General features: G+C 44.0%; 2 protein-coding genes and 2 pseudogenes across 5 annotated transcripts in view; all 4 read left to right on the forward strand.

The window, feature by feature from the left end:
• The first annotated feature begins 34,522 nt into the window (after positions 1-34,522).
• On the forward strand, positions 34,523-82,332 carry LOC311105906 (AP-2 complex subunit mu). Of its 2 annotated transcripts, none has more exons than XM_084148135.1 (12): positions 34,523-34,610; positions 41,776-41,888; positions 53,243-53,420; positions 53,515-53,602; positions 61,003-61,085; positions 62,012-62,147; positions 71,495-71,642; positions 75,474-75,605; positions 75,723-75,858; positions 76,232-76,329; positions 79,161-79,272; positions 79,461-82,332. In XM_084148135.1, exons 2-12 carry the CDS (start codon positions 41,815-41,817, stop codon positions 79,593-79,595), a joined length of 1,320 nt encoding a protein of 439 aa, XP_084004261.1. In that variant the 5' UTR covers positions 34,523-34,610; positions 41,776-41,814; the 3' UTR covers positions 79,596-82,332. The 2 variants fall into 2 exon arrangements, with proteins under 2 accessions (XP_084004261.1, XP_084004260.1); XM_084148134.1 differs by having other exon boundaries at positions 34,586-34,714.
• Positions 82,333-87,915: 5,583 nt separating this feature from the next.
• On the forward strand, positions 87,916-99,598 carry LOC311105544 (matrix metalloproteinase-23-like; annotated as a pseudogene). Its single transcript has 8 exons — positions 87,916-88,218; positions 93,981-94,120; positions 94,333-94,460; positions 96,089-96,128; positions 97,709-97,846; positions 98,193-98,303; positions 98,932-99,058; positions 99,406-99,598. The product of its transcript is annotated as a matrix metalloproteinase-23-like (transcript).
• An 11,514-nt stretch (positions 99,599-111,112) lies between these two features.
• LOC311105593 (eukaryotic translation initiation factor 2A-like) lies at positions 111,113-119,106 on the forward strand. The gene is made up of 14 exons (XM_084147787.1): positions 111,113-111,174; positions 111,535-111,604; positions 111,712-111,783; positions 112,027-112,145; positions 112,578-112,677; positions 113,851-113,933; positions 114,178-114,251; positions 114,363-114,507; positions 114,612-114,728; positions 115,073-115,647; positions 116,107-116,220; positions 116,417-116,533; positions 116,860-116,925; positions 117,071-119,106. Exons 1-14 carry the CDS (start codon positions 111,147-111,149, stop codon positions 117,158-117,160), a joined length of 1,770 nt encoding a protein of 589 aa, XP_084003913.1. The 5' UTR covers positions 111,113-111,146; the 3' UTR covers positions 117,161-119,106.
• A 491-nt stretch (positions 119,107-119,597) lies between these two features.
• The window catches only part of LOC311105712 (tRNA-splicing endonuclease subunit Sen34-like), a 36,350-nt pseudogene continuing 11,768 nt past the window's right edge, over positions 119,598-144,179 (forward strand). The window contains exons 1-3 of the transcript in view: positions 119,598-119,862; positions 122,559-123,000; positions 123,208-123,262. The product of the transcript in view is annotated as a tRNA-splicing endonuclease subunit Sen34-like (transcript). The remainder of the gene's footprint in view (positions 119,863-122,558; positions 123,001-123,207; positions 123,263-144,179) is intronic.

Consider the following 144,179-nt stretch of genomic DNA (forward strand, 5'->3'; position numbering starts at 1 on the left):
CAAAGTAGCTGCATTTGCATTTGTTTAAACTGTTTTCTTGTGACATTTATTTGGATACATCCATAACAATGAGCTAATGAGGCGCGATTTCACCTGGCATAGAAAATGTGCTCACTCGTCAGGACACTGTTGTTCAGAGGAGCTAGCCAACAACACAGCTATCACAATCACTTCAAACTGAAGCTGGAAAGACTGCAAACTAGCTGCACGTTTAGTTTTACCTTTTTTCAGTTGACATTTCTTTGTATATATATCCATAAAAATGATGCCAGCTGATTCATGATTTAGACTGGCTGAGAAATGCTGCTTGCCTGTCTGTCACGTTCATTACAATGGGACAGCTGGAGATCGAATTTGAATATTGAAACAATGTTGCAAAATTCAGAGAGACAGACAGTAAGGTTCATACAAATCTCTGCTGTTAGTCTAAAAGAAATGTGAGATAATGTCTAGATGCTTTTTATAATGGAGATCAAGTTTATAAATTGCTTGGCCTGGGTGATGAGACTGGAATAGGCAGTCAGATGGAACAGAGTAAATAGGCATTTTAAAGTCATAGATTTAGCCGGTGGTAACTTTTGGAATAGACACTGGCTGGAATGTGGTTTTAACTAATCAACATTCAGGATTAGACCCACCCGTTGTGTAAAGTAATACTAGTCCCGTGTGAATAGGGCTACACTGACCAGGTGAATCCAGGTGATGTCACTTATTGTCATTTGTTAAATCCACTTTAATAATTGTAGATGAAGGGGAGACTGGCTAAATAAGGATTTTTAAGCCTTGAGACAATTGAGACATGGATTGTGTATATATGTGCCATTCAGAGGGTGAATGGGCAGGACAAAATATTTAAGTGCCTTTGAACAGGGTATGGTAGTAGGTGCCAGGCGCACCGGTTTGAGAGAGTCAAGAACTGTAACGCTTCTGGGTTTTTTACGCTCAACAGTTTCCCATGTTTACATTTTAGTCATTTAGCAGACGCTCTTATCCAGAGCGACTTACAGTTAGTGAGTGCATACATTATTTATTTTTTCATACTGGCCAACTGACCGGTTGCTCGGATGGGCCAGCAGGCTGCGGTTGAGAGGCCGGTTGGATGTATTATACTGCGAAATTCACGAAAACGACGTTGGAGGCGACTTATGGTAGAGAAATTAACATTAAATTATCTGGCAACAGTTCTGGTGGACATTCCTGCAGTCAGCATGCCAATTCCACACTCCCTCAAAACTTGAGACATCTGTGTTATGTGACAAAACTGCACATTTTAAAGTGGCCTCTTATTGTCCCCAGCACAAGGTGCACCTGTGTAATGATCATGCTGTTTAATCAGCTTCTTGATATGCCACACCTGTCAGGTGGATGGATTATCTTGGCAAAGGAGAAATGCTCACTAATGGGGATGTAAACAAATTTGTGCACAACATTTGAAAGAAACAAGCTTTTTGTGCGTATGGAACATTTCTGGAATCTTTTATGTCAGCTCATGACCAACACTTTGGGACCGACACTTTACGTGTTGCGTTTATATTTCTGTTCAGTATAAAACCAGATGAATTGTAATGGACGCACATTTCTCAGGTTTTCAAATAGCTAGTGCTGCAGTTTAAAGATTTTGTCTTTGGTAATGGTCCAACACAATCAACCATCACATGTTCGAATGGTTCACCTATGGCCGGTATGGGACAAAGAGGCGCGGGGGGAATAACCTGGTTCGGTTTCCCAGTTACTTGACAGGTGTGGCAAGTCCGACAGAACTGAGCCAAAAGAAATGTCGCAAAACCCAATCATAAGTCTTGGTGACTCTCACATGTCCGGACCACTGGTGATCATGAGCGAGGGATAAAACATTTTGTCGAAAGGCTGTAGGAACCACTATTTGGTAAACAGCATTCCAATCTCCGCCAGCGTCAACATGGGATGTCCATTTACGCATGAGGAGATTACCATCAATGAAGTATGCCATGTTTTTCTTCTTTAGCTCCTCCTATGAGACAACACTAGAAAAACATTTAGCCAGGCTAATGTCAACCTTCTGGTTAGCGATCAGCTGCTCACGAGTGACTGGTAACTGTATTGCCTCAGCAACAAGTTCCACATACTTCTTCCTTTCCCTGGGCTGTTGGTCAGACTGCACCAGCTTACCAGAGGTAGCACCCGAGCTATCCTCTGGGTCACACTCTCTGAATAGAATCGTGTTCGACAAATCTATCACGTCACCCACGTGTGACAGCACAAGCGGGGAACACATCTGGATAACCCTGTGCCAGCTCCTCAGAGAGACACTGGTCCCTTTTATCCATTACCTCCAATACGGGTATCACCTTTCCTCCGGCAATATCGTTGCCCATTATAAATGTCACACCTTTTACTGGCAACATAGGACGTACTCCAACTCTGAACAATCCACTGACTAACTCAGAGTGTACGTTCACAAAGTGCAATGGCACTGGGACAAATCCCATTTCAATTCCTTGTACTAACACACTGGAACCACAATATGTATTATCAGACAAGGGCAACACATCAGATAGTATGAACGACTGCGCTGCACCAGTATCTCTGAGGATTCTAACCGGACGCTGAGACGCTTCGTCATCTGATATGGAAACAAACCCCTCAAAAATGAACGGTTCATAACTGTGATCTGGAACTGGGACTTTCAAACCACATTCACTATGAGGCATCTGTTTTGATTCCGGCCTTACAACCGTACGAATTAGCCCAACACCCGTTGGCGGCCTGGCGTGCTGAGGCATCCCCTGTTTGCGTTTTAGCAGAAAGCAATCATTAACCATATGTCCCACCTTATGACAATGGAAACAGTGACGCACATCTTTTGGGCGTGCTGGATATACTGCTGGTCGACTAGGACTAAAAGTTAGCAACTCTGCGGCCCTGCTCTCCGTACGAGCCGAAAACACGCACTTATGCATCAACACAAACTCGTCTGCCAATACAGATGCTTCCGACAGTGAGGATACTTTCTGTTTGTTCAGATAAACTACAATGCGTTCGGGTAAGCAATTTTTTAGCTCTTCTAACAAGATTAACTCCCATAGAGAGTTAAAATCAGTTACCTTACTAGCAGTGTGCCATTTGTCAAACAGATTCCCTTTGTCTCTAGCAAACTTCACATAGTAGAATACTTTTTATGAGACCTAAATCTCTGTCGATATGCCTCAGGAACCAGCTCATAGGCACGAAGAACAGTAGCTTTGACAACGTCATAATTCAAGCTGTCTTCAAGAGGTAGCGCTGACAGAACCTCTTGGGCTTTACCTGTTAATTTACACTGAAGTAACAGGCACCATACCTCTTCGGGCCATTTCAATGCTACTGCTATACGCTCAAAAACACTGAAATAGGAATCAACCTCTGACTCCCTAAACACAGGTACCAAGGTGATCTGTCTACTAATATCAAAAGTAGCAGACGACACAACTGGTGAGGACGGCTCACTAGCAGGCATAGTATGAGCAGAGACTAACCTCGCTGTTTCTGCCTCCAGTTCCATTTTACGCATCTCCAGTTCCATCTTACGCGTATCCAGTTCCTGATCAAGTCTACGCATCTCCAGTTCTTGATCAAGTCTACGCGTCTCTAGTTCCATCTTACGTGTCTCTAGCTTGTCTTGCCTGATTTGTGCCCGCTCTTCCGCCTCCATTTGGAGCCGTGTCGAGCGGACATCCATCCTGGCATCACTGTCGGACAGTGGGGAGAGTGGGTCAAAACGGGGCAATGTGGCTGGAGCCTTAGCCTCGTCCTCAGACACCGACGGGCTTACAGGAGCAGCAGTCACATCCCCTACAGGAGCAGCAGGCTCAGGCGGCGGTAACTCAAGCACTCGCTCGTTCAATAATATCTCTAACACTGCTTTCCTAACTTCTGCTTTCACTAAAACCCTTGGTATGGGTACAGAAAAGTGGTCAGCCAAAGCCTGTAGATCCACTCTACGGCAATTCTGAAAAACCTCCCACGTAGGGTTTTCCAAAAATGCATCCAACTCAAAAGTAGCCATCTTAAACTAGCAACACGAGTCGACGAATACTGAACACAAAACCAGTTAGTTACAGCTGCTAAGCTCAACACTGAACCAGACACTAAACTAATTTGCATGAGTAGCATGGGTATCAATGAGAATTATCCCAGACGAGCCCCCACGTTATGTTACGAACCTCGTGGCTTTAAAAGTCTAGGGTGGATGGAACAGAGACCCGTAACATAATTCATGCAAATTAGTATCATGACATGGAAACAGTGAGAACAAAAAATACACCGACAACCATAAAATACCGTCAAACACAAGATGTTTATTTTTAACACACGGTAAAGGTTTGGGAAAAAGGGCTGAGCAGGACCCAAGAAATGAAACAATAGTGTAAAAAAAATCTAAACTGATCTTGCCTGCCTCAAGAACCGCTAAGCTACTGCTAATCATACAAAAATTACAGTGTGTGGTCCGCTCAGGTCTAACTTGTGTTTTTAGACAATTTTCTTCCTACGGGTAATGTATGCCCAAGGGCAACTTGCTTAAATCCCCCTTTTCCCAGAAACACACAACAAAGTTACCAAACAGAGTAACCAGCAAATGAGTGAATACACAGGACACCACAGTATCCATACTCACATACGGAAATAGTCTCTCCCAACAAACACAACTGACTGGCTTTTAAAACAATGGGAGGTGTAAGTGAAAAACCAGAAACAGGTGGTGCAATACAGAGGAATGTCCACTGATTGGTCCACCTCAGCAATCAGCAGCCAAATGGATGTCGGACAGGTGGGACACCCCAACAACCACCAATCAGGAACATAAAGGACACCTGTGATTAGGGCAGAAGGAGAGGAAAAACACAAAAACACACACAGGATACCTGTATCCGTAACACAACATTGCCTGTTAAACCAAAATAATAAATGAAATTAAAATGACAACCTTTGAGCATATCTTTACTTAATTGTATCCCATAACACTATTCAAGGAATACCCCTCATTCAGGACTAACACTCTCTTTTCATCCTTGTCCTGTTTGGAATGATATATAGGATTATTGCCAAATTATAAACTTCTTCATAATTATCAGTATTATAAATTACCCTTAACTCGGTATAATAAATTACCTTAAACTCATCATCCTATGTCACTCGGTTTTCCAGTGTGGGTGATCAAATCACACTAAAAAGTCAGGACAAAGGCAAGAGGTCATTCAAACTGTTCAAAGAAGTGTTTCATTCTATAGTAGACTAATCATTAACAACCGTCAAAACATTTCATAATTTTTGTATCCCAAGTGTTCAGTAAGTCCTTAGTACAGCTCTTTTCAAAAGAAATCACATGTATTTACTTAAAACTCACTCAGTACATAAAACCTCAAATTATATGTGTTTGCCCCTTTAAGATATATCACTTCTATCCCGTGAAAATAACCCTAAAATAAAAAAATAAAAAAATCCTATACAGATAACATTTCATACTTAGTGGGTTGTTTGTGGTTAGTTGAAAACCAGATAGTAAAACAACAAACAAAAATGGCCCTTATTTATAGTCTCTGAAAATATTTCAAAGAAAAGAGAAAATCACTCCCCCCTTTTTCCTGGAAGAAAAAGTACACATTTTGTTAGTTTCAATTGTGGTATCTAAATAACGATGCTAATTATGCTGTGAGGACAAGAAATCCGCTGACACTGTCCTTGATTATAATAGTTTATTACATCGAAGATTTCAGCGCCAATTTACAGACTCCTGCAGACATCTGGAGAACAACTGACCCAATCTCTAATATGTTGTTTCCTCCTCATCCTTTGTCCCAACCATAGTATTTGTAATCTGTAAAATGATATGGGTGGTTTCCCCATAAACCAATAACAGACTTCCTCTGTTTTAGGGTGCCCCTATAGTAATGCTTTCCAGATGCTTCCACAAGCTGAGTCAACTTCCTCTAACACACCATTGGCAAACATCAGCAAAGTCATAAACTGTTTATACACTACATATTTCCCCTCTTCAAGACTAATTAAGTCTCGAAAACAAAAATAATAGGATTATGACAAATAACAATTTCTCTTATTGAGTAACTTTAGCAATAAACCACATTTTATGGAGAGTAAACACATTTTTCTATGGAGTGTAAATACATTTCTATGAAATATGAACAAATCTTAATGGAGTGTGAGAGCGAAAAACCTGTCTGGCAGCTTTCTTTCCAAATATCCATCAATCAATCAAGACAGTAAAATTATCTCACGGCCCCTCTGCCCCAGGCGACCACCTAAGTACTCCAGATCAATTCATGAATCTTTATCAATGCATTTTAAACTATGATACAATTGAATACACATGAAAGCCTCAGAAAACAGAATACAATCAAAAATGTCCACATTCAGGCTGGTTGACCCATCGGACCCTCCTGTGGATTCTCTCTGTCCCTGCCTAGACCCAATATCCCTAAGCATCCACGAAATAAACAAAAACATCTGAGATCCCCACAACAGAAACCATAATTATTAAAAAATTAATACAGAAAGAATATGACACAAATTATGTATTACACATGCAAATATGTCTATATATCATTGCAGGCACTGGAATGTAGTCCACTACACTGCATCTCCTCAGCAGTGTCGACTTTCAATGAAACGTCGATGATGGAATCTGAACATTTCCACACCTTCCTTGTTCCACTTCCTCCAGTCCATTCATATTGTCCATGTTTGAGTATTTGAATCCCCTCTACACATTCCCCCATATGCTTCTGGAAGAAAAGAAAACACCAAACAGTATCTATTGCAAAACAACACATGCAAATTAAAACATCAATATCAACAATAATATAAAAATGATATATAAAATGAATCACATTCCATTTCCCCCCTTTGATTCATCACAAAATACTAAATATCACAATAATACGTAACAACATGTGAAAAATGATCGGATATTCAAAATGGATATCTATCCATCAATACTCCATCCAGTCCCACTTGTTCATCTCCATCTAGATCAGTAACAGTTAACAACTGCATCTGAGTGTTGTCTCCAGGCATCACAACTCCAACCCATCTCAATATCATAGCCTTCGTAAAAGTCAATAACAAAGTACAAAAGCAAAACATCACACACAGCGCTATAAGAGCTGCCACTAAAATCTGAACTATCACTGCTCCCACTGGGCCTAACTGATCTTGCAACCAAGCTTTCGCTGACCATCCAGCTCCTTCAGATCTACCAAACGCATCCCTTATATTCTTCAATGCATCTATAACACTAGTGATATTATCGGAACTATCGGGAATCAAAGTATAACAATCATCACCCGTCAAGTTCATAGCCAAACACCTTGTTTTGCTAAAATATAGTCAAGAGCCATGTCATGTTTCAACAGCATCAGTCTGTGACTTCTTTGAGTATTTGACAGAAGGTTAAACCCTCTTATCGTTTCATTTGCAAAACCCTGCAAAGTATAGGTAATATTATCAATGTGATCTGCCAAAAATGTTACACCATACCATGGAAAAAGTCCAAGTCCCCACTTCTCTCCTAGACTTATCCTCCAATGGTAGGCTTCCAGACTATGAAATTTCGCCATGTCTCTTTTCACCCTATTTCCAAACCTAGAATCAGATTTATCTGTGTCCGGTGCTTCCCCTCTTTTAATGGTAAAAACCTCATATAGAAGCTTCAACGTCAACATGTAACAACATCCTGTCCATCCAAAGGGTAAGAATATATATGCTTTATCACCACAAACCCTCCAAATATCTCTAAAATTCCCAATAGTCACATTACCAGGCAAAAGCTGATCTTTCACCATCAAAGTCCTGCTCTTCTTACTAACTGGAACATAAAAAGTTACATTATATTTCTCATTGCTAACCTTACGTTCATGCTTACCCAAAGTCATCATATAATCATCACAATCTGATATTCCCATAAACATACCCTTTCCATCATATGTTTTATTTGAACAAAAACAGCTTTTAGCCCTCACGGGTTTCACCTCCAATGCTTCAGGAATCGCTGTTAACTGATTTTCCTTCCCATCTAACAAATTCACATAGGGTAATTCATTTAACCAAGAACACTTAAACCTAGGCCTAAACAAATGCTTCGACAACGACATTATTATATCTGTTAATGATTGTTGCTGATACAACAGCCATGACAAAGCATAAGATTGGCATGTACTTGATAGAGATTGAGCCACCGTCTCTAAGATTGAACACCATGTGCCTGGTGCTGGAATTCTCAACAGACATGGACCCTCAAGATTCCTCACTGATCTTACAGAATGAGTTAACTGCTGGAACCATAGATTCCTACCTGCCCATCCATTTTTAATTTGCAAAACAGAAGAATCAAATCCATATGCCTTCCATTTAGTTTCTCTCTTCCCTAACGAGCGGTATTGATCAGATATATCTTCTTCTTGTCTTCCATCAAAATCAAAGAACTCATCCTGTACCTCCAGGATAGTATTCTGCACTATTTCAGATGAATCTACATCATTCTCTACTACCATCTGCTCTCCTATTTCAACACTATCCTTACTACCATTTACAGCACTCTCCATCCTTATCCTAAACTTCTGAGTCACTCTTACTACATCCTTTAGTTTCAGAAAAGTTGTTGTTGGAGTCTGTGTCACATTTCCTAAATTTGTTATTGCCTTCGTAACATTAATCTCTTTCAAAGTTACTGTTAAAATAGTTGCTTTAGTTGATGTATTAACACTCTGTCAGGCGTGCGGTAGGTGTAATAGTGGAATCAAACGCAGGACTCAGAACGATATTCCCAAAGGCTTGTATTTTAGGCCAAACCAAGGCACATAGAAACTTTGCCCGGAGGCAACAATTACGCACGAAGGCGAAAAGAAACTGCGCACAAAACAGGTGCGACAAAATAGTAACCGCGCACAAACAGGTGCGACCAAATAGTAACCACGCACAAACAGGTGCGGAAATACTCCAGTATAATGGAGAGAAGCTCAACCGAGCAACACACACAACTGACGGAAAATCAATTACACACAACACTGGACAAACACAACGAGAAACTTATAGGACACTCATTACGCCAAAACAGAAACAGGTGTGAAAACAAACAGACCAAAGCAAACGAACAAGAAACAAACAGCGGTGGCAGCTAGAATTCCGGAGACGACGAACGCCGAAACCTGCCCGAACAAGGGAGAGAGGCAGCCTCGGCCGAAACCGTGACAGTACCCCCCCCTTGACGCGCGGCTCCAGACGTGCGCCGACTCCGGCCTCGGGGACGACCAGGAGGACGCGGCGCAGGGCGCGTCGGATGCCCCCGATGGAATTCCGTCAGGAGCGACGGGTCCAAAACGTCTCTCCTCGGCACCCAGCACCGCTCCTCCGGGCCGTACCCCTCCCACTCCACTAGATACTGGAGACCCCCCATCCGACGTCTCGAATCCAAGATGGATCTCACGGAGTACGCCGGTGCCCCCTCGATGTCCAACGGGGGCGGAGGAGTCTCCAAGATCTCATCTTCTTGGAGTGGGCCCGCTACCACCGGCCTGAGAAGGGACACATGGAACGAGGGGTTAATACACTTATACTCCACAGGTAACATTAACCTATAACATACCTCGTTCAACCTTCTCAGGACTTTAAATGGCCCTACAAACCGCCGACCCAGTTTCCGACAGGGCAGGCGGAGGGGCAGGTTTCTGGTAGAGAGCCAGACTCGATCACCATGTGCGTACACCGGTGCCTCACTGCGGTGGAGATCAGCGCTCGCCTTCTGACGTCGGAGGGCCCGCTGCAGGTGGACGTGTGCAGCGTTCCAAGTCTCCTCCGAGCGCCGCGCCCACTCATCCACCGCAGGAGCCTCGATCTGGCTCTGCTGCCAGGGTGCCAGAACCGGCTGGTAACCTAACACACATTGAAATGGAGTTAGGTTAGTGGAGGAATGGCGTAGGGAATTCTGGGCCATCTCGGCCCAGGGAACGTACCTCGACCACTCCTCCGGCCGGTCCCGGCAGTATGTTCGGAGAAACCTACCCACATCCTGGTTTACGCGTTCCACCTGCCCATTACTCTCCGGGTGGTAACCCGAGGTGAGGCTGACCGAGACCCCCAACCGCTCCATAAACGCTCTCCAGACTCTGGAGGTGAATTGGGGACCCCGATCAGCCACAATGTCCTCGGGTACCCCGTAGTGCCGGAACACATGGGTAAACAGTGCCTCGGCAGTTTGTAGGGCAGTAGGAAGACCCGGCATGGGGAGCAAACGACAGGCCTTAGAGAACCGATCCACCACGACCAGGATGGTAGTATTCCCTTGGGAGAGGGGAAGGTCTGTTATAAAGTCCACTGAGAGGTGGGACCATGGTCGTTGTGGAACGGGCAGGGGTAGCAACATACCCCTAGGTAGATGTCTAGGCGCCTTACACTGGGCGCACACCGAGCAGGAGGAAACATAAACCCTCACATCCCTTGCCAACGTGGGCCACCAGTACTTGGCACTAAGACAGTGCACTGTCCGGCCGATCCCCGGATGTCCAGAGGAGGGTGACGTGTGAGCCCAATAGATCAATCGATCCCGAACCTCGAGCGGAACGTACTTCCGACCCTCCGGGCACTGTGGTGGACTAGGGTCGGTGCGTAACGCCCGCTCGAGTTCAGAATCGACCTCCCACACTACCGGTGCCACCAGACACGACTCAGGCAGTATGGGAGTGGGCTCCACGGACCTCTCCTCCGTGTCATACCGCCGAGACAGCGCATCTGCCTTGCCATTCTGTGACCCAGGGATGTACGTGATCTTAAAAGTAAACCTGGTCAAGAACATACTCCATCTTGCCTGGCGAGGGTTCAGCCTCCTCGCCGCCCGGATGTACTCCAGGTTACGGTGGTCCGTCAAAATGAGGAAAGGGTGTTGAGCCCCCTCAAGCCAGTGCCTCCACACCTTTAGAGCCTGTACCACGGCTAACAGCTCCCTGTCCCCTACGTCATAGTTCCGCTCCGCCGGACTGAGCTTCTTGGAATAAAAAGCACAGGGGCGGAGTTTAGGTGGCGCGCCAGACCGTTGTGAAAGCACGGCTCCTAAACCGGCCTCCGACGCGTCCACCTCTACCTGGAACGGCAAAGAGGGATCCGGAATGCGCCAGCACCGGGGCCGAGGTAAACAGGTCCTTCAGCCTCCCAAACGCCCTGTCCGCCTCGGCCGACCACTGCAGACGCACCGGACCCCCCTTCAACAGAGACGTGATGGGAGCTGCCACCTGTCCAAAACCCCGGATAAACCTCCTGTAGTAATTTGCAAACCCCAAAAACTGCTGCACCTCCTTCACAGTAGTTGGTGTTTGCCAATTACGCACGGCCGACACCCGGTCTACCTCCATCTTCACCCCTGACGCAGACAACTGATAACCCAAAAAGGAGACCGACTCCTGGAAAAACAGACACTTCTCTGCCTTCGCATACAGGTCGTGCTCCACCAGCCTCCGCAACACTCTTCGCACCAGGGCCACATGCTCGACACGGGTAGGCGAGTACACGAGAATGTCATCAATGTACACCACCACTCCCTGCCCCTGCATGTCCCTGAAGATCTCATCCACGAATGATTGGAAAACTGACGGAGCGTTCATCAACCCGTATGGCATGACCAGATACTCGTAATGGCCCGAGGTGGTACTAAAGGCTGTTTTCCATTCATCACCCTCCCTGATGCGCACCAAGTTGTACGCGCTCCTGAGGTCTAATTTCGTGAAGAAACGCGCCCCATGCAACGACTCAGTCATGGTCGCAATCAGCGGGAGTGGATAACTATACTTCACCGTAATCTGATTGAGACCACGGTAGTCGATGCACGGACGCAAACCACCATCTTTTTTCTTCACGAAAAAGAAACTCGAGGACGCAGGGGAAGTGGAAGGCCGTATGTATCCTTGTCTCAGATATTCGTCTATGTAAATCTCCATAGCTTTCTTCTCCTCCTGAGACAGAGGATACACATGGCTCCGTGGGAGCGCAGCTCCTGCCTGGAGGTCTATCGCACAATCCCCCTGCCTATGGGGTGGCAACCGCGTCGCCCTCGCCTTACTAAACGCAATAGCCAAATCCCCATATTCAGGTGGAACGGGCAATGCGGGCACCTGGTTTGGACTCTCCACCGAGGTAGCCCCTACGGAAACGCCCAAACATCTACCCACACACTGAGCAGACCACTCCATCAGAGCCCTCTCCTGCCACGAAATAGCTGGGTTATGGGTACTCAACCAGGGCATGCCCAGCACCACCGGATACGCAGGAGAATCAATCAGGAACAGCTGAATCATCTCCTGATGATCCCCCTGCGCACACATCCTAAGTGGCGCCGTGACCTCCCTGATCAAGCCCGTACCCAACGGACGACTATCTAGGGCATGAACGGGGAAAGGAACATCAACAGGAGTAAGGGGAATCCCTAACGCTAAACAAAACTTTTTATCAATAAAATTCCCAGCCGCGCCTGAATCTACCAGCGCCTTATGCTGGGACTGAGGTGCTACCTGTGGAAAACTGACAGGTATACAAAAATGGGCAACAGTGAGCTCTGGGTGAGTGGGGCGCCTACTCACCTGGAGGGAATCCCCAGTGCGGGACCTGTCGTCATCTCCCCTAGGAGGCCATCCCCAGCACCTAGCCGCGGTGTGTCCTCCCCGACCACAGTTGGTGCAGTGGATGGACCCCCTAGCCTGCCGACTCCTCCTTTCTCTAGCGCCAGCGCCCCCGAGCTCCATAGGACACGGCTCGGAGGCGCTGGAGGGCGAAATGGACGGACCCTCCGCAGGACGTCCGCGGGTAGCCAGCAGGTGATCCAGCCTGATGGACATGTCGACCAGCTGGTCGAAAGTGAGGCTGGTGTCCCTACAAGCAAGCTCCCGACGGACGTCCTCTCGTAGGCTACATCTGTATAAATCGATGAGGGCCCGATCATTCCACCCTGCATCTGCCGCTAGAGTACGCAATTCAAGAGCGAATTCCTGGGCACTCCTCCTCCCCTGCCGGAGGAAGACCAGACGCTCCCCCGCCGCTTTCCCCTCCGGGGGATGGTCAAACACCGCCCTGAAGCGGCGGGAGAACTCGTCGTATGTAATCGTCGTGGCGTCGATCTTCCTCCACTCCGCGTTGGCCCACTCCAACGCTTTACCGGCCAGGCAGGAGATCAGGGCGGACACGCTCTCATGCCCCGAAGGTGCCGGGTGCACTGTGGCCAGGTATAACTCCACCTGGAGTAGAAATCCCTGACACCCCGCCGCGGTCCCGTCGTAGGCCCTCGGGAGAGATAGTCGGACTCCTCGAGGTTCCGGCGCTGGAAGGAGCGGGCTGGCCGATGGTGCTGGCAGGGAGGGAGGTGGTGGAGGCGTACCCCAGCCTCGGATGGTGGAAATCACCTCCTGCAGGGCGGTCCCCATCTGTTGGATCTGCTCTCGTTGGTCCCGAACCTGGGCCTCCAGTCTCGTCTGAGCTGCTTCGGCTCCTGCTGATTCCATGGATGGTGTGTAATTCTGTCAGGCGTGCGGTAGGTGTAATAGTGGAATCAAACGCAGGACTCAGAACGATATTCCCAAAGGCTTGTATTTTAGGCCAAACCAAGGCACATAGAAACTTTGCCCGGAGGCAACAATTACGCACGAAGGCGAAAAGAAACTGCGCACAAAACAGGTGCGACAAAATAGTAACCGCGCACAAACAGGTGCGACCAAATAGTAACCACGCACAAACAGGTGCGGAAATACTCCAGTATAATGGAGAGAAGCTCAACCGAGCAACACACACAACTGACGGAAAATCAATTTCACACAACACTGGACAAACACAACGAGAAACTTATAGGACACTCATTACGCCAAAACAGAAACAGGTGTGAAAACAAACAGACCAAAGCAAACGAACAAGAAACAAACAGCGGTGGCAGCTAGAATTCCGGAGACGACGAACGCCGAAACCTGCCCGAACAAGGGAGAGAGGCAGCCTCGGCCGAAACCGTGACACACTCTTAATTATTTCCAGTGGGAAAGTGACAGATGTCCTCTGTGTATTATGTACTGTTGGAGTGGCTACTGTACTATACTTCTCCTGAACTCTAAATTTTCCTTCACCACTGTTCTCTCTCGTGCACTTACATGGAAGCTGAGCTGACTGTCCTAGAGTTACTTCAACCCTAGTATTCGTAACATTTTGGTCTGACTTTTCTCCTAACTGGTCTGGGCCTACTTTGTCTAACCGAATCACCAGCTTCTCCTGTAACAGAGTTGCCCTTGGTGATCTCCGCTGCTTCACATTCCACTAAAATATTCCCTGTTGTTTCTGGGACGTATTGAAAATCAATTTCCCCAAATCTCCTTTCCTTTCCATCCATTGCCCTCCTGAGTGGCGCAGTGGTCTAAGGCACTGCATCACAGTGCTAGCTGTGCCACTAGAGATCCTGGTTCGAATCCAGGCTCTGTCGCAGCCGGCCGCGACCGGGAGACTCATGGGCGGCGCACAATTGGCCCAGCGTCGTCCAGGGTAGGGGAGGGAATGGCCGGCAGGGATGTAGCTCAGTTGATAGAGCATGGCGTTTGCAACGCCAGGGTTGTGGGTTTGATTCCCACGGGGGGCCAGTATGATAAAATAAAATATATATATATATGTATTCACTAACTGTAAGTCGCTCTGGATAAGAGCGTCTGCTAAAAAAAATAATAATAATAATAATAATTGCAGAGTCATCTCTGGCATCATCAGAAGTGTAAACATTATCATCAACGTTGTCCACAACATGGACAATCTCTCCTTCTGGGTTTTCACTCTGGATATTGTCATGCATCTCTCCTTCTGTCTGTTCTCCCCTATCTCCATCCTGCTCTCTTGAGCCTTCAACATCCTGTCTCTCTGTGCGTGGCACCTCTTCTCCAGGCGCTTTAACACAATGTGACAAATGATACCACGTTGGAGACCCTTTAACCTGGACAGCTGTTCCAGTACTACGAACAACTTCAAATGGTCCTTCACAACGTTCGTTATACCACTTCCTTCTAAATACCTTCACGGACACCTTGTCCCCAGGTTGCACTGTACTCCTTTTTTTCTCATCAAGCTTCTCCTGCACCTCTTCTTTTCTTTGCCTGTCAGAAACATATGTGGACAACTTTTTATGAAAATTGGCCATATATGTAACGTACGCTCTCATTTCATCTTCCAAAAGAGCCAAGCTTGGACCCTTTCCGCTTGTTCGCAAACAAGGCGTAGGCATCCTTCTTCCTGTTACCAGTTCATGGGGTGTCATTCGTAGATCACGCAACTCACTTGAGCGACACACCATTAATGCTAAAGGAAGCGCCGCTATCCAGTTTAGACCCGTATGCTGACAAATTTTGACAATGCGATTTTTCAAGACACCGTTCATTTTTTCACAAATCCCTTGACTTTGTGGGTGATAAACTGCTCCAAGACGTTGCTTAATTCCCAATTTTTGCAACATCAATTTCACTGATTTATCCACAAATTCCTTCCCATTATCTGAGGATATTCGATCGGGTAATCCCCACCTGCTTATGACTTCTTTACACAAGAAATTGGCAACCGATTGAGCATCTTTTCGCTTGGTTGGACAGGCCTCCGGCCATCGTGAAAATCTATCTACAACCACCAACATATATATTTTCCCATCAACTGGTTTTATCATATCAACAAAGTCGATAACCAACTCATGCATAAGACCTCTCGGTGTAGGAATGTAACCAGGAAGAACAGTCACACCCCTGCGAACATTATTTTTCAGACAGATTGTGCACCTGCCTATGACATAATCAACCTGTTCAAGCAAATATGGTGCCCAAAAACCATACTCCTTTGTGATCTTTCTCCTAACCTCCCCCCTTGCAACATGAGCTAACCCATGTGCTTCCTGAATCATCAGACCTAATATGTCTAGAGGCGCTACTATCAACCCCTCATGGTTTCTCCAAAGACAACAAAGGATTGCTACTCTAAGGATTTTTTTTATTGTCTTCAAAACACCTGCTTTTGAAAGTCCTTCAATTTGTGGTTCAATCCCTTGGATTGCTTCATCTTTCAATGGATACTGATTCTTCCAAGGTGGTCTGGCTCCTGGTCGAAGTTCAACTTTCACCGGTTGGGCTGATTTCACAAGTCCAATATTGGTACTGTGTTGAGACCACAAACATTCTGGAACTTGTTGCAACATCTCCTCTTTCATAGGGTCTGAATCCATCTTCACACTGCAAATAGATTCATGTGTCATCCGTACAGCTTGTGGCTCTCCTTGTCCTTGAGCCAAAATCATGATTTTGAGAAATCGCTGATCTTCACTCCTCCAAATCGCCAAATTCTCTTTCATCGATACGAAAACAGCTTTCTCTGCTTCTGTCATCATTTCTCCTATTTGCTTCTGCTCATAGCCTTCAGAAACCAACAAGGTCACATGTGGCACACTCTTCTCAATCTCCAATTCTTTATCCAGATAATCGTCTGTGTTTATCTTCATAGCTGCTCCTTGTGGTCCTAAAATTATGCAACATGAGCGGAGTTGAACTTTCTTTGGTTGATGACTCAACCATTCCTCTGAGTTCGATTGGGCAGCATTCTTGAAATACTTGAGCGTACAATGAAATGGATATTCCGGAAGCCTCGCATCTGGCATATTTGCCACAATAAATTTCTCCCATATCTTAGCCTGCTTCAAAAAATCTTCACTGAGATTTCCAATCCAGAACACTGTAGAAGAATCCATCTCTGTCATCATCAACAATTGGTAAACCTTTTCCTTTGGCACTTCTACCAGACAGCCGTCTGGTGTACATTTTATTGTACAGTTCAACTTACACAATGCATCTCTTCCCAACAATGCAATAGGTGTATGTTCTGATAACAGTATGGGTATTGTAATTTTCTGATTTTTATAGCAGAGCTCAATTGGTTCCGTAAGAGGAATCAGCCGTTTCACTCCCTCAAATCCCTTTCCTAATTAGTTGATTGGACATAGTGAGATGTGTAACATCTTCAGGCCCAACACAGATAAAAGCAGCTCCGCTTTCCACCATCACTTCCAATGGTCGGTTGTTTATTTTCACCTCAATTGTTGGATCTTTTTCCGGTCCTGATGCTACCAGCTGACACCCCCCTTTCGGATCTTCTCGGCACCCCTAGAATCTTTGCTCCAGGCCCCTATAAGGGTTCACCTGTCCTCCAGATGATCTTGACTTGCCCCTGTATCTTCCTCTGAAATTCCCTCTGGTGTTTCCTCCTTGCCCATTACAATCACAGCAAAGTCACCAACCTGTCCACAATCATAACACACTTCTGAAGATTGCTGGAAGTATGGCTTAAATCTTCCTCCTCTTCCTCTTTCTAAGCCTTCTCGTCCTCTTCCTCTCCAATTCTGTGTCTGTCCAGAAACTGGCTATCTATGGATATGAAACAACTGGTACCGCTATTGGTTGCTGGTACAATTGCATTTGACCTGGTTCAGTTGAAGCTGTGGCAGTGATTGTTAATTTGGTGCACACTGATTCTCCATAACCAAAGCTTGTTTCTTCTCCTTCTTATTCTCCACCAGTTGTATTTCATTGAGTTGAGAGTTTCTTGGTCCTGTTCTTTCTGGTTGTGTTCCTTTTTCCTGTACAGATCCACTTGATGGGCTACATGATCTATATCTCTTTCTATTTATTCTGTGCTAATCATTGTAGAATAAAATCCTCTTGAACATGAAGCACCTTTAATCTCCAAATCTTCATCGCTTTCTCCATCTTCACTTTCATCAGAGATCGAATCTCTTGTATCTTTCATCTCCCAACTTCCATCACCCCTTCTTTCCTCTCTTGCCAACCTCCATCTGATCACAGGGTCATATCCACCCATGATCTCTTCTGAATCACTCTGATCATCATCATCCTCATCTTCAAGTTCCATCCTCCTGAACCTCACTCCACCCTTAGTTTCCAGACATCTCGTTTTCTTCTTACTTTTTGAGTTTTGGATTCATCTTTATGGTCTTTTCTGCTTTTCCTCTCTCTATTATTCAAGCACTTTCATTATGTTGATGACGTCAGGGTTAAGAGTCCCTTCCACTAGCCATGGTTGTTCAATGTCAGGCCAATGTTTATTCAATTTTCCAGATAACCTTGCAATACCATTAACTAGAGGATTACTATTTTCTACTACATCAACAGGAGTAATTACTTTCATAGTTTTTATGTCCTTTTTCCCCATTGTAACAACTCTTTTATATTCCTTTATTGTGAATTATTTTATTATTTTAGACTATGTAGCTTATGTTTCCCTCCCTTTTTTTCTTCTTCCCCAAATTAATTAATTCATTAATCAATCAATCAATTAATTAATTAATTTTATCAAAATATCTATTTTTTTTATTATTAATTTACCAATTAATTTACCAACCTAATCCAGCAACACTACAGCACCCACAAACCAATTGCTTAATAAGCACCCAATTACCTTAATTTTACAGAATAATGTCAGCGCTGGATTTCCAACACAACTCTAATCAAACCAACTCATGCACAAAAAACTCCAATATGCAATTCTTAATTACATCAATTGATCAGTCTGTTGCCAAGTCCCTGTCAAATTGTCACAACATGAAATATGCTAGGCACACAAAATATCCTGTATGGGAAGGTAAGTTTTGTAAACAGAACAGTACTGGCCTTAATTTGACTGGATCCGTTGCATCCCACACTGTCGCGTGACGCACTTGTCAGCACCTTCTCTCTCTCTCTCTTTCTCCTCCTTATCGTCTCTCATATCACAGGAGAACAAAGGAACAGACAGGAATTTAGTATTTTATGCACTCACTGGCTTATTTCAACCATGCAATACCCTTTTAGTCATACTTATGTTCACACTCGCGCTAAGAAATAAGCAAACAGCTTAACTCAGGAATATTATAAATAGCTCAATAACATTTTATTGTATTTATTTTTAATCTGTCAACATATCTCTCATTTATCAATTCAATAGATCTCAATCAAATAGTGTAATCGTTAAGCAACAGCCGATTTAACAAACAGAATACTTTATTCGTGTGTAAGTCTCCCCCTCCTTCTCTGTCTGCATGTCACAGCAGCTCAGTGCAGGCAGGGGAGTGGCATATTTGCTCTACGTAACTCTAAACTCACAAAATCCCACACATGCGCAGTTCATTCACCAATGCGATTTCAGAGAGTGAGAAGAGCTCCCAAGCAGCTCTCTCCAAGCTAAACAACAGAAAGTAGACAGACCAGCTGTCCCTCCGTTATTTCCCCAACACAGACAAACAGTAACACTTAACAGAACTCACAAACCAACACAAAACATAGAACACAAATCCTACTTTGAAGTTTCTTAACTTCACTTATCCTAATCTGCAGATTTATAGTTATTTTCTTATCCATTACAAAACAACTCTATACACTCTTGAAACTCCTCCCTGTAGGCTCATAATCTTCTAACAGTTATTAAACGTTCTCTTTTTATAGAGACTCTTAAGATTTTAACCTTAACGTCCTTCCAGGGGGCTCATATATAGTTAACAATTATTAACGTTCTCACCAACGGAGACTCATAAGATTTTAACATTAACATACAGTGGGGGAAAAAAGTATTTAGTCAGCCACCAATTGTGCAAGTTCTCCCACTTAAAAAGATGAGAGTGGCCTGTAATTTTCATCATAGGTACACGTCAACTATAACAGACAAATTGAGAAAAGAAATTCTCAGAAAATCACATCGTAGGATTTTTAATGAATTTATTTGCAAATTATGGTGAAAAATAAGTAATTGGTCACCTACAAACAAGCAAGATTTCTGGCTCTCACAGACCTGTAACTTCTTATTTAAGAGGCTCCTCTGTCCTCCACTCATTACCTGTATTAATGGCACCTGTTTGAACTTGTTATCAGTATAAAAGACACCTGTCCACAACCTCAAACAGTCACACTCCAAACTCCACTATGGCCAAGACCAAAGAGCTGTCAAAGGACACCAGAAACAAAATTGTAGACCTGCACCAGGCTGGGAAGACTGAATCTGCAATAGGTAAGCAGCTTGGTTTGAAGAAATCAACTGTGGGAGCAATTATTATGAAATGGAAGACATACAAGACCATTGATAATCTCCCTCGATCTGGGGCTCCACGCAAGATCTCACCCCGTGGGGTCAAAATGATAACAAGAACGGTGAGCAAAAATCCCAGAACCACACGGGGGGACCTAGTGAATGACTTGCAGAGAGCTGGGACCAAAGTAACAAAGCCTACCATCAGTAACACACTACGCCGCCAGGGACTCAAATCCTGCAGTGCCAGACGTGTCCCCCTGCTTAAGCCAGTACATGTCCAGGCCCGTCTGAAGTTTGCTAGAGTGCATTTGGATGATCCAGAAGAGGATTGGGAGAATGTCATATGGTCAGATGAAACCAAAATATAACTTTTTGGTAAAAACTCAACTCATCGTGTTTGGAGGACAAAGAATGTTGAGTTGCATCCAAAGAACACCATACCTACTGTGAAGCATGGGGGTGGAAACATCATGCTTTGGGGCTGTTTTTCTGCAAAGGGACCAGGACGACTGATCCGTGTAAAGGAAATAATGAATGGGGCCATGTATCGTGAGATTTTGAGTGAAAACCTCCTTCCATCAGCAAGGGCATTGAAGATGAAACGTGGCTGGGTCTTTCAGCATGACAATGATCCCAAACACACCGCCCGGGCAACGAAGGAGTGGCTTCGTAAGAAGCATTTCAAGGTCCTGGAGTGGCCTAGCCAGTCTCCAGATCTCAACCCCATATAAAATCTTTGGAGGGAGTTGAAAGTCTGTGTTGCCCAGCAACAGCCCCAAAACATCACTGCTCTAGAGGAGATACGTATGGAGGAATGGGCCAAAATACCAGCAACAGTGTGTGAAAACCTTGTGAAGACTTACAGAAAACGTTTGACCTGTGTCATTGCCAACAAAGGGTATATAACAAAGTATTGAGAAACTTTTGTTATTGACCAAATACTTATTTTCCACCATAATTTGCAAATAAATTCATAAAAAATCCTACAATGTGATTTTCTGGATTTTTTTTCCTCATTTTGTCTGTCATAGTTGACGTGTACCTATGATGGAAATTACAGGCCTCTCTCATCTTTTTAAGTGGGAGAACTTGCACAATTGGTGGCTGACTAAATACTTTTTTCCCCCACTGTACATATTTCCTAACAAAAAACTAAAACCCCTGTTCTCAACCAAAACATATATATGTATATATCTCTAACATAAATCTTATCCTAACATGAGTCGACACACAGTTTAAACACAACAGAGACGTCTTTATTTTATTATAATTTTTTCTCCCCCACACACACACACAATTCAAGAGGAATGCATACGTTCCTACGGTCCTCTAAAGCATGCTACCGTCGTTCCTTATTTCTCATAGTTCCTAAATGTATGCTACCTCGAGTTTGCAGATATTCAATGAGAAGTTACTTCGAACATATACCTCGTCAAGTCGAGGGGTAACTTGCAACCAAATGTATCTACCACAACCCCCAGTTCCCGGAACTGACCTCAAAAATCTACCTAGTGAGTTTTCAGGATTTTCGGCCCATCCTAATGATCGCCTCGTTTGAGGGCTTTCCATAGATCAACGACGTTCTAATTAGTATACATTTTTCCTTAGTTCCTGGCCTTATTCCTTCATTGTATTCTTTTTTAATTTTATTCAAGCAAAATATCCCTGTGTCCAGTATTATCAATTCCTATAGACACTCCCCCCTGTTTGCGTTGTTTCCAGCGCAAACAAATTTAGAAATTTAGAACGGACTCTTATCCCACAGCAAATAACAGCAAAGTGCACACATAAGTCTTTCAAACGGTACATCTCCTCAGCGCATACACCCACATAAGCAACCGAACTGACCAGCGCCCAAAATTGTAAGAAATCTCACCTTATGTGCCGGCGTCTTGAGCGGGAGTCACTTCGTAGCTCATGAATGGAACGCTGGAGAGACGCAACACGTCCCAAAGGTCCTCGTCGCCATTCTGTGGTATCGAGATAACGATGCTGAGATGCTGTGATGACAAGAAATCCGCTGACACTGTCCTTGATTATAATAGTTTATTACATCGAAGATTTCAGCGCCAATTTACAGATTTCTGCAGAAAATCCGGAGGACAACCAACCCAATCTCTAATATGTTTTTTCCCTCCTCGTCCTTTTCCCCAACCATAGTATTTATAATCTGTAACATGATATGGGTGGTTTCCCCATGAACCAATCCCAGGATGCCACATAACAGACTTCCTCTGTTTTAGGGTGCCCCTATAGTAATGCTTTCAAGATGCTTCCACAAGCTGAGTCAACTTCCTCTAACACACCATTGGCAAACATCAGCAAAGTCATAAACTGTTTAAACACTATACCATTTTGATACCTCTTAACCAGTCCAAACAATTTACATTTAAAATTCTTCCGCTCTATTGAATTTACCAGTCCACATCTCCTGATCCCCCCACTCAGAAAACCCTCAAGAACATCACCAGTTACTGCTCCCTTCCCCGGTGAATTTCACAATCCAGTGCACATAAAACAAAATAAAGTCTCATGAGATTTAAACCCCTAGGCTTTTCTGTGACTTCATAAACTCAAATATGCGCTCTCTTGCCTCGGTGGTTGCACTTTACCACATGCCCTGTTGCCCCCCTCCACCAAACCAGTTTACTAATGTGATGATGGTCTGGTCCATCATCTTCTGTGGACATACTCCTTCCTGAACTGTCATATGTATTAACTGCGTTTGTCATGAAAATTCTACTGTCTGTGCATATTTGCCTGATATGGGGAGGTAAGAGGCATAATTTGGACTTACACATGAGTAAGTTGCTCCAGTATCTATCATCATTGGTGTGCCTCTATTTTTCCCCTGAACCTGCAACGTAGGTTCTTCATCAGCCTGCATAGTTACTGCCACTAGCTGACCCTCCCCTTTAGGATTCTCTGGGCATCCCTAGTACCCATGATTTGGTCCTCCCCACGGGTTCACTGGGCCCTGTGACGCCTGTGTCTGAGACTGCTGCCATTCAGCTAAGCTGGGCCCATTTCCTTGCCAATTACCCTGTTGTGGTTGCCTAGGCCACCACGGCTTTAGTGGGACAACTCCTTCTTGTATGTCCTGATTGATTTTACCTCCAGCAGACACCTGGTCTTCTTGGTCCACCATTCTGGTGTGTCTGATGCTGTGGTTGGTACCATTAATTCTTGGGTCCATTTTCATTATTCTTGTTTTACCACTGCCCAGGGGATTGTTGTGTGCACATATTTATTATTAGTATGGCAGGACCTCTTCAGCCCTGCTGTTGAGGCGGTGGTTTTTTCCCTCCCTGGATCACAGGTGCCATGGCACCCTTTCTGGCAACGCCGGAGCGATCAATGGGGCTTGTGTTTTCTCTCTGTCTTCTCTTGTCAGTCCTTCCAGCTGCATCTGTCTCAGTCTTCCCTGAATGTCCCTCTCATATACTATCTTTCCTTCTTCCCAAAACATTTTCAAAATGTCTCTCTCTTTCTCTCTCTACTTCTTTATTTTCTCCCCTTTCTCTACTGTTTTATAGTTCTTTATTAGGGTATCCATTTCCTCACACACTGTTACATCAAACGGTCCCTCCTTTGGCCATTTAGTTGCTATTTTCCTGGTCCTTTTTTCCCATTTATCAGAGATTTTACCAATCTCTTTACTATTCTCTGGGAATATTTTCTTCATGATTGCTACTGGTGTTCCTGCCATCTCTACGTCCTGTGTTCTTGGTCTCCCTGTGTCGTTCAGTGTCTATATTAGGGTGCAAGGTACATTATTTATGTTAGCTTTCTCAGCTAAACGTTTTTATATCCCTCAGTTAATGGTATTATTCTTCATACTCTTCTTCCTTCCAAAAATAAGATTTTAACCCTACCTTTCTTTTAATATTCTTCTTATCCTTGTATCATTACTGGATCAATGACATATGTAATAACTGTTTCGCATTAGATTGTGCCTTTTTCTTATGATGTTATAATTGTAGCCTATTGCATTAATTTAGTTTAAAATACAAACTTGTTGTTTAACAAATCTAGAACCTCCATAAAGTTGGTGCTATCCCATCAGCATAATAGTTAAAACTACCTACACTCCACTGGTCCACGTAACGAAAACAAATTATTGGTCTAGAATTAATTAAGTATTTGCATACTCAATACCTCACTGGTTTTACGCAAACTATAGAATAAAGTAATAACAACTAGAATTTGTCAAATAAATGTTTTCCATTCAACTATTCAGACTTCTGCTTCAAATGTCTCTTACAGTTCGATAGTCAAGCAAGTACGACTCTCTTTTCCCCGCGAACTAAAACATGGCATTAGTAAAGTCTATTCCCAAACCACCAATGACTAATAGTATATTTGCATTCATATTACTAAAATACATTACTTTCCTCTCAGTCTACCCAAACAATTCACAGTTGAAATTCTAACTTCCCTATTAAATTACTTTCCTTTGTTATCAATTCAAATCATGGCCACAGCTCTATCGCAATTGCCAGTCCACTATTACATTTATGTAACTGTCCTTTCTGATTAGGCTCTAATTAATAAAACAAATACTTGCTATTGTTGACAAGCATACATTTCATTCATATCCATATTCAATTCAATAGTCCACATTACAATTTTATTCTCAGTAGTTTTTAAACTATCAACTCATTAGGCAAAACAAAAAATTACTATTATACTCCCCCCACTATTCCTGTTGAATAAGTGAGTCGTTCAATTCGAACCCTGCAAACTACTAAATCCCAGTCTTACATCACAAAATCAACACTGACTGTTTTATCAATCTACCCAACCCATAACCATAGTTGAACTATAATCAGAAAATCTAGATTGGAATAAAGGAGGATTTACTTGGTCTGTAGTTTTAGTATCTGACACATACCACACTTATCAGAAAATAGCTTTACCGGACAAAGATCTCACAAGCTCAAAGGGAATTACTTAGCAGTCAACGAGTCAATTCATTGATTTGGAAACAGATCTAACGAATTTAATCAAATGGATTATGTTTTCCCCCCCTAATATACTAAAATTCCTTTACTACATCACCTTTGCTCCGAAATGATAGATAGTTATTATAATGCTTAATCTTATTTCTATCACATGATCTATGTACTGTCTCCCACCCCCCACGTACGTCTACGTGTTTGGGCGCGCAAGCCAGCACATATATTATTCCACTTTTATCCAATCTCTAGTAATCAATTACCCGCACATAACATTAATCATATTTTAATATATTCATATCAACCAAACCATTTGTATTTCTAATGATTCTTTATTGCCACAAGTTAGTTTACCATAATCTAGTCCCAGCGGAACAACAAATTTAACTACCTAGACCCCTCCCCTCAGTCATAGAATCCTCCCAGAATCCTATAGACTGGTCACTATTCACTGATCTTACACTATTCTATGACAGGCAGTGTTGTACACCCCCCAAGATATCATTATATAAAAAGCTTATTATCCAAACCTATATAACATTATCATACACACCTCTTTATCTCATCATCCAAACCTCAGAGTGCGACTCATTTTCCACATTTATACCATGTTGTTGTCAAACACGCTTAATCACTATTTGTGTAACCTACAATAATATTTTATTCTACCAACGGGCCCCAATTTGGAATGTTAACCCTATCACAGTTATTATGAGCAGCCTGAATGAGACAGATGAAACATACAACTTAATCACAAGTGAATGAACCACAGCCGCTCAAGCAAACCATTCCCCCGTACGAGATGAGCAGACCTACTCGATCTAATTATTTCTCTATACTTTGAAGCCCTGGTGGCTGTTCACAACCGTCCACCTACCTGAGATGACCGGCGCGACTTCCATTTTATGGTGTCACCTACTCAGATGACCTACTTTTTTACCCGAGTCGCTGTCTGATTAGTGCATCACCCCCACAGGCTGATGCGTCACCTACCCCTGAGCAGCCTCTAACAATGATAAACACGTTAGAGCGGTAACCGTAGTGGACTCTTGGCTAGCCACCTACCCCCGAGCAGCCTCTAACAATGATAAACACGCTAGAGCGGTAACCGTAGTGGACTCTTGGCTAGCCACCTACCCCCGAGCAGCCTCTAACAATGATAAACACACTAGAGCGGTAACCGTAGAGCTAGCCACCTACCCATTCAGCCCTCTGGGGTGCTAATTTTAGCTCTCCAAAGCGGTATCCGTAGGATTTAAGTTATTTACACTTATATACAATAACATTACATGCATGCTTATTTCTCATTACAACAAAAACTAAATTTAGTCCTTAATGCTGGAGAGACCCCTTTACGTAACCCACCCTCAGATTCAGCTTGATCGAACCACACAGTTCTATGCTAATAGTAAGAACGCTGCTTACCTTTGTTTAACAGTGGCCACGGTATCTGTGTGATTCGTCAAAACCTCTTCCGATGGCAAAGCACTCAAAGATCTCTATTAACAGGTCCCTTTGTGGTCGCCAATTATGTTGTGGAAATTAGTCACTATACTTTATAAAAAATCAAAGTTCTTCCAGAGTTTTTGAAGAATCAAGATTTGACTTTATTTCAATTCAACAAAGCCCGTGCTGGTCTGCAGAGTAGCCCCATTTTCTCTCTCTCTCTCCCCCAGCTATATAGTCCCATTCACATCTCTTCTAGCTCAAAATCCCTCCTTCTTCAGTTTCCCGCTCTTTATCGCTCTGCCCACTTCCTTTGTCTATGATGGAGGCTAAATTCAACTTTCATTCAATTCAGAATCAATAGTAATACAATCAATCAATCCCTTATCATGCAAAAACACTCATGTTTAGTTTAAACTCTGTTCAACCCCAGCTCTCCCTCCAATTTGTTTGAGGAGAGGGGCAAAAGGCCACAGTCTGGTTTCAGTCTCTGATAAGGTAGGACAGCCATTAATTTAAATAAGAGCGAGCAATTCGACCCTAGGTCAGATTCCCACTTCCCACACAGTGAAATGACCCAATTAAGTTCCTGCCTAGCAACAAAAAATTCTAACTATATGTTCGTGATTAACTCAGTTTTATCTCATAGTCCACTAAAAAATCTCCCTCAAGTTGCAAAGAAAAAGCCATATCTCAGACTGGCCAATAAAAATATAAGATTAAGATGGGCAGTCTGAGATATGTTTTTTTCTTTGCAACTCTGCCTAGAAGGTCAGCATCCCGGAGTCACCTCTTCACTGTTGACGTTGAGACTGGTGTTTTGCGGGTACTATCAAAAAAGAAATCCAATACAACTTGAAAACATCAGCATGGTAATGAAGAAAATAGCAAAGACTGGATATTTCCCAAATAAATGGTTTATTAATCTTTTTATGTAGCTACAACATTTACATTGGAGAAATGTGAACGCTATGGAGATGTTGACCTTAGGATGTTTAAAGGGACAACTACAGAATGATTTACATTAGCCAATTTTTTGCATCTTAAAAAGGTAGAAATTGAATTATGCCTAATATGGCAATTCATATTTTTCTAAAATGAGTTATTGTTACTCTAAAAAATGCTGGGTTAAAAATAACCCAATTTGGGTCATTTCGTCAACCCAGCGCTGGGTCAATATTGGGAAAACCCAGCATTGGGTTAATTCAACCCAGTGGGTTTGGGTTGTGCTTCTAACCCAGCGCCTTGGGTTGAACGCTTGACCCAATTGCTGGGTAAATTAAACTATATTGTTGTGACATAAACCCAGCACATTGGAATGGGGGATTGACCCAGCACCTGGGTAATTTATCTAATCCTTGGGTTATTTTTTTGTGTTATCCTAATTTCAATTTTGCTTGTATATTTTAGCCTTCTCTACCATCCCAGCCCCTCCCTTTCCTACACACACACAATCAAGATACAATGTTGAATTTCAAATCATTTTTATTGCCTGCACTTCACACATACATGGTAATTATGACCACTTCTGGAAGACGTCCTCCAACGAATCAAAGCTTTTGCAGTATGAACTGACATGTTGTCCATCCAATCATAGAATTAGGATCAGAGAACAAATTTAGTGTGTTGTATTGGGATTGTGCCACAGAGCATTATGGGGGTTCTATGTATTGAGAAGCTTGGTGAAATTGTTGGATAGAGATTAAGGGTGGGTTGCACAAACATGGTTTAAATTAATCTAGGATTACAGTTAATCTAGGTTTTGTAAATCTAGGTTTATAATTAAGCAGAGATGTGTTGCACCACTTAATTTTAAATCTGGATCAGTAAATCTATGATTAACGGTTTTAGGGTGGGTTGCACCAAAATGGTTTAAATTAATCTAGGATTAGAGCTAATCTAGGTTTTGTAAATCTAGGTTTATAGTTAAGCAGAGATGTGTTGCACCACTTAATTTTAAATCTGGTCAGTACATCTATGATTAATGTTTTTAAACTATGATTAGTGACATGTTACACCAATATATGAGGTATTTCGTGAGTTGATACGAAGTAGCTAGCCTACTTGACAAATGAGGCCACAAAGTTGCTGTTCCTTGATAAAATAATAACAATGTAACAGTAAAACTACTGCAACTCCATCATGAAAGGTTCTCATGGGTTGGTTGATTTGAAATAAAATCCGTTATTTACCAGTACTAGACAGAAAACGAATTTGTTAGTTAACTTTAGCTAGCTAGTTTATAAACCAAGCTAGCGAGCATAAAATATAATTTATTGTCATTACTTAACGTTATTTAGCCGTTAATTATTTGTCCGCTAGCCACCTGATCATGGCACGTCAAAGAAGTTCACATTTCTCCGCTTATGAAAAAAACCTATTGTCGGAGCTGATGGAGGAATTTAGTAACGTACTGGAGGATAAAAAGACAGACAACACGACTGTCAAAAAGAAGGAAGACACCTGGGCCATTTTACGTGACAGATTTAATGGATCGACACGGATTAAAGAGAAAAGGGAACCAAATCGGGTGAAGGCATGCTGGGAAAACGTAAAAGCGAAAGCCAAAAAGGATGCGGCAGAAGAGAGAACGGGTTTCTCAATACTTTGTTATATACCCTTTGTTGGCAATGACACAGGTCAAACGTTTTCTGTAAGTCTTCACACACTGTTGCTGGTATTTTGGCCCATTCCTCCATGCAGATCTCCTCTAGAGCAGTGATGTTTTGGGGCTGTCGCTGGGCAACACGGACTTTCAACTCCCTCCAAAGATTTTCTATGGGGTTGAGATCTGGAGACTGGCTAGGCCACTCCAGGACCTTGAAATGCTTGATTTCTTCAAACCAAGCTGCTTACCTATTGCAGATTCAGTCTTCCCAGCCTGGTGCAGGTCTACAATTTTGTTTCTGGTGTCCTTTGACAGCTCTTTGGTCTTGGCCATAGTGGAGTTTGGAGTGTGACTGTTTGAGGTTGTGGACAGGTGTCTTTTATACTGATAACAAGTTTAAACAGGTGCCAATAATACAAGTAACGAGTGGAGGACAGAGGAGCCTCTTAAAGGAGAAGTTACAGGTCTGTGACAGCCAGAAATCTTGCTTGTTTGTAGGTGACCAAATATTTATTTTCCACCATAATTTGCAAATAAATTCATTAAAAATCCTACAATGTGATTTTCTGGATTTTTTTTCCTCAATTTGTCTGTCATAGTTGACGTGTACCTATGATGAAAATTACAGGCCTCTCTCATCTTTTTAAGTGGGAGAACTTGCACAATTGGTGGCTGACTAAATACTTTTTTCCCCCACTGTTAGAAATGGGTGTAATTCCCAAATATCTTCCTCTTCTCTGCAACTGCACACGTGTGTCAGTTTGAGTGAGTGACAGGGAGAAAGAGCAAGAGAGAAATGGGAGAAACTTAACATGACTCACCAAGGGAGGTGTCTGTTGAATCAGGACACAAGGAATTTACAAACATATTATTAGAAGCGATGCTATTTCAATTGGATCTACTTTATATACACTACACTCTTAGAAACAAGGTTTCAAAAAGGGTTATTCGACTGTCCCGATAGGAGAACTCTTTTTGGTTCTCGGTAGAACCCTTTTTGGTTCCAGGTAGAACACTTTTGGGTTCCACGTAGAACCCTCTGTGGAAAGGGTTCTACATGGAACCCAAAATAGTCCTACCTGGAACCAAAAATGGTACTTCAAAGGGTTCTCCTATGGGACAGCCGATGAACCCTTTTAGGTTCTAGATAGCACCTTTTTTTCTAAGAGTGTAAGATCAGGCAATCATGGGCAGCTGAATAGCATGTCTTTTGGGGAATCCAGTCTCAGTGAGACCTGATGCAGAGAAAAAAAGTTAATGATTATCAGCATAGCTTGTGGTTGGAAGGTTGTGAGTTCAATCCCCGGCCGAGTCATAAAAAAAGACTGTAAAAATGGGACCTGATGCCTCTCTGTTTGGCACTCAGAATTAAGGAGATGACTAGCGTCCTGTCCAGGGGGTGTAGTTTTACATCAAGCTGCTTCACACTACAGAAACAGGAGATAGGCTCCTGCCCTATGAGCTGTTCCGGCTTGCACAAGTCTTGGCTACTTACTTACTTACTTACATCAACATAGCTAGTACAAAGCTGGTTAGTGGGAATCAATACGCATTGAAGATCAGCGTATCAAACAGAAAGAAAACTACAACCCTTGGCTACCTACTTACTTACATCAACATAGCTAGTACAAAGCTGGTTAGTAGGAATCAATACACTTTGAAGATCAGAGTATCAAACAGAAAGAAAACTACAAGCCTTGGCTACTTACTTACTTACTTACTTACTTACTTACTTACTTACTTACTTACTTACATCAACATAGCTGGTACAAAGCTGGTTAGTAGGAATCAATACACATTGAGATCAGAGTATAAACCAGAAAGAAAACTACAAGCCTTGGCTACTTACTTACTAACTTACTTAATTACATCAACATAGCTAGTACAAAGCTGGTTAGTAGGAATCAATACACATTGAAGATCGGAGTATTAAACAGAAAGAAAACTACAAGCCTTGGCTACTTACTTACTAACTTACTTAATTACTTACTTACATCAACATAGCTAGTACAAAGCTGGTTAGTAGGAATCAATACACATTGAAGATTGGAGTATTAAACAGAAAGAAAACCACAAGCCTTGGCTACTTACTTACTTACTTACATCAACATTTTCTTTAAGGAATACCTGGGATAGGATAAAGTAATCATTCTACCCCCCCTTAACCCACCCCAAAGAAAAAAAAACAACAACAAAAAACATATTGTAAATATACTTATTTTCCACCATAATTTGCAAATAAATTCATTAAAAATCCTACAATGTGATTTTCTGGATTTTCTTTTCTCATTTTGTCTGTCATAGTTGACGTGTACCTATGATGAAAATTACAGGCCTCTCTCATCTTTTTAAGTGGGAGAACTTGCACAATTGGTGGCTGAATAAATACTTTTTTCCCCCACTGTATATGAGCAAGTTGCAATTTTTTGAAGTTATAACTGCCACAAAATTCTTCAACTAGTACCATGGAAATACTTTTAGCCAGCTGAGTCCACAAAGTGTCTTCAGGAATGTCCTTTTCTAGTATTCCTTTAAAATCTTAAATTGAAATGTGCTGATTCTCTTCACTGCAGATCTGGCCCATCACACCACTCTTCAAGAGTGCCACTATGCTCCAGATCGCCTTCTGTGCTCAGAGGTCCTTGATCAAATCAAATCAAATTTTATTGGTCACATGCGCCGAATAAAACAGGTGCAGACATTACAGTGAAATGCTTACTTACAGCCCTTAACCAACAGTGCATTTATTTTAAACAAAAAAAAGTAAGAATAAAACAACAACAAAAAAAGTGTTGAGAAAAAAAGAGCAGAAGTAAAATAAAGTGACAGTAGGGAGGCTATATATACAGGGGGGTACCGTTGCAGAGTCAATGTGCTGGGGCACCGGCTAGTTGAGGTAGTTGAGGTAATATGTACATGTGGGTAGAGTTAAAGTGACTATGCATAAATACTTAACAGAGTAGCAGCAGCGTAAAAAGGATGGGGGTGGGGGGGCAGTGCAAATAGTCCGGGTAGCCATGATTAGCTGTTCAGGAGTCTTATGGCTTGGGGGTAGAAGCTGTTGAGAAGTCTTTTGGACCTAGACTTGGCACTCCGGTACCGCTTGCCGTGCGGTAGCAGAGAGAACAGTCTATGACTAGGGTGGCTGGAGTCTTTGACAATTTTGAGGGCCTTCCTCTGACACCGCCTGGTATAGAGGTCCTGGATGGCAGGAAGCTTTGCCCCAGTGATGTACTGGGCCGTACGCACTACCCTCTGTAGTGCCTTGCGGTCAGAGGCCAAGCAGTTGCCATACCAGGCGGTGATGCAACCAGTCAGGATGCTCTCGATGGTGCAGCTGTAGAATTTTTTGAGGATCTGAGGACCCATGCCAAATCTTTTTAGTCTCCTGAGGGGGAATAGGCTTTGTCGTGCCCTCTTCACGACTGTCTTGGTGTGTTTGGACCATGATAGTTCGTTGGTGATGTGGACACCAAGGAACTTGAAGCTCTCAACCTGTTCCACTACAGCCCCGTCGATGAGAATGGGGGCGTGCTCAGTCCTCTTTTTTTTCCTGTAGTCCACAATCATCTCCTTTGTCTTGGTCACGTTGAGGGAGAGGTTGTTGTCCTGGCACCACACGGCCAGATCTCTGACCTCCTCCCTATAGGCTGTCTCATCGTTGTCGGTGATCAGGCCTACCACTGTTGTGTCGCCGGCAAACTTAATGATGGTGTTGGAGTCGTGCCTGGCCATGCAGTCATGGGTGAACAGAGAGTACAGGAGGGGACTGAGCACGCACCCCTGAGGGGCCCCCGTGTTGAGGATCAGTGTGGCAGATGTGTTGTTACCTACCCTTACCACCTGGGGGCGGCCCGTCAGGAAGTCCAGGATCCAGTTGCAGAGGGAGGTGTTTAGTCCCAGGATCCTTAGCTTAGTGATGAGCTTAGAGGGCACTAAGCACACCACTCACACCACTCTTATTAATCATTAATCAAATAAAACAAGGGGCCTTTATATATAATATGCCATTTAGCAGACGCTTTTATCCAAATCGACTTACAGTCATGCGTGCGTAATTTATTTTGTGTATGGGTGGTCCCGGGGATCGAACCCACTACCTTGGCGTTACAAGCGCCATGCTCTACCAGCTGAGCTACAGAGGACCACATGTATATACTGTGTCCCAGTCTTTCTATGCATGTAATGTCTGTGGGTGAATTATGAAACAATTACTGTATGCAGATGTGCGAAGAGTTGTGATTTAGATATGTTTTAACCATTGCTTGATCTATTTTAAATGTAAGAATATGTTGCAGATTAACTTTAAGTGGTGACTATGTAAAGAAATAGAAATGTAATGAACAATGTTTTCTATTTCCAACTTTATCCCCCGCAATAGTTTTTAGAACAAAAGGTGCTATATAGAACCTAAAAGGGTTATTCGGTTGTCCCCATAGGAGAACCATTTGAAGAACCCTTTTGGGTTCTATGTAGGACCCTTTCCACACAGGGTTCTACATGGAACCCAAAAGGGTTCTCTCTGGAACCAAAAAGGGTTCTCCTATGGGGACAGCCGAAGAACCCTTTTGGAACACTTTTTTCTAAGAATGTAGGAAATAAGCTGTAGTCAGGTGGTCATTACCAGGTTATGCTGAGGTCTTAAAGCAGCAATATGTAACTTTTAGGGCGACCTGACCAAATTCATATAGAAATGTGAGTTTTAGAGTAAGAAGCAGTAGATCTGTTCTATGTGCACTATTTCTATGCTTCCCATTCTTACATTTCGGTTTTGTACACCACTTTCAAAAACAGCTAAAAATACAATATTTTTGGTTACGGAAAACATTTTTGACAGTGGTTTAGATGGTACAATGATTCTCTACACAATGACTGCTTGTTTTGTCATAAACTGAAATTAGGCAAACTATTAGAATTGTAATAACCAGGAAATGGCGGAGCGATTTCTGCATATTACATCTTTAACTATGACCAGTAGGCTTCATAATATAATATTCATAACATCATAGTATAGTGGGCAGAATTATGACCAGCTGCAGATAGAGGTTACAATTATGACAAACTGGTGGTATGGCGGTCAGAAAAAAATGTCATATTCTGGTCAGTAAAAATACGTTTAAAAAAACTTCATTTTAAAACCAGTTTGCGACCAGAATAAGACGTCATTCATATCTTCAACCAGCGCCTGATAAAAATTTGTATTAAAAAAGCATAATACACTATAATACACTTTTTTTTAGATAGTGCGGTTTATTCCTCCAAACTAAATGTGAACGTTTCATATCTACTTCTTTCAATGTTGCTTGGGGAACATCCAATGCCATTGCAGTATATACTAGTCTTGATAATCCTTCAGTTTTTGAAAGCATAATACGACCGTTTAAAGATCTAAATCCGCAGGGCTAGTAGTGGTAGTGGTAGTAGCTCTCGCTGCCCTATAATTATCCGCGTCAGAGTCACTTGACAGAGGCGCTTTGAAGCGAGGAGCGGTCGACATCTTGAATTGGAGTAAGAAAGTGAGTGAAATAAAAACCTTGATCTTAACCATACTCTTTTAAAATTAGTGCTTTCAAGACACGTAGCTACGGCTTTTCGGCTAAACGGGCCTGTACATCTTCAGGTGAGTGCGAGGGAGACGGGTGAGAACAGTAGCAATGCAGTAAAATTTGACCGAGACGAGAGCGAACGAGTCGTGATAACGGTACAGTATCTTGATAGCTATGCTAGCTAACAGAAACAGTTAGCATGCTAGCAAGTTAATTATAAAAGACCATTTGAAACTGTTGTGTTCTGTGATTTAGAAAAAAAATCACATAGTTATGGGAATACACAATAGGACAGAATACCTGAACGGTGATGGCTACAAAATTGATAGCTAGCTGTTAGTTTTCCGGTTAGGCAGACGTCTAGCTGTAGTAGCTAGCTAATTTCAAAAGCTCTAGGTACATTGGTTTGCTGCATCCCCATCCGAATAGATGGAATAACGATATTAAAACTCGTATTTGATGTATCAGCCCCATTTGCCACTAATGATGTTCACAATAGACACAAAACCAAATGTTACGAAGGTTAGCTTGCAACATTAACGTTAGCTGCTAGGCTATTCTAGAACGCTGAAGACATGTTGATGCATGAAATTAGTAATTTAGTAGGATCAGTGTTGATCCTGTTTGTTCGCCAGTCTCCAGTCTTTGAATGGATGGGTCATCAAATTAAATTGGATTTGTCACATGCGCCAAATACAACAGTTTACTTACGAGGCCTTTGCCAACAATGCAGAGTTAAAAATGAAGAAAATTAGCAAATTGTACTGAAAATAATATAAATTGAACAATTTAACTAACTGAGTTACAGTTAATATAAGGAAATCAGTCAATTGAAATAAATTCATTAGGCCCTAATCAATGGATTTCACATGACTGGGAATACAGAAATGCATCTGTTGGTCACAGATACCTTAAAAAAAGGCAAGGGTGTGGATCAGAAAACCAGTCAGTATCTGGTGTGACCACCATTTACCTCATGCAGCAGGACACATCTCCTTCGCATAAAGTTGATCAGGCTGTGGAATGTTGTCCCGCTCCTCTTCAATCGCTGTGCGAAGTTGCTGGATTTTGGCGGGAACTGGAACACGCTGTCATACACATCGATCCAGAGCATCCCAAACATGCTCAATGGGTGACGTCTGAATATGCAGGCCATGGAAGAAATTGGACATTTTCAGCTTCCAGGAACTGTGTACAGATCCTTGCGACATGGGGCTGTGCATTATCATGCTGATACATGAGGTGATGGCAGCGGATGAATGGCACGACAATGGGCCTCAGGATCTCGTCACGGTATCTCTGTGGATTAAAATTGCCATCGATAAAATGCAATTGTGTTCGTTGTCTGTAGCTTATGGCTGCCCGTACCATAACCCCACCGCCACCAATGGGACATTCTGTTCACAACGTTGACATCAGCAAACTGCTCGCCCACACGACGCCATACACGTGGCTGCGGTTGTGAGGCTGGTTGGACGTACTGCCAAATTCTCTAAAACGACGTTGGAGGTGGTTTATGGTGGATAAATTAACATTAGATTATCTTGCAACTGCTCTTGTGGACATTCCTAGACATTTTAGAGTGGCCTTTTGACCCCAGCACAAGGTGAACCTGTGTAATGATCAAGCTGTTTAATCAGCTTCATGATATGCCACACCTGTCAGGTGGATGGATTATCTTGGCAAAGGAAAAATGCTCACTAACAGGGATGTAAACAAATGTGTGTACAAAATTTGAGAGAAATAAGCTTTGTGTGCGTATGAGAAATTTCTGAAATCTTCTATTTCAGCTGATGAAACATGGGACCAACACTTTACATGTTGTGTTTATATTTTTGTTCAGTGTAAAATAGTAACATAATAAATTACAATAACGAGGCTATATACAAGGAGTACCGGTACAATGTGCAGGGGTACGAGGTAGTTGAGATAATATGTACATGTAAGTAGGGGTCAAATTTGACTAGGCAATCAGGATACACGGGTGATTCTCATGAAATCAGTTTTAACAGTAGAAAATGCAGTTAGAAAAGCATGATACAACTGCAACAATCAACTATAATTATTTTTTTTTGTAAGATTTGTATTTTATCTTGTATAAACAATACAGAACATGCACACACAAACGACAACATCATACAATTTCTTCCATATTATTGTGTTCTTAACTGTGACGTTATTAATGTTCTTAGCTTTAGCCTTTAAAAATAGACTTGTCTGGGGATGAGCATCTTCAGTATGGACCCATTGTTCCTCTTTAGTGCATGTAACTCTATGTCGCAAGTAAAAGCCTTGGGTAGCGAGTTGATACAATTCCCTTAGACTGATGTAAAATGTTCCTTTTTATTCTATGAATTTTATTTGCCCATGTAAAGTCAGTTATGACCAAGTATAAATTTTTATAGAATGTCTTCGGTGGGGTAATTGATAATACCAAAAATAAATACAAACACTGCCATGCCATTCTGAAGAGGTTTAGTCTGAAGAGGTTTAGTCTACCTGTAATATTTATGGGAAGATTGTTCCTTTTAATGAGATCTGCTTTCAGTTGAGTAATGGAATACAGCTATCTTTTATATACACAGAACCAAAAATATAAACACAACATATAAAGTGTTGGTCCTGTGTTTCATCAGCTGAAATAAAAGATCCCAGAAATGTTTCATACCCACAAAAAGCTTATTTCTCTCAAATGTTGTTTACATCCCTTTTAGCAAGCATTTCTCCATTGCCATCCACCTGACAGGTGTGGCATTTCAAGAAGCTGATTAGCTCAGTTGTTAGAGCATGGCGCTTGTAACGCCAGGGTTGTGGGTTCGTTTCCCACGGGGGGCCAGTATGAAAATGTATGCACTCACTAACTGTAAGTCGCTCTGGATAAGAGCGTCTGCTAATTGACTAAAATGTAAATGGAACAGCATGATCATTACACAAGTGCTGTGGACAATAAAAACGCTACTCTATAATGTGCAGTTTTGTCACACAACACAATGCCACATATGTTTCAAGTTTTGAGAGAGCATGCAATTGGCATGGTGACTGCAGACATGTCCACCAGAGCTGTTGCCAGAGAATTGAATGTCCATTTCTCTACCATAAGCCGCCTCCAACATAGTTTGAAATAATTTGGCAGTACGTCCAACCGGCCTCACAACCGCAGACCACGTTTAACCACGCCAGCCCAGGACCTCCACATCCGGCTTCTTCACCTGCGGGATTGTCTGAGACCAGCCACCCGGACAGCTGATGAAAATCGGTTTGCACAACCAACACATTTCTGCACAAACAGAAACCGTCTTGGGGAAGTATATCTGCGTGCTCGTCGTCCTCACCAGGGTCTTGACCTGACTGCAGTTCATTGTCGTAACCGACTTCAGTGGACAAACATTCACCTTCGATGGCCACTGGCATGCTGGATGGATTCGTGGATGAATCCCAGTTTCAACTGTACTGGGCAGATGGCAGACAGCGTGTATGGTGTTTTGTCCCATCGCTGCAACTCCTGTACGGACTCGGGAGAGGCTAAGGTCGAGAGCCATGCGTCCTCCAAAGCACGACCCTGTCAAGCCGCACTGCTTCTTGACACACTGCTAGCTTAACCCGGAAGCCAGCCGCACCAATGCGTTGGAGGAAACGCCGTACAACTGGCGACCGAAGTCAGCGTGCATGCGTCCGGCCCGCCACAGGAGTCGCTAGAGCGCGATGGGACAAGGACATCCCGGCCGGCCTAACCCGGACGACGCTCGGCCAATTGTGTGCCGCCTCATGGGTCTCCAGGTAGCGGCCGGTTGCGACGCAGCCCGGGATCGGACCCGGGTATCTAGTGACGCCTCTAGCACTGTGATGCAGTGCCTTAGACCGCTGCGCCACTTGGGAGGCCGGATTATTCCTTTAATCCCTTGTAAATTATGGGGGGTGGAAAGTGTTAAAATTGAAGTGAATCTTGAAGGTTAGTAAATATCCCACTGAGCTAAAGCCTGGGCATTAGCCCTGGGAGTTAACGCCATTCTTCAGGTCTAAACGCAAGGTTAGCCCTACTCATTACACTAGTGTCAACAAATCAAATCTGCTACATTGAAAACTGTTGTTGGTGTTTCCTTATTTACAACTTTACAACTCAGCCTAAAGTGTCCCCACTTGCCCTGAAGAATAGCTAGCTTTTCGGTGGCGCGACTGGGTTAGACACTTCAGGAGGGCAGTCGTGTGTTTTCGAGGCAGAGGTCCTGGGTTCGAGCCTCTGTATGAGCCGACTCGAGCGGAAGCTGTACTCTCATTTACATGATGTCATACCAGTCACACATACATACAGTGCCTTGCAAAAGTATTCATCCCCCTTGGTGTTTTTTCCTATTTTATTTGCATTACAACCTGTAATTTTAAATGGATTTTTATTTGGATTTCATGCAATGGACATACACAAAATAGTCCAAATTGGTGAAGTGAAAAATGAAAAAAATGACTTGCTTCAAGAAATTCTAAAAAATAAATAACGGAAAAGTGGTGCGTGCATATGTATTCACCCCCTTTGCTTTGAAGCGCCTAAATAAGGTCTGGTGCAACCAATTACCTTCAGAAGTCACATAATTAGTTAGATTGCACACAGGTGGACTTTATTTAAGTGTCACATGATCTCAGAATATATACGCCCAAGAGGCCCAAGAGTCTGCAACACCACTAAGCAAGGGGCACCACCAAACAAGCGGCACCATGAAGACCAAGGAAAGAATATGGCACCCCAACAAACCTGCCAAGAGAGGGCCGCCCACCAAAACTCACAGACCAGGCAAGGAGGGCATTAATCAGAGAGGCAACAAAGAGACCAAAGATAACCCTGAAGGAGCTGCAAAGCTCCACAGCGGAGATTGGAGTATCTGTCCATAGGACCACTTTAAGCCGTACACTCCACAGAGCTGGGCTTTACGGAAGAGTAGCCATAAAAAAGCCATTGCTTCAAGAAAAAAATAAGCAAACACATTTGGTGTTTGCCAAAAGGCATGTTGGAGACTCCCCAAACATATGGAAGAAGGTACTCTGATCAGATGAGACTAAAATTGACCTTTTTGGCCATCAAGGAAAACGCTATGTCTGGTGCAAACCCAACACCTCTCATCACCCCGAGAACACCATCCCCACAGTGAAGCATGGTGGTGGCAGCATCATGCTGTGGGGATGTTCTTCATCGGCAGGGACTCGAAAACTGGTCAGAATTGAATGAATGATGGATGGCGCTAAATACAGGGAAAGTCTTGAGAAACCTGTTTCAGTCTTCCAGAGATTTGAGACTGGGACGGAGGTTCACCTTCCAGCAAGACAATGACCCTAAGCATACTGCTAAAGCAACACTCGAGCGGTGTAAGGGGAAACATTTAAATGTCTAGAAATGGCCTAGTCAAAGCCCAGACCTCAATCCAATTGAGAATCTGTGGTATGACTTAAAGATTGCTGTACACCAGCAGAACCCATCCAACTTGAAGGAGCTGTAGCAGTTTTGTCTTGAAGAATGGGCAAAAATTCCAGTGGCTAGATGTGCCAAGCTTATAGAGACATATCCCAAGAGACTTGCAGCTGTAATTGCTGCAAAAGGTGGCTCTACAAAGTATTGACTTTGGGGGGGTGAATAGTTATGCACGCTCAAGTTTTCTGGTTTTTTGTCTTATTTCTTGTTTGTTTTGCAATAAAAAAATACAACCTGGAATTATAAGGCAACAAAATAGGAAAAATGCCAAGGGGGGTGAATACTTTCGCAAGCCACTGTATGTACCAGCTCTTTACGCAAGCTTATATGTTTGACTCTGCTTGTCTGGCTGGCCACATGTTAACCGTTTCACTATTGTTGTTGCCCTTCTATAGGGAGCAGAGACTTGATGACCCTGGCTGTTATCTTTAGGTCTGTACATACGATTCAGTCTTTTATGATTATCACGTCATACTGTGCGATTGTTACCAAGTATGCATCTTTAGAAATAGTTTTTACATAGAAACTTTGGCTGAACTACGAAGCAAATAGGCTTCCCCAAAATAACGTGATAGAACGTTTTATTTAGATTGATAAAAATCCCATCAGGTAGCCAAATTTCAGATGTGTCATGTAAACAAGATTTAATTGGGAAATCGTTCTTGCACAGCATGTAGGCTAAGCATTTAAACCAAACTATTATGTTAATCAGACTATTCACAATAATGTATTATTGTGTGCATACTCTGTGCCGGCCAAGTTCCTATTTGCCATTCACCGGGATCGGCTTAACACAAAGGCCATAAAAATCTGACACTGCTAAAACTTTGTCATAGCCTACAACCGCACGTAACAGGTACTTCATCGGCAGACCTAGACCCGGTCACACTGAACGAGCCAAGACATCCGACAATCGTTTACGACCTAAGGATTTGCCTAAGACGGGGAAATAGTCTAGGACGGCAAAATCGTGGCTTTAGACGGCTAAAATCATACAGTCTGCAAAGGCCTTTAGCCAGCTCTTGCAAGCTTTTGGATGTGTCCTTCTGAAAAGACTGAGGGCTAGAGAGGCGAAGGGGGGTGGGGTCCTTCAATCTGAGCAGAGTTCAGCTCAATCATGACATGAATTGGAAATGTGCTTCCTATGGCACCTGAAGGTCAAATGACAGGGCAGACGTTTTTAATTCATTAACAAATTAGCCTACGTGACATCGCTCCTCTAAGTCGTATTCATTAGGGCGTGTAATGGAAAACGTTAAACTATTTGCACCAAAAACCTATTAATTATTGGATGTTTAGGACCCCCGCTGTTTGTCTGCTTTCTTCATTCTGGGGCCTAATGAACACCACCCTCATTCCCCTCCTTATTTTCTGTGTGTTAGCTACAGTCATGTCTTTCCAGGAGCAGTAATCTGGTCTAGGCCTATTTTATTGGTCTTCCTGGGGAGTGGGAAGGAAGAGGATTAGTTCATCCAGGGCTTTTCTTGTTGTGGATCATGCACTATTCCGCCTTTCCAGCCTAGTAGAATCTAGATGAATGTAGTAGTCTCAATCTCTGTGCATCTTTAGGCAGATATGTGATTTCTTTCTGAATTTCTACTGACCCAAGAAGACGTTTCTTCAAGAAGCCTTTGAATTGTTTTGCTGATCACTTCCCTACTCTTTCTCTCCCCCATGCAGTCACTCCTCATGGCCTGTTATGACTGAGAGGCTGCCATCATGATTGGAGGATTGTTCATCTACAACCACAAGGGGGAGGTGCTGATCTCCCGCGTCTACCGCGATGACATAGGGTAAGTCCACAGAGTAGTGTAGCATGGTATCCCAGTACTAGCATTTTTGTTACGTTCGGTATGTCTGTCAAATGTGTCTTACGTGATTGAGAGAATCAAGTATCAGCGTGTCCCCTTTTATAGGTTGAGGAGCAAAGTGCCTGCTCCACTTAGTCATTCATTGCTAGGCTATGTGGGCTGCATTGTTAGCTCCCCACTCATGCTGCACAAACACTTGAATAATGAAAGACGTTGAAACGGTTCATTACTGTTCGCAAAACGATGTCCATACTGGCTAGAACACTTTTACAATGCAAGACTATACCGGTAGCTTCCTGCTTTAATTGTAGGCTTACTTTCCTTGCTAGCTTACAGCTGAATTCACTAACCTAGTACTTTGTTTGTGATAACGCAAAATATACTAATTTCATAGCTAATTGTCACCAAAAACGTTAATTAATTAACTTTGTCTCTCTCGCCACCAAAAACATTCACTTCTTTGTCTCCTTCACCTCCCGTCTGGTTTCCACTAAATTCCATAGCCACATTCTGCCTCGCGAATAACGTCATTACTTAGAGAAGGCGCACACTTTTATAAATGAAGAGCTTGCTTCTTCTATGCAAATGTTGATCAGTACAATACATGTATGTTCTCCTAGCAGTTGCCAATAAAATAAGTCCTAAATGGAAGGGATTGTTTATCTGTATCCCCATGAAATCGGCTCAAACAAGCTCAACTCAATGCATGCACACACTCCTATTGAAATAATATGCATTTACCTGTATTGTGAATAGACCTAGGCAACATCTTGATTTACCCAGTTTATCAATAGATTCATCATTCAAATAAATGACCATTGTTATTTTGTAGTTAGATTGGTAAAAACAAAATCAAATTGATTGTATAATTGATTCATTAATGCATACAGTGACTACAGACAGTATTCACACCCCTTGACTTAAAAATAAATACAACTCTTACAGCCTGAATTTTTTATTGATTCAATTGAGATTTTGGGTCACACACAATATCCCATAATATCAAAGTGGAATTATGTTTTAAGACATTTTTACTTTATGTAATAAAAAATGTAAAGCTGAAATGTCTTGTCAATAAGTATTCAACTCCTTTGTTATGCCAAGCCTAAATAAGTTCTGGAGTAAAAATGTGCTTAACAAGTCACATAATAAGTTGCATGGACTCACTCTGTGCAATAATAGTGTTTTGAATGACTACCTCATCTCTGTATCCCACACATACAATTATGTGTAAGATCCCTCAGTCGAGGTTTTCCAATGCCTCGCAAAGAAGGGCACCTATTGGTAGATGGGTAAAAATAACATTGATATCCCTTTTGAGCATGGTGAAGTTATTAATTACATTTTGGATGGTGTATCAATACACTCAGTCACTACAAAGATACAGGCGTCCTTCATAACTCAGTTGCTGGAGAGGAAGGAAACCGCTCTGGGATTTCACCGAGGCCAATGGTGACTTTAAAACTGTTACAGAGTTTAATGGCTGTGATAGGAGAAAACTGAGGATGGATCAACAACATTGTCATTTAGGTTAGTATTATGGAGTAACTACAGAGTGAAAAGAAGGAAGCCTATACAGAATAAAAATATTCCAAAACATGCATCATGTTTGCAACAAGGCACTGAAGTAAATTTGCCAAAGAAATGTTGCAAAGAAATTAACTTTGTCCTAAATACAAAGTTTTATGTTTGGGGCAAATCCAACACAGCACATCACTGAGTACCACTCTTCATATTTTCAAGCATGGTGGTGGCTGCATCATGTTATGGGTATGCTTGTCATCGGCAAGGACTAGGGAGTTATTTAGGATAAAAATAAACAGAATAGAGCTAAGCACAGGCAAAATTCTAGAGAACCTGGTTCAGTCTGCTTTCCAACAGACACTGGTAGACACATTCCCCTTTCAGCAGGACAATAACCTAAAACACAAGGCCAAATATACACTGGAGTTGCTTACCAAGACGACATGTTCCTGAGTGGCGTAGTTACAGTTGACTTAAATCGGCTTGAATCTATGGTAAGACTTGGAAATGGCTGTCTAGCAATGATCAACAACCAACTTCACAGAGCTTGCAGAATAAAACGAATTATAATGTGCAAATGTTGTGCAATTAGACTTACCCAGAAAGACACAGCTGTAATCGCTGCCAAAAGTGATTCACAAATGGCTGGTATGGGTGAAAGGCTTTCAAGTAGCCAGTGTAAAGCCAGCTATGGGGGTGCAGGGGCATGCCAAACCCCCCTTGTAGTCGGCCACATGAGTTAGGATAGTAGTCAGCTATTTGGAACAACGCACTGTAATCCGTCTTTAGTGAAAGTCTGACTGCATCCACAGTAGACCTCTAAAGCCGTGGAAGATTGCCCACATCTGATATTTGGTTCTCCTTCTGAGAAGTTGAACAAGAAGCCTCAGGCAGAAATGCGATCTAACACAGGTGGCGTTCCGGGTTGTCTTTTTTTGCAGTCAGTTGCTAGGATACAACCGCAGCACAGCTCGTGGCTCATGGTCTGTTTATTGTAGCTGAGTGTCCCTGTAATTTATCTGGAGACGTTAGTGAACTTAGTGCAACCTTGTTGATCACCAAACACTTCTGTAAAAAACCCAATGACTCGGACTATAAAGCCTTGCATTATTTTTTATTTGTTGGCGGTAGGTGCACTTGATTCAGCAGCCTTAGCGCCAGGAAGGCAAAGTATTCCCATTTTTAACCATTTAATGTGTCTGAAGGTAGAACTCCGCTTACCTGGCAGGCCCAGTGAGCAAATCAAGTGCACCTATAGGCCTATCGCTGTGCAAACACAACTCTTGATTACCGTGTCTGCACAGTTTCCTCGAGCCTTAAACCTGTAAAAAAAGAAGCCTCGAACGCACAGCAAAGTTGATACTGTGAGATTTCTTTTTTTTTTTAAACCATGACTAGAGACTCAATGAACACAGCAAAGATCTGCTGTTCATGTTTAAGTTGTTATTCAGCACTGTCAACACTTTGTTTCCGATAAGCTTGCGTTGTTATTATTAGCGGCTTGTCTTTAAAACAATTTTATATCGAGGAATATTTAACTTTCTCTGGCCTTGGAGTAACAACATGAATTGGCGCATGAGGCAGAAATAATGCAGTGTGACTTGAGTTTCGCCATCAGCTGGAAGACTGTCCCTTTTCTCAGCGGAGGGACGGTGAGTCGGGTGAGAGGCAGCCTCACCGCTGCTCCCTCCCTCCCCTCAGACTGACCATCAGATGCAGGTCATCAGTTAAAATATGGAAATGATTATGCTCACTTAGCTGTGCCTCACAAGTAATACAACAAATTATTTATTACCAGTGTGATCATATACATACATTTTTAATATGCAGTGATAATGTATTGGGCCTATAGCCTACTGCACAAACCTCATTGATACAGAACTGTTTTTAATTAGTTAATGTTGCATAGGCTTACGTTTAAGTAATGTAAAAAAAAAAAAAAAATCTGAGCAGTAGATCTCGACTTGCATTTTGACTCAAAGTGATCTAGACTCAGAAAAGGTTGGTGACCACTGCTCTAGGGACTTCAGACCATCTTAATTGTACCATGCAGTCCAGTTAGCTCATGGCTCCTGGTTGACCCGGAAAACTTTGCATAACTTCCCCATCTCCCCGTTGTTAATTAAGGAGGGGTGTGTGTCAGTGTTGGCGCTGGACAACCTGACCTGTAAGATTTTAATTTACCGGACATCCATATGCATTGGATGCGTAACCTATTAAGGTGTCCACCCACGGTGCTCAGAATGACAGAAATCACATTTAGATTATGGTACCGTAAACGTACATTCGCCTCTACTGGATGGGTGTCCCGAAATCGGGACAGTTGTTGCTCAATATGGATAATAGAAAACCCTTTTGCAATTATATTAGCACAGCTGAAAACTGTTGTGCTGATTTAAAGAAGCAATAAAACTGTCCTTCTTGAGACTAGTTGAGTATCTGGAGCATCAGCAATTGTGGGTTTGATTACAGGCTCAAAATGGCCAGAAACAAATAACTTTCTTCTGAAACTCGTCAGTCTATTCTTGTTCTGAGAAATTGCCAAGAAACTGAAGATCTCGTACAACGCTGTGTACTACTCCCTTCACAGAACAGCGCAAATTGGGCCCCGGTGCACAACTGAGCAAGAGGACAAATCCATTAGTGTCTAGTTTGAGAAACAGACACCTCACAGGTCCTCAACTTGCAGCTTCATTAAATAGTACCCGCAAAACACCAGTCTCAACGTCAACAGTGAAGAGGCGACTCCGGGATGCTGACCTTCTAGGCAGAGTTGCAAAGAAAAAGTCCAGTGTCAGTGTTCTTTTTCCCGTCTTAATCTTTTCTTTTTATTGGCTAGTTTGAGATATGACTTTTTCTTTCAGCATTCTCGTCGCGTCTCCTGTTAGTACCTGTTATGTAGGGAAGCTAATGATCCATCATGTATGACATTCCTGGGAGTGTGTAATCTTGTATTTCTTATTAACATAGCATTTTTGTATGTTCTCTATAGTTATGTACTTGAAACGGTATCAATTTACCAATTCGGCCATTTGGAGGCCACTTGGGTACATTTGGGCAAACTCGTGAGGGACACCTGGGTGACTTCATACTAAATGTTATGTAGCTCCCTCATTCTTGAAGGTATCAGTCTGAAACTTTGCACATACACTTGCCCTCTTGTAGACAACATCTAAATTACCTCTGAATGTATAGCTTTTCTTTTTCATGTCAAAATAGAAAACATGTTTTTTTGTTTGTTTGATCTTTTACCAGATCTATGTTCTACTACATGAATTTCACATTTCCACAAACTTCTGCAGTGTTTCCTTTCAAATAGTACCAAGAATATGCATATCCTTGCTTCAGGTCCTGAGCTACAGGCAGTTAGATTTGGGTGTCATTTTAGGTGGAAATTGAAAAGAAGGGTCTGATCCTTAAGAGGTTAAACACTGAGTCTCAAATAGCCCCCTGTCCCTTTTAATAGCCGGGCATCCTAGAGGTCTTCGGGTCCAAAAATTGACCTGTGGAAAAACAGACCCAAACAGACCCGTGCCTGATCGGATCCGAGAGTAAAGAGAGAAAAACCTCCGACCTGAGTCAGTTGGAGCTCTGGTGCGCACTGCCTTCATATCATAGGCCTGCAGTAGCTAAAGCTTAATAATACAGGTCCCGTGTAGCTCAGTTGGTAGAGCATGGCGCTTGCAACGCCAGGGTTGTGGGTTCGTTTCCCACGGGGGGCCAGTATGAAAAAAAAAAAAAAAAAAATGTATGCTGGATAAGAGCGTCTGCTAAATGCCTAAAATGTAAATATGCACACCACACCAAACCTTCACACAAGTTTCAAACTTTATTAGGGTAATATCAAAAGTAGGTATAGTCCATTGTTTATAGGGACAATAATAATAATAATATACCATTTAGCAGACGCTTTTATCCAAAGCGACTTACAGTCATACAAGCAGGCTAGTATATTGCAGTAAACACTTAATTTGGCCAAAGAAAATGGCTCAACAGAATGGTTTAAACCTTCACAAAAGTAGTACAAAACTCTAGGAACACCTTCCTAATATTGAGTTCCACCCACTTTTGCCCTCAGAACAGCTTCAATTCGATGGGGCATGGACCCTACAAGGTGTTGAAAGCCTTCCACAGGACTCCAATGCTTCCCACAGTTGTGTCAAGTTGGCTGGATGTCCTTTGGGTGGTGGACCATTTTTGATACACACGGGAAACTGTTGAGCGTGGAAAAACCCAGCAGCGTTGCAGTTTTTGACACACTTGGCACCTACTACCATACCCCGTTCAAAGGCACTTAAATCTTTTCATTCCCATTCACCCTCTGAATTGCGCACACACTATCATTGTCTCAAGGCTTAAAAATCCTTTAGCATGTCTCCTCCCCTTCATCTACACCAGTGGTCACCAACCTTTTTTGAGTGTATCACTTTTTGAGTCAAAAGGTAAGCCGAGATACTGTTTTATTTATATATACAGACAGTCAGTCAGTCAGTCTGTCAGTCCCAGTCAAAAGTTTGGACACACCTACTCATTCAAGGGTTTGAGATTCTTCAAAGTAGCCACCCTTTGCCTTGATGACAGCTTTGCACACTCTTGGCATTCTCTCAACCAGCTTCACCTAGAATGCTTTTCCAACAGTCTTGAAGGAGTTCCCACATATGCTGAGCACTTGTTGGCTGCTTTTCCTTCACTCTGCGGTCCAACTCATCCCAAACCATCTCAATTGGGTTGAGGTCGGGTGATTGTGGAGGCCAGGTCATCTGATGCAGCACTCCATCACTCCTTCTTGGTCAAATAGCCCTTACACAGCCTTGAGGTGTGTTTTGGGACATTGTCCTGTTGAAAAACAAATGATAGTCCCACTAAGCGCAAACCAGATGGGATGGCGTATCGCCGCAGAATGCTGTGGTAGCCATGCTGGTTAAGTGTGCCTTGAATTCTAAATAAATCACAGACCGTGGCACCAGCAAAGCACCCCCACACCATCACACCTCCTTCTCCATGCTTCACGGTGGGAACCACACATGCGGAGATCATCAGTTCACCTACTCAGCGTCTCACAAAGACACGGCGGTTGGAACCAAAAATCTCACATTTGGACTCATCAGACCAAAGGACAGATTTCCACCGGTCTAATGTCCATTGCTCGTGTTTCTTGGCCCAAGCAAGTTTCTTCTTCTTATTGGTGTCCTTTGATTTACTCAGTCTCCTCTGAACAGTTGATGTTGCGATGTGTCTGTTAATTGAACTCTGTGAAGCATTTATTTGGACTGCAATTTCTGAGGCTGGTAACTAATAAACTTATCCTCTGCAGCAGAGGTAACTCTGGGTCTTCCTTTCCTGTGGCGGTCCTCATGAGAGCCAGTTTCATCATAGCGCTTGATGGTTTTTGCGACTGCACTTGAAGAAAGTTCTTGAAATTTTCCAGATTGACTGACTTTCATGTCTTAAAGTAATGATGGACTGTCGTTTCTCTTTGCTTATTTGAGCTGTTCTTGCCATAATATGGACTAGCTCTATTTGGTAAAAGACCATCTTCTGTATACCCCCCTACCTTGTCACAACACAACTGATTGGCACAAACGCATTAAGAAGGAAAGAAATTCCACAAATTCACTTTTAAGAAGGCACACCTGTTAATTTAAATGCATTCCAGGTGACTACCTCATGAAGCTGGTTGAGAGAATGCCAAGAGTGTGCAAAGCTGTCATCAAGGCAAAGGGTGGCTACTTTGAAGAATCTCAAATATAAAATATATTTTGATTTAACACTTTTTTTTGGTTACTACATGATTTCATATGTGTTATTTCATAGTTTTGATGTCTTCACTACTATTCTACAATGTAGAAAATAGTAAAAATAAAGACCCTTGAATGAGGAGGTATGTCCAAACTTTTTACTGGTACTGTAGACATATTTTTTACATGACTTAAAAACGTAAGTCCAGTGAGGGGGAAAAAAGTATTTGATCGCCTGCTGATTTTGTACGTTTGCCCACTGACAAAGAAATGATCAGTCTACAATTTTAATGGTAGGTTTATTTGAACAGTGAGAGACAGAATAACAACAAAAAAATCCAGAAAAGCCCATGTCAAAAATGTTATAGATTTGTTTGCATTTTAATGAGGGAAATAAGTATTTGACCCCCTCTCAGTCAAAGATTTCTGGCTCCCAGGTGTCTTTTATACAGGTAACGAGCTGAGATTAGGAGCGCACTTTAAAGGGAATGCTCCTAATCTCAGCTTGTTACCTGTATAAAAGACACCTGTCCACAGAAGCAATCAATCAATCAGATTCCAAACTCTCCACCATGGCCGAGACCAAAGAGCTCTCCAAGGATGTCAGGGACAAGATTGTAGACCTACACAAGGCTGGAATGGGCTACAAGACCATCGCCAAGCAGCTTGGTGAGAAGGTGACAACAGTTGGTGCGATTATTCGCAAATGGAAGAAACACAAAATAACTGTCAATCTCCCTCGGCCTGGGGCTCCATGCAAGATCTCACCTCGTGGAGTTGCAATGATCATGATAACGGTGAGGAATCAGCCCAGAACTACACGGGAGGATCTTGTCAATGATCTCAAGGCAGCTGGGACCATAGTCACCAAGAAAACAATTGGTAACACACTACACCGTGAAGGACTGAAATCCTGCAGTGCCCGCAAGGTCCCCCTGCTCAAGAAAGCACATATACAGGGCCGTCTGAAGTTTGCCAATGAACATATGAATGATTCAGAGGAGAACTGGGTGAAAGTGTTGTGGTCAGATGAGACCAAATTGGAGCTCTTTGGCATCAACTCAACTCGCCGTGTTTGGAGGAGGAGGAATGCTGCCTATGACCCCAAGAACACCATCCCCACCGTCAAACATGAAGATGGAAACATTATGCTTTGGGGGTGTTTTTCTGCTAAGGGGACAATACAACTTCACCGCATCAAAGGGACGATGGACAGGGCCATGTACCGTCAAATCTTGGGTGAGAACCTCCTTCCCTCAGCCAGGGTATTGAAAATGGGTCGTGGATGGGTATTCCAGCATGACAATGACCCAAAACACACGGCCAAGGCAACAAAGGAGTGGCTCAAAAATAAGCACATTAAGGTCCTGGAGTGGCCTAGCCAGTCTCCAGACCTTAATCCCATAGAAAATCTGTGGAGGGAGCTGAAGGTTCGAGTTGCCAAACGTCAGCCCCGAAACCTTAATGGCTTGGAGAAGATCTGCAAAGAGGAGTGGAACAAAATCCCTCCTGAGATGTGTGCAAACCTGGTGGCCAACTACAAGAAACGTCTGACCTCTGTGATTGCCAACAAGGGTTTTGCCACCAAGTACTAAGTCATGTTTTGCAGAGGGGTCAAATACTTATTTCCCTCATTAAAATGCAAATCAATTAATAACATTTTTGACATGCGTTTTTCTGGATTTTTGTTGTTGTTATTCTGTTTCTCACTGTTCAAATAAACCTACCATTAAAATTATAGACTGATCATGTCTTTGTCAGTGGGCAAACGTACAAAATCAGCAGGGGATCAAATACTTTTTTCCCTCACTGTATATGCAAGATGAACCTATTTAAAAACAGTACTGTAGTAATGAGGTGTGTGCAGTAGGCTATAGGCCCAAAACATGATCACCGCATATTGTCTTTGCTTGAATTGCCCTGCCAATGGATTGTTCTTCTCAGACCATTTTTTATTATATTTGAACATTTGAGGTAGGCTATATGATCACACTGGTAATAGATCAGTTGTTGTATTACTTGTGAGGCACAGCTGAGTGAGCATAATTAGCTTTTTTTATTTTACTGGGCTGATGGAGCCTGCATATTATGGTCAATCTCAGTGGAGGGAGAGGGAAGCAGACTGAGGGTCCGCCTCTCAACGTCCCTCCGCTCTCCCTTTCCTCCGCTGACACTGACCAAAAAGGGACACTGTCTTCCAGCTGATGGTGAAACTCGAGTCGCAACACATTATTTCTGCCTCATGCACAAATTCATGTTGTTACTGCTATGACCAGAGAAATTGAAATTTTGACAATCTGCTAATAACGCAAGCCTATCGATACACTTCCCTACTCATTCATTGCAGCTGCAGTGCTGGTTGTAGTGCGAGTGGAAGTAGGGAGAATGCGCATTTTATGGCTTGTGAAAGTGTAGAATAGAAAGTGATGACAGTGCTGAGTAAGAACTTAAACATGAACTCACTCATAAAAACAGCAGCTCTTTGCTGTATTCGTTGACAGTCTCTCTGTAGTCATGGTTTTAAAAGTTTAGAAATCTCAGTATCGGCTTTGCTGTAGCTTTCTTTTACGCCTGCTACGTTACTGCGGACACTGTAATCTGAGCCATCCGATTGGCCAGTGGTAGGTCTATAGAGCACTTGATTTGCTCCCGCCGGAATGCCAGAGTTTGTACCTTCAGACATATGAAATGGTTCAAAATGGGAACACGTCGCCTACCCGGCGCGCAGGACAGCTGAATCAGGTGCACCAACCGCATGAGACGAATGTAAAAAATAGTAACGCAAGGTTTATCGTTGGGTTTTTTACAGAAATGCTTGGCGATCGACTAGGAATGCCTTGGAGATCGACCGGTCGGTGACCACTGATTGAAGTGGATTTAACAGGTGACATCAATAGGGGATCATAGCTTTCACCTGGATTCACCTTGTCAGTCTGTCAAGGAAAGGGCAGGTGTTCCTAATGTTTTGTACACTCAGTGTATTGCAGCAATTACCAACAAAGGCTAGTGCCTGCCGTACCCAACAACTGACAGCAATCGGCTAATGATATCTATTTTACAACAGGCTTACTTCTAACTTAAACTAAATAAGGAGCAAATGATTAAAAAGACCGAACTAACCAACAAAAATGTCTCAACCGAATGAAACAAAACACGTACATATTTAAAGAACTGGTTTAGATTAATAAATAGGCCTACAATAATAATAATAATATTAATGATGATGATAAAACAAATGACTAAATATGAAAATAAATAAAAGTGTAAAAATGTTATTCTACCTGAATAGTGAGTTGCACAGTAACCTGCATTTGGCCGCACCAACATTCGTCTCATCTTTGTCCACTACAATATTAAAACTTGTCCACACTGAGGACATTACCCTTAGGCTATGGGCATACTCTTTTTTTCCCTCTCTAGCTTTCGTTTTACCTCTGAAAAAGGCCAAGGCTTCTCTCTCTCTCTCCCTCTCTCTGCGCATGCACGTAAGGCAGTGCGCAAGGAGTGAGAGAATGGTGCTGAAGCATGAAATCGGGATGCCGGCTATAATTGAATTTATTTAATATTCATTTTTTGGGCCCGCCCTTCGTATCTCTCTCTAACCCTCTGCCCTGATTCCCATCTTCATTCTCCTTTCCCTCTTCTTTTCCTCCTTGTCTTTTGTGTTTCTGTCCACCCTTTCTGCTGGTACCATTTCTCTCCATGTCCATCATCTTGTCCATTTGGCTACTGTAGGAATAGGTAAGATGATGTGCTTGCTTGGCAACTGATCATCTCCTGACTGCAAGTGTCTTGCCAGCTGCAGTGACAAAAGCCAGGTTTCTTTTTCTCCAAATGTAGGCTACATGCCCCTTTACCGTTTCCTTTCTTCCGTGCATCTCGTGGTCCTCTTTCACTCTCCTGCTCTTTCACTCTCCCCCTCTTTGACTTTCAATCATCTCATATCTTTACTTGCCTAATACAGTTAAATGTCTCTAACACACTCTGTTCCTCTTCCGTGTGTGCATGCTGCTCAAGGTCTACCTTTTTGAATGTCTCTAACGACCCCCTCCTTTTCTGTATTTGTGTATACAGGCGCAATGCGGTGGATGCGTTCCGCGTGAACGTGATCCATGCGCGGCAGCAGGTACGCTCGCCGGTCACCAACATCGCCCGCACCAGCTTCTTCCACGTCAAGCGCTCCAACATCTGGCTGGCGGCGGTCACCAAGCAGAATGTCAACGCCGCCATGGTGTTCGAGTTCCTCTACAAGGTATATTTATTGGTGTTGTATGTATTGGCTGGCACAATCAACGTTTTTTCCTTCGGGATTAATAAAGAACTATCTTATTTTATCTCATCTTAAGATGTGCGACGTCATGACGGCCTACTTCGGCAAGATCAGCGAGGAGAACATCAAGAACAACTTTGTGCTGATCTACGAGCTGCTGGACGGTAAAGGAAGCCTTTTCTTTTACCGCTCTTTTAGGCTACCGTTATCTTTTTTTCTCTGGAAAGAGTCGAGCTGATGTGTCAGTCGTCTAATGTTGCTACTGTGTGTTTGTGTGTTAGGGATGGGTATTTGAAATTATTGCAGTATTCAAATAATTTGATATCCGGAGAGTTGAAATACATGTTTTAAATACGATATACAGTACCAGTCAAAAGTTTGGACACACCTACTCATTCCAGGGTTTTTCTTTATTTTTTTACTATTTTCTACATTGTAGAATAATAGTGAAGACATCAAAACTATGAAATAACACATATGGAATCATGTAGTAACCAAAAAAGTGTTAAACAAATCAAAATATATTTTAGATTCTTTAAAGTAGCCACGCTTTGCCTTGATGACAGCTTTGCACACTCTTGGCATTCTCTCAACCAGCTTCATGAGGTAGTCACCTGGAATTTATTTCAATTAACAGGTGTGCCTTTTTTTAAAGTTAATTTGTGGAATTTCTTTCCTTCTTAATGCGTTTGAGCCAATCCGTTGTGTTGTGACAAGGTAGAGGTGGTATACAGAAGATAGCCCTATTTGGTAAAAGACCAAGTCCATATTATGGCAAGAACAGCTCAAATAAGCAAAGAGAAACGACAGTCCATCATTACTTTAAGACATGAAGGTCAGTCAATCCAGAACATTTCAAGAACTTTGAAAGTTTCTTCAAGTGCAGTCTCAAAAACCATCAAGCGCTATGATGAAACTGGCTCTCATGAGGACCGCCAAAGGAAAGGAAGACCCAGAGTTACCTCTGCTGCAGAGGATAAGTTCATTAGAGTTAACTGCACCTCAGATTTCAGCCGAAATAAATGTGTTCAAGTAACAGACACAACTCAACATCAACTGTTCAGAGCAAGGGTTGCATTAAATAGGCTCTATTTTTTACTGATGCATTTGGTAATATTACATTCATTCGCCCGAAACATATAAACAAAAGCATTCACTGTGAAAGTTGATAGGCTACATGTAGGCCATTCATATATAGTTTAGGCCATTCATATATAGTTTAGGCCATTCATATATAGTTTAGGCCATTCATATATAGTGTAGGCCATTCATATATACAGTGGGGAAAAAAAGTATTTAGTCAGCCACCAATTGTGCAAGTTCTCCCACTTAAAAAGATGAGAGAGGCCTGTAATTTTCATCATAGGTACACGTCAACTATGACAGACAAATTGAGAAAGAAAAATCCAGAAAATCACATTGTAGGATTTTTAATGAATTTATTTGCAAATTATGGTGGAAAATAAGTATTTGGTCACCTACAAACAAGCAAGATTTCTGGCTCTCACAGACCTGTAACTTCTTCTTTAAGAGGCTCCTCTGTCCTCCACTCGTTACCTGTATTAATGGCACCTGTTTGAACTTGTTATCAGTATAAAAGACACCTGTCCACAACCTCAAACAGTCACACTCCAAACTCCACTATGGCCAAGACCAAAGAGCTGTCAAAGGACACCAGAAACAAAATTGTAGACCTGCACCAGGCTGGGAAGACTAATCTGCAATAGGTAAGCAGCTTGGTTTGAAGAAATCAACTGTGGGAGCAATTATTAGGAAATGGAAGACATACAAGACCACTGATAATCTCCCTCGATCTGGGGCTCCACGCAAGATCTCACCCCGTGGGGTCAAAATGATCACAAGAACGGTGAGCAAAAATCCCAGAACCACACGGGGGGACATAGTGAATGACCTGCAGAGAGCTGGGACCAAAGTAACAAAGCCTACCATCAGTAACACACTACGCCGCCAGGGACTAAAATCCTGCAGTGCCAGACGTGTCCCCCTGCTTAAGCCAGTACATGTCCAGGCCCGTCTGAAGTTTGCTAGAGTGCATTTGGATGATCCAGAAGAGGATTGGGAGAATGTCATATGGTCAGATGAAACCAAAATAGAAAATTTTGGTCAAAACTCAACTCGTCGTGTTTGGAGGACAAGGAATGCTGAGTTGCATCCAAAGAACACCATACCTACTGCGAAGCATGGGGGTGGACACATCATGCTTTGGGGCTGTTTTTCTGCAAAGGGACCAGGACGACTGATCCGTGTAAATGAAAGAATGAATGGGGCCATGTATCATGAGATTTTGAGTGAAAACCTCCTTCCATCAGCAAGGGCATTGAAGATGAAACGTTGCTGGGTCTTTCAGCATGACAATGATCCCAAACACACCGCCCGGGCAACGAAGGAGTGGCTTTGTAAGAAGCATTTCAAGGTCCTGGAGTGGCCTAGCCAGTCTCCAGATCTCAACCCCATAGAAAATCTTTGGAGGGAGTTGAAAGTCTGTGTTGCCCAGCGACAGCCCCAAAACATCACTGCTCTAGAGGAGATCTGCATGGAGGAATGGGCCAAAATACCAGCAACAGTGTGTGAAAACCTTGTGAAGACTTACAGAAAACGTTTGACCTGTGTCATTGCCATCAAAGGGTATATAACAAAGTATTGAGAAACTTTTGTTATTGACCAAATACTTATTTTCCACCATAATTTGCAAATACATTCATTAAAAATCCTACAATGTGATTTTCTGGATTTTTTTTCCTAATTTTGTCTGTCATAGTTGACGTGTACCTATGATGAAAATTACAGGTCTCTCTCATCTTTTTAAGTGGGAGAACTTGCACAATTGGTGGCTGACTAAATACTTTTTTTCCCCACTGTAGCTTATGCGCATCACTTAGTTAAATTTATCGAATCCATTATTGTTTTCTTGCGCAAACTACGAGCAACACCTGTCAAACGCAGACATTTCCCTTAAAACACAGGGATGTTGATTCGCATGGGATGAGTATTATCAGAGGACATTAGGTTATTCTGGCCCCATCCATCCTCCCCTCAATACGGTGCAGTCGTCCTGTCCCCTTTTCAGAAAAGCATCCCCAAAGAATGATGTTTCCACCTCCATATTTCACGGTTGGGATGGTGTTCTTGGGGTTGTACTCATCCTTCTTCTTCCTCCAAACACAGCGAGTGGAGTTTAGACCAAAAAGCTCTATTTTTGTCTCATCAGACCACATGACCTTCTCCCATTCCTCCTCTGGATCATCCAGATGGTCATTGGCAAACGTCAGACGGGCCTGGACATGTGCTGACTTGAGCAGGGGGACCTTGCGTGCGCTGCAGGATTTTAATCCATGACGGCGTAGTGTGTTACTAATGGTTTTCTTTGAGACTGTGGTCCCAGCTCTCTTCAGGTCATTGACCAGGTCCTGCTGTGTAGTTCTGGGCTGATCCCTCACCTTCCTCATGATCATGTGGTCCTCTGTAGCTGAACTGGTAGAGCACGGCGCTTGTAACGCCAAGGTAGTGGGTTCGATCCCCGGGACCACCCATACACAAAAATGTGTGCACGCATGACTGTAAGTCGCTTTGGATAAAAGCGTCTGCTAAATGGCTTATTATTATTATTATTGTTATTATTATTATTATCATTGATGCCCCACGAGGTGAGATCTTGCATGGAGCCCCAGACCGAGGGTGATTGACCGTGATCTTGAACTTCTTCCATTTTTCTAATAATTGCGCCAACAGTTGTTGCCTTCTCACCAAGCTGCTTGCCTATTGTCCTGTAGCCCATCCCAGCCTTGTGCATCAGCGCTCACCTAAAACATCCATATGCCACTGGTTTTTGGGCAGAATTATGTGAGGTTTTATGTGTTGTTGGAGGTGCGTCTTGGTCAGTTTAGCTTAGAAAATGCCGCCTTCGTCAATCTGCCTAATGAGCGGGCAGGCTGTGCCTATAGCGTAGCAAAGCATAGCATATCATAATCACATGAATAAATTGGTTATAACAAACTCTGAACAACACTAAATCAATTATAAGTGTACCAGAGAGTCTGTAATGTTTTTTGGCAAGCCTTTTATTACAGCCAAGACTAAAAACAGTCTCATTCATTCGTGAATGCAATTTTGAAATGGAACGGTTTTATTATTTAAGCTAATTATTCAAGGCTCACTTTATTTTATTTAAAAACTAAAACACTTGGTTGCATTTCAAATCATGAATGACTCATATTGTGTGATGACATGAACGAATGATTGATTGATTGATACAGTAGCCTATAGAAGTATTGAAATTTAAGCCGAAGTAAGTTACGGTATTAAGACTAAACAGGATGTGCTCTTAGGCCTACAGCTCCATGGTGGTTATACAAGGCTGCTATACTAAGACTACTTATGATAATGACATCACTTATTATTATTTTTATTTTTTTTCGGACAATTTGGAACAGTGTAAACAACACTAAATAAATCATAATTAACACCAGAGAGGCTGTTCTATCAAAAAATAGTTTAAAGCCTTTATTACAGCAAAGCAAAGATTAAATACAGCCGAATTTGTGAAATTGTTTACTTGACATGTCGTTGCGTGAGGCTTGGTGCTCACGGAATCAGTAGGCTATTAAACAAACACTCAAACAGGCAACAGAAGCAGGATCTGTCATATTTCTGTAGATACAGTGCCTTCGGAAAGTATTCAGACCCCTTGACTTTTTCCACATTTTGTTACGTTACAGCCTTATTTTAAAGTTGATTAAATAAGTAAAAATCCTCAGCAATCTACACACAATACCCCATAATGACGAAGCAAAATATTTTTTTTTGACATTTTTGCAAATGTATTAAAAATAATAAACAGAAATACCTTATTTACATAGGTATTCAGACCCTTTGCTATGAGACTCAAAATTGAGCTCAGGTGCATCCTGTTTCCATTGATCATCCTTGAGATGTTTCTACAACTTGATTGGAGTCCACCTGTGGTAAATTCAATTGATTGGACATGACTTGAAAAGGCACACACTTGTCTATATAAGGTCCCACAGTTGACAGTGCATGTCAGAGCAAAAACCAAGCCATGAGGTCGAAGGAATTGTCGTTAGTGCTCCGAAACAGGATTGTGTCGAGGCACATATCTGGGGAAGGGTACCAAAACAGTTCTGCAGCATTGAAGGTCCCCAAAAACACAGTGGCCTCCATCATTCTTAAATGGAGGAAGTTTGGAACCACCAAGGCTCTTCCTAGAGCTGGCTGCCCAGCCAAACTGTGCAATCGGGGGAGAAGGGCCTTGGTCAGGGAGGTGACCAAGAACCCGATGGTCACTCTGAGTTCCTCTGTGGAGATGGGAAAACCTTCCAGAAGGACAACCATCTCTGCAGGACTTCACCAATCAGGCCTTTATGGTAGAGTGGCTAGACGGAAGCCACTCCTCAGTAAAAGGCACATGACAGCCCGCTTGGAGTTTGCTAAAAGGCACCTAAAGGACTCAGAAACAAGATTCTCTGGTCTGATGAAATCAAGATTGAACTATTTGGCCTGAAAGCCAAGCATCAAGTCTGGAGGAAACCTGGCACCATCTCTACGGTGAAGCATGGTGGTGGCAGCGTCATGCTGTGGGGATGTTTTTCAGCAGCAGGGACTGGGAGACTAGTCAGGATCGAGGCAAAGATGAACGGAGCAAAGTACAGAGAGATCCTTGATGAAAACCTGCTCCAGAGCGCTCAGGACCTCAGGCTGGGGTGAAGGTTCACCTTCCAACAGGACAACGACCCGTAGCACACAGCCAAGACAACGCAGGAGTGGCTTCGGGACAAGTCTTTGAATGTCCTTGAGTGGCCCAGCCAGAGCCCGGACTTGAACCCGATCGAGCATCTCTGGCGAGACCTGAAAATAGCTGTGCAGCAACGCTTCCCATCCAACCTGACAGAGCTTGAGAGGAGCTGCAGAGAAGAATTGGAGAAACTCCCCAAATACAGGTGTGCTAAGCTTGAAGACTCGATGCTGTAATCGCTGCTAAAGGTGCTTCAACAAAGTACTGAGTAAAGGGTCTGAATTCTTATGTAAATGTGATATTTTATTTGTAATACATTTGCAAAAATTTCTAAACCTCTTTTTGCTTTGTCATTATGGGACATTGTTTGTGGATTGAAGAACATTTTAGAATAAGGCTGTAACGTAACAAAATGTGGAAAAAAACAAACACAGCATTCCACAGTAAGAACATCATACCAAAGGTCAAGCATGGTGGTGGTGGTGTGGTTTGGGGCTGCTTTGCTGTTTCAGGACCTGGACGACTTGCCTTAATAGAAGGAACCATTAATTCTGCTCTGTATCAGAAAATTCTACAGGAGATTGTCAGACCATCCGTCTGTGAGCTGAAGCTGAAATGAAAATAGCTCAAAAGCAACACATTGGAAGTTTTGGAATGGCCTAGTCAAAGTCCAGACCTTGGTTGGAGTCATTGCAGCTAAAGGTGGCACAACCAGTTATTGAGTGTAAGGGGGCAATTACTTTTTCACACAGGGGAATTGGGTGCTACATAACTTTGTTTATGAAATAAATATGTAATTGTGTTATTTGTTCACTTATGTTCCCTTTATCTAATATTAGGTTTTGGTTGAAGATCTGATAACATTCAGTATCACAAATATGCAAAAGTAGAGAAAATTAGAAAGGGGGCAAATACTTTTTCATAGCACTGTAGATAGTATTTTCATTGATAAAAAACAAATATACTCTCACAAGTAATCGAATACTAAAATCTGTTCGGATATTTGAATAACTGTGCCCATCCCTAGTGTGTGTGTGCTCAATTGCAGCATATTATTTCCCCCCTCGGTTTACAACAACCTAACAAACTTTATAGGTATTCCACACAACCGTCATGCCACATCCTGAAGTGGTTCTCTCGTGCCGCGGTCAGCCTTTCTGCTGTGCTGTTGTTTTTTTCGGTTTAGATTTTTGTGAGTTTTAAGCAAGAAAATCTAAACCTAAAGAAAATATAGCGCCGGCAGATGTCTAGGTGTGCTGTGTGACGGTGACAGACATTGCAGACTTGCTAATATCCACTCAAGATATTGGTGATATTATTATGATTGCTTTTCTATCTTTAAAAAGTTTTTTTTTGGAAGAGATAGTGAGATAGGATGATAGTGGTGAAAGGTGGAGAGGTTGTGTCTAAGGCAGTAGGTTAATGACCTGCCGGCACAGTAGCCATTATCCCTAGACCAGCCAGGCCACATATTGGTTTTCTTTTAGGTGAATAGCAATATACAGAAAATGCAGCAGTGGAAATGTACAACTTTTGTACAACTTTCTTCTGACCTATGCTGTGATGATGTTTGGGGAAGACGACTGTGTTTGAGACTAAAAGAGGGTAACTGTTCGAATCAACCCCTCTCCTCCCCTGCAACCATTTCCCAGATCGTCGCTCATGTTCAATACGGTCTCTGAATTTACCTGGTCAAGTAATGGTTACATAAAATAAGATGGTGTTTCTTTGTGAGGCCAGCTGGTGAGCTCATAGCAGAAGTGTGTGGTCTCACGGTCACCTTGCCTCTTGTAGAGATCCTGGACTTTGGCTACCCCCAGAACTCGGAGACTGGCGCACTGAAGACCTTCATCACTCAAACGGGCATCAAGAGCCAGGTGGGCACCATGACAATTATTTTAAGATATCTCTCATATCCAGTTTGGACTGCGTGGTAGTCACACAGTAGTATACCTTTTCAGCTGTTGATGTTGGGCATGAGGGATTGCTCCAGTTAGAGCTGATGATAGTGATGAATTCGATGTAGACTTGTGTAATGTCTTTTTTCTCTCGCTCGCTCGCTCTGTCTGTGTGTCTCGCTCTCTCCTCTCTCTGTGTCTCGCTCTCTCCTCTCTCTGTCTGTGTCTCTCTCTCTGTGTGTCTCGGTGTCTCTCTCTGTCTCTCTCCTCTCTCTGTGTGTCTCTCTCTCCTCTCTCTGTGTCTCTCTCTCTCCTCTGTCTGTGTCTCTGTCTCTGTGTGTCTCTCTCTCTCTGTCTCGGTGTCTCGCGCTGTGTCTCTCTCTCCTCTCTCTGTGTCTCGCTCGCTGTCTCTCTCTCCTCTCTCTGTGTCTCTCTCTCTCCTCTCTCTGTGTCTCTCGCTCTCTGTGTCTCTCTCTCCTCTCTCTGTGTCTCGCTCTCTGTCTCTGTGTCTCGCTCTCTGTCTCTCTCCTTTCTCTGTGTCTTTGTGCTCCGTGGCTGCCGTTTATCCCTTGGTCATTTCATTCTCCAGCACCATGTGAGTACTCTCCCTTTTTGATTGTTTGTTTAAAGGCTGTTTTACATCTTGCACAGCGGGGTGACTGTCTCCTTACGGATATATCAGCAACATATTGCTGAGTCCAACTTGACATATTGAGTTGTCGTTGGAATTATCCAGGTGAAAAGTGTTTCAGACATAACAATCTGACATTCTCGTTTTCGCTCTTCTCCTACTGTTCGTTCCTCTGTCTCTCCCCGATCTCTGTCCATCCTTCTTCCTCCCTGTCCTTTTCCTCGCTCCCCTCTTTCTGTCCATCCCTCATTTTCCCCCTCTCTCTGTCCACCAGTCCAAGGAGGAGCAGTCTCAGATCACCAGTCAGGTGACTGGGCAGATCGGCTGGCGTCGCGAGGGCATCAAGTACCGTCGCAACGAGCTTTTCCTGGACGTGCTGGAGAGTGTCAACCTGCTGATGTCTCCACAAGGTAATACCGATGTGTGAAGTGTGTGTTTTGCAACAAGGACTTTGTAACACTGCTGTACTGAAACAAATCAACAGAGACAAATGTACACTGGACTCGGGTCTTGGGCCTTGCTTGAATTAATACATTTTATTGGACATGTTTAAAATTCATATAAAGGTCACTAATTCATGTGAGGACAACAATACTTACATAAGAATGATAGAGAATTTAAAAACAATGAAGTCTACCAACTTATTTCCATTGTGGCCCTCGTTATCATGTGGGCAGCAAGACAGTTTGGGCAAGACTGGCTGTGCATTGGGCAAGACTGGCTGTGCATTGGGCACTTCTAAGGCACTTCACATTCGTTACAATTGGAAAATACATACAATACATTGAGCTCCAAAAGAATTGTGACAGTGATGCACTTTTTTTTGTTCTGGCTCTGTACGCCAGCACTTTGGATATGAAATGGTATAATGACAGATTGGTTGAAGTGCAGACTGTCAGCTTTAATTGGAGGGTATTTTCATCCATATCGGGTGAACCGTTTAAATTACATTTACATTTTAGTCATTTAGCAGACGCTCCTATCCAGAGCGACTTTACAGTTAGTGCATACATTTATTTTTTTCATACTGGCCCCCCATGGGAATCGAACCCACAACCCTGGCGTTGCAAGCGCCATGCTCTACCAACTAAGCTACACGGGGCCTGTCTAAATTACAGCACTTTTTTTAGGGGACCAAAAGTATTTGGACAAATTCACTTATGTTTATTAAAGTAGTCAAGTTTAGTACTTGGCCTATATTCCTAGCACGCAATGAATACATCAAGCTTGTAACTCTACAAACTTGTTGGATGCTTTTGCTGTTTCTTTTGGTTGTTTCAGATAATTTTTTGCCCAATAGAAATGAATGATAAATAATTATTGTAAATTAGAATATGTTTCTAAACACTTCTACGTTAATGTAGATGCTATTATGATTACTGATAGTCCTGAATTAATCGTGAATATTAATGAGTGAGAAAGTTAGACTTACAAATATCTTACCCCCAAGACATGCTAACCTCTCACCATTACAATAACAGAACAGGTTTGCATTTTTGGGGGGGGTATGATATTTGTGCGTCTCACTCATCATTATTCACTATCCGTAATCATGGTAGCATCCACATTAATGTAGAAGTGTTTAGAAACGTATTTTATAGCCCTCTAACCAATTGTACTATTATGTGTGTTTTTTCGCGTTTTGTTATTTATTCTGTACATAATGTTTCTGCCACCGTCTCTTATGACCAAAAAGAGCTTCTGGATATCAGGACAGCGATTACTCACCTCGTATTGGACAAAGATTTTTTCTTCAACGAGTCGAACGCAAAGGATATTCTACAGACACCCGACAAGGCCCAAATCCCCGTCATTCGCATGAGAAAGAGACAGAGATATCGTGGACGTAGGTCGGGGTGCCTTGTAAGGATCCGACGGCTAGCGAGTAAACTGCCTCTTCCATCAATCCTATTAGCCAATGTTCAATCATTTGAAAACAAATTGGACGACATAAGATTAAGGTTATCCTACCAACGGGACATTAAAAACTGTAATATCTTATGTTTCACCGAGTCGTGGCTGAACGACGACATGGACAACATACAGCTGATGGGATATACGCTACATCGGCAGGATAGAACGGCTGACTCTGGTAAGACAAGGGGTGGCGGTCTATATTTGTAAACAACAGCTGGTGCATAAAATCTAATACTAAGGAAGTCTTGAGGTTTTGCTCGCCGGAGGTAGAGTATCTCATGATAAGCTGTAGACCACACTATTTACCAAGAGAGTTTTCATCTATATTTTTCGTAGCTGTCTATTTACCACCACAAACCGATGCTGGCACTAAGATTGCATTCAATGAGCTGTATAAGGCCATAAGTAAACAGGAAAACGCTCATCCAGAGGCAGCGCTCCTGGTGGCCGGGGACTTTAATCCGTTGTACCTCATTTCTACCAGCATGTAAAAAAACTCTAGACCACCTTTACTCCACACACAGAGATGCGTACAAAGCTCTCCCTCGCCCTCCATTTGGCAAATCTGACCATAATTATATCCTCCTGATTCCTGCTTATAAGCAAAAACTAAAGCAGGAAGCACCAGTGACTCGGTTAATAAAAAAAGTGGTCAGATGACGCAGATGCTAAGCTACAGCACTGTTTTGCTAGCACAGACTGGAATATGTTCCGGGATTCTTCAGATAGCATTGAGGAGTACACCACATCAGTCACTGGCTTCATCAATAAGTGCATTGATGACGTTGTCCCCACAGTGACCGTACGTACATACCCCAACCAGAAGCCATGGATTACAGACAACATCCGCACTGAGCTAAAGGGTAGAGCTGCCGCTTTCAAGGAGCGGGACTCTAACACGGACGCTTATAAGAAATCCCACTATGCCCTCCAACGAACCATCAAACAGGCAAAGAGTCAATACAGGACTAAGATTGAATCGTACTACACGGGCTCTGATGCTCGTCGGATGTGGCAGGGCTTGAAAACTATTAGACTACAAAGGGAAGCACAGCCGCGAGTTGCCCAGTGACACAAGCCTACCAGACGAGCTTAATCACTTCTATGCTCGCTTCGAGGCAAGCAACACTGAAGCAAGCATGAGAGCATCAGCTGTTCCGGATGACTGTGATCACGCTCTCCGTAGCCGATGTGAGTAAGACTTTTAAGCAGGTTAACATTCACAAGGCCGCAGGGCCAGACGGATTGCTAGGATGTGTACTACGAGCATGCACTGACCAACTGGCAAGTGTCTTCACTGACATTTTCAACATGTCCCTGACTGAGTCTGTAATACCAACATGTTTCAAGCAGACCACCATAGTCCCTGTGCCCAAGGACACTAAGATAACCTGCCTAAATGACTACCGACCCGTAGCACTCACATCTGTAGCCATGAAGTGCTTTGAAAGGCTGGTCATGGCTCACATCATCACCATTATCCCAGAAACCCTAGACCCACTCCAATTTGCATACCGCCCCAACAGATCCACAGATGATGCCATCTCTATTGCACTCCACACTGCCTTTCTCACCTGGACAAGAGGAACACCTACGTGAGAATGCTATTCATTGACTACAGCTAAGCGTTCAACACCATAGTGCCCTCAAAGCTCATCACTAAGCTAAGGACCCTGGGACTAAACACCTCCCTCTGCAACTGGATCCTGGACTTCCTGACGGGCCGCCCCCAGGTGGTAAGGGTAGGTCACAACACATCTGCCATGCTGATCCTCAACACAGGGTCCCCTCAGGGGTGCGTGCTCAGTCCCCTCCTGTACTCCCTGTTCACCCTTGACTGCATGGCCAGGCACGACTCCAACACCATCATTACGTTTGCTGACGACACAACAGTGGTAGGCCTGATCACCGAAAACGATGCGAGCCTATAGGGAGGAGGTCAGAGACCTGGCTGTGTGGTGCCAGGATAACAACCTCTCCCTCAACGTGATCAAGACAAAGGAGATGATTGTGGACTACAGGAAAGACGAGGCTGTAGTAGAACAGGTTGAGAGCTTCAAGTTCCTTGGTGTCCACATCACCAACGAACTATCATGGTCAAACACAACAAGACAGTCGTGAAGAGGGCACGACAAAGCCTATTCCCCCTCGGGAGACTGAAAAAAATTGGCATGGGTCCTCAGATCCTCAAAAAGTTATACAGCTGCACCATCGAGAGCATCCTGACTGGTTGCATCACCGCCTGGTATGGCAACTGCTCTGCCTCCGACCGCAAGGCACTACAGAGGGTAGTGCGTACGGCCCAGTACATCACTGTGGCCAAGCTTCCTGCCATCCAGGGCGTCTATACCAGGAGGTGTCAGAGGAAGGCCCTAAAAATTGTCAAAGACTCCAGCCACCCTAGTGATAGACTGTTCTCTCTGCTACCACACGGCAAGCGGTACTGGAGCGCCAAGTCTAGGTCCAAAAGGCTTCTTAACAGCTTCTACACCCAAGCCATAAGGCTCCTGAACAGCTAATCATGGCTACTCTGACTATTTGCACTGCCCCCCCACCCCACCCCATCCCCTTCTTTTACACTGCTGCTACTCTGTTTATTTATACATAGTCACTTTAACTCTACCCACATGTACATATTACCTCGACTAGCCGGTGCCCCCGCACATTTTCTCTGTACCGCTACCCCCCAGTATATAGTCTCCCTACTGTTATTTTATTTTACTGCTGCTATTTAGATATTTCCTTTTATTTTTTACTTAGCAATTTTTTACTTAACACTTTTTTTATTTTCTTAACCGACAATGCAGTTTATTTTTTATTTTTTGTGTTTTTTTTAAAGGGCTTGTAAGTAAGCATTTCACTAATGTCTACACCTGTTGTATTTGGCGCATGTGGCAAAAATACAATTTGATTTGATTTCTTACAATAAAAGTGACTCTGAAATGACATTCAATTATTTACCGTTCATTTGTATTGGGCACAAAATAATATGAAACGCAACCAAAACAAACAGCAAATGCATCTAAGAAGTTTGTAGTGAGAGACAGAATAACAACAACAGAATCCAGAAAAACGCATGTCAAAAATGTTATAAATTGATTTGCATTTTAATGAGGGAAATAACTATTTGACCCCCTCTCAATCAGAAAGATTTCTGGCTCCCAGGTGTCTTTTTATACAGGTAACAAGCTGAGATTAGGAGCACACTCTTAAAGGGAGTGCTCCTAATCTCAGTTTGTTACCTGTATAAAAGACACCTGTCCACAGAAGCAATCAATCAATCAGATTCCAAACTCTCCACCATGGCCAAGACCAAAGAGCTCTCCAAGGATGTCAGGGACAAGATTGTAGACCTACACAAGGCTGGAATGGGCTACAAGACCATCGCCAAGCAGCTTGGTGAGAAGGTGACAACAGTTGGTGCGATTATTCGCAAATGGAAAAAACACAAAAGAACTGTCAATCTCCCTCGGCCTGGGGCTCCATGCAAGATCTCACCTCGTGGAGTTGCAATGATCATGAGAACGGTGAGGAATCAGCCCAGAACTACACGGGAGGATCTTGTCAATGATCTCAAGGCAGCTGGCTCCATAGTCACCAAGAAAACAATTGGTTACACACTACGCCGTGAAGGACTGAAATCCTGCAGTGCCCGCAAGGTCCCCCTGCTCAAGAAAGCACATATACAGGCCCGTCTGAAGTTTGCCAATGAACATCTGAATGATTCAGAGGAGAACTGGATGAAAGTGTTGTGGTCAGATGAGAAGAAAAATCGAGCTCTTTGCCATCAACTCAACTCGCCGTGTTTGGAGGAGGAGGAATGCTGCCTATGACCCCAAGAACACCATCCCCACCGTCAAACATGGAGGTGGAAACAATGCTTTGGGGGTGTTTTTCTGTTAAGGGGACAGGACAACTTCACCGCATCAAAGGGACGATGGACAGGACCATGTACCGTCAAATCTTGGGTGAGAACCTCCTTCCCTCAGCCAGGGCATTGAAAATGGGTCGTGGATGGGTATTCCAGCATGACAATGACCTAAAACCAAGGCAACAAAGGAGAGGCTCAATAAGACGCACATTTAGGTCCTGGAGTGGCCTAGCCAGTCTCCAGACCTTAATCCCATAGAAAATCTGTCGGGAGCTGAAGGTTCGAGTTGCCAAACGTCAGCCTCGAAACCTTAATGACTTGGAGAAGATCTGCAAAGAGGAGTGGGACAAAATCCCTCTTGAGATGTGTGCAAACCTGGTAGCCAACTACAAGAAACGTCTGACCTCCTGTGATTGCCAACAAGGGTTTTGCCACCAAGTACTAAGTCATGTTTTGCAGAGGGGTCAAATACGTATTTCCCTCATTAAAATGCAAATCAATTTATAAAATTTTTGACATGCATTTGTCTGGATTATTTTGTTGTTATTCTGTCTCTCACTGTTCAAATAACCCTACCATTAAAATTATAGACTGATCATGTCTTTGTCAGTTGGCAAACGTACAAAATCAGCAGGGGATCAAATACTTTTTTCCCTCACTGTAAGTGAATTTGTCCCAATACTTTCGGTCCCCTAAAATTGGGGGACTATGTGTAATTTCTAAACTGTTCACCCGATATGGATGAAAATGACAGTCTGCACGTTAAGCTCATAGTCATTGTATCGTTTCAAATTCAAAGTGCTGGAGTACAGAGCCAAAACAACAAAATATGTGTCACTGTCCCAATACTTTTGGAGCTCACTGTATATATACAATCACATAGACTAGACAAGGTCAGTGATCCAATGATCTATCATGACCTCACATTACAAAGGCTAGGCTACTAGGGCTTTACAGTTGTATATAATATATTGGCACCCTTGCACTTTTCGTAAATATTTCAAATAAGTTGAAATTGAAAAACACTGTCTCCACACCATGTTATTGGATTTTCATCATTGCAGAACAATTTTTATGTTTGTGAACTTAAGTTTACAATTTTAATTTAGAAAATAATGACAAATGGCATGGACAAAATTATTGGCACCCTGGAACTAGTACTTGGTTGCACAGCCTTTGGCCAAGATTACTGCAGACAAACGCTTCAATGAGCTTGCTGCACCTTTCTACTAGCAATTTGGCAGCCGCAAACTGCTCTAATTCATTTTTGAGAGGTGCCCTCCACCAGCTGCTGTTTTCAGATCTCACCATAGGTTTTGGATGTGATTTGGACTCTTCGCTGGTCACTCCAGAGTAGTCCAGCGTTTCTTCTTGAACCATTCCTGGGTCCTTTTTGACGTGTGTCCTGCTGGAAGACCCACAACCTTCAATGGAGACCCAGTTTTTGGACACTGGGTTGAACATTGGACTCCAAAACACCTTGATAATCTGCTGATTTCATGATGTCACAAATTATTTAAGAAAAGGGCAAGGGTGCCAATATATTTGGCCGCAACTGTATATACACTGCTCAAAAAAATTAAGGGAACACTAAAATAACACATCCTAGATCTGAATGAATGAAATAATCTTATTAAATACTTTTTTCATTACATAGTTGAATGTGCTGACAACAAAATCACACAAAAATTATCAATGGAAATCAAATGTATCAACCCATGGAGGCCTGGATTTGGAGTCACCCTCAAAATGTAAGTGGAAAACCACACTACAGGCTGATCCAACTTTGATGTAATGTCCTTAAAACAAGTCAAAATGAGGCTCAGTAGTGTGTGTGGCCTCCACGTGCCTGTATGACCTCCCTACAACGCCTGGGCATGCTCCTGATGAGGTGGCGGATGGTCTCATGAGGGATCTCCTCCCAGACCTAGACTAAAGCATCCGCCAACTCCTGGACAGTCTGTGGTGCAACGTGGCGTTGGTGGATGGAGCGAGACATGATGTCCCAGATGTGCTCAATTGGATTCAGGTCTGGGGAACGGGCGGGCCAGTCCATAGCATCAATGCCTTCCTCTTGCAGGAACCGCTGATACACTCCAGCCACATGAGGTCTAGCATTGTCTTGCATTAGGAGGAACCCAGGGCCAACCGCACCAGCATATGGTCTCACAAAGGGTCTGAGGATCTCATCTCGGTACCTAATGGCAGTCAGACTACCTCTGGCGAGCACATGGAGGGCTGTGCGGCCCCCCAAAGAAATGCCACCCCACACCATGACTGACCCACCGCCAAACCGGTCATGCTGGAGGATGTTGCAGGCAGCAGAACGTTCTCCACGGCATCTCCAGACTCTGTCACGTCTGTCACGTGCTCAGTGTGAACCTGCTTTCATCTGTGAAGAGCACAGGGCGCCAGTGGCGAATTTGCCAATCTTGGTGTTCTTCTCAAATGCCAAACGTCCTGCACGGTGTTGGGCTGTAAGCACAACCCCCACCTGTGGACGTCGGGCCCTCATACCACCCTCATGGAGTCTGTTTCTGACCGTTTGAGCAGACACATGCACATTTGTGGCCTGCTGGAGGTCATTTTGCAGGGCTCTGGCAGTGCTCCTCCTGCTCCTCCTTGCACAAAGGTGGAGGTAGCAGTCCTGCTGCTGGGTTGTTGCCCTCCTACGGCCTCCTCCACGTCTCCTGATGTACTGGCCTGTCTCCTGGTAGCGCCTCCATGCTCTGGACACTACGCTGACAGACACAGCAAACCTTCTTGCCACAGCTCGCATTGATGTGCCATCCTGGATGAGCTGCACTACCTGAGCCACTTGTGTGGGTTGTAGACTCCGTCTCATGCTACCACTAGAGTGAAAGCACCGCCAGCATTCAAAAGTGACCAAAACATCAGCCAGGAAGCATAGGAACTGAGAAGTGGTCTGTGGTCACCACCTGCAGAACCACTCCTTTATTGGGGGTGTCTTGCTAATTGCCTATAATTTCCACCTGTTGTCTATTCCATTTGCACAACAGCATGTGAAATGTATTGTCAATCAGTGTTGCTTCCTAAGTGGACAGTTTGATTTCACAGAAGTGTGATTGACTTGGAGTTACATTGTGTTGTTTAAGTGTTCCCTTTATTTTTTTGAGCAGTGTATATATGACAATGTATGCATATTTAGCAGTGTGGTATAGTGCCGGTGTGGCCACTAGAGGCTGCCACCTGCCTGTTTTTAATGTGTGAGAAGGCTTCTCTTCTATAACCTTACATAAGTGTATCACTACCTCATAATGAACCGGTTACCTGCCTTCTGTGTTGCTCCGTGTTAACCTCTCCCTCTGCTCCAATCAGGTCAGGTGCTGAGCGCCCACATCTTGGGCCGCGTGGTCATGAAGAGCTACCTGGTAACCTCTCCCTCTCTCCAACCAGGTCACGTGCTGAGTGCCCACGTCTCGGGCCGCGTGGTGATGAAGAGCTACCTGGTAACCTCTCCCTCTGCTCCAATCAGGTCAGGTGCTGAGCGCCCACATCTTGGGCCGCGTGGTCATGAAGAGCTACCTGGTAACCTCTCCCTCTCTCCAACCAGGTCACGTGCTGAGTGCCCACGTCTCGGGCCGCGTGGTGATGAAGAGCTACCTGGTGTAACCTCTCCCTCTCTCGAATCAGGCCAGGTGCTGAGTGCCCATGTCTCCGGCCACGTGGTGATGAAGAGCTACCTGGTAACCTCTCCCTCTGCTCCAATCAGGTCAGGTGCTGAGCGCCCACATCTTGGGCCGCGTGGTCATGAAGAGCTACCTGGTAACCTCTCCCTCTCTCCAACCAGGTCACGTGCTGAGTGCCCACGTCTCGGGCCGCGTGGTGATGAAGAGCTACCTGGTGTAACCTCTCCCTCTCTCGAATCAGGCCAGGTGCTGAGTGCCCATGTCTCCGGCCACGTGGTGATGAAGAGCTACCTGGTAACCTCTCCCTCTCTCCAACCAGGTCAGGTGCTGAGCGCCCACGTCTCGGGCCGCGTGGTGATGAAGAGCTACCTGAGCGGCATGCCAGAGTGCAAATTTGGCATGAACGACAAGATCGTCATCGACAAACAGGGCAAAGGGGGCGCCACAGATGAGGCGGCGGGCAAGAGGTGAGTGGGCAACGGGTGTGGCCGGCTTTAGACATTTAGATTTGAACTGTTTTTATTTGATTGATTTGCCAGCAGCCTCTGAAGCTAAGCAGGGTTGGTCCCTGGATGGGAGACCAGATGCTGCTGGAAGTGGTGTTTAAGGGCCAGTAGTATACAGGACCAGTTTGGACACACCTACTCATTCCAGGGTTTTTCTTTATTTTTACTATTTGAAAATAGTAAAAAATAAAGAAAAACCCTTGAATGAGTAGGTGTTCTAAAACTTTTGACCGGTAGTGTATAGCCCAATGCCCCAGGGCAGTGATTGGGGACATTTCCCTGTGTAGAGTGCCGTCTTTCAGATGGGACGTTAAACGGGTGTCCTGGCTCTCTGTGGTCGCTAAAGATCCCATGGCACTTATCGTAAGAGTAGGGGTGTTAACCCCGGTGTCCTGGCTAAATTCCCAATCTGGCCCTCATACCATCATTGCCACCTAATCATCCCCAGTTTCCAATTGGCTCATTCATCCCCCCTCCTCCCCCTGTAACTCTTCCCCAGGTCGTTGCTGTAAATGAGAATGTGTTCTCAGTTAACTGGTAAAACAGTGGCCCAAGTAGTCTTAGATGTGAGGCTAGAAATATAGATATAGAAGTAGATTAGAATATACACTACCAGTCAAAAGTTTGGACACCTACTCATTCAAGGGTTTTTCTTTATTTTTTACCAGTTTTTACATTGTAGAATAATAGTGACGACATTCAAACTATGAAATAATACATATTTTCATCAAGGATCTCTCTGTACTTTGCTCCTTTTCTCTGTTCATCCTTCCCTTGATCTTGAATAGTCTCCCAGTACCTGCAGCTAAAAAACATCCACACAGGATGGTGCCAGGTTTCGTCCAGACATGACACTTGGCATTCAGGCCAAAGAGATCAATCTTGGTTTCATCAGACCAGAGAATCTTGTTTCACGTGGTCTGAGAGTCCTTTAGGTGCCTTTTGGCAATCTCCAAGCGGGCTGTCATGTGCCTTTTTACTGAGTGGCTTCCGTCTGATCACTCTACCATAAAGGTCTGATTGGTGTAGTGCTGCAGAGATGGTTGTTCTTCTGGAAGGTTCTCCCATGACCAAGGCCCTTGATTGCTCAGTTTGGCTGGGCGGCCAGCTCTAGGAACAGTCTTGGTGGTTCCAAACTTCTTCCATTTAAGAATGATGGAGGACCTTCAATGCTGCAGAAATGTTTTGGTACCCTTCCCCAGATCTGAAGAAACATCTCAAGGATGATCAATGGATACAGGATGCACCTGAGCTCAATTTCGAGTCTCGTAGCAAAGGGTCTGAATACTTACAGTTGAAGTCGGAAGTTTACATACACCTTAGCCACATATATTTAAACTCAGTTTTTCACAATTCCTGACATTTAATCCTAGTAAAAATTCCCTGTTTTAGGTCAGTTACGATCACCACTTTATTTTAAGAATGTGAAATGTCAGAATAATAGTAGAGTGATTTATTTCAGCTTTTATTTATTTCATCACATTCCCAGTGGGTCAGAAGTTTACATACAATCAAATAGTATTTGGTAGCATTGCCTTTAAATTGTTTAACTTGGGTCAAACATTTTGGGTAGCCTTCCACAAGCTTCGCACAATAAGTTGGGTGAATTTTGGCCCATTCCTCCTGACAGAACTGGTGTAACTGAGTCAGGTTTGTAGGCCTCCTTGCTCGCACACGCTTTTTCAGTTCTGCCCACACATTTTCTATAGGATTGAGGTCAGGGCTTTGTGATGGCCACTCCAATACCTTGACTTTGTTGTCCTTAAGCCATTTTGCCACAACTTTGGAAGTATGCTTGTGGTCATTGTCCATTTGGGAGACCCATTTGCGACCAAGCTTTAACTTCCTGAATGATGTCTTGAGATGTCGCTTCAATATATCCACATAATTTTCCTTCCTCATGATGCCATCTATTTTGTGAAGTGCACCAGTCCCTCCTGCAGCAAAGCACCCCCACAGCATGATGCTGCCACCCCCGTGCTTCACGGTTGGGATGGTGTTCATCAGCTTGCAAGCGACCCCCTTTTTCCTCCAAACATAACGATGGTCATTATGGCCAAACAGTTCTATTTTTGTTTCATCAGACCAGAGGACATTTCTCCAAAAAGTAAGATCTTTGTCCCCATGTGCAGTTGCAAACCGTAGTTTGGCTTTTTTAATGGCTGTTTTGGAACAATGGCTTCTTCCTTGCTGAGCGGCCTTTCAGTTTATGTCGATATAGGACTCGTTTGACTGTGGATATAGATACTTTTGTACCTGTTTCCTCCAGCATCTTCACAAGGTCCTTTGCTGTTGTTGTGGGATTTATTTGCACTTTTTGTGCAAGTATGTTCATCTCTAGGAGACAGAACGCGTCTCTTTCCTGAGCGGTATGACTGCTGCGTTGGCCTATGGTGTTTATACTTGCGTACTATTGTTTGTACAGATTAACGTGGTACCTTCAGGCGTTTGGAAAATGCTCCCAAGGATGAACCAGACTTGTGGAGGTCTACAATTCTTTGGCTGATTTGTTTTGATTTTCCCATGATGTCAAGCAAAGAGGCACTGAGTTTGAAGGTAGGCCTTGAAATACATCCACAGGTACACCTCCAATTGACTCAAATGATGTCAATTAGCCTATCAGAAGCTTTTAAAGCCATGACATTATTTTCTGGAATTTTCCAAGCTGTTTAAAGGCACAGTCAACTTAGTGTATGTAAACTTCTGACCCACTGGAATTGTGATTCAGTGAATTATAAGTGAAATAATCTGTCTGTAAACAATTGTTGGGAAAATTACTTGTGTCATGCACAAATTAGATGTCCTAACCGACTTGCCAAAACTATAGTTTAACAAGAAATGTGTGGAGTGGTTGAAAAACAAGTTTTAATGACTCCAACCTAAGTGTATGTAAACTTCCGACTTCAACTGTATGTAAATAAGGTATTTCGGTTTTTTATTTGCAATAAATGTGCAAACATTTCTCAACCTGTTTTTGCTTTGTCATTATGGGGTATTGTGTGTAGATTGAGGAATATTTTTTCTTTAATCCATTTTAGAGTAAGGCTGTAACGTAACAATGTGGAAAAAATCAAGGGGTCTGAATACTTTCTGAATGCACATGGCTTGTTACTTTGTTCATAATTTTCCATCACCTTCTTTTTTATGAAGTTCTTTCGTGGCATGATGTTTAGAGTGCTAAGATTTTAAGTGTCAAGCTCTGTGTGTTTTTTTTCTTCCCCTCCTTGATTAGTTTTATTTTATTTTCTCCCTCTCTGTGCTGGACCTCAGTGATTTGGGGGGCAGGTAGCGTACATCACTCACACGGTCAGACTGCTCTCTCCATCCTCAGTCTGCCTCAATCTGCCTCTGTGTGCGTCTGTCTTGTCTGTCCATCGTTTTGTCTACACAGGGTTGCGTTCAGTACAGAGCAATGTTGTATGTCTGATTTTCTGACAAGTAGATTTGGACGTAGTGTTCATAATCAAATGTTGCATTCTTCTGAACGCAACAGACTGACCAGGCAATTAGTGTCGTAGTGTCTGGCTTGCATGCCTCTACTGTTTTGTGTGTTTTTGTGGATTTGAGCATGAAGGAGTTCAGTGTGTGCATCAGCTCTAAATTGAAATGCTTACTCTTCGTACATTTCTGTTAGACGTTAATCTCACTGTCATCTATTTTGTACTGTCTTAATGTCTGTGTGTTATGATTAGGCTAGGTTTCCCCTCCTTCAGTGTGTGTGTGTGTGTGTGTGTGTGTGTGTGGCCCTCTTGTCCCCTTTAAACACCTCTCTCTCTCATCTCTCTCTCTTAGTGGCGGTGGTGGCGGTAAGCAATCCATAGCCATTGACGACTGTACATTCCACCAGTGTGTGCGTCTCAGCAAGTTTGACGCTGAGCGCAGCATCAGCTTCATTCCTCCGGACGGAGAGTGTGAGCTCATGAGGTAACGAGCCTGTGTGATACTGACACGCATAAACACACACACACAACACACACATTCACACACAGGCTCTGACCTTATTTGTCTGTTTTGTGTGTGTTTGCCGCCTCTTCTCCTCAGGTACCGCACCACCAAGGACATCATCCTACCCTTCCGTGTCATCCCCCTTGTCAGGGAGGTGGGCCGCACCAAGCTTGAGGTCAAGGTGGTCATTAAGTCCAACTTCAAGCCCTCGCTTCTGGCTCAGAAGATTGAGGTATGGCAACAGAGGGATTTAAGGATACCATAGAGCCTTGGGCACAGTACCTGACCAGGTCGTGGTCATCATGGTCAGGTCGTGGTCATCATGGTCAGGTCGTGGTCATCATGGTCAGGTCGTGGTCATCATGGTCAGGTCGTGGTCATCATGGTCAGGTCGTGGTCATCATGGTCAGGTCGTGGTCATCATGGTCAGGTCGTGGTCATCATGGTCAGGTAAAAGTCCTGAAATGACACACTTTCGTAGTAGTGCTCTACATAGCCATTTCGGATGCACCCTTGGTTTTACCCATAAACTAATGAATGAGTGTTTGTAGATGGGGAATGGATCCACTGAACTGAATGTCTTTTCCCATGTTTTTACTACCCAGGTGCGCATCCCCACCCCTCTCAACACCAGCGGGGTCCAGGTGATCTGCATGAAGGGCAAGGCCAAGTACAAGGCCAGCGAAAACGCCATCGTCTGGAAGTAAGTTTTCCTCACTGTCGTTCTCAGGTTAGCCGTACCAGGGCCCTGTTTATTAGGGCACACATTGGAAAACATTACGCAACCGGGGAGAAAAACAGGAAAAATAGTAGGCCCTCCCTGTTTGAGTAAAAAAATTATGTTTCGTGCCTAATGAACTCCACCCAGGTTATGCGTCAGCCTGAGAAATGTGTACGCTTCGCAGTCATCTATAAACTACTGACCGAAAAAAGTTGCTAATTGCGTCACTCGTTAATTGGGGACTTTTTTCACGACGCGCAGAGTCAAGGGATCGATGATTGCTAACCAGGGCCGTCAGAGCTGCAAACTCTTGTTTTTATCAACTAAGCCGGGCTTCGATCTCGGCCTAAACGGATGCTAACTCAGCAGCAACATCGTCCTTCGCTAGCCACGCTGTTGACCTCACCTTAGCCGATGGCCTCAATTATAACAGCGTAGACATAATACCCACCCACAACGATTCAGAGGAAGATGATTGGCCCGTTAATATTTTTGACATTTGATTTAGAGAAATGGCAATTCAATTGAGGAGATCCAGATTGAGTGGAATTAAATTATTGTATCTATTTTTTAACTAAAATGAATTTAAGACGTGTGTGTGTTCGGGGGGGGGGGGGGCGGAATTTGGAATAATTTCACTATTCAAAGAAAAAAAAATTATATCCGAAATTTTTAAATATACAAATAGCTCTATTCTGTTGACCAATCAGAAAGATACAAAATACCACAACAGCAGACAGTGCAAATGTTTTCAGGATAGCTGGCTAACAGTAGCAGTGAAATATAAGTCTGATGTTCGCTATCATAGAACTGATTCTGTTTCAAGGAAAGTTTTCTGGTGAGTGTTTTACGTTGATCTGTGTCAGGTCCATTTGTGTGTGCCTGTAGGCTAATCACTATTTGTAGTGGGGGAAATAGCATACCGTTGTCAGGGCCGACCGGAGGGCTAAATGTGCTATGATAGTAAAATACCTTTTCATGTAAAACGCAACCCATAGCCCATGAGAAAGAATTTGCTTGAAAATAAAATGATCACTTTGTGCGTCCTCAGGACTGTAAACAATATACTGTCAAAGCCACGTGATGTCTGAAGCAGCAGTAGCTCAATGCGCCATAACATAATGTTTTATTAAATTAAGCATTTCAAATGTCATGGTATATCCTTGTTTGTAACAATGTAACATGGACAATTTAATTAAAGCCAAACTCCGTCCCAAATACATACATTTTTTTCTGGTTTAATATATCTCAATGTATAGATGAAAGATTAATTTGCCATTTGGGTCACTTCAAAGTGATAAAAATGAAGATTTAAGAAAAGTATAAATACAGAATTATAAGTACTTTGTTTACAAATTGCAGGTCAGATTGCTCCAGGTAATTATGATGCAGAGGCCTTTTGATAATGTCTCTCACACACGTTCTATCTGTTCCTCTGATCCATCCACGACTACAGCAACACGTCAACAATACATAGGTCAATATCTAGCTATATCCCTCTCATTACAAATGAGAATCATTATAAATGAGAGTTGAATTGTGGGCGATTTTCATTCAGCAAAGGATTGAGAATATTTTCCTAGCGCAACACTTGTTAGTTGGACCATATTTTAGACTCCTGAGCAAGACCAGTGTCCACATGCTGGACACTATGGATAATAATCACGAAAGCCAGCTCTGCTACTGGTATGTGACGCAAGCTAGTTAGCTAATTTATCTGGCTAGCATTGCTTGCAAATGTGTATAGCCTAACGGTGGGTGACTAGCCTACAGCCAAATAAACGTTAATGCACTTACTTGCAAACTTTGCTGGAGTTGCTAGCTGGCTAATTGTTTTTCTCTTGGATGTTGAGTTTAATATTGCAACCTTTTTGATGGTGAAATGTATAATTCAACCCTGCTATAGACTTTTCCTGGCAAGTGTTTGCAATGCAAGAGATCAAGTAGATAACGGCACTGCCGTTGCACCGCAGTAGGCGGCCTATATTGTTGAACTTGTCTATGTACGTTTATAATTATATATTTTACTGCTGTAATGTTCATAGCTGACTCCACTTGTAAATTGTAATTTTTATAATACAGTAGTGTAGCCTACATGCAAATGATTAAATACCTTACCTGGTTAAATAAAGGTGAAATAAATAAAATAAAACATGCAAATGAGAACACAGCTGTCTCATACTGACTGATCGAAGCGATGCTTGAGAACTCTTCGAGCACATTGTGACGTCTTGCCGGGGTTTGTTTACACAATGTCTTGCCTGGTATAGACTACCAGTCAAAAGTTTGGACACTACCTTGTCACAACACAACTGATTGGCCTAAACGCATTAAGAAGGAAAGAAATTCCACAAATTAACTTTTAAGAAGGCAACCTGTTAATTGAAATGCATTCCAGGTGACTACCTCATGAAGCTGGTTGAGAGAATGCCAATAGCGTGCAAAGCTGTCATCAAGGCAACGGGGGCTATTTGAAGAATCTCAAATATTAAATATATTTTGATTTGTTTAACACTTTTTTGGTTACTACATGATTCCTTATGTGTTATTTCACAGTTTTGATGTCTTCACTATTATTCTACAATGTAGAAAATAGTAAAAATAAAGAAAAACCCTTGAATGAGTAGGTGTGTCCAAACTTTTCACTGGTGTATATGTGTGTGTATATGTATGTGTGTGTATATATATATATACTCAGTGTGTTCGAATACAAGTGTTCGAATACTAACGACCGTTTGGATTAACCGTGCCCATCCCTAGTGTGTGCGCCTGTGTTTGTGCTGTGGAATGGTGTTAACTGTGTGTGTCTGCAGGATCAAGCGTATGGCAGGGATGAAGGAGTCTCAGATCAGTGCCGAGATCGAGCTGCTGCCCACCAACGACAAGAAGAAGTGGGCGCGCCCTCCCATCTCCATGAACTTTGAGGTGATTAGGGGTTTTATTTCCTTGACACAGTCATCTCTACTGTAGCCAGGTTCAAGATCAGTTTGTGCTCTATAGCCAACTCCTATGGTTGAATGACCCAGGTGTGCAAACATTTCTGTTCTGTCAAATACGGAACTCTCTCCCAGGTGTCATTATGGTCTTATTATGGTTCTGTTATGGTCTCCCAGGTGCCATTTGCTCCGTCCGGGCTCAAGGTGCGCTACCTGAAGGTGTTCGAGCCCAAGCTGAACTACAGTGACCACGACGTCATCAAATGGGTGCGCTACATCGGTCGCAGCGGCATCTACGAGACGCGCTGCTAACTGCCCCCTCGCGATCGGGTGGAAAAAGGGGCGCAACAGGGAGGAGGCTGGAACAAGGGAGGGCGCGAACGACAACAACATGGAATCGCTACCTTCCCATCGCTTCTGTTTTTTCAGTATTTTTTTCCAATGGGCTGACAAATGAAAACAAAACAACAAACAGGACCATGCTTTCAAAAGTATTGAAAATTATGAAATGATTAAACGCATGTATGTATAAATAATGCAAACGTCCTGTGGAGTACAAAAAATACCATCTGCATCTAAAGGGTCTTTTCCCTCTTTTAATCTAAACAAAAACTACATTCCACCCCCATGACATGTAGTTTCTTCATGTAGTCCTACTGAGCAGAGCCACATAGGGCTCTGGTCAAATTAAAGCCACAAGTTACATTACCATAGTAGTCTACTATTCCTCTACCCCATCTATTCCTCATGGCACTGAATTAGTGGACGACTGTCCCCCTTGCCCTTAACCACAGATCTAGGATCAGATTACGCACCATACCCTCAATCCTAATGTATTAGGAGGATAGAAAAAGTATCTGACCATGTGTCATTGGCTTAGGGGTAACTGCTACCCTCCCTCTCTTGATGCTGGCGTAGTAGTGTGTGTTGCTCTCCGGTTCTCCTGTCCCACCTCTCTCTCCCCAGCCCTGTCCCTGTATCTGTATATTTAGCCTAGTGAGTAGTTTGCAGCAGTATGCAGTGTAGATGCATCCATTAAGTGTCATGCCATTTTATACGTTTTGATTTGATAACACCCCGCCTTCCCTGAGTATATGAGTCATGAATCGTCATGTTTTTGTATTTAGTGCTTTGTTGTGCTGCTCTAAAGCTCTCTGGCCCCCATTCCATCTCGCTCTCTCGCTGTCTTTTCCTGCACTCAAGTCCTCTACTATTTCCAATAGCTATTAGTGTCATGATTCCTCTGTTGACGCAGATATAATAATGAAGATTTTTTTTATCTGTGGTTCCTGTCGTGCTGCAGAGATTCCTTCTGTGTGACCAAAATTGTCGGTTTTAGGAACAAACTAAATGAATCGACAATAAACTGAGAACGGGATACATCTCTCTGAATATAAATGTATCTAAACACATTTCTATATTGTATGAAGGGTGAAAATGTGCTATCGAGCAGAGCCAGTTGTTACTGTTTGTGTAGGAGACTCAGTTGAGCGGATCTCTGTGTGTGTGTGTGTGTGTTGCTATTCTTCCCCAGGACCACGATCTGCTCAACATCTTTTAGGAGTCTGGAATTCTGGCTGTAAATTCATTTGTTCTGATCCTGACTGGAATTCTGACCCTCCCATAAGCTTTACATTAGCATGGGTGGATTTCTTGGCCAGTTAGTTCACCCAAATTACAATGACATTGGTTTCCTTACCCTGTAAGCCAGTCTATGGACAAGGTATGACAACAACATGCTTTGGTTTAGTTTCCCTTGCACTGTTATCACATTGTAACGTTTTAGCATTTGTGGCACAAATCTCATTCAAGTCATTTGACCGATATTGGCATTTGTCGCGCATCAGTATGAAAAATGTATGCATTCACTAACTGTAAGTCGCTCTGGATAAGAGCGTCTGCTAAATCACTAAAACGTAAAATGTAATCATGTTCAAATCAATTTGAGATACATTTGGACATGATGTAGTCCCCTGTAGCTCAGTTGGTAGAGCATGGCGCTTGCAACGCCAGGGTTGTGGGTTCGTTTCCCACGGGGGGCCAGTATGAAAATGTATGCACTCACTAACTGTAAGTCGCTCTGGATAAGAGCGTCTGCTAAATGACTCAAATGTAAATGTAAAATAAAAAATGCTAATATCGGTCCCATGACTTAAATGGGATTTGTGCCCCAAATGCTAAAACGTTAGCAGGTGGAAACGGTGCCAGGGAGACTAAACCAAAGTATGGTTTGCTCTCATACCTTGTCCAAAGACTACTTACAGGGTAAGGAAACCAATTTGTAATTTGGGTGAACTATCCCTTTTAAGCTTCAATAACCCCCTATACTCCATGTGCACTGATCCCCCCCCCCCCCCATACAAAAATGTTGTTTACAACTTCTATTTGAAATCAGTGTAATGAAGGGATTTGTATTTATGGAACAATGGTGTGTGTTACCAGAGAGCGAGAGATGGGCTGCGTCCCAAATTACTCCCTATATAGTACGTTACTTTTAGGGTGTCATTTGGGACCGAGACTGAGTGCTAAACTCCTCTCAGCCTACTAGACTTGGACTGCCTGCATTTCAAATGAACATTTTTAAAACATTCCACCTTTCCGATGAGTGCGGCTTGAGATAGCATTCCTCTTCCTCCCATATTTCTTCTAGTTCAATCATGGCTCTTATGTGTATTAAACAAAGGCTATCAGATTGTCTGAGCAGTTGCAACATTCTCTTTTTCTCTGGCACTACGTTCTACTAATTAACACTAAAATTTGTTCTGCTAACTTCTGAAAAACCCTATTGCTCTGGCTCTCTGTAATGGCACACTATTCCCAAAACTCTAAAGGGCCTTGGCCAAAAGTACTGCACTATATAGGCAATAGGCCATTTGGGACCTAGTCTCTTTCTCTGGTCAATGCCCACTATGTCACCATGCCACACCGTGAGAGATGGGGAGGGAGAGTCCTGGGGGCTTGCCCCCTCCGCTTCAATGTTTCAATGGTCTCCATTTGGTAACTTTGTGACTGTCAAGGTAATTCCAATAAAAAGGTGTAACCAATGGAATTGTCTATTGACTTGTTTCTGTCTTGCAGTTAGTGCCTTCAGAAAGTATTCACACCCCTTGACCTTTTTCCACATTTTGTTGTTACAGCCTGAATGTAAAATTGATTAAAATAGTATTTATTTTGTCACTGGCCTACACTCAACAAAAGTGGAATAATTTTTGTATTAATTCATCAAAAGCTGAAATGTGTTGAGTCAAGTATTCAACCCCTTTGTTATGGCAAGCCTAAATAAGTTTAGGAGTAAAAATGTGCTTAAGTTACATAAGTTGCAAGGACTCACTCTGTGGGCAATAATAGTGTTTAACATGATTTTTGAATGACTACCTCATCTCTGTACCCCACACATACAATTATCAGTCGAGCAGTGAATTTTAAACAGATTCAACCACAAAGACCAGGGAGGTTTTTTAATGCCTCGCAAAGAAGAGCACCTATTGGTAGATGGGTAAAAAAAAGCAGAAATTGAATATCCCTTTGAGCATGGTGAAGTTATTAATTACACTTTGGATGGTGTATCAATACACCCAGTCACTACAAAGATACAGGCGTCCTTCCTAACTCTTCCTGCTCAGGGATTTCACCATGAGGCCAATGGTGACTTTAAAACAGTTAGTTTAATGGCTGTGATAGGAAAAAAAACTGAGGATGGATCAAAAACATTGTAGTTACTGTGAAAATGAGGAAGCCTGTACAGAATAAAAAAAATCCAAAACATGCATCCTATTTGCAACACGGCACTAAAGTAATACTGCAAAAAATGTGGCAAAGCAATTAACTTTGTCCTGAATAGAAAGTGTTGTGTTTTGGGCAAATCCAATAATTACTGAATTACTGAGTACCACTCTCCATTTTTTCAAGCAGAGTGCTGGCTGCATCATGTTATGTATATGCTTGTAATTGTTATGGACTGGGGAGTTTTTCAGGATAAAAAAAAACTGAACTGAACGGAATCCTAGAGGAAAACCTGGTTATCTGCTTTCCACCAGACACTGGGAGAGGAATTCACTTTTCAGCAGGACATTAACCTAACACACAAAGCCAAATCTACACTGGAGTCGCTTACCAAGATGACCGTGACTGTTCCTGAGTGGCTAAGTTACAGCTTTGACTTAAATCTGCTTGAAGGTCTATGGCAAGACCTGAAAATGGTTGTCTAGCAATGATCAACAACCAATTTGACAGAGCTTGAAGATGTGGAAAGCTCTTAGACTTACCCAGAAAGACTCACAGCTGTAATTGCTACCAAAGGTGATTCTGACATGTATTGACTCGGGGTGAAATACTCATCTAATCAAGATATATTAGTGTCCTATTTTTTATTTTATTTATTTTTTACAAATGTTAGAATGTTTGTTCCACTTGGACAGAGTATTTTGTGTAGATTGTTGACAAAAAATGACAAATCAATTTTAATCCCACTTTGTAACAAAACAAAATGTGTTGTGAGGGTTGTGAATACTTTCTGAAGGCACTGTATATTAATGTTTACACTAAACTATATATATATATATATATATATATATATATATATATATATTAAGCCATCAAATGTGTATAAATTATAATGATTATATATCATTTATAAATGGGGGGGGGGGACTCATTAGAAGCCTACCCACTACTTATGAATAATTAATGTGCTGTAATGTGTTAGCAAAGTGATTTTTCTGTCAAATTTAAAAGGAAACAAATTCAATGTTTAAGCGTGGTTGAGTGTTGTGTAGGCTAACTCTCTAATAGTGGGTTACTGACTTTGAAGTAAAACTGTGGGTATAAGCAAAGGCTTTAAGTATAACTATGTGGGGATAAGCTTTGAATGGGTTGTAAAGTGTTCGTAGGAAGGGGGTTATCTGGAAAAACGTGTGGAAGGTGGCCGTTTAGAAAAAATTGCTTGTGCAGTGTTGGTGTGGATGGACAGATTAATAAAGAGATGCGTAATTAAATTGTCATCTTTCAGGGCCCCATGAAAGATCTCCTGTCCAGCTTTTATTTTCCTCCTCCCTTCCCAGGGTGGATGACATCGTCAGGTTAGTTGGCCCCGAGTTCCGCAGCCAGACTCTGGGCACAGGGCCAAGTCCAGTGAGGGACGGAAGTTATGAGACCGCCATTCAGGTGCCCTTTATTAAAAAGTCTGTCTCTACAAAGCATATTTTTTTAAAGCTTTTTTTTTAACCTCATGTGAACCAAAGCGGACGTCTTAGGCTACTTTCTTTAGGTTTAGGTTTATTTGAACATCTTGGTACATGCAGACACGTACAGAAAATGTGATGTCATACAATATTGTGACGTCACGAGAGGCTACACAGCTTTCAGCGGGATTGCTCAAGTAGTGCAAGGAGACAAGGTTCAAACAAAACAAGGATTTTATTATAGGTCTTGGGAAATTAACGAAAATATAACAAAATTCTGTTCTCTTGTGGCTCTTTAAGGGTTAACAGTTCAGGGATGTCTCTTCCACATCCAAAATCATAATTCTCACTCGCTCAGATAACTTTTCCCCAGCCTTACTGTAGTCCACGTTGCAGCTAGTGGCCAACCCAGCAAAAAGTCCTTCCAAATGTCTCTCACGTATTTCCACAGGTGCATATATCCAAAGGTGAGTATTTCCCAAAGGTAAGTATCTCCAAATCCTTATATTCCTCATGGAAGTGGACGTGCAGCACTCTTGTCCTCCAGAGAGCCCAGGTTGGAGACTGTGTTTCTTCACCCCCCACACACTCCCTCAGTGTGTCTCTTCCCTTCCAAAACCTTCAGCTCATCAGCTCCTGATTTGTTTCAGCTGCGTGGGAAGATTGGCCATAGAGGGGTGGAGTTCCCGACCATACCAGCAGATGGAGCCATAGCTGTCTGGGTTTGCAGCCACCTCAGGGGGATGTAACGTCCCTCCAGGACACAGCCTCTCGTGACATCACAATATATAAACACAAGTTAAAATATATACTTTTAATGCGTTAATCCTTTTGATGTGTGTTAAAGAGTAGTAGTTTTACAGCATTTAAAAATGTGTGATGGTCTCTGACGGTTCTTACAGTATCCCTCATCTCTCATTTCTGGTTTTGTGTCCGGGCAATTTTAAGTTAAGCGTAGGCCAGCAACTAGTTAACTTTCTCAGTCAAAAAAGTGATTAATTGATCATAACCCTTAAGAAAAAAGATTGCAGTCAGAGTGCAGTATAACTGCAGTATGCTGCAGATACTGCGTCCAAAATACCACAGTCGACTGCAGTTACTGCACTTTTACTGCAGTTTCAAAACTGCAATCTTTTTTGAATTTATCGGAGGAACGACGGGACAACAAAAGCATTGTCGTTGGGCCTGATCCGTAAATATCATGCAACATAACCCCCAATTTCCTTCTTTATGTTCTTAAGAGTCACAGGGGTCCTCTTCTATTGAAAACCACAGGCTGTCTCGGTGCCTTCCTAAGGTCAGCCTGAGTGATGGGGATAGGGGGAAACTGTGGACCACTTGGCCAGCCAGACCATGGGCAATGCCAAAAAGTTCCATTGTCAAAAATGTTACCTCATTCTGCACAATGGATTTTTTATGAGAGCACACTTCACATGCAGAATTGTATGACTTTTAGAGTTGCCAGCGTGGGCACTTTCTGAAGGTGACTGAAGGGATGTAGGCTAGAACAAACCCCTAGTGCAGTGAGGTGAAGCCTAAAGCCTGGTCCTGAGCCACAACATTGCAGATGGTGACACATTGCTGTAGCCTAACCAGGATTGGGCATATTGTGGGCTAGTCATGATAGGCTACTAGATGCCTTCCTCTTCAATGGATGATCCATAATTCGCTGAGGAGCTATCACAGTAAGAGCTTACAGCTCAGCAATAGTTTGAAGACTTGAATTCTGTCTTTGAAGACAGTTGACCATTTTATCATCTATTCGCCTGGGTGAGAACTGGGTGAAGTTTGAGAGAATGGGAGAGCAGAGGCTGAAAGACACATTGTTGTTTCAGAACTGGGCGGTGCTCTCTCTCTGCCCCACCACTCGACTGACGTGCCCGAAGGAGGATGTCCGACACCTGATCCGTTCGGTCGCTCCATGGACTAGGTAGGGAAGTACCAAAGTTATCCAATAAACATACAAATGCGATTCAATTAACGAAGGACTCGGCAGAAAAGTAGGAGTTTACAATTATATCCCAGCGCAATTGCGCGGAATGCTGATAATGATATGAGTTTGATTGTACGGGATAATTTGGAGCTCCATGCTCAATTGGCCAATTGTCTGCAGAGCTGTTCGAATTTGGTTTCCACGTTGTGATAGGCACCGCGTTCTGGTTCAGAGGAAGGATAGCCTACTCATGCTTTCTGCATGAAAACACCTGAATACAATAGCCTATCCGAGATGATCAAACTCTTTTATACCAAGTATTCACGCCTTGCATTTAGCAGAACTATATGCTCTCAACATTGAGTGTAGGCTACCATTGACTGTGAACTGTAAAAATACTACATGTTCCAATGGAGCACAGGAAGCCAATGGAGATGGGCAGAACTCGTCCAATACTTTTTCTACTAGTGCTGATGTTGGTAGGGTTGGATGGGGTCGACGGACTCCCGAACTGTGTAGAAGGAAAACGGTAAGTGGGCGGCTGCACATGGAAATTATAAAAAATGTATATTTAGGCGACTCAACAAGCCCAGTATTTGCATTAATTTATTGTGTTTTGGTATCGTTTTTTTTTCCAGAAAAAAACTAGTGTTTTAAGTAGGCTACACTTACACAGGTACACAGGTTTGACCTCATGTATTTTTGTGCATGTTTATTTTTGCATGAGTGATTAAATAGCCAACCATACTAATGCATTGATCAGTATTACAATAGAACAGGGGAATAAATGGGGAGAAAAATAAAATAAAGGAAGGAGTGGTGAGGGGGAGGGCTGGAAGGGTATGCTTCTGCTCACATATGGGTGACAGATATTTTAGCATAGCGAGATGGATAGATGGAGAGGGACTGTCATGGGATGAGAGCAGAGGAGGAGGGTTCCACGTCTGTGTAGGATTAAGTTGTGATTTCTGTTCCCTTTTGCACTTGTGCCAAGTGTCTTTTCTTTTTTTCCTAGAGGAGGCCTTTTGCCAGGAAGCCTGAAAAATGCAATGACTTAACTTGACTTTAATTTATTGCTTTTAACTCATAGTAGAAGAAATAGTGGAAGAAAAGTGGATAAATAGAATGAACAACTAACTATTTTGTCTTCGGAGGGGAGTTGAAATCCTTCCCCCAGTTGCAGATTCCACATGTTGTCGTCATTGAAGGGATTTTCAAATCAAGTCAAATTTTATTTGTCACATGCGCTGGATACAACAGGTGTAGACCTTACAGTGAAATGCTTACTTACAAGCCCTTAACCAACAATGCAGTTTTAAGAAAGAATGCCCCAAAAAATACAATATAAAATAATACGAAATAAAAGTCCTGTCTTGTTTCACAGGCTACTGCTAATTTGTGCTTTGTTTCAGGCGCTGTAACATTCTCTCTACTGCAACATACTGACTGTGCAAAGCTTCTCTCTCGCTCACACACACACACACACACACACACACACACACTGTTTTCACCTCTCCATGGTCATGTCATGCTCCTCTTGTCACCTCTAATAATCTCTCTCTCAATTTAAAGGGCTTTATTGGCATGGGAAACATATGTTAACATTGCCAAAGCCTTGTGAAATAGATCATAAACAAACAAACAATCTCTCTCTCTTTCTCTCCCCCTCCCTCCCTCTCTTTCAGGAAGCTGGTGGGCTGTCTGTGGAGTCCCTGAGCTCTGTGAAGCATCATCCTGTGACGGGAGCGGCACTGAGTCGCTCCAAACGTTACGCCATCAACCCACTGGGCCACAAGTGGAAGCATTTCAACCTCACCTACAAGTGAGACCCTGAATCCCAATTCAGACCCTTGTCCCTATCCCCAAGGCACTTTTGGAGATCTGAGAGGATTCAGTGCCTTCAAAGTATTCACAGCCAATGTTCCCTCAATTGTTTTTGGCACTGAGCAAATTTCAGGTCTGCTGAGCGTAAACTTGAACGTTGTGTAAATTCTGTGCAACTTCCAGCACGTGTTTACTGTGAACACTGAGGCTGTACCCGCTTTAAGTTACAGTTTTAACAGTGGTCAAGTAGGCGACTGTGGCTATTTGATCATAATGTAGGCCTACCAGAGTGGCCTAGCATCAAAAACGATGGAGAAAATGCTTCCCATAACATTTTAACATGGAAATAGCTGTTCTATCAGTCAGCCTACAGTAGCAGCCAATGTGTGGTGTTCAATGTAGGCCTACATTCCATGACACGTTTGAAAAAAACATGCAGGGCTTGACATTAACCTGTTTATTCACTTGTCCTTCAGACAAGGAGGTGACTGAAAATGTTGTTATTTGACGCAAGAAACCACTTTACAAAATAAAATGCACTATTATTCTCATACCATTATTACAGAGAATCAGACAAATTATGCTACCCTCTGCCTATTGGCTACTTAGCTTATTCAAGCCTATCTCAAAATACAACACTGCCCCTTTAAGACAAATAAAAAGCTCTTCACCTGACTCGATTTTCAAAGATGTCTAGAAAATGTACACGTTTTGTGCTGTTGTAGGAAGCAATCACTCCCCCATTGCTGACTATAATTTACACTACATGGCCTAAAGTATGTGGACACCTGCTCGTCGAACATCTCATTCCAAAATCATGGGCATTAATATAGAGTTGGTCCCCCCTTTGCTGCTATAACAGCCTCCACTCTACTGGAAAGGCTTTCCACTAGATGTTGGAACATTGCTGCGGGGACTTGCTTCCATTCAGCCACGAGCATTAGTGAGGTCAGGCACTGATGTTGGGCGATTAGGCCTGGCTCGCAGTCGGCGTTCCAATTCATCCCAAAGGTGTTCGATGGGGTTGAGGTCAGGGCTCTGTGCAGGCCAGTCAAGTTCTTCCACACCGATCTCGACATACCATTTCTATATGGACCTCGCTTTGTGTACGGGAGCATTGTCATACTGAAACAGGAAAGTGCCTTCCCCATACTGTTGCCACAAATTTGGAAGCACAGAATCATCTAGAATGTCATTGTATGCTGTAGCGTTAAGATCTCCCTTCACCGGAACTAAGGGGCCTAGCCCGAACCATGAAAAACAGCCCCAGACCATTATTCCTCCTCCACCAAACTTTACAGTTGGCACTACGCATTGGGGCAGGTAGTGCACTCCTGGCATCCGCCAAACCCAGATTCTTCCGTCGGACTGCCAGATGGTGAAGCCTGATTCATCACTCCAGAGAATGCATTTCCACTGCTCCAGAGTCCAATGGCGGCGAGCTTTACACCACTCCAGCCGACGCTTGGCATTGCACATGGTGATCTTAGGCTTGTGTGTGGGTGCTTGGCCATGGAAACCCATTTCATGAAGCTCCCGACGAACAATTATTGTGCTGACGTTGCTTCCAGAGGCAGTTTGGAACTCGGTGTTGAGTGTTGCAACCGAGGACAGACGATTTTTACACGCTTCAGCACTCGGCAGTCCCGTTCTATGAGCTTGTGTGGCCTACCACTTCGCGGCTGAGTAGTTGTTGCTCCTAGATGTTTCCACTTCACAATAAGATCACGTACAGTTGACTGGGGCAGCTCTAGCAGGGCAGACATTTGACGAACTGACTTGTTGGAAAGGTGGCATCCTATGACGGTGCCACATTGAAATTCACTGAAATTCTCTTCAGTAAGTCCATTCTACTGCCAATGTTTGTCTATGGAGATTACATGGCTGTGTGCTAGATTTTATACACCTGTCAGCAACTGGTGTGGCTGAAGTAGCCGAATCCACTAATTTGAAGGGGTTTCCACATACTTTTGTATATATAGTGTATCTATAACTGGGCGTCTACTCACAACCACTCATGCTGTAAACACAGTCCAGTTCAAAGAGAATGCACAGACACATATATGGCAATGGTCTATTTGCATATAGGCCTACTGCAGCTCTTATTGGTGCTGAATTGTACTCCGATGCGTTCTGCCTACAGCAAAATCTCTTGCATAGTTAATTTAGTTTCGGTATGTTGCATTGAAAGTGGCTAATATTGCATTGATTTGATCACAATTCCCACAGTAAAGGGAAACGTTCATAGTGTTAACTAAGGGGGAAAACTGTAGGAAGTTGAGTGAAGTTCAATTTCATGCTTCCCTGCGCAGGCTGATATTTCTTCTGCTTGGCAGTCCCGGATGAGCTGCGCGCCCGCGCGCAGTTTAGAAGGAACATTGTTCACACCCCTTGACTTTTTAATATTTTGGTGTGTTACAGCCTGAATTAAAAATGTATTAAATTGAGATTTTGTGTCACTGGCGTAACACACAATACCCCATAATGTCAAAGTGGAATTATGTTTTTAGAATTGGTTTACAAGTTCATTAAAATTGAAAAGCTGTAATGTCTTGAGTCAATTTAAACCCTTTGTTTATGGCATGCCTTAATAATGTCAGGAGTAATCATTTGCTTAACAAGTCAAATAATAAGTTGCATGGACTCACTCTGTGTGCAATAATAGTGTTTAACATTATTTTTTAATGACTAGCTCATCTCTGTACCCCACACATACAATTATCTGTAAGGTCCCTCAGTCGAGCAGCGAATTTCAAACACAGATTCAACCACAAAGACCAGGGAGGTTTTCCCATGCCCCGCAAAGAAGGGCACCTATTGGTAGATTGGTCAAAATAAAAAAAGCAGACATTGAATATCCCTTTCAGCATAGTAAAGTTATTAATTACACTTTGGATGGTGTATAAATACACCCAGTCACCACAAAGATGCAGGCGTCCTTCCTAACTCAGTTGCCGGAGAGGAAGGAAACCATAATATTAACCTAAATACAGAATATAAATATTCCAAAACATGCAATAAGGCACTAAAATAAAACTGCAAGAAATGTGCTAAATAAACTAACTTTATGTCCAGAATACAAAGTGTTATGTTTGGGGCAAATCCAACACAGCACATCATTGAGTACCACTCTTCATTTCTTTCAAGCATGGTGGTGGCTGCATCATGTTGCGGATATGCTTGTCATCGGCAAGGACTAGGGAGTTTTTTTAGGCAAAAAGAAACGGAATAGAGCTTAGCACAGGCAAAATTCTAGAGGAAAACCTGGTTGAGTCTGCTTTCCAACATAGACTGGGAGACAAATTCCCCTTTCAGCAGGACAATAACCTAACACACAACGCCAAATATACAATGATCAACAACCAACTTGACAGAGCTTGAAGAATTTTAAAAATAATAATGTGCAATCCAGGTGTGCAAAGCTCTTAGAGACTTACCCAGAAAGACTCACAGCTGTAATCACAGCCAAAGGTGATTCTAACATGTATTGAATCAGGGGTGTGAATACTTATGTAAATGTGATATTTCTGTATTTCATTTTCACTGAATTAGCAAAACAATTTTTTCTAAAAATATGTTTTCACTTTGTTATTATGGGGTATTATGTGTAAATGGTTGAGAACAAAAATCTATTTAATCCTTTTTGAATTCAGGCTGTAACATAACAAAATGTGGAATACGTCAAGGGGTATGAATACTTTCTTAAGGCACTGTAGATTAGGAATATGGCAGCAATTCCACCTAACCTATCCAATCCTCTCTTCAGCGAGCCCAAATCCCCTGACAGCACAGGGCTATATGTTATACCTAACAGTAGTTATTTTCATACGTTCCCTTTCAGTCGGTCACTCGATATAACATACTATGGGAACATACAATCACGCCCCAAGCTGGCTGGGCTCCCTGCCTGTGCCATTAAACCCCTACAACTCATCCAGAATGCCGCAGCCCGTCTGGTGTTCAACCTTCCCAAGTTCTCTCACGTCACCCCCCTCCTCCGCACACTCCACTGGCTTCCAATTGAAGCTCGCATCCGCTACAAGACCATGGTGCTTGCCTTTGGAGCAGTGAGGGGAACGGCACCCCTGTACCTTCAGGCTCTGATCAGTCCCTACACCCAAACGAGGACATTGCGTTCATCCACCTCTGGCCTGCTGGCTCCCCTTCCTCTGCGGAAGCACAGCTCCCGCTCAGCCCAGTCAAAACTGTTCGCTGCTCTGGCACCCCAATGGTGGAACAAGCTCCCTCAAGACGCCAGGACAGCGGAGTCACTCACCACCTTCCGGAGACATTTGAAACCCCACCTCTTTAAGGAATACCTGGGATAGGCTAAAGTATTCCTTCCAACCCCCCCCCCCCCCCCCCCAAATTGTAAAGTGGTTATCCCACTGGCTATAGGGTGAACGCACCAATTTGTGAGTCGCTCTGGCTAAGAGCGTCTGCTAAATGACGTTAATGTGCCCTTGAGCAAGGCACTTAACCCTAATTGCTCCTGTAAGTCGCTCTGGTTAAGAGCGTCTGCTAAATGACTAAAATGTAAATGTAAATAGGGTACCAGAATAGGAGGCTCACGGCAGCCCAAGCACACACAGGTTCTACCGGTTCCAAAAAGCGGCTACAGATGCCACCTTTTTCCCTAATACCCGAGAAGCCTGAACTGTCAGAGCCCCATCTAGGGAAACAGAACCTGCTGCAACTTGGCTATGCGCACTGACACGCTGCCACTGCAGCCCAAGTCCATAGACCCCATGGTTCCAAGAACAATACATACCTTGCGAGCCTGAAATGTCAGAACTCGTTCAAGGAACTGCAAGTTCAAAACAACAGAACACCTGTTGTGACTTGGTAAAGCGCACACTCACGCTGCATAGCATCAACCAGAGTCGATGAACCACGGTAGCCCGAGGCTCAAACCCACAGGAAACTGTGGTAACCTTGATAATGCACACTTTACGCACTGCCATACCCCAAGGCAGCCCATGGCTCAAACCACAGGGAATTGTGGTAAGCCGTATAAATGCGCAACCTGCGCGCTGCCAACACCCACTCCCGGACCCAACCATAAGAACACTATGAACCACACTAGGAGAAGTTGCATCCACGTGTTAAAATCTCACAAGGGTATGTCGGGAACCCTAACTCGCTGAAGCACAGATATCACCAATCATCATGCCCCTGAACAATGCCCAAGCAGCCGCCACACCCCTAGTGGAGTGAGCATGCACACCGCTAGGCAACTCTTGTCCTTGTCGAAAGTCCGGGACCTGTAAGACATAGGCATAACCTTGGGAGCAAAAGCTGCATTAGGACGTAACATCACTTTGGAATCGGCAGGAACGGTGTCCAGGATGCGACACAACGTTCCATCGCTCCTAAGTCGGAGCCGAATCTCGTAGTCTTTGTGTGCTTGAAACGTTTGTCATTTACGTGACACGTTCTACCTTCAGGTGAGCTGGAAAGAGAAGAATTGAGGAAATGGATGCGAACCCCGGTATTATAGTCAGGAAGGCAGGGTTTCCGGGGGCTGGCTCAGCATCCATTGGCCCGTTGGGCGATTTCAGTTTTTTTCAGGTGAACATGGTTGGTCGTAGGACTCCCCATAATATATTATATACCGAGTGATCGACTGAAAGGGAACAGCACTGTGTTTTGGGGAATCCAAGTTTGTCACATTGTCTGTCACTTTCCTGTCTATACTTGTGTCTGTCTTTCTCTGTCTATGTCTGTCTGTTTGTCTGCGTGTCCGTTCATGTCTGTCAGGATCGTGAACTTTCCCAACACGCTGAATAAAGACGACACCCGCAAGGCCATCAGCATTGCGTTCTCCAAGTGGAGCGACGTGTCCCCTCTCTTCTTTGCCGAAATCACAAACCCCAACAAGAGTGCTGACATTGTCATCGGTGAGACCACATAATTCAATAGAACCTTATTGTATCACTATGGGTGAGACATTAAGTTAAGGGTGTGTGTGTGTGTGTGTGTGTGTGTGTGTGTATCTCAATATTTGTTAAAACTCTTTAATACCCCCTGCTTTAAGTGTGTGTGTGTGTGTGTGTGTGTGTGTGTGTGTGTGTGTGTGTGTGTGTGTGCGTGCATGTGCACATGTTTCCAGGCTTCTACACGTGGAACCACACAGATTGCTGGTGGTCTCCATTGCATCCCTGTTTTGATGGGCTAAACGGGGAGTTGGCCCATGCCTTCCTGCCCCCACGCGGGGAGATACACTTTGACTCCGAGCATGTGCTGACCAACTGGCAAGTGTCTTCACTGACATTTTCAACATGTCCCTGACTGAGTCTGTAATACCAACATGTTTCAAGCAGACCACCATAGTCCATGTGCCCAAGGACACTAAGATAACCTGCCTAAATGACTACCGACCCGTAGCACTGATGTCTGTAGCCATGAAGTGCTTTGAAAGGCTGGTCATGGCTCACATCAACACCATTATCCCAGAAACCCTAGACCCACTCCAATTTGCATACTGCCCCAACAGATGCACAGATGATGCAATCTCTATTGCACTCCACACTGCCCTTTCCCACCTGGACAAGATGAACACCTACGTGAGAATGCTATTCATTGACTACAGCTCAGCGTTCAACACCATAGTGCCCTCAAAGCGCATCACTAAGCTAAGGATCCTGGGACTAAACACCTCCCTCTGCAACTGGATCCTGGACTTCCTGACGGACCGCCCCCAGGTGATAAGGGTAGGTAACAACACATCTGTACTCCCTGTTCACCCATGACTGCATGGCCAGGCACGACTCCAACACCATCATTAAGTTTGCCGATGACACAACAGTGGTAGGCCTGATCACCGACAACAGTGGTAGGCCTGATCACCGACAACGATGAGACAGCCTATAGGGAGGAGGTCAGAGACCTGGCCGTGTGGTGCCAGGATAACAACCTCTCCCTCAACGTGACCAGGACAAAGGAGATGATTGTGGACTACAGGAAAAAAAAGAGGACTGAGCACGCCCCCATTCTCATCGACGGGGCTGTAGTGGAACAGGTTGAGAGCTTCAAGTTCCTTGGTGTCCACATCACCAACGAACTATCATGGTCCAAACACACCAAGACAGTCGTGGCAAGGGCACAACAAAGCCTATTCCCCCTCAGGAGACTGAAAGATTTGGCATGGGTCCTCAGATCCTCAAAAAGTTATACAGCTGCACCATCGAGAGCATCCTGACTGGTTGCATCACCGCCTGGTATGGCAACTGCTCGGCCTCCGACCGCAAGGCACTACAGAGGGTAGTGCGTACGGCCCAGTACATCACTGGGGCCAAGCTTCCTGCCATCCAGGACCTGTATACCAGGCGGTGTCAGAGGAAGGCCCTAAAAATTGTCAAAGACTCCAGCCACTCTAGTCATAGACTGTTCTCTCTGCTACCGCACGGCAAGCGGTACCGGAGCGCCAAGTCTAGGTCCAAAAGGCTTCTCAACAGCTTCTACCCCCAAGCCATAAGACTCCTGAACAGCTAATCATGGCTACCCGGACTATTTGCACCCCCACCCCATCTTTTTATGCTGCTGCTACTCTGTTAATTATTTATGCATAGTCACTTTAACTCTACCCACATGTACATATTACCTCAACTACCTCAACTAGCCGGGTACCCCCGCACATTGACTCTGCACCGGTACCCCCCTGTATATATAGCCTCCCTACTATTATTTTATTTTACTTCTGCTCTTTTTTTCTCAACACTTTTTTGTTGTTGTTGTTTTATTTTACTTTTTTATTAAGAAATAAATGCATTGTTGGTTAAGGGCTGTAAGTAAGCATTTCACGGTAATGTCTACACCTGTTGTATTCGGCGCATGTGGCAAATAAGATTTGATTTGACAACCACAAGTTATGGATCCTGGGGAAGTCCCTCTTCAGCTGGAAACAAGGTGCAAAGAATCTCTACTCTGTCTGTCTGTGCTCCGATTCTCTACCCTTCGTTCACTTTCCCCCACCCATGGATTTCAAAGGAATCGATTGACGTCTATGATACATTTTAGACGTTTTTATCAGATGTAATCTTGATGTTGTCTTGAAAAAAACTCTGGTTTACCTGGTTCTAACAGAGACCAGTTCGTTATAATCTGGTTGACGTATCCTCAACCAGAAAACCAGTTTACAACCAGAGAATGACATCATTAAGTTGTTATTTGCCACATTTTGCCTGCTGGGTAGGTGCACTTGATAATGTGTGCTAGATGGGCGCGAAGAGTTTGCACTTTTGTCAAACATACTTCCGTTATCCCCCTTGTCCTTTTTTGGGGCGAAACATTTTATTTATTGGTTTTCACAACATTAAATATTTTATGTGGCATTCAATAATTACATTTTACAAGCACAGCAAATAACAAAAACAAACAAACAAACAAAAACAAAAAACATACAGCATATTGATTGATACATCACACATATACACTACCAGTCAAAAGTTTGGACAGACCTACTCATTCAAGGGTTTTTCTTTATTTGTACTATTTTCTTCATTGTAGAATAATATTGAAGACATCAAAACTATGAAATAACACATATGGAATCATGTAGTAAACAAAAAAGTGTTAAACAAATCAAAATATATTTTATATTTGAGATGCTTCAAAGCAGCCACCCTTTGCCTTGATGACAGCTTTGCACACTCTTGGCACTTTTTTGGTTACTACATGATTCCATATGTGTTATTTCATAGTTTTGATGTCTTCACTATTATTCTACAATGTAAAAAATAGGAAAAACCCTTGAATGAGTAGGTGTGTCCAAACTTTTGACTGGTAGTGTATATATATATATATATATTTTTTATCAGGACAAATCTGATGGGGCACGTGCCCTTATGGCATAGATTCTACAAGTGTCTGGAACTCTATTGGAGGGATGCGACAACATTCTTCCACGAGAAATTCCATCATTTTATGTTTTGTTGATGTTGGAAAACGCTGTCTCAGCCGCCGCTTCAGAATGTCCCATAAGTTTTCAAATGGGTTGAAATCTGGTGACTGTGAGATGCACACACACACACACACACACACACACACACACACACACACACACACACTTTAAACCCCCTATGCTCCATTGAGACCCCTCTTTCAAAGTCACTGAGCTCTCCTGTTCTAGCCATCGTACCCAAAATAATGGGCAACTGGGCATTTAAATACATGACCCTAAGCATGATGGGATATTAATTACTTAATTAACTCTGAAAACCAAACCTGTGTGGAAGCACCTGCTTTCAATATACCTTGATCCCTCATTTACTCAAGTGTTTCCTTTATTTTGGCAGTTACCTTTAAGTTACCTTTATATACCAACACACAATTCTAGAATCTAGATGTTACCTCAAATCACACACCAGACACACAACACTGATCAATCACGTGTATAATGACTATGTATTCTATCCAGGGATCCAAATCCCCTTTGTTATTTGATATAATTTGTGTACGTGCGTAATTGTTTCTGTTCCTTTCCCCAGGTGTGTGGTTGAATGACCTGGTGCAGGTGTACTGTGGCACTCCCGTGACCCCCAGGCCCCTGATGCACTCCAATGCCACCTACACGGGCCAGAGGAACATTGCCCAGGACGACATCTGGGGAATCCAGCGCCTCTATGGTAAAGGAACACACAGATCAATCATATGTTTTTTTGTTTGTTTGCAATTATAAATTAAGACTTTATATATATATATATTTTGTATACATGTATTGTAATGATGTCATTTCTAACAGTGTATTAAAATGGTCTTAACATTGTATTAACATACTCTATTCCACCAATTCCCACTCAACTCATTGTGCAATTACAACACGATAGCAATACAATTACTACAGTACTATGTAACATGTTAATACAATGTTATTGATACACAAGTAATTCGTTTTATTACACAGGTATAAAACATAACACTAAGAAAATGCTAAGAGCAACCATAAATGTCTATATGTGTGTTGTATTCCAGGATGCATGGACAAGAAGCGCGTGTGTGATCCATGGGCTCGCCTTGGCTTCTGCGAGAGGAGGAAGAGCTTCATGAAGAAACACTGTGCCCGCCGCTGTGACCTCTGCTATGGTCAGACAGACATATTGTCCACTCTTGATTGGACATAAATTTAACTACAACGCAGTTTACCAGTTGGAATTTAAATTGAATTTAAAGTTCCAATCTCCATATACACTATCTACATGAGATCCCATGAATGGCATGCATTTAGGACTGTCTTAAGCCAGCAAATGGATCAGGACTTGATAGTTAAATGTGGATCTAGCCTGGTTTTGCTAGATTAGATTTTGGACGTTTTAACACAAACTGGCTGCCTGGTAGATGGCTTTCCTTTGAATTACTGTTGATTATCTCTCCAAATCAGATGTGTGATTATGGACCTGTCTGGCGCTTTGAATAACAGCATTTGCGAAACGGATAACTAAAATGCTATGTTGCCAACATTCAGGCTTTCCCAACTCTGTGTCCTGTATCCTCCCTTGTCCTACTGTACTGATATCACCTCTGTGGCATATGTTTTATCCCCAATAGACTCGATTTCAAATCTTTACACGATTCCTCGCATCCTATCTTCTCTCCTTTTTCTCAACCGAGGAATTGAGGAAAGATGAATTGAGAAAAAGCCATAGAGGAATATTAGGCCTATCTTGTGGGGGAAGTATTATAACTGTCCTGGTACTTCACTCACTTCCTGTAGAGCCTCTTGAGGATGTTACCACGCTAAGTCCACCGCCTGCCAACGTCAAGATCAAGATGGTTCCTCGTGGAAAGGTTGTGGGCTTCCGCTGTGGGACGAAGAATCCTAGATTGCCTCCCAAACTCAGGTGAGAGAATAGTCTAAATACAGTAATGTACAAATCCTATTTTTGGTGTTTATTGGACAGGATAGAGCTAGGTAGATATGAGGAGAGAGGGTGCTAGAGCAGTGGGTTGGATTCGAACCAATGCACACAGTGGCAGTACACAATACATGTGATCCAAAGGCAGGTGCTTAGACCGCGTCACAATATAATTTTTGGTCAGATTCTCCCATTGTTTTATCAGGTCTTTTTATGGGAGCATTTAAACAGCATGCAGGTAGTTTTTTCTTCTTTTACTATACATGACATTTGAATGATTGGTTTCTCTCTCCCCGTGCTCTTCCCTGGCATGACCTTTGACCTTGCTCCAGCTGGTACAAGGATGGAGAGCAGCTCCTGCTCTCTATCCCCGGCTACATCATCATGAAGGACCGCGACCTCCGCATCGTCGCCAACGCGTTTAACGAGGGCACTTATACCTGTCTCATCCATCGTAGCGGCAACGTGGTCTCTGCAAACTCCTGGGCTATCCGCCTGAAGCCTGAACAGCCCTCCAACAGCTGAGCTGAATGAAGTGAGTGAGGGAAGGGAAGAATGAGGCATGGAGGAAAGAGGATGAACCCACAGCTGTACCACCTGAGCCTCACCGCTAGCCGTAGTGGAATACAGGTGGCAACAATTACAATAGTATAGGTGAACTCAGCAATATGACATCATCATACACAGCATGACGACTTCCTGCTTACAAATATTAACCTGATAATTCAAATCTGCCAAGACTGCCACATATTGGACCTTATTCACGCAGGGGTTGTGAGCTTTCAAAATATAGCCTTGCGTGATCAAAAACAGAAAACCTTCCTTAAGTTTAACCTTAGAATCAATAGATAATTGACCAATGGAAACAACCCTCTAGTCTAGAGCCAATAGTGTCAGTCTTAGCACATCAAAATTCTGTTGTTGTTGATGTCTGTAAACAGGAAGTTTCCCCGGTTTGTAGGATGTTGTCATATGGCTGAGTCTTCCTTTAAGCAGGCTGTACTCTGACAGTACTCTCTTGAATCCAGGTCATAAATGGAATAGATCCCAGAACTCAACCTTAAACTTAATTCATCATCAAGGACATCAGACTTTAAGATCCAGACAGAGAATACTAGCTTTGTTCACCCTTTAAATGTGATTACTTATTTTTTATGCGGTTGTAGTATTGATATATCTCACTTTGTTAAAATGTCTAGGGCAGAGTTGATATTTCTAGATCCTGTGTCATTCAAAACAGTATAGTAATTTGTTTTGAGATAAAGGGTGTAAATATGATGCAGCTATCACTGTGCTTATGGAAAGCATTCTCTCCCTTGCACTGTTTTCTATTACTTGCCGTACCTTTACAGGAAAAAACATTACATTGGGATTTATTCACAACAACCTTTCAAGAAAGGTATTTATTCGCACCCCAGAGTCAATACTTGGTGGAAGCACCTTTAGCAGCAGTTTTACCCACTTTTTGAAAAGGTCTCCACCAACTTTGCCGTCACAAATTTTTATGCAGATTTAAGTCAGAACTGAGACTAGGCCCTGTTTATACCTGGTTCTAACATGCATCCTGATCTTGTCCACATTCTGATTGTGCCCACATTTTCAGACATGCGTTTATACGGTATTTAACTGTCTTATCCGTCCACCTTTGTCTGCATTGTGACCAGTTTTCCTGCCAGACGGGCCTGTATATGTGCTTTCTTGAGCAGGGGGACCTTGCGGGCACTGCAGGATTTCAGTCCTTCACGGCGTAGTGTGTTACTAATTGTTTTCTTGGTGACTATGGTCCCAGCTGCCTTGAGATCATTGACAAGATCCTCCCGTGTAGTTCTGGGCTGATTCCTCACCGTTCTCATGATCATTGCAACTCCACGAGGTGAGATCTTGCGTGGAGCCCCAGGCCGAGGGAGATTGACAGGTCTTTTGTGTTTCTTCCATTTGCGAATAATCGCACCAACTGTTGTCACCTTCTCACCAAGCTGCTTGGCGATGGTCTTGTAGCCCATTCCAGCCTTGTGTAAGTCTACAATCTTGTCCCTGACATCCTTGGAGAGCTCTTTGGTCTTGGCCATGGTGGAGAGTTTGGAATCTGATTGATTGATTGCTTCTGTGGACAGGTGTCTTTTATACAGGTAACAAACTGAGATTAGAAGCACTCCCTTTAAGAGTGTGCTCCTAATCTCAGCTCGTTACCTGTATAAAAGACACCTGGGAGCCAGAAATCTTTCTGATTGAGAGGGGGTCAAATACTTATTTCCCTCAATAAAATGCAAATACATTTATAACATTTTTGACATGCATTTTTCTGGATTTTTTTTTTGTTATTCTGTCTCTCACTGTTCAAATAAACCTACCATAAAAATTATACTGATCATTTCTTTGTCAGTGGGCAAACGTACAAAATCAGCAGGGGATCAAATACTTTTTTCCCTCACTGTATATATTAAAGACACATACTGATGACATAAGTCAATGGTGCCACCTGTCAATGTGGGCACAATCTGATTGTGGACAAGTGGCTCAATCCGTAGAGCTGAAGATCTGTGCTACAATCCTATTTTAAATTCGCAGAGACCGCATTCACAGTAAACGCTGCATATGTTGGCTCAATCGGAAATTACTTTTACGTTTAAATAGTGCTGTAACACGGATCTTCAGCACTACCCAAGATCAGGACAAATGTTAGAACCGGGTAAAAACAGGGATTCAGGGACATTGAACATCTTGGCAAGTCACTCCAGTGTAGCGTTGGTCTTATTTTAGGTTATTGTCCTGGTGAAATGTGAACCTCTTATCCAGTGTCAGGCATTCAAGACTGAATATGTTTTATGTGGGCTTTGCACCATTTTTCTTTTGACCCTGCTAGTATTGTGGAGTGACTGCAATGTTGTTATTTTTTTATCCATCCGAACCAAAACACTCTAGCTATTTTACAATCACCATGGCCTCACGGTGTCATTGCATTATCTTCCTCTCTGGCAGCTCAGTTAGGATAGACAAACAGGTCTTTGTAGTGTCTGGGTGATGTGATAAATCATTCACAGCTTAATTATTAACTTGACCGTGCTGAAAGGACCCTCCTCTGACCTGTACCTGCCTACAAATGTATTCATGAGATGTTCTGAAAGCTCCAGGGTGGCTTTGAGGTTAAATATTTGCTTGAAATCCATTAACTGTGAGATGTTATTGCAGTTGTAGTGAAATGCTTGTGTTTCTAGCTCCGACAGTGCAGTAATACACTGCTCAAAAAAATAAAGGGAACACTAAAATAACACATCCTAGATCTGAATGAATGAAATAATCTTATTAAATACTTTTTTCTTTACATAGTTGAATGTGCTGACAACAAAATCACAAAAAAATTATCAATGGAAATCAAATGTATCAACCCATGGAGGTCTGGATTTGGAGTCACACTCAAAATTAAAGTGGAAAACCACACTACAGGCTGATCCAACTTTGATGTAATGTCCTTAAAACAAGTCAAAATGAGGCTCAGTAGTGTGTGTGGCCTCCACGTGCCTGTATGACCTCCCTACAACGCCTGGGCATGCTCCTGATGAGGTGGCGGATGGTCTCCTGAGGGATCTCCTCCCAGACCTGGACTAAAGCATCCGCCAACTCCTGGACAGTCTGTGGTGCAACGTGGCGTTGGTGGATGGAGCGAGACATGATGTCCCAGATGTGCTCAATTGGATTCAGGTCTGAGGAACGGGCGGGCCAGTCCATAGCATCAATGCCTTCCTCTTGCAGGAACTGCTGACACACTCCAGCCACATGAGGTCTAGCATTGTCTTGCATTAGGAGGAACCCAGGGCCAACCGCACCAGCATATGGTCTCACAAGGGGTCTGAGGATCTCATCTCGGTACCTAATGGCAGTCAGGCTACCTCTGGCGAGCACATGGAGGGCTGTGTGGCCCCCCAAAGAAATGCCACCCCACACCATGACTGACCCACCGCCAAACCGGTCATGATGGAGGATGTTGCAGGCAGCAGAACGTTCTCCACGGCGTCTCCAGACTCTGTCACGTCTGTCACATGTGCTCAGTGTGAACCTGCTTTCATTTGTGAGGAGCACAGGGCGCCAGTGGCGAATTTGCCAATCTTGGTGTTCTCTGGCAAATGCCAAACGTCCTGCACGGTGTTGGGCTGTAAGCACAACCCCCACCTGTGGACGTCGGGCCCTCATACCACCCTCATGGAGTCTGTTTCTGACCGTTTGAGCAGACACATGCACATTTGTGGCCTGCTGGAGGTCATTTTGCAGGGCTCTGGCAGTGCTCCTCCTTGCACAAAGGCGGAGGTAGCGGTCCTGCTGCTGGGTTGTTGCCCTACTACGGCCTCCTCCACATCTCCTGATGTACTGGCCTGTCTCCTGGTAGCTCCTCCATGCTCTGGACACTACGCTGACAGACACAGCAAACCTTCTTGCCACAGCTCGCATTGATGTGCCATCCTGGATGAGCTGCACTACCTGAGCCACTTGTGTGGGTTGTAGACTCCGTCTCATGCTACCACTAGAGTGAAAGCACTTTACACAGGCTACTGTTTGGCCGTAGCCCACGCCAAATAAAAATGTAAGATAACCCACAAGCCAATCGTGACCTTCTCTTGTGAAGCCCAGACGTAAAAAAAGAGAGAACAAAGGCTAACCCTGGTCTTAACTTCCAATGCTCCATCCCCCTGCCCAACCCCCCTCCACGCCACTCCGCCAACCGCCAGGATGCCCGGCATCAGAACATTCCAGGCATTCCCGTGATTGGAAGATAGCAGGTTGATTGACATGTCGGACCCCGCGAACACTGGGTACTGGTAGGTACAACACAACCATCTACTAGCCTAACACATAACACACCGCTGTCTGTGCGGGTCGCTACACAGCCCCCCCACCACAAAGTCCCTCGTCCCCGAGGGAACAAACAAAGTCTCTGAAGCGACCCGGAGGTCTCCTTTGCCTGCGTGGCTGTGATGGCCGCAGTGCGCCCCTCTGGGAACCAGGGGATGAAGGCAAGGACATGGGGGACAAGGAAGCGGGAACGGGTAATACAGTCCGTGGCTCTGGGGAACCACGCGGTGACACAGGGGGAGTGGGCTGTCTGGAGCCTTGTCTGCGGCACCTGGGGGTGGGTGCCTGGAGAATGTCATTGCCAGAGAGGGGAGTTGTGGGGGTTCCTGGGGTTTGGGGAGAAGAGGCCCCTCTATATGGGGCTAACCTGTCCCGGTGCAGTGTCACCTTTCTCCCCCTGGGAGGAAGCTGCACCCGGTAAACAACCTCCCCTACCCTCTCCAGGACACTGCAGGGTCCCACCCAGTGACTGTCCAACTTGGGGCATCTGCCTTTTTTCCTTAGCGGGCTGTAGACCCAGACCAGCTCCCCAGCCACAAAGTGCCTTCCCCGGGTGTGCACGTCATAGTTCCTCTTCTGCCTCACACCTGCATTCAGCAGCTGCTCTCTGGCAAAGGTGTGGGCTGTCTCCAGGCGGTCCTGGAGTCTCCGGGCATACTCCGGCCCCGGGGAAACATGAGGGCTATCCAGGGGCCGACCAAACGCCATCTCCGCAGGGGTACGGATCTCTCTCCCCAGCATGAGGAGGGCAGGCGTGCAGGAGGTGGAGTCTTGGACAGCGGAGCGGCATGCCATGAGGACCATAGGCAGGTGCTTGTCCCAGTCACGCTGGTGTTTGGAAGAGACGATGGCCAGCTGCTGTCCAAGCGTTTTGTTGAAGCGCTCCACAAGGCCATCACTTTGAGGATGGAGAGGAGTAGTGCGGGTCTTGTGCATACCCAGCCTCTCACACATGGTGGCGAACACACGGGACTCAAAGTTTCTGCCTTGGTCGCTGTGGATGGACTCTGCAGCTCCAAACCTGCTGAACATCCCCGCTGTCAGGGCGTCGACGATGGTCTCTGCCTCCTGGTCAGGCAGAGCATAGGCCTCGGGCCATTTTGTGAAATAGTCCATGGCCGTGAGCACCCAGCGGTTTCCACTGTCTGTGGTGGGGAACGGCCCAACTACATCCACTCCCACCCTCTCCATGGGAGCCCCCACTGGGAACTGTTGGAGCTGAGCATGAGAGCGGCCTGGGGGGCCCTTTCTCGCTGTGCAGTTGTCACAGCGGCGGCAAAAGTCTTCCACATCCCTCTTGTGCTGCCCCCAGTAAAAGCCCTGACGGAGGCGGCGCAGTGTTTTTGTGACCCCAAAGTGTCCAGTCCCCACCCCCCCATGAGTACTCTGGAGCACAGCCTCCCGCAATGCTTTTGGGACCACCACCTGCCACCTCTCCTCCCCCGTAGCTGACTCCTTCCATGCCCGCTGTAACACGCCATCAGCCAGCCGCAGTCGCTCAAACTTTGACCACAACCCTTTGGTCGCGAGTGAGAGCGCTGTCACCTCTTCCCATGGTGGCCTCACCTGCGCCTCTACCCACTGCAGCACTGGCTGTAGGTCTGTGTCCCGTCCCTGCTGCTGCCCCCATTCAGCCACGTCGACAGTCTGCAGCTCACAGCAGACAGGCCCGCTCGCCCGACACACTGTGGCACAGACCCCCTCCTCTGCACACAGCTCTCTCTCCCGTCCCTCTCTCCGTTCACAGTGGCGGCAACCGTCTGCAGTACAGGGCCGACGGGACATGGCGTCGGCGTTGGAGTGGCGTGCCCCTGCCCTGTGCACCACCGTGAAGTCATACGGCTGAAGCTCCTCCAACCAGCGTGCCACCTGCCCCTCTGGCTCTCTGAAAGACATGAGCCACTGGAGAGCAGAGTGGTCAGTTCTTACAGTAAAGGGCAGACCACCCAGGTAGTACTTGAAGTGTTTGACGGAAGCCACAACAGCCAAGAGCTCCCGCCGGGTGACACAGTAGCGGCGCTCATGTTTGTCAAATGTTTTGCTGAAGTACGCCACCACTCTCTCCCCCTCTGGCCCCACCTGGGCCAGCACCCCACCCATGCCCACATTGCTCGCGTCTGTGTCCAGGATAAAGGGCAATGTGAGGTCAGGGGGGGCGAGCACGGGGGCCTCGATCAGTGCACGTTTGAGGGTGTTGAACGCCTCCTCACACTCCACTGTCCAAGTGAAAGCCTTGTCCTTCGGCAGCAGGCGGTTCAGTGGAGCAGCAACGCTTGAGAAGCCCCGTACAAACCTCCTGTAGTACGAGGCCAGGCCCAGGAAGCTCTTCAGCTGACGCTGGTGGGTGGGGGTGGGCCAGTCTCTGACAGCCGCTACCTTGTCCTCCATGGTGCTGATCCCCTCCTTCCCCACTCGGTGGCCCAAGAAGGACACCTCTCTCCTCATGAAGTGGCACTTCTCGGGGTGGAGCTTCAGACCTGCGGCAGCCACCCTCTCCAGCACACACCGTAGCGCCCCCAGGGCTGACTGGAAGGAGCTGCCATGGACCAGGATGTCATCGAGGTATACCAGACACTGCTGTCGGGGGATGCCATCCAGCACCCTGTCCATCAAACGCTCAAAAGTAGCTGGAGCGTTGCACAGGCCAAAGCACAGGACCTTGAACTGCCAGTGTCCTCTGTTAGTGGAGAACGCAGTTTTGGCTCTGGCCTCTGGGGAGAGGGGCACCTGCCAGTAGCCACTGCGGAGGTCTAGTGAGGAGAACCAGGAGGACCCCCTAACCAGGTCCAGCGACTCATCGATACGTGGTATGGGGTATGAGTCCTTTCTGGTTACCTCATTCAGCCGCCTGTAGTCCGCACAGAACCTCAGCTTGCCCCCCTTCTTCGGAACCATGACGACTGGCGCCGCCCAGGGGCTGTCTGAGGGCTCAATGAAGTCTGCCCGCTGCATCTCCAACACAGCCTTGTCTGCCGCCTCCTGGCGTGCCAGCGGGATACGGCGGGGACGCATCTTGATAGGTCGAGCATCACCTGTGTCGATCTCATGCTGCACCAGATGAGTCTGACCCACCTCTTCCTCACTCAGCGCAAAGCTGTCTCTGAATTCAAACAGCAACTGCCACAACCGTTCCTGCTGCTCGGGGTCAAGACCAACACAGTTCCTCCCCCATATCTCCCTCACTGCAGACAGTGTCCCCTCCCCTCCCATCTGGGGTAGCTGGGCTGGGGGGGCGCGGCCCGGGCTCACAGAGGGCTGTGTCGTGGAGGTAGCTGGGGGAATGTAACGCAACGCCGTAGGTGACAGGGGGGCTGGGGAAAAGTCACACACAGATGTGGGGGAGGGGGGGCAGCCATGAGTCTCTGCTGCTTTAACTGTTGGAGTAAAGGGTTTGTTGGGTTGAGTGAATGTGACATTAGGGGCCATGGTGACCTCCGGCCCTCCCTGGAAGCTCAGTGTGCCCCTATTTAGGTCTAACTGGCAGCCTGTGCTCCTAAGAAAGTCCAACCCCAGGATACAAGGGTCCTGCACCGCCGCCACCCACACAGGATGACGCACAGTCCTGCCCCCTACTGTCAGAGTCATTATTCCCTTCCCTTTCATGGGTGCCAGCTCACCTGTGACTGTGCGGAGCTGCACAGTTGTAGGCTCACACTGAGTCCAACCTGGCACAATATCTGGCCTCACCAGGGTTACTGTGGACCCAGTGTCCACCAGGGCGGAGCAGGGCACCCCCTCCACAGTGACAGGGACATGACAAAAGTCCCCAACACAGGTCCGGCCCACCACAACAACAGGCTCCATCCGCTTGTCCACGTCTGCTTCTGGGGGAAGTGGAGCCTTGCTTCCCCGTCTGTGCCGGTGGGCTCCTCCTGAAGAAGATGGTGGTTGGGATAGAAAGCCAGGGGTCCGCACTACCCGGTCTATGCGGACCCCGAGCCGTTTCCCTGAGCTCTGGAGGACATGGGGCAATCTCTGCGCAGATGGCCTGGCTGGCCACAACCCCAGCAGACCCTGGGACCAGGGCATGTGTTTCGTGCCGCCTGTAGCGTCACAGCACGAATGAGTTCTGTCATTTCAGCCACCCATGCAGGCTTTTCCGGCTCCGGGCTGTTCTGCCCCCCAGCTCGCACAGAGGGTCTGTCTCCCTGCACCCCCACCAAAGCCCCAGCTGAAGCCCCAGCCCACACCAGCTCCCTCTCTAAAGCCATCTCCAAGGCTACCTGCAATGACTCAGGATGAGCCAGCTGGGTCTGTATGCGCAGCTCCGTAGGAGAGAGCGCCTGTATGAACTGGTCCCGTGCTAGCTCGCTCTGCACGGAGGGGGGCATGTGAGCATATGCCCGCCGAGAGAGGCTCTCAATGTCATTAGCTAGCACCCGTAGAGGCTCTCCAGGCTGCCTGCGTCTATTACTCAGTTCGGAGCGCAGTAGCCCGGGCTGTACACACTGTCCATAGCGCCTCCTCAGTGCTCCCACTAAAGCACCATAATCACGTCTGTCCTCGGGGCTAATCAATATCAAACAGGCCAGAGCTTCATCCGTGAGGCATAAAGCCAACTGCAGTGCCCTTTCTTCATCCGACCACCCCCTACAATGAGCTAACAGTTCAAACTGAGCATGAAATGCTTCCCAATCCGCCTTACCGGAATACTTCGGGGTCTTAATAGATACGGGCGCAGCCGGGAACTGGGCGCCGCCATGTTTGTTTACATTCTGAGCCCCCGATTCCTCGTCCCGCCGCGTCGACGTCACCCCTTCGGTCCGCCCACCAGAATCCGCGCGAAACACAGTGGACGAAGCACTCATGCCCGCTTCAGCCGCCATCACTCTAACATCCTCCCTCAAGCGGCCTCTGGGCTCCGATGCCCTGGCGATCTCCTCAGCCAGAACCCCCGACGTCCATGCACACGCACCTCCTTGGCCATAATCGTCCCCTACCTCCACCTTCACTTTCGGATTCCCTCGAAGCATCTTCAACCCCCGTTCTCACCTCCGGTAGCTAGCCACAGAAGTCAGCTAGCTAGCTGGCTAACTTTTATCAACGTTTTTTTTTTTTTTTACTTCTGACACCAATGTAATGACCTGACTAGATCATAAAAGAACAACTGTCCAGACAGAGGCTTGAGTTTACGAATGGACGGTTTATTAAACCAACTTTACACAGGCTACTGTTTGGCCGTAGCCCACGCCAAATAAAAATGTAAGATAACCCACAAGCCAATCGTGACCTTCTCTTGTGAAGCCCAGACGTAAAAAAAGAGAGAACAAAGGCTAACCCTGGTCTTAACTTCCAATGCTCCATCCCCCTGCCCAACCCCCCTCCACGCCACTCCGCCAACCGCCAGGATGCCCGGCATCAGAACATTCCAGGCATTCCCGTGATTGGAAGATAGCAGGTTGATTGACATGTCGGACCCCGCGAACACTGGGTACTGGTAGGTACAACACAACCATCTACTAGCCTAACACATAACACACCGCTGTCTGTGCGGGTCGCTACAATACTATATACATTTTATGGGGGAGTTTTGTTAAGAGCCCAAACTCTCAGTCTGAGCATGAACACGAATCGCTTGCGGTAAGGTTTTGGAAGCATGAGGACCTTATGTTTTATATCATTAAAAAATCTCTCTCCAAAAAACAAAACGTTAAATTCATATACACCTTTTATATGGTTAGTATTCCCACAAAGCCATATCTACATGTTACAGTAGGTGTTTACGGAAGACAAAGGGACCACCTGTGCTAATTAGTTATCTATAGCATGCTCTGAACACCTGTGTGTGTGTAAAAGATGAAGGCCGCCAGAAACGTGATGTCACCTGAAAAATACTGTTGGCTGCAACTGTGATAAAGGTGGTTCAAACAGTGTACAGTATGTGTGTGTGTATATTGCATTTGTGAAATTATTTTTGATGCAATGTGAAAGTAAAGGGCTTTAGGTTTCTAGAACCGTATCACAATTGAGAATCGATTCAAGTTTAGAGTATTTGTCTGTTCAGTCTACCTCTGAACATAGCATAAAGTCCTTGGGCCTGAAGGAGTAACGGTCATGTTAAGCTCCTTAAGAGTACATATTAGGCTAGTTCAGAACAAGCGTGGGGCTCTTAACTAAAGTCCCCCGGGAAGAAGATACCTTCATCAATAAGCACTAAAGGTAGTTATAGCGTCTATGAATGGGGTACTCCTAACCTGAATGACGTAATATTAGCCGCTCTAAAACAATTGGTTTATTATGAGATATTGGCCTAGAGTCATTTTCAATAGGTTCTAAAACATGGGGGAATAAACCAATAATGTATAACGTGTTTGTATACATCATTGGAAATAAACGTTCGTGTACACTGTACATATGCATTTACCTGATCCGCAGACGACAAAGATGAATAACGCCAGAAGCCACCCCACTGCCACCTTGTCATCACCTGGATTTCTCTGCAGAAATAGATCAGAAACCAACATCAAGATACATCAAAAAGTAAACTTTTAGATATTTTGAAACCATTCAAACAAGTAGCTAGGCTATTATTTTCAAACAAAATATAAATGTATCTAGTACAGTCTTCACTGACTATTGATTGATTTTATCCCAAAACTTGCCATGGATTTGGCCACATTGCCTCTCAGCATGATGTTTTTGCTGTGTTTCTCGTTGGCCATGCGTATTCTCTGTTTTGCCACCATTGTTTAAGCTTATTGTAGCCTTTTAGATATCGATTATTTATGAAGTTGTTGCTGTCAAATGTAGACAGTAGGCTAATTTCCAGAGCTCGGTCGACGTTTAGTGATGAGTGAATGGTGGAGTTCGTTTTGCATGTCCCGGTGCCCGGGCGTATTGGACTTTGCGCATTTTAGACCATTCCATTGGTCCTTCAGTGAAATCTGCATCCACCGGGCAGCATGTCTACAATTTGTCAACGTACACGCAAAGTAGACCACTCCCACACATGAAGGGCTATTCCGTGGTCGTGTCATTCCACAAATGTTGTTTATTTTCATAGAAGGAATAAAAAATGGCTAAAAGCATTTAATAAAAATATATTTTTTAAATAGATCAGCATGTATTTGTTTATAAACAACATTCAACTTAGGAGTGAATTTATTATGGTCAGAAATGTGATTAGTCACACATTTTATGATGACGTGGCCAACGTTCCAATGACACGCCCCCTTTTTATTGAGACTTCCGCATTTCCTTTTGCAGTTTATTCTCTTTCCTGTACATCATGGCGACTCCCACACCTCTCTTAGCAGGTGGGTTATTTCATTGAAGAGTAAAGTATTGTTTTAGACGTTAACCTGGGTTGTAGAATATACGCAACGGCCCCCCTTAACTGTCACGTGAGTTGGAATGTTGAATCATTTCCTTACTTAAAAGTCGATTGTGACCTGCTCTTGTCAGAGTAATGTTACAAGCTTGCCAAATGTTTTCGAAACATTTTGCCATATGCTGTAGCATGCAAGCCCATCACTGTAGTATTCTGTCTCGCAAGCCCAATTCTGTTCCAATCAGATTTATCTCCTGCTGATGATAATGTAGCTAATTATTTAATCTTGCATAGCTATTACAGCAGTGATTTGAGACTAACTGCTGCTGTTATTGTGATCACACAGTCCGGGGATCTGACGGGACAGTGCTGCTCCGTGGACCACCAAACTGCGAGAAGAATGCAGATTTTCAAAGGTCAGTCCCGTTCTATCAGACTTAACATAATGTTACATTGTTAGCCAAATCGATCACTGTGCATGTGTTGCAAATGCAATTTTATTTACTAAACCTTTCATTTTCAGGGACCCTCGGCAAAGTAGATATGTGGCTTTCAGCAAGGATGGGACATTGTTTGCATGGTGCAATGGAGAGAAGTAAGAAAATCTACATCATGGCACAAAGTCTGCGTCCCAAATGGCACCTGATTCACTATATAGTACACCACTTTTGACCCGAGCCCTATGTATCAGTATGCAGAAGTAGTATACAACCCTTGCATGCTGTAGTGTGAGTGACATTAGTCCTGTAGACTACCTCTTCAGTCATTGGAATCTTTTGCATGCATTGAGTCTCTGGTCCGATCACAGTAGTTGTCATGCCCATGTTTTGTTTGTCAGGGTCACTGTTGTGAAGGTTGCAGATGGCTCACAAGTCAGGTCCTTTGACCTTCCAAAGACTGCAATGTTGGAGTTCTCTCCGCTGAACACTGTGCTGGCTACATGGCAGGTGTATAGCAGTAAGTTTCCATAACTACATTGAAATGCAATACAAATTATAACAAGGTTTGATTAGATGATGAAAATGGAAAGCACTGACTCTTGATATTGTGCTCCTTAGCATTTTTCTGGAATCTATTAACGACTAAAGGGCTCTACACACTACGGAGCGACGGAGCGCCACTTTCTACGTACAGTAGTTCTATGTACTTTTGTTTCACTGAATTTTTGTTCCACTTCATTTTTCGAACGGACCGTATACGTCACTCTGTTTGCGTAGTGTGTAGAGCCCTTAACCAGGTACACAAGTAGGGAGTCAAAATGGATTCCGTTTTAAACTAGATATAATTTGAATGTCATGTCCATTGCAATGTATGGTTTGTAGTTTGTGCTGCACTACCACTCATATTTACAATAGGTAATGTAATGGTATGTTCCCTTGCTCTTGTCAGAGACACAGGAAAACCCACAGGGAGATGCCAACTTGCAGCTGTGGGATTTGCAAACTGGGACCTGCCTCAAGGCTCTCTACCAGAAGAAGGTACAGGGATGGTGAGTTTGCACCATTGTCTATTATTGTGTGTTTGTCCATCTGTGAGGAAATGCAGAGGATTAGCCAGCAGCATAACACCCTGCATCCAACTACTGGCTTGCCTCTGAAGCTAAGTAGGGTCAGTCCTGTTTGGTCCCTGGATGAGAAACCAGATGCTGCTGGAAGTGGTGTTGGAGGTCCAGTAGGGGGCACTCTTTCCTCTGGTCTAAGGAGATCCCAATGCCCCGGGGCAGTAAAGGGGACATCTTTCGGATGGGACATTGAAACGGGTGTCCTGACTCTCTGTGGTCACTAAAGAGCCCATGGCACTTATGATAAAAGTAGGGGTGTTTACCCCGGTGTCCTGGCTAAATTCCCAACCTGGCCCATTTCAGTCATCCCCAGCTTCCAATTGGCTTGTTCATCCCTTTTCCTTCCCCCTGTAACTCTTCCCCAGGTCGTTGCTGTAAAAGAGAATATGTTCTCACTCAACTTACCTCGTAAAATAAGGGTCAATAAATAAATGAGTATGTGTTGCCCATCACAGATATGACTCAGTTAGAATCTGGGTCTCCGGTGTGCCCATCACAGATATGACTGAGTTAGAACCTGGGTCTCCGGTGTACCCATCACAGATATGACTGAGTTAGAACCTGGGTCTCCGGTGTACCCATCACAGATATGACTGAGTTAGAACCTGGGTCTCCGGTGCGCCCATCACAGATATGACTGAGTTAGAACCTGGGTCTCCGGTGTACCCATCACAGATATGACTGAGTTAGAACCTGGGTCTCCGGTGTACCCATCACAGATATGACTGAGTTAGAACCTGGGTCTCCGGTGTACCCATCACAGATATGACTGAGTTAGAACCTGGGTCTCCGGTGTACCCATCACAGATATGAGGAGTTAGAACCTGGGTCTCCGGTGTGCCCACTAAGCTAAAGCCTAGGCCCAAGTCTTGGACAAGGTTACTAATCATGTGAGTGTGATTCAATGAACCATCTCTGTTACTTAGATGATGCACTTGGGAAGGCTAGATAATGTCTGCCAGCACTTTATCCTGCTTTCGGTCATTATCACCCCTCGCTCCATTGAATAGAAACTGAAAATGTTGAGAGTTTTTAGTTTAATGTTTGCATCATGACCTTTATTTTCAGAACAGCTTGTTTTTGTCTTGTCAATATGTACAGGTGTCCAAGCTGGTCAGATGACGAGAAGATTGCGGTCAGGAGTGTTAACAATGAACTTCACTTTTTTGAGAACAACGATTTTAGTAAGTATCTTCATTGCCCACGTTCTTGTGCACATAGATTTGATTTATTTATTGAAAGTTTATTCAACCAGGAATTCCCGTTGCGGTCAAGAGATCTCCTTAACAATGGAGAACTAGTCATGATGGCAGCTCCATACTGATGTGACACAGAAACAAGCATTTATTGAGAGAACTAGTTAGCGCTTGTGCACTTCCTATTGTAAAAGTACCAATATTTGTATTAGTTAATCGTCTCTTTTTCCAGACGCCATTGCCAATAAGCTTCACTTGCAGAAGGTGTCCGAGTTTGTGCTGTCCCCGGGAAGTCAGCCTAGTAAAGTATACCTCTGTTTTATCTTGTTTCCTGCCGATAAACGTAACAATTCATGTATCTGTTTGGTTAGCTGACTATATAACAGGGTATTGACATTTGCCACTGTGTTTCTGAAGGTGGCTGTTTATGTCCCTGGGAGCAAAGGTGCCCCCTCATTTGTCCGGCTATACCAATACCCCAACTTTGGTGGAGCGACCTGCGCTCTGGCCAACAAGAGTTTCTTCAAGGCTGACAGGGTGACCATGCTGTGGAACAAAAAAGGTTGGTCAACGTTGATAATAATGTTATGGAGAATGTGTGGTTGCGTTATCCTAATAAGAGTTTGTCGGTTTTTGCCATGACGGCTTTTGTTTTTTTCCTATCAGCCACTGCGGTTCTGGTGCAGGCCAGCGTAGAGGTGGATAAAACAGGGGCCTCATACTACGGAGAACAGACTTTACACTACTTGGCCACCAATGGGGAGACTTCTGCCGTGCAGCTACGTGAGTCTGCAGATTCTTTATATAGTGTGTTTTACACCACCATTATTTGTATGTCTGAAGGCAAAGATATGTAAAATACCAGGGGAGCTACACTGGCGCGATGGTCATTCGGTATGTTTTTAGCTGTTATGCTGGACGTGTAGCTTTTGCTGGCTTGAGCGCGAGCCACATTATTAAGTGTTCTCGGGCGTGAGCAGCGCGTCATTCTTAAAAAAAAAAAAACAGAGCGCAATTGTACTCTGAGCAGCTCGAGCCTTGCTGCTTACACCCAGGTTTCATTTAAAGGAATTTAGTTGATGCTCTGTGGTTCATAAACGTGTGGTATCTATCTGTGTTGTGAACAGAGAAGAACGGGCCCATCTACGACGTGGCATGGAGCCCAAGCGCCACCGAGTTCTGCGTGGTCTATGGCTTCATGCCCGCCAAGGCTACTGTCTACAACCTCAAGTGCGACCCCGTCTTCGACTTCGGCACGGGCCCCCGCAACGCCGTCTACTACAGCCCCCAGGGCCACGTCCTGGTCTTGGCCGGCTTCGGGAACCTGCGGGGCCAGATGGAGGTGTGGGATGTCAAGAAGTGGAAGCAGGTGTCCAAGCCCCAGGCGCCCGACTCCACCCACTTTGCCTGGTGCCCGGACGGTGAACACATCGTCACATCGACCTGTGCCCCCCGGCTACGTGTCAGCAACGGCTACAAGATCTGGCACTACACCGGCACGGTTCTGTACAAGCAGGACATGCCGACGGGCACAGAGCTCTGGGAGACTGTGTGGCAGCCCTTCCCAGACGGGACGTTCCCTGAGAGGCCGGTGAAGTACCAGGCAGCACCCAGCGAGCTGGGCAGCACAGAGACCAAGCCGGCCCAGGCCTACCGCCCACCTGCCCTGCGGAATAAACCGGTCACAGCCAGCTCCAAACTGGTGAGTAGAGGATGGTCAGGGGTCAGCTTTGGGTTGTTTTCAGTAGCTATTCAATTGTAAAACAAAAATGAGCCTTTAAAGGGATTGTTTCATGTCCAAATCATATTTAAGTAACTTTAATGAACTACACAATACATTTTAGACACTTTGGGATGATTTGGACATAAAATGCATTGGTGCTAATATTAGTGATACCAAGCATTGGTTTTGTGCTGTAAATGCTGAAAAGTTAGCATTTGGAGACAATGGCCAGGGAAACAAAACCAAAGCATTGATTGCTGTCTTACCTTGTCCATAGACTGCTTACAGAGTAAGGAAACCAATATGTAGTTTTGTAATTTGGGTAAACTATCCTTTTAAAGGGCCAAATAAGGTTGTATTGTATTGAATCCACCCCTGAGGAGGAAGACCTAATAGTGATGAAAAAGATTCACAAATATCCACCCTTTTCTCTGTCAGCATGAAGAGGAGCCTCCACAGAACATGAGGCCTGGCGCCACCGGGGACAAGCAGCTGTCCAAGACGGCTCTGAAGAACCAGAAAAAACGGGAGGCAAAGAAAGCAGCCAAACAGGTAAAGATGCTTTGCACGATCTTCTCCTAATGTGCCGTAATGAATGACTGTAGTGGAGAATTGCTCTTGTCTAAGTTATCAGATGGGGAGAGTGGGAGGTAGCGAGGTCAGTGATCTCAAGTTGTGTGTGTGTTATTTTTGTGATGTCTATAAAGCCTTCTAGGGTTGATAAAGTTGTGTTTTTCTGCTTGTGTAGGAGATAAACCCAGATGCCCTTGAGCCCCAGTCAGACCCCTCTCCAGCCAGCAGTGCTCAGCCTGAACCCTCCTGTGGTGACCCAGAACTTGACAAGAAGATCAAGAACGTAAAGAAGGTGAAAAAACACGGTCTCTGTTTAATAGTCAGTATTTACTGTATCAGTGGGTGGCTGAAGTACCTGTAGAAAGCTGTGTTTCTTACAAATGTACCTTACAGTAATTTTCCAGATTCAATATACGTCTGTGGTGAAGCAGGTTTTACTTCTTCATAATGTCATTGACCTTTTTAATTTTCACTGCTATTTTCACTGCTATGAAAATGATTTATCACAAGCATACTGTAGAAAAATTAGTCAGTAAGTTTCACGTCAAGTGTTGCCCTTTTGGTGTTGAGAATGGCTTAGCTGTACGTTAATTCTGCTTATTTCAAACTGACCCCTAGAAACTGAAAGCTATCGACGAGCTGAAAGCGCTGCAAGCAACTGGGAAACCCATTCAAAAGAACCAGGTATTTTTCTAAGAAACTACTGTCACGCACACAGTCAATATATATCCACAGTTTTTACATTTGTATATTGAACTTGAAAATATTAGAGAATTGTGTTGCTAAAATATGTATTCTCTTTTTGCCCGTTGTCATTTATCTCTTTTAGCTTGAAAAGATGGAAAAGGAGTCTCAACTCATGAAAGAGCTTGAGGATCTTCAACTAGTAAAAGAAAATACTGAATTTGTTCATGAATAAAACATCCTTGCCATATGATCAAGACCCAAGAGCGCTCGTAAAGCTATCTATAATGGACATAAATTCGGATCTCATACAATTTTTACTACTCGTGGAGACACGTTGCAGTTGAAGGCTTGTTCTCACATTTTAACGTATATTTGAGCCTTAAAAACTTAAGCATCAAGACACTATTGCTATGCAATGTACAGTTCATTCGAAAAGTATTCAGACCCCTTCAATTTTTCCACATTTTGTTATTTTACAGCCTTATTCTAAAATTGATTTTTTTTTTTTTATAATCCCCTCAATCTACACACAATACCCCATCATGACAAAGCAAACACAGGTTTTAGACATTTTTGTAAATTTATTGAAAATACAAAAATGAAATATCACGTTTACATAAGTATTCAGACCCTTTACTCAGTACTTTGTTGAAGCACCTTGGGCAGTGATTACAGCCTCGAGTCTTCTTGGGTATGACACTACAAGCTTGGCACACCTGTATTTGGGGAGTTTCTCCCATTCTTCTCTGCAGATCCTCTCAAGCTCTGTCAGGTTGGATGGGGAGCGTCTCTGCACAAATATTTTCAGGTCTCTCCAGAGATGTTCGATCGCATTCAAGTACGGGATCTGGCTGGACCACACAAGGACATTCAGAGACTTGTCGCGAAGCCACTCCTGCATTGTCTTGGCTGTGTGCTTAGGGTCGTTGTCCTGTTGGAAGGTGAACCTTCGCCCCAAGTCTGAGGTCCTGAGCGCTCTGGAGCAGGTTTTCATCAAGGATCTCTCTGTACTTTGCTCCGTTCATCTTTCCCTCTACTGACTAGTCTCCCAGTCCCTGCCACTGAAAAACATCCACACAGCATGATGCTGCCACTACCATGCTTCACCGTAGGGATGGTATTGGCCAGGTGATGAGCGGTGCCTGGTTTCCTCCAGACGTGATGCTTGGCATTCGGACCAAAGAGTTCAATCTTGGTTTCATCAGACCAGATAATCTTGTTTCTCATGGTCTGAGAGTCCTTTAAGTGCCTTTGGCAAACTCCAAGCGGGCTGTCATGTGCCTTTTACTGGGGAGTGGCTTCTGTCTGGCCACTCTACCATAAAGGCCTGATTGGTGGAGTGCTGCAGAGATGGTTGTCCTTCTGGAAGGTTCTCCCATCTCCACAGAGGAACTCTGGAGCTCTGTCAGAGTGACCATCAGGTTCTTGGTCACCTCCCTGCCCAAGGTCCTTCTCCCCGATTGCTCAGTTTGGCCGGGCGGCCAGCTCTAGGAAGAGTCTTGCTGGTTCTAAACTTCTTCCATTTAAGAATGATGGAGGCCACTGTGTTCTTGGGGACCTTCAATGCTGCAGACATTTTTTGGTACCCTTCCCCAGATCTGTGCCTCGACACAATCCTGTCTCGGAGCTCTACGGGCAATTCCTTCGACCTCGTGGCTTGGTTTTTGATCTGACATGCACTGTCAACTGTGAGACCTTATATAGACAGGTGTGTGCCTTTCCAAATTAATTTAATTTACCACAGGTGGACTCCAAGTTGTAGAAACATCTCAAGGATGATCAATGGAAACAGGATGCACCTGAGCTCAATTTTGAGTCTCATAGCAAAGGGTCTGAATACTTAGGTTTTTAGAAATGTTTGCAAATACATGTTTCAACTTTGTCATTATGGGGTATTGTGTGTAGATTGAGAATGTTTATTTATTTAATACATTTTGGGATAAGGCTGTAACGTAATAAAATGTGGAAAAACTGAAGGGGTCTGAATACTTTCCGAATGCACTGTATGTACAGGTTATTAAATCCATTGATGATACCTAATAATTAGAATTGATGTATATAGTAAACACTTAAAGGTTTCAGCAGCTAGAAATTGTTGGTTTTTACTTTAAGTTGAATTAACTTGTTTCAGTTAATTGAGATGAAATGAGAAAATGTAATAAAAAAAATTACACCGCCAAAACGGTTGTTCTTCATGGTTCCAAGAAAAGGTTGCTAATTTCATAAATCGTCACAAAAATATTGGAGAATAGTTTGTGTGATTGAATTGGGGTATCATTGGAAGAGCGCATTGCCAATATCGGTTTTTCCTTTGCATTGGCTACCACACGGCACACTGGTGATATTGTTCCCACCCACAAGGAAATGCCAGAGCTCTCCCACACTTTTACTGCACATCACGCACGCTCAATATTTTAGGGATGTTTGTGTTTGACTGTCGTTTCATTTCTCTCTATTACTGTTCCAAAGAGCTGCTTCAACCCAAGGAATGATTAGATTATTGTGCTTTTCGGCATGTTGTGCCAATATGCATCATGATCAGAACTCATGTGGACACCACCCGGTGTATGCGACAGCTCAGTGCATGAACGTTTAATTCAAAATCGACCTCAAAAGTATCCCACGGTTGGGTATGCCACAGTCAGATGGATTCGCGGGAGCCAAAGACAATGAAAACTAAAGAGGATACGAGTAAAGAAAGCATGACGAACAGCCGCAGGTCATCGGAATAAACTTCTGTGGGTCTACGCCTCTGATGTTGCGTGAGGACGAGTTGAAAGCAGCCCTAAACTGGGCATCATAGGGACCTTGGTGGGTTCTCTGGCCCGACAACCTAGGCAGAACACCCGGCTGGGGAGACTCCTCGAGCTGCTGTCGGAGGAGGGACGACTGCTGGCGGACATGGGGAGAGCTACAGTTTGTCCTGACTCAACAGTAAATACTTTTGTCACTTGTTCAGTACTTTCACATGTAGTAGTGATGCTATAATAACTAATTGGCTGCTAATACTTTGACATTACAATTTGTGCTGTATAAATAAAGCAATTGGTGGTTGGGATTGTAAAAGACTCTGTCAAAGCTAAAGCCTACCGCTAAAGCTATCTGTATCCATTGGATGCAGTGATCACAATATAGTGGCTATATCCAGGAAAGCCAAAGTTCCAACAGATGGCCCTAAAATAGTGTATAAGAGATCATACAAAAGATTTAGCTGTGACTCTTATGTGGATGATGTTAAAAATATTTGTTGGTGTAATGTGATTAATAAGAAGCATCCAGACGCTGCACTTGATGAATTTATGAAATAGCTTCTTCCAATTATTGATAAACATGCACCTGTTAAGAAACTGACTGTTAGAACTGTTAAGGCTCCATGGATCGATGAGGAATTGAAAAACTGTATGGTTGAAAGAGATGGGGCAAAAGGAGTGGCTAATCAGTCTGGCTGCACATCTGACTGGCTGACTTACTGCAAATTGAGAAATTATGTGACTAAACTCAACAAAAAGAAGAAGAAACTGTATTATGAAGCCAAGGTCAATGATATAAAGAATGATGGGAAAAAATGTTTTGAGTACTTTAAATGAAATTATGGGCAGAAAGACAAATTCAACTCCATCTTTCATCGAATCAGATGGCTTATTCATCACAAAACCATTTGATGTTGCCAATTATTTTATTGATTACTTCATTGGCAAAGTGGGCAAACTTAGGCAGGAAATGCCAACAACGAACAGTGAGCCATCGTATTCATGCATAAAAAAAAAAAGAATGAAAGAAAAGTATTGCAACTTTGAATTTTGTAAAGTTAGTGTGGGAGAGGTGGAAAAATTATTGTTATCGATCAATAATGACAAACCTCCTGGCATTGACAACTTAGATGGAAAGATACTGAGGATGGTAGCTGACTATAGCCACTCCTATCTGTCATATCTTTAATCTGAGCCTAGAGGAAAGTCTTTGTCCTCAGGCCTGGAGGGAAGCCAAAGTCATTCCGCTACCCAAGAGTGGTAAAGAGGCCTTTACTGGTTCTAACAGCAGACCTATAAACTTGCTGCCAGTTCTTAGCAAACTGTTGGAAAAAATTGTGTTTGACCAAATACAATGCTATTTCTCTGTAAACAAATTAACAACAGACTTTCAGCATGCTTATAGAGAAGGGCACGCAACATGTACTGCACTGATACAAATGACTGATGATTGGTTGAAAGAAATTGATAATAAGAATATTGTGGGAGCTGTACTGTTAGATTTTAGTGCAGCCTTTGATATTATTGGCCATAACCTGTTGTTGAAAACACGTACGTGTTATGGCTTTTCAACCTCCGCCATATCGTGGATTCAGAGCTTTCTATCTAATTACACTCAAAGGGTTTTCTTTACTGGAAGCTTCTCTAATGTCAAACATGTAAAATGTGATGTACCGTAGGGCAGGCCCCCTACTCTTTTCTATTTTTACCAATGACCTACCACTGGCATTAAACAAAGCATGTGTGTCCATGAATGCTGATGATTCAACCATATACGCATCAGCAACTACAGCTAATGAAGTCACTTAAAACCCTTAACAAAGAGTTGCAGTCTGTTTTGGAATGGGTGACCAGTAATAAACTGGTTCTGAACATCTCTAAAACTAAGAGGATTGTATTTGGTACAAAACATTCCCTAAATTCTAGACCTCAGCTGAATCTGGTAATAAACGGTGTGGCTGTTGAACAAGTTGAGGAGACTAAATTACTTGGCATTACCTTAGATTGTAAACTGTCATGGTCAAAATATTAAATGGTTGTAAATATGGGGAGAGGTGCTCTGCTTTTTTGACACCACACTCCAAAAAGCAAGTCCTGCAGGCTCTAGTTTGGTCTAATCTTGATTATTGTCCAGTCGTGTGGTCGAGGATAGGAAAGACCTAGTTAAGCTGCAGCTGGCCCAGAACAGAGCGGCACGTCATGCTCTTCATTGTAATCAGAGGGCTGATATAAATACTATGCATGCCAGTCTCTCTTGGTTAAGAGTTGAGGAGAGACTGACTGCATCACTTCTTATTTTTATAAGAAACATGAATGTGTTGAAAATCCCAAATTGTTTGCATAGTCAACTTACACGCAGCTTTGACACACACACTTACCCCACCAGACATGCCACCAGGGGTCTTTTCAAAGTCCCCAAAGCGTCCAATATTCTATAGAGCCATTATTGCATGGAACTCCGTTCCATCTCATATTGCTCAAGTGAACAGCAAACCTGGTTTCAAAAAACAGATAACACAACACCTCATGGCACAACGCCTCTCCCCTATTTGACCTAGATAGTTTGTGTGTATGTATTGATATGTAAGCTACGTGTGCCTTTTTGTAATTTTGTATTTATTTATGTAGTTCTGTCCTTGAGTTGTCGTCTATTAATGTTCTGTATTATGTCATGTTTCATGTTTTGTGTGGACCCCAGGAAGAGTAGCTGTTGCTTTTGCAACAGCTAATGGGGATCCTAATAAAATACCAAAGTGTCTAGACATTTTTGGCACAGGTGGTAGTGGCTTGCCATGTAACTGGGTTGTGGGTTTAAGGCCTGATCCGGCTGTTCCCCCTCAAGCCCTACACACTCACAGTTTGGTTCATTGATCCTTACAGAATCCTGAGGTGAATCAAGAGCAAGTGGAGCAGTACCATGCAGGACTGGAGAACAGCTTTCAGGAACAGAGTGCCTTGGCCTTGGAGGACAGGAAGACGACATTGCTGAGAGTTATGACTGAGAAACATAACGGTGAGGGGGCGCCATCACTCACATCAGATGACTAATAGCCGAATGAGAAGCCAGCGGGATTCGGACGGTGCGGTGAGAGACCGTCTCGAAGCTCTGGACCACGGCTTCTCATTCCCTCACACGGCCATGGTGGTACAGCTGTACACAGCCTGAGCAAGACTGTCTCACTGTCCCGAGGTGTGCTGTTTGCTGGCCACAGACTGGCCCATACCACGGGACGAGAGGTCATAGTGTTCAGGGACCTAAGACGCCAGGGCTTCTACCTCACCTCGGCCGGGAAGTTTGGGGGAGACTACCTGGTGTACCCAGGTGAGCTCCATACTTCAATCACATTGATTTATGATTAATTGATTAAATTTGATTGACCTGAGCTCAGTGCATGATTCTAGTAGTTTGCCAGTGGCTTTTTTTTGTCCGATCTTGCCGACTTGGGAAGCCTATAATTCTCTATAAAACAGAACCTATGGTCATGTGTCAGTCTTTCTGTTAATCTCTTCTGTATCCCCTTTCTCTCAGGTGACCCCCTCCGTTTCCACGGCCAGGGGAACGCCAGGACGATGACGGGGAGGAGGTGGTGTACATGTCACTACATTGGAGTGGAATGGTGTAGCACCACAGTGGGACACTATAGGTGGAAGCAATATGGCGACATCTCTCATCTAGCCAGAGGCTACACGTCACTACATTGGAGTGGAATGTTATAGGCAGCACCACAGTGGGGCACTATATATGGCGATATCTTTCACCTAGCCAGAAGTTATCATAATGCTTATATCTTTCAAATTCATTCGGCACTACAGGAGTGCCAAGGGTGTAGAGTCTAGGGGTTCATTTGTAATTTCAGCCACTGAACAGGAGGTGGGACGGTTACAGATAGCAAGGGTGTATTCACTAGGAAGCAAACGGGGCAGGATCTATCTGAATTTGTCCAATAAGAAACTTGTTTTCATTGCAAAACATTTTGCTACGGTGTCCACTAATGAATGCACCCCTGGTGCATCGCTCTCCAGTGCAATGGGGAGGCTACTATTATTTTACGACAATCAGCAGTGGTAGAGTAGGAGTTTGTGAATAAGAGTGTATAATTTTGTTAAAGTAGCTTAGATTTTATCAAAGATGGAAAGTAGATTATACAGCCAACGGTCATGGCTTGGTTTCAGTGCGGGGGGGGGGGGGGGGGGGGGGCGGGGGGGTTCCTTGGAAAAATATTTACTTTGAAGTGTGTGTGGATTGTAATGTGAGAATTGTTGAAAATATAGTTGAACACAATTCACTTTTGTGTAACCAGTGTTTGAGTGCCTGAATGTAGAGCTGTGTTCAGAAAGACCTTACAACAGAGAGTTGCATCACAGAAGAAAAGGAAAGCACTTGCATTAGGGCAATGGAAAACAAAAATGAGTGTTTCTTATGGAACACTTCAGGTAGTCCCTCCCAGTTTCAGTCCGGTTTTCTTTTGTATGGTGCTTAAAGAACACCACCCTGGACTGCCCCACATAAACCATGATTACCCAGGAGACTCATTGTGAGCAGGTTACTTTTTCCATTATTGAGTCTCCTGCTTTTCCTGTGGTATTAGGTATCCCTTGGCTAGCACTCCACAACCCCACCTTCTCATGGCCGCAGAGGGTTTCCCCGGGGTGGTTGCGAGAGTGTCAGGGTAGGTGTCTAGGTGTTTCCGTTGGTGCAACCACGGTGGAAAGTCCAGACAGTACCTCCACCGTGCTCATTCCCCCTGAATACCTCGATCTGGCGCAAGCGTTATCTAAAACGCAGGCGACTAATTTACCACCTCATCGGGCGGGGGATTGCGCGATAAACCTCCGGGTAGACGCTGTACCTCCCAGGAGTCATATACAGTGGGGAGAACAAGTATTTGATACACTGTCGATTTTGCAGGTTTTCCTACATACAAAGCATGTAGAGGTCTGTAATTTTTATCATAGGTACACTTCAACTGTGAGAGACGGAATCTAAAACAACAATCCAGAAAATCACATTGTATGATTTTTAAGTAATTAATTTGCATTTTATTGCATGACATAAGTATTTAATACATCAGAAAAGCAGAACTTAATATTTTGTACAGAAACCTTTGTTTGCAATTACAGAGATCATACGTTTCCTGTAGGTCTTGACCAGGTTTGCACACACTGCAGCAGTGATTTTGGCCCACTCCTCCATACAGACCTTCTCCAGATCCTTCAGGTTTCGGGGATGTCGCTGGGCAATACAGACTTTCAGCTCCCTCCAAAGATTTTCTATTGGGTTCAGGTCTGGAGACTGGCTAGGCCACTCCAGGACCTTGAGATGCTTCTTACAGAGCCACTACTTAGTTGCTCTGGCTGTGTGTTTCGGGTCGTTGTCATGCTGGAAGACCCAGCCACGACCCATCTTCAATGCTCTTACTGAGGGAAGGAGGTTGTTGGCCAAGATCTCGCGATACATGGCCCCATCCATCCTCCCCCCAATACGGTGCAGTCGTCCTGTCCCCTTTGCAGAAAAGCATCCCCAAAGAATGATGTTTCCACCTCCATGCTTCACGGTTGGGATGGTGTTCTTGGGGTTGTACTCATCCTTCTTCTTCCTCAAACACGGCGAGTGGAGTTTAGACCAAAAAGCTCTATTTTTGTCTCATCAGACCACATGACCTTCTCCCATTCCTCCTCTGGATCATCCAGATGGTCATTGGCAAACTTCAGACGGGCCTGGACATGCGCTGGCTTGAGCTGGGGGACCTTGCGTGCGCTGCAGGATTTTAATCCATGACGGCATAATGTGTTACTAATGGTTTTCTTTTAGACTGTGGTCCCAGCTCTCTTCAGGTCATTGACCAGGTCCTGCCGTGTAGTTCTGGGCTGATCCCTCACCTTCCTCATGATCATTGATGCCCCACGAGGTGAGATCTTGCATGGAGCCCCAGACCGAGGGTGATTGACCGTCATCTTGAACTTCTTCCATTTTCTAATAATTGCGCCAACAGTTGTTGCCTTCTCACCAAGCTGCTTGCCTATTGTCCTGTAGCCCATCCCAGCCTTGTGCAGGTCTACAATTGTATCCCTGATGTCCTTACACAGCTCTCTGGTCTTGGCCATTGTGGAGAGGTTGGAGTCTGTTTGATTGAGTGTGTGGACAGGTGTCTTTTATACAGGTAATGAGTTCGAACAGGTGCAGTTAATACAGGTAATGAGTGGAGAACAGGAGGGCTTCTTAAAGAAAAACTAACACTGTCTGTGTCACCAGCAAAGGCACAAATAATTCAAGGCACACTTAACCAGCATGGCTACCACAGCATTCTGCAGCGATATGCCATTCCATCTGTTTTGGGCTTAGTGGGACTATCATTTGTTTTTCAACAGGACAATGACCCAACACACCTCCAGGCTGTGTAAGGGCTATTTTACCAATACAATTGAGGTGAGGGAGTTGGAAATGCTTTTGGCAGTTAATCTGCTTCTCTTATGTGGGTGGCACTGTGTGCTCTTTTTAAAGGATGGGTCCCAGTCTCTCAAAGTCCTAGGATCCAGGTGAACACGGGTGTTCTGCCAGTCACTGGGATCTTCTGTCACGATCGTTGTAAACAGCGGACCAAGGCGCAGCGTGATATGCGTACATACTTTATTACTAGTACACACACGAACAAAAACAACAAAACAAACGATACGTGAAGTCCTGGGTTGAACACAAACCTTCCGGAACAAGATCCCACAAACAACAGTGCCAAACAAGCTGCCTAAGTATGGTCCCCAATCAGAGACAATGAGAATCAGCTGCCTCTGATTGGGAACCACCCTGGCCAACATAGAAAACACGAACTAGAACAAAACATAGAAAATCACACATAGAAAATCCACACCCTGGCTCAACATATAAGAGTCCCCAGAGCCAGGGCGTGACAGTACCCCCCCCCCAAAGGCGCGGACTGCGACCGCGCCAACCAAACTCAAGAGGGTAGGGGCCAGGTGGGCATTCCGCCTCGGAGGCGGATCCGGCTCCGGGCGTGACCACCACTCTCTCTCTAACCCCCCGTAGCGCCCCTGGTCTGGTCTGGCCCCGCTGGCCGGAGCTGGACTGGACATCGGTGGAGCGGATTGATCTGGCTCCGGTGTGGAGCAGCTGACCGGTGCCGGACCAGGCACCGGTGGAACAGGCACGGACCGTGCCGGACTGACGACGCGCACCACTGGCCTGGTGCGGGGAGCAGGAACGGGCCGGACCGGGCTGGCGACGCACACCACTGGCTTGGTGCGGGGAGCAGGAACGGGCCGGACTGGGCTGACGACGCGCACCACTGGCTTGGTGCGGGGAGCAGGAACAGGCCGGACCGGGCTGGCGACACGCACCACTGGCTTGGTGCGGGGAGCAGGAACGGGCCGGACCGGGCTGGCGACGCGCACCACTGGCTTGGTGCGGGGAGCAGGAACAGGCCGGACCGGGCTGGCGACGCGCACCATTGGCTTGGTGAGGGGAGTAGGAACAGGCCGGACCGGGCTGACGACGCGCACCACAGGCTTAGTGCGGGGAGCAGGAACGGGCCAACCGTACTGGGAACACACACCACTGGCCTTGGTGCGAGGAGCGGGACTGAGTTTCCTCATAAACCTCCGCTCCCTCTGCTGCCTACTCAGTTCCTCTCGCCGTGCCTCCACACTCTCCTTCTCCCTCGTGACCAGTGACCCCCGTAACCTAGCGGCCTCCTCTGCTAACCGGCTGAACCGCTCTATCGCGGCCTCCTGCTGCCTCGTCGTCCACGGCTTGAGCCCCCCCCTAAAAAATGTTTGGGCTTGTCTCTCCCCCGTGCTCATGGCCTCCATCCCTCTTGCCAGACTCTCACTCATCTCCTCCCAGGTCCATCCTCTCTCCTCGTCACGCTGCTTGATCCAGTCGAGGTGGGATCTTCTGTCACGATCGTTGTAAACAGCGGACCAAGGCGCAGCGTGATATGCGTACATACTTTATTACTAGTACACACACGAACAAAAACAACAAAACAAACGATACGTGAAGTCCTGGGTTGAACACAAACCTTCCGGAACAAGATCCCACAAACAACAGTGCCAAACAAGCTGCCTAAGTATGGTCCCCAATCAGAGACAACGAGAATCAGCTGCCTCTGATTGGGAACCACCCTGGCCAACATAGAAAACACGAACTAGAACAAAACATAGAAAATCACACATAGAAAATCCACACCCTGGCTCAACATATAAGAGTCCCCAGAGCCAGGGCGTGACAATGACAACCCAACTTGGGATAGGGGGAGGTTTTAGCGGGTGGAATAGTGGAGAACAATTGGAGGTTTACTCAGTACAAATATCATGATACAGCTACAGTGCTTTACAACCTTATTTTTAAAATGGATGAAATTGTTTTCTTTCCCTCATCAATCTACACACAATACCCCATAATGACAAAGCAAAAACAGGTTCTTAAAAATAAAAAGCTGGAATAACACATTTATATAAGTATTCAGACCCTTTACTCAGTACTTTGTTGAAAGACCTTTGGCACTGATTACAGCCTCGAGTCTTCTTGGGTATGACGCTACAAGTTTGGCACACCTGTATTTGGTGAGTTTCTCCCATTCTTCTCTGCAGATCCTCTCAAGCTCTGTCAGGTTGGGTGGGGAGCGTTACTGCACACCTATTTTCAGGTCTCTCCAGAGACAGATCGGGTTCCATGGATCGGGTTCAAGTCTGGACTCTGAATGGGACACTCAAGGACATTCAGAGATTTGTCCCGAAGCCACTCCTGCGTTGTCTTGGCTGTGTGCTTAGGGTCGTTGTCCTGTTGGAAGGTGAACCTTCGCCCCAGTCTGAGGTCCTGAGCACTCTGGAGCAGGTTTTCATCAAGGATCTCTCTGTACTTTGCTCCGTTCATCTTTCCCTCGATCCTGACTAGTCTCCCAGTTCCTGCTGCTGAAAAACTTCCCCACAGCATGATGCTGCCACCACCATGCTTCACCATAGGGATGGTGCCAGCTTTCCTCCAGACGTGACGCTTGGCATTCAGGCCAAAGAGTTAAATCTTGTTTCTCATGGTCTGAGAGTCTTTAGGTGCCTTTTGGCAAACTCCAAGCTGGCTATCAAGTGCCTTTTACTGAGGAGTGGCTTCCGTCTGGCCACTCTACCATAAAGGCCTGATTGGTGGAGTGCTGCAGAGATGGTTGTCCTTCTCGAAGATTCTCCCATCTCAACAGAGGAACTCTGGAGCTTCTTCAGAGTTACCATCGGGTTCTTGGTCACCTCCCTGACCAAGGCCCTTCTCCCCCGATTGCTCAGTTAGGCCGGGCGGCCAGGAAGGAAGAGTCTTTGTGGTTCCAAACTTCTTCCATTTAAGAATGATGGAGGCCACTGTGTTCTTGGGTTCCTTCAATGCTACAGAAATTGTTTGATGTCCTTCCCCAGATATGGGAAATATGCTTCTCCCATGGGGAAAGAAACTCAAAAGGGGTGATGATATTGATTAACAATCATTTTGATCTGAATGTGCAAATTGTCCGATCAGATCAGCAAGTTAGATGGATTCTTCTAAATATGTTATTGGACCATAAACAGATTTGGATCATTAATCTATACTGTCCAAATAATGATGATCCACGCTTCTTTGAAAATATACAGTTGAAGTCGGAAGTTTACATACTCTTAGGTTGGAGTCATTTAAACTCGTTTTTCAACCACTCCACAAATGTCTTGTTAACAAACTATAGTTTTGGCAAGTCGGTTAGGACATCTACTTTGTGCATGACACAAGTAATTTTCCAACAATTGTTTACAGACAGATTATTTCACTTATAATTCACTGTATCACAATTCCAGTGGGTCAGAAGTTTACATACAATAAGTTGACTGTGCCTTTAAACAGCTTGGAAAATTCAAGAAAATGATGTCATGGCTTTAGAAGCTTCTGATAAGCTAATTGACATCATTTGTGTCAATTGGAGGTGTACCTGTGGATGTATTTCAAGGCCTACCTTCAAACTCAGTGCCTCTTTGCTTGACATCATGGGAAAATCAAAGAAATCAGCCAAGACCTCATAAAAAATTGTAGACCTCCACAAGTCTGGTTCATCCTCGGGAGCAATTTCCAAACGCCTGAAGGTACCACGTTCATCTGTACAAACAATAGCATGCAAGTATAAACACCATGGGACCACGCAGCCATCATACCGCTCAGGAATGAGACGCGTTCTGTCTCCTAGAGATGAATGTACTTTGGTGTGAAAAGTGCAAATCAATCCCAGAACAACAGCGAAGGACCTTGTGAAGATGCTGTAGGAAACAGGTACAAAATTATCTATATCCACAGTAAAACGAGTCCTATATCGACATAACCTGAAAGGCCGCTCAGCAAGGAAGAAGCCACTGCTCCAAAACGGCCATAAAAAAGCCAGACTACGGTTTGCAACTGCTCGTACAAGAAGCAGATCGTACTTTTTGGAGAAATGTCCTCTGGTCTGATGAAACAAAAATAGAACTGTTTGGCCATAATGACCATCGTTATGTTTGGAGGAAAAAGGGGGTGCCTTGCAAGCCGAAGAACACCATCCCAACTGTGAAGCACAGGGGTGGCAGCATCATGCTGTGGGGGTGCTTTGCTGCAGGAGGGACTGGTGCACTTCATAAAATAAATGGCATCATGAGGAAGGAAAATTATGTGGATATATTGAAACAACATCTCAAGACATCAGTCAGGAAGTTAAAGCTTGGTCGCAAATGGGTCTTCCAAATGGACAATGACCCCAAGCATAATTCCAAAGTTGTGGCAAAATGTCTTAAGGACAACAAAGTCAAGGTATTGGAGTGGCCATCACAAAGCCCTGACCTCAATCCTATAGAAAATGTGTGGGCAGAACTGAAAAGCATGTGTGAGCAAGGAGGCCTACAAATCTGACTCAGTTACACCAGCTCTGTCAGGAGGAATGGGCCAAAATCCACCCAACTTATTTGGGAAGCTTGTGGAAGGCTACCCGAAACGTTTGACCCAAGTTAAACAATTTAAAGGCAAAGCTACCAAATACTAATTGGATGTATGTAAATTTCTGACCCACTGGGAATGTGATGAAATAAATAAAAGCTGAAATAAATAATTCTCTCTACTATTATTCTGACATTTCACATTCTTAAAATAAAGTGGTGATCCTAACTGACCTAAGACAGGGAATTTGTACTAGGATTAAATGTCAGGAATTGTGAAAAACTGAGTTTAAATGTATTTGGCTAATGTGTATGTAAACTTCCAACTTCAACTGTATATAATAATTTATCAAGCCTACAAGCAGTACAATACTATTATTATGGTGGGAGATTATTGTACGGTTTTAAATACCTTAATGGACTGTAATGGAAATCACACTACAAACTATCACCCTCATGCACTTAAGGAAATCATGAATATCATGGATATATTGGAACTAGTGGATATATGGAGGCTTACATATCCTGACCTAGTGTGATATACATAGCGGAGGCTCAATCAAGCTAGTCGTCTTGACTACTTTCTTATGTCATTCTCGCTGGCACCAAAAGTTAAAAAAGTGTTGACAGAATGCGGTCGGACCATCAAATAATTGGCATATACAGTGCATTCGGAAACTATTCAGACCCCTTGACTTTTTCCACATTTTGTTACGTTACAGCCTTATTCTAAAATGTTTTTTTTTTTGGAGAATCTGCAGCATTGAAGGTCCCCAAGAACACAGTGGCCTCCATCATTCTTAAATGGAAGAAATTTGGAAGGTGCTACTGTGAATCTCTCTACTCTGAAACACTCTCTACTCTCTACTCTGGAACTCATACAGAGCATTCGGAAAGTATTGAGAACCCTTGACTCTTTCCACATTTTGTTACGTTACAGCCTTATTCTAAAATTGATTGAATGACTTTTTTCCTCATCATTCGACACACAATACCCCATAATGACAAAGCGAAAACAGATTGTTTGAAATGTTTGCAAATGTATTAAAAATAAAAAACAGAAATACCTTATTTACATAAGTATTCTAACCCTTTGCTATGAGACTCGAAATTGAGCTCAGGTGCATCATGTTTCCATTGATCATCTTTGAGATGTTTCTACAACTTGATTGGAGTCCACCTGTGGTAAATTCAATTGATTGGAAATGATTTGGAAAGTTACACACCTGTCTATATATTTTATCCATTTTAGTATAAGGCTGTAACGTAACAAACAAAATGTGGAAAAAGTCAAGGGGTCTGAATACTTTCCGAAGGCTCTGTATGTTTTCATTTCAGTCGCCTCCCCCTCCACTAACCAAAGTTAATTGTAAGGATTATTTTTCTATTAATAATGTAAAATGAACAGCTGTACGGAAAGACTCATGTGAAGATAAAATTACAGAGGAGGAATTTCTTGATGCAAATCTGGGAAAACTCCAGGGCTGGATGGCATACCAGTGGAGGTATACCAAACATATTTCTTTTTTGTGGTACTTTTTACCACTTTTTCGTGATATCCAATTGGTAGTAGTTACAGTCTTGTCCCATCGCTGCATCTCCCGTACGGACTCGGGAGAGGCGAAGGTCGAGAGCAATGCGTCCTCCAAAACACGACCCTGCCAAACCGCACTGCTTCTTGACACTGCTCACTTAACCCGGAAGCCAATATATGTCGGAGGAAACAACGTGGAACAGTACAGGAATGAAATCATCAACATTACATTTAAACATTTTAGTCATTTAGCAGACGCTCTTATCCAGAGCGACTTACAGTTAGTGAGTGCATAAATTTTTTTCAACATGTACTGATCATATCTTTACTAATGCTGCAGAAATTTGTTTGAAAGCAGTATCCAAATCCATTGTATTTAGTGATCACAATATAGTAGCCATATCTAGGAAAACCAAAGTTCCAAAGGCTGGGCTTAATATTGTGTATTGAGGTCACACAAAAAGTTCTGTAGTGATTCCTATGTTGTTGATGTTAAGAATATTTGTTGGTCTGTGGTGTGTAATGACGAGCAACCAGACGCTGCACTTGACACATTTATGAAATTGCTTATCCCAGTTACTAATAAGCATGCACCCCGTGGATTGATGAGGAATTGAAAAATTGTATGGTTGAGAGGGATAAGGCAAAAGAGATGGCAAATAGGTTTGGCTGTACAACCGATTGGCAAACATACTGCAAATTGAGAAATCATGTGACTAAACTGAATAAAAAGAAGAAGAAACTACACTATGAAACAAAGATAAATGACATAAAGCATGATAGTAAAAAGATTTGGAGTACCTTAAATGAAATTCTGGGCAAAAAGCAAACTCCGCTCCATCATTCATTGAATCAGATGGCTCATTCATCACAAAACCCACTGATATTGCCAACCACTTTAATGATTTTTTCATTGGCAAGATTAGCAGATTTAGGCATGACATGCCAGCAACAATTGCTGACACTACACATCCAAGTATATCTGACCAAATTATAATAATAATAATAATAATAATAATATGCCATTTAGCAGACGCTTTTTATCCAAAGCGACTTACAGTCATGCGTGCATACATTTTTTGTGTATGGGTGGTCCCGGGGATCGAACCCACTACCTTAGCGTTACAAGCGCCGTGCTCTACCAGCTGAGCTACAGAGGACCACCATTATGAAAGACATTATGAAAGACAAGCGTTGTAATTTTGAATTCGTAAAGTAAGTGTGGAAGACGTGAACAATTATTATTGTCGATCAACAAAGACAAGCCACCGGGGTCTTGGATGAAAATTACTGAGGATAATAGCGTAAGATATTGCCACTCCTATTTGCCATAGCTTCAATTTAAGCCTACTAGAAAGTGTGTGCCCTCAGGCCTGGAGGGAAGCAAAAGTTATACCCCTACCTAAGACTAGTAAAGCCCCCTTAACTGGCTCAAATAGCCGACCAATCAGCCTGTTACCAAGCCTTAGTAAACTTTTGGAAAAAATGGTGTTTGACCAGATAAAATGCTATTTTACAGTAAACAAATTGACAACAGACTTTCAGCACGCTTATAGGGATGGACATTCAACAAGCACAGCACTGACACAAATGACTGATGATTGGCTGAGAGAAATTGATGATAAAAAGATTGTTTGACATTATCGATCATAGTCTACTGCTGGAAAAACCTATGACTTATGGCTTTACACCCCCTGCTATATTGTCGATAAAGAGTTACCTGTCTAACAGAACACAGAGGCTGTTCTTGAATGGAAGCCTCTCCAACAAAATCCAGGTAGAATCAGGAATTCCCCAGGGCAACTGTCTAGGCCCCTTACTTTTTTCAATCTTTACTAACAACATGCCACTGGCTTTGAGTAAAGCGAGTGTGTCTATGTATGCGGATGACTCAACACTATACACGTCAGCTACCACAGCGACTGAAATGACAGCAACACTTAACAAAGAGCTGCAGTTAGTTTCAGAATGGGTGGCAAGGAATAAGTTAGTCCTAAATATTTCAAAAACTAAAAGCATTGTATTTGGGACAAATCATTTACTAAACCCTAAACCTCAACTAAATCTTGTAATGAATAATGTGGAAATTTAGCAAGTTGAGGAGACTAAATTGCTTGGAGTAACCCTGGATTGTAAACTGTCATGGTCAAAGCATATTGATTCAACAGTAGCTAGGATGGGGAGAATGTCAATAATAAACCGCTGCTCTGCCTTCTTAACAGCACTATTAACAAGGCAAGTCCTACAGGCCCTAGTTTTGTCGTACCTGGACTATTTCTCAGTGGTGTGGTCAGGTGCCACAAAGAGGGACTTAGGAAAATTGCAATTGGCTCAGAACAGGGCAGCACAGCTGGCCCTTTGATGTACACATAGAGCTAACATTAATAATATGCATGTCAATCTCTCCTGGCTCAAAGTGGAGGAGAGATTGACTTCATCACTACTTGTATTTGTGAGAGGTATTGACATGTTGAATGCACCGAGCTGTCTGTTTGAACTACTGGCACACAGCTTGGACACCCATGCACACCCAACAAGACATGCCACCAGAGGTCTCTTCACAGTCCCCAAGTCAAGAACAGACTATGGGAGGTGCACAGTACTACATAGAGCCATGACTACATGGAACTCTATTCCACATCAAGTAACTCATGCCAGCTGTAAAATGAATTTAAAAAACAGATATAAATACACCTTATGGAACAGTGGGGACTGTGAAGCAACACAAACATAGACACATGCATACAAACACACGATACAGACACATGCATAAAAACATTACAAGACATTCATAACAGATTTCACAACATATTAAGTGTGTACACATGTATTTTGTGTTATAGATATGTGGTAGTAGAGTAGAGGCCTGAGGTACACACTTAATATGTTGTGAAATCTGTTATGAATGTCTTGTAATGTTTTTAACATTTATACTTTCCTTAATTTTGCTGGATCCATAATAACTAAATAGGAGACCAAAGTCAACGTGCATGCGCCCCGCCCACCACAAGGAGTCGCTAGAGTGTGATGGGATAAGGACATCCCGGCTGGCCAAACCCTCCCCTAACCCGGACGATGCTGGGCCAATTGTGCACCGCCTCATGGGTCTCCCGGTCACGGATGGCTGTGACACAGCCCGAGATCGAACCCGGGTCTGTAGTGACGTCTCTAGCACTGTGATGCAGTGCCTTAGACTGCTGCACCACTTGGGAGGCCCTACCAAACCTTTTTAGATGTACTCAGAGGACCGTTATTAGCATGTTTTAACCACTCCTATAAACATTTTAGATTTTAGATTTTCAGATACTCAACAAGAAGGTGCGTTCATTATTACTGAAACAGGACCCAAGTGGTAAATATAAAGATCCAGTCCATGGATGGAGGCCCCTTACACTTAAGTGTTCTAGCAAAATGCATAGCGCATAGAATTAAAAAGGTACTACAACCACATCTCTCATTTTTATAACTTGAATTAACATAAAATCAATATAGTTTACAATGATCCACATTTCATACAAAAAATACAGCCAAAACGGACAGATGTAGGCTAAAGACTGTGCCACAAGTATTCAATAGAAATACAGTGCATTCGGAAAGTATTCAGACCCCTTGACCTTTTCGACATTTTGCTACGTTACAGACTTATTCTAAAATGGATTAAAAACAGATTTTTCCTCATCAATCTACACACAATACCCCATAATGACAAATGTTTGCAAATGTATAAAAAAAATATAAAAACGGAAATAGCATGGTGGTGGCAGCATTATGCTGTGGGGATGTTTTTCAGCTGCAGGGACTGGAAGACTAGTCAGGATCGAGGGAAAGATGAACGGAGCAAAGTACAGAGAGATCCTTGAAGAAAACCTGCTCCAGAGCAATCAGGACTTCAGACTGGGGCGAAGGTTCACCTTCCAACAGCAGAACGACCCTAAGCACACAGCCAAGATAACGCAGGAGTGGCTTCGGGACAAGTCTCTGAATGTCCTTGAGTGGCCCTGCCAGAGCCCGGACTTGAACCCGATCGAACATCTCTAAAGACCTGAAAATAGCTATGCAGCGACGCTCCCCATCCAACCTGACAGAGCTTGAGAGGATCTGCAGAGAAGAATGGGAGAAACTCGCCAAATACAGGTGTGCCAACCTTGTAGCGTCATACTCAAGAAGACTCGAGGCTGTAATCACTGCCAAAGGTGCTTCAACAAAGCACTGAGTAAAGGGTCTGAATACTTATGTAAATGTGATATTTCAGTTTAGTATTTTTTATATATTAGCAAAAATGTCTAAAAACCTGTTTTTGCTTTGTCATAATGGGGTATTTTGTGTAGATTGATGAGGATTATTTTTTTTTTAATAAGCTGTAACATACCAAAATGTGGATAAAGTCAAGGGGTCTGAATACTTTCTGAATGCACTGTAGTTATGTTGCATAGTAGTCTTATTTCAAAGACATGTAATATCCTCACTCGATTAAATAGCTTCTAAAACTGTCAATGAATGTAATGTGGGTATCCTACGATGGGTCAACAACATTAAAGTATAGGCCTATTTTACAGAACGTCTTGTAAAAAGTACAACAGAATGCCTGACAACAAATATTACACAGTAACAAATTCTTTGCATTGACCTCTTATCTTACTATGGCCGGGATCCGATTGCGTTTTGTCAATAATGCTCCATTTAAAGATAATTTCCGATTGACTATATGCAGTCTTTACCGTGAACACAGGAATATAGCCTTTAAATGGTGCATTGGTGCAAAGCGTGATGGGATTGAATCCCGGCCTAAGCTGTAAAAGTTGCAAACACACTTTCTTTGTGTTTTCGGCTGTAACTGAACAGTTAGTTGCTTTCTTGAATGGGTTGGTAGCATAAGGTCGCCTTCAAACCAGATAAACGGAGCAACTCAATGGTTTTCAATAGGAGCGGTGCGTTGGGGAAGGGCCTAGCGTTGTGTTGCGCTGTCCATCAGAAAAGTTGCAAAGACGTATCCATCAATAAATTGATAACATAGAACAGCGTTTCTACCAAATCACTTCTCCCCACCACACTACTGCGTTGGACATGCGTTTCATGCGTTTTGATTTGAAGGCACCCTAATGCTTCCTTAGGAATCCAGAATATTACGGTCCAGTCGATGGCAGCTCCCTCCCATTTGGTCCCAACAGCCATCTCTACAGAGGGAAACCACTTCTCTGTGTGTCCTTGAACAAGAGAGGTGTTAATTAACAGTAAAGACATGAGTGTTGAATCCCAAATCAACCCCTAGCCCCTACCCTCTAGGCACTTGTGTAGATTGGATAAGTGTAAGCAGGGAATAATTCTGGGCCCTATGCCCGTTGTTATTTGTGAGATCACACTCAAGCCGTCATTTAGCAAAAGTGTAATCACATAGACCTATCAATTATTGCGATTCAATAGAATTCATTATATAATAATAATAATAATATGCCATTTAGCAGACGCTTTTATCCAAAGCGACTTACAGTCATGCGTGCATACATTTTTTTGTGTATGGGTGGTCCCGGGGATCGAACCCACTACCTTGGCGTTACAAGCGCCGTGCTCTACCAGCTGAGCTACAGATGACCACAGAGGACCACATTATATTCAATATTGAGACTGAGGGGTAAATGTATGTGAATATATCAAATGACAGTCAGAGATAAAGGCTGTCCATTCTACCGATGGTCTGCAGGGCTGTGCTTTGTTGCGATGGCTGGCCGTTGTAAAAGTACATGTGGAACAGGTGCTCCATCAGTCGGACAGTAGGCAGCGGTTGGGACTGAAGAGAACGCTGTAGGTTCCATTGATACTCACACCCAACTTGGGCGTTTTCAGCATGTTTCACACTTAGAGGGTGCCACAGGGCACGGATGAGATATCTAGACCTGGACCCATATTTATAAAGCGTTTCAGAGTAAAAGTGCTAATCAGTGGAGGCTGCTGAGGGGAGGACGGCTCATAATAATGGCTGGAATGGAGCTAATGAAATGGCATCATGAAACCATGTGTTTGATGTATTTGATACCATTCCACTGATTCCGCACCGGCCATTACCACGAGCCCGTCCACCCCAATTAAGGTGCCACCAACCTCCTGTGGTGCTAATCTAGGATCAGGTCCCCCATGTCCATGTAGTCTTAAGCTTTGTTTAAATTGGCGAGACGTGGGAACGACAGTTCCAGCTCCCTTACTAGTCATGATCTAAAAGGCAAACCTGATCCTAGATCAGCACTCTTACTTTCAGGCGCTTTATGGATACCGGCCGTGCAGTACTGGGTTGCTGAGACAGTGGATTGCGCAGTCAGATGGAACAGTGTAAATAGGCATTTTAACGTCATAGATTTAGCTGGTGGTAACTTGTGGAATAGACACCGGCTGGAATGCGGTTTTAACCAATCAGCATTCAGGATTAGACCCACCCGTTGTATAATTGTACATGAAGCCCATGAGCAAGAGTATCCCCCACAAAGAAACACTCTTCACCCCTACCTGACAACACACACAGTTGCCAAGGCTCAAATGCTGCAGGTGAGAGATGGTACAGTCAAGATCAAATCAAATTTGATTTGCCACATGCGCCGAATACAACAGGTGTAGACATTACAGTAAAATGCTTACTTACAAGCCCTTAACCAACAATGCAATTTTTTAAGAATATACATATATTTTTTTAAAAGTGTTAAGTAAAAACAATAAAAGCAAACAACTAAAGAGCAGAAGTAAAATAAAATAACAGTAGGGAAACTATATACAGGGGGGTACCGGTGCAGAGTCAATGTGCGGGGGCACCGGCTAGTCGAGGTAATTGAGGTAATATGTACATGTGGGTAGAGTTAAAGTGACTATGCATAAATAATAGACAGAGTAGCAGCAGCGTAAAAGAGGGGGGTGGGGGTGGGGGGCAGTGCAAATAGTCCGGGTAGCAATGATTAGCTGTTCAGGGGTCTTATGGCTTGGGGGTAGAAGCTGTTGAGAAACCTTTTGGACCTAGACTTGGCGCTCCAGTACCGCTTGCCGTTCGGTAGCAGAGAGAACAGTCTATGACTAGGGTGGCTGGAGTCTTTGACAATTTTGAGGGCCTTCCTCTGACACCGCCTGGTATAGAGGTCCTGGATGGCAGGAAGCTTGGCCCCAGTGATGTACTGGGCCGTACGCACTACTCTCTGTAGTGCCTTGCGGTCGGAGGCCGAGCAGTTGCCATACCAGGCAGTGATTCAACCAGTCAGGATGCTCTCGATGGTGCAGCTGTATAACTTTTAAGGATCTGAGGACCCATGCCAAATCTCCTGAGGAGGAATAGGCTTTGTCGTGCCCTCTTCACGACTGTCTTGGTGTGTTTGGACCATGATAGTTCGTTGGTGATGTGGACACCAAGGAACTTGAAGCTCTCAACCTGTTCCACTGCAGCCCCGTCGATGAGAATGGGGGCGTGCTCAGTCCTCTTTTTTCCTGTAGTCCACAATCATCTCCTTTATCTTGATTACGTTCAGGGAGAGGTTGTTATCCTGGCACCACACGGCCAGGTCTCTGACCTCCTCCCTATAGGCTGTCTCATCGTTGTCGGTGATCAGGCCTACCACTGTTGTGTCGTCAGCAAACTTAATGATGGTGTTGGAGTCGTGCCTGGCCATGCAGTCATGGGTGAACAGGGAGTACAGGAGGGGACTGAGCACGCACCCCTGAGGGGCCCCCGTGTTGAGGATCAGCGTGGCAGATGTGTTGTTACCTACCCTTACCACCTGGGGGCGGCCCGTCAGGAAGTCCAGGATCCAGTTGCAGAGGGAGGTGTTTAGTCCCAGGATCCTTAGCTTAGTGATGAGCTTTGAGGGCACTATGGTGTTGAACGCTGAGCTGTAGTCCCGTGTAGCTCAGTTGGTAGAGCATGGCGTTTGCAACGCCAGGGTAGTGGGTTCGTTTCCCACGGGGGACCAGTATGAAAAAAAAATGTATGCACTCACTAACTGCATGTCGCTCTGGATAAGAGCGTCTGCTAAATGACTAAAATGTAAAATGTAGTCAATGAATAGCATTCTCACATAGGTGTTCCTCTTGTCCAGGTGGAAAAGGGCAGTGTGGAGTGCAATAGAGTGGGTCTAGGGTTACTGGGATAATGGTGTTGATGTGAGCCATGACCAGCCTTTCAAAGCACTTCATGGCTACAGATGTGAGTGCTACGGGTCGGTAGTCATTTAGGCAGGTTATCTTAGTGTCCTTGGACACAGGGACTATGGTGGTCTGCTTGAAACATGTTTGTATTACAGACTCAGTCAGGGACATGTTGAAAATGTCAGTGAAGACACTTGCCAGTTGGTCAGCACATGCTCAGAGTACACGTCCTGGTAATCCGTCTGGCCCTGCGGCCTTGTGAATGTTGACCTGCTTAAAAGTCTTACTCACATCGGCTACGGAGAGCGTGATCACATAGTCATTTGGAACAGCTGGTGTTCTCATGCATGCTTCAGTGTTGCTTGCCTCGAAGCGAACATAGAAGTGATTTAGCTCGTCTGGTAGGCTTGTGTCACTGGGCAGCTCGCGGCTGTGGTTCCTTTTGTAGTCTGTAATAGTTTTCAAGCCCTGCCACATCCGACGAATGTCAGAGCCGGTGTGGTACGATTCAATCGTAGTCCGGTATTGACTCTTTGCCTGTTTGATGGTTCGTCGGAGGGCATAGCGGGATTTCTTATAAGCGTTAGAGTCCTGCTCCTTGAAAGCGGCAGCTCTACCCTTTAGCTCAGTGCGGATGTTGCCTGTAATCCATGGCTTCTGGTTGGGGTATGTACGTACGGTCACTGTGGGGACGACGTCATCGATGCACTTATTGATGAAGCCAGTGACTGATGTGGTGTACTCCTCAATGCTATCTGAAGAATCCCGGTACATATTCCAGTCTGTGCTAGCAAAACAGTCCTGTAGCTTAGCATCTGCATCATCTGACCACTTTTTTATTAACCGAGTCACTGGTGCTTCCTGCTTTAGTTTTTGCTTATAAGAAGGAATCAGGAGGATAGAGTTATGGTCAGATTTGCCAAATGGAGGGCAAGGGAGAGCTTTGTATGCGTCTCTGTGTGTGGAGTAAAGGTGGTCTAGAGTTTTTTTCCTCTGGTTGCACATGTAACATGCTGGTAGAAATGAGGTAGAACAGATTTAAGTTTCCCTGCATTAAAGTCCCGGGCCACTAGGAGCGCTGCCTCTGGATGAGCGTTTTCCTGTTTACTTATGGCCTTATACAGCTCATTGAGTGCAATCTTAATGCCAGCATCGGTTTGTGGTGGTAGATAGACAGCTATGAAAAATATAGATGAAAGTATCTTGGTAAATAGTGTGGTCTACAGCTTATCATGATATACTCTACCTCAGGCGAGCAAAACCTAGAGACTTCCTTAGTATTAGATTTTGTGCACCAACTGTTGTTTACAAATATACACAGACCGCCACCCCTTGTCTCAGCCATTCTATCCTGCCTATGTCGCGTATATCCCATCAGCTGTATGTTGTCCATGTTGTCGTTCAGCCACGACTCGGTGAAACATAAGATATTACAGTTTTTCATGTCCCGTTGGTAGGATAACCGTAATCTTAGGTCGTCCAATTTGTTCTCAAATGATTGAACATTGGCTAATAGGATTGATGGAAGAGGCAGTTTACTCGCTCGCCGTCGGATCCATACAAGGCACTCCGACCTACGTCCACGATATCTCTGTCTTTTTCTCATGCGAATGATGGGGATTTGGGCCTTGTCGGGTGTCTGTAGGATATCCTTCGCGTCCGGCTCGTTGAAGAAAAAATCTTTGTCCAATACGAGGTGAGTAATCACTGTCCTGATATCCAGAAGCTCTTTCTTGGTCGTAAGAGACGGTGGCAGAAACATTATGTACAGAATAAATTACAAATAACGCGAAAAAACACACATATTAGTACAATTGGTTAGAGGGCTGTAAAATCCTCCCTCAACCTTTCAAAAAAGATGCCTTGATTTAAGTTAGGGAGTTAGTCTTCTCTCTCTAGAAATGTGATTCATAGAAAATGTCAAAAACATCACAGTGTTTTCCTACATGGAACATACTGTATTAACTGTCGTTGCATTTCCTGAATTCCTCACAAACCATTAAGCACCTATAATTTAATGGTTCTGGTCAAGAGAACTATGAAATAACATTTTATATTTGAAATTCTTCAAATAGCCACCCTTTGCCTTGATGACAGCTTTTCACACTCTTGGCATTCCCTCAACCAGCTTCACCTGGAATTATTTTCCAACAGTCTTGAAGGAGTTCCTACATATGCTGAGCACTTGCTTTTCCTTCACTCTGCCGTCCGACTCATCCCAAACCATCTCAATTGGGTTGAGGTCATCTGATGCAGCACTCTATCACTCTCCTTCTTGGTAATATAGCCTTTACACAGCCTGGAGGTGTGTTGAGTCATTGTCCTGTTGAAAAACAAATGATAGTCCCACTGAGCCCAAACCAGATTGGATGGCGTATCGCTGCAGAATGCTGTGGTTGCCATGCTGGTTAAGTGTACCTTGAATTCTAAATAAATCACAGACAGTGTCACCAGCAAAGCACCCCCACACCATAACACCTCCTCCTCCATGCTTTACGGTGGGAACTACACATGTGGAGATCATTCGTTCACCCACACCGCGTCTCACAAAGACACGGTCAGTTTGAACCAAAAATCGCAAATTTGGACTCCAGACCAAAGGACACATTTCTACCGGTCTAATGTCCATTGTTTGTGTTTCTTGGCCCAAGCAGGTCTCTTCTTATTATTAGTGTCCTTTAGTAGTGGTTTCTTTGCAGCAATTCGACCATGAAGGCCTGATTCACACAGTCCCCTCTGAACAGTTGATGATGAGATGTGTCTGTTACTTGAACTCTGTGAAGCATTTATTTGGGCTGCAATTTCTGAGGCTGGTAACTCTAATGAACTTATCCTCTGCATCAGAGGTAACTATGGGTCTTCCATTCCTGTGGTGGTCCTTATGAGAGCCAGTTTCATCATAGCGCTTGATGGTTTTTGTGACTGCACTTGAAGAAACTTGAAAAGTTCTTGAAACTTTCCATATTGACTGACCTTCATGACTTAAAGTAATGATGGACTGTCGTTTCTCTTTGTTTATTTGAGCTGTTCTTGCCATAATATGGACTTGGTCTTTTACCAAATAGGGCTATCTTCTGTATACAACTGATTGGCTCAAACACATTAAGAAGGAAATAAATTCCACAAATTAACTTTTAAGAAGGCACACCTGTTAATTGAAATGCATTCCAGGTGATTACCTCATGAAGCTGGTTGAGACAATGCCAAGAGTGTGCAAAGCTGTCATCAAGGCAAACGGTGGCTACTTTGAAGAATCTCAAATCTCAAATATATTTTGATTTGTTTAACACTTTTTTGGTTACTAATGATTCCATATGTGTTATTTCATAGTTTTGATGTCTTCAATATTATTCTACAATGTAAAATTGTTTACTAAAGTTGCCAAATAACTTCTTAAAATTTAAGCACATTAATCCGCTTTACAACCAGTGCAGAGCCTAACTGGCATCCATAGGCGGTGTGTGAGTTTCAAGTTTGGGGAAGATCATTTTCACCATAAAAATGCATCTGCTGAACGCATTACCGGGGGCAACCTACCCGCCCTCCAAGACACCTACAGCACCCGATGTCACAGGAAGGCCAAAAAGATCATCAAGGACATCAACCACCCGAGCCACTGCCTGTTCACCCTGCTATTATCCAGAAGGCGAGGTCAGTACAGGTGCATCAAAGCTGGGACCGAGAGAATGAAAAACAGCTTCTATCTCAAAGCCATCAGACTGTTAAATAGCCATCACTAGCACATTAGAGGCTGCTGCTGCCTATTGAAATAACTGGCCACTTTAAGAAATGGAACACTAGTCACTTTAATAATGTTTTAATATCTTGCACTACTCATCTCATATGTATATACTGTATTCTATTCTATAATATTCTACTGTATCTTAGTCCATGCCGCTCTGTCATTGCTTGTCCATATACAGTGAGGG

The sequence above is a fragment of the Coregonus lavaretus genome (assembly GCF_964263955.1).
Source record: "Coregonus lavaretus genome assembly, chromosome: 30".
NCBI lineage: Eukaryota > Metazoa > Chordata > Actinopteri > Salmoniformes > Salmonidae > Coregonus > Coregonus lavaretus.

Coding starts and splice junctions, on each gene's coding strand:
- LOC311105906 (XM_084148135.1), top strand. CDS start 41,815: ATGATTGGAGGATTGTTCATCTACAACCACAAGGGGGAGGTGCTGATC. Junction 53,421..53,514: donor TGTTCGAGTTCCTCTACAAG/GTATATTTATTG, acceptor TCTCATCTTAAG/ATGTGCGACGTCATGACGGC. Junction 53,603..61,002: donor GATCTACGAGCTGCTGGACG/GTAAAGGAAGCC, acceptor TGCCTCTTGTAG/AGATCCTGGACTTTGGCTAC.
- LOC311105593 (XM_084147787.1), top strand. CDS start 111,147: ATGGCGACTCCCACACCTCTCTTAGCAG. Junction 114,252..114,362: donor CGGGAAGTCAGCCTAGTAAA/GTATACCTCTGT, acceptor GTGTTTCTGAAG/GTGGCTGTTTATGTCCCTGG. Junction 116,926..117,070: donor AACCCATTCAAAAGAACCAG/GTATTTTTCTAA, acceptor TATCTCTTTTAG/CTTGAAAAGATGGAAAAGGA.